This window comes from Xenopus laevis, chromosome 6S (genome assembly GCF_017654675.1).
Source record: "Xenopus laevis strain J_2021 chromosome 6S, Xenopus_laevis_v10.1, whole genome shotgun sequence".
NCBI classification, from domain to species: domain Eukaryota; kingdom Metazoa; phylum Chordata; class Amphibia; order Anura; family Pipidae; genus Xenopus; species Xenopus laevis.
Window position 1 is genome coordinate 3,611,825 of NC_054382.1, and position 120,425 is coordinate 3,732,249.

The window sequence follows — 120,425 nt, forward strand, 5'->3', positions numbered from 1 at the left end:
GTATGGCTAATTATAAGCTAATTGTACTCGCCTTTTGGCCCTTTACAGCTTTCAACAAGGCTACAAATGTATTGTTAGTGCTACTCTTTTTACTTCTCTTTTTGTTCAGTCCCTCTCTTATTCATATTCCAGTCTCTTATTCCAATCAAGGCATGGTTGCTAGGGTCATTTGAACCCTAGCAACCAGATTGCTGACTTTCTTTTGTTCTTGTATTTCATGTTCAGAATAATATACTGGGAGCTGGTAACCAGTGACACTATTTTTACTCTGTTATCATCATCATAGTTTTGCTAATAATGAAGATAAGACCCTTATTGCCTCTTGCTGGGTGGAGATGTTTGGAGAGATTAGGGAGGGCACAAAGTGATGCGGGTGACTTTCCCTTGTCTGACCTTGGTACAAGTATGGGACCTGTTATCCAGAATGCTCGGGACCTGGGGGTTTCTGGATAATGGATCTTTCTGTAATTTAGATCTTCATACATTAAGGCGCAGATTTATCAAGGGTCGAAGTGAATTAGAGGGAATTTTTGAAGTAAAAAAATTCAAAATTCAAAGTAATTTTTTGGATACTTCTACCATCGAATAAGATACTACGATTTCGAATTTACTTCGACTTCGATTCAAAGTAAAAATCGTTTGAATATTTGAAGTTCTGTCTCTTTAAACAAACTTCAATACTTTCTAAATTAAACCTGCCAAAGTGCTATGTTCGCCTATGGGGACCTTCTACAAACTTTTTTAAAGTCTTCACACATCGAATAAAAATCCTTCGATTGTACGCTAAAATCTTTCAAATCGTTTGACTCTTATTTGATCGTACGATTGCCAAATTCAGTGAAAAAACGTCGAATTCGATATTCGAATGCGAAGTTTTTCAATTCGATGGTCGAATTTCGAAGTTTTTTGTACTTCGAAATTCGACCCTTGATAAATCTGCCCCTAAGTCTACTTGAAAATAATGCAAATATTAAATAAACCCAATAGGCTGGGTTTGTTTCCAATAAAGGATTCATTATATCTTAGTTGGGATCAAGTACAAGTTAATGTTTTATTATTACACAGAAAAAGGAAATCATTTTTAAAAATCTGGGTTATTTGGATAAAATGGAGTCTATTCCTGTAATTCAGAGCACGGGTTCCCAGATAACGGATCTCATACCTGTACTGACTTATAGGGAATATAAAATGTTGTCTAATAAAATAAATGATCATTTCTAAGCAACTTCCCAAGACTCTTTACACGTTCCCAATGGTAATAAAGTGTAAATGTAAGTTCTATTGAGAGCAGTGTCTGCCCATTGCTATTACTGTATATTTGAAAGTTGCTTAGAATTCCATTAAATGTTTTTTATGGGTTTACATCCCCTTTAATATGACTGCAGTGAAATATAAAGTGTATGTGCCAGTATTCAGCCTCTGTTCCCTGAGCCCACAGACATTCCTTACGGAAACACCAGGTATCGCCTCTGAGCTGATTCGTAACGCAGGGCTGGATTTAGGGGTAGGGAGGTACCATGTACCCAGGGCATATTTGGGGCAATGGATTCCATCTCAAACCTGTTTGTCTTGACAACCATTAGACTGAATGAAGGCGTCAGACCTGTGATGAGGCTGCATTTATGTGTGATCTATGATTAACCCCTGCCCTGTACATCAAGCACTAGCGATAAGTAAAGCTTCCACCAATGAAACCAGGCAGCTGGCACTTCAATGCTTCGGTTGCAATGTTATCGCTACTCATCATCACTTCCCCACTGATTCTTTCTTTCCAAGCCTGGTTATTTTCCCAGTCAGAGGTGTGGGGCCCATATAAAAGCCCAACATTACAGATCTATTTGGCTTCACTGGGAGGGCATCTATAGGTGAAATATATATAGTGAATAAAGTACCCCCTTTTGTAAAATATAAGGATATTATAAGTTACCGAGGAGTTTCATGACCATATAAAAACACGAGGCCGAAGGCCGAGTGTTTTTATACAGGTCATGGAACTCCGAGGTAACTTCTAATATCCTCATATTTTACAACTGGGGGTACTTTATTTATTATAATACACAAATTTCAATGAGTCATGTGACAGAAATGACATCAGAACTCACCGTTTATAACTGATGACATCAGAACTCACCGTTTATAAGGATATAATTTACAGGATATTCATGGCTTTTGTGTATTATATTCATATAAATGAAACATTCAGTGGAACAATGTGAAGAAGATTATGGCCAGGTGCATATATTGCTGTGAGAAAGGGTTAATTGTGTTAATTAAATGTACCTTGCTTTAAATATTGTCTGGGTTCTCACCTTAGTGTACAAGTACAGGTATGGGACTTGTAATCCAGAATGCTGGGGTTTTCTGGATAATGGATCTATTTCATAATTTTCATACCTACTACTACTAGAAAAATCATATAAACATTAAATAAAGCCAATAGGCTGGTTTTGCCTCCAATAAGGATTAATTATATCTTAGTTGGGATCAAGTACAAGCGACTGTTTTATTATTACACAGAAAAAGGAAATTATTTTATAATTTATTTTAGATTTCCCAGATAACAGATCCCCTCCCAAGTTTATACAGTTATTGGTACATGCACAATAGTCTACGGATCCCAAATAATTTCTACATATTATGGATACTTGTCAATTTGGGAATTAGGCAGCTTAAAAATATTTCAGCTGCTGATGCTCCATGGATACCATTGTTTCCAATGTCAGCTGCCCCAAGTCAGGCACAAGTCACATGACTGGGGGCAGCTGGGAAATTGACAAAATGTCTAGCCCCATGTCAGATTTCAAAATTGAATATAAACAAATCTGTTTGCTCTTTTGAGAAATGGATTTCAGTGCAGAATTCTGCTGGAGTAGCACTATTAACTGATGTGTTTTGAAAAAAACATGTTTTCCGATGACAGGATCCCTTTAATAGATAAAAAAAGATTAACATATAGGAAGGCCAGTATTTTTTTCCGGAAAAGGTGGCAACCCTAAATACATAGGAAATGGAGCTCCCCTAAAAGACATATTGGATCAGTCAATGATTATCTGACACCCAACAAGAAGACAGAATGAAAGAGACAGAAGCTGAGGCCTGAGGGTCGCTGGGAGTCGGATTTGAGCACAAACTGAAAGACAGAATTGAAGTTATTTGGCACAGGCTGATAAAAACGTGATCCTGAGGTGGCAAAGTTTACTTTTATTCTTACTGCTGACAGTCACATCAGTACAGTTACTTATTCATATATTACATTTATTTTGGCTAAAGTCAGTGCCAATAACAATCATCCTCCTCAGAAAGCAATCTGACAGGAAAAGATCGATGCGCTCTACGCTCCACTGCTTTCTCCTTGCAATGCAGGTAGTCCAGAGGTTTTACTCACTCAGTTCCATCGGCTGTGGATTAGTTGGTCTGGTAGGTCGTGACGTGGCGCGTTCCTACTGGTCGCTAGCGCTTCCTGATTGGCTGTTGCTAGGACAAGCAGCAGAGCATTGTGGGAAGATGGAGGGCAGCGTGGGGAGATTGGAAGTGGAAGCTTTGCGCAGGAAAGAGAGACTGAAAGAGCTGCGGAACAAGCGGGTGAGAAGAGACGTGTTCTGTAATGTTGGCCCTGGGGATACGGGGATTCCAGAGATGCTGAGTTATATCAGAATGGCTCTGTGTGTCTGTACTGGGCTGTGTGTGTGTCTGTACTGGGCTGTGTGTGTGTCTGTACTGGGCTGTGTGTGTGGGTCTGTACTGGGCTGTGTGTGTGGGTCTGTACTGGGCTCTGTGTGTCTGTACTGGGCTGTGTGTGTGTCTGTACTGGGCTGTGTGTGTGTCTGTACTGGGCTGTGTGTGTGGGTCTGTACTGGGCTGTGTGTGTGGGTCTGTACTGGGCTCTGTGTGTGTGTCTGTACTGGGCTGTGTGTGTGTGTGTGTGTGTCTGTACTGGGCTGTGTGTGTGTCTGTACTGGGCTCTGTGTGTGTGTCTGTACTGGGCTGTGTGTGGGTCTGTACTGGGCTCTTTGTGGCTGTACTGGGCTCTTGTGCTGTTGGAGGGGCTCAGGGGGCGACACTCTTTGGGCTGTTCCCTTGTCAAACTATTTGTAGCTTCTGCTGTTGTTAAACTATAACCCTAAGCAATCCCAAGCTGGTTAGGCTGTTAGAGGCTGCTGGGAGATGTAGTTCATTTACCTGAGGGAAACTAAAGATTGACTCTTTGCCAAAAAGCCTCTTATTTTAATTGTTTCAGAAACTTTGTATCTTTTTCTGGCGTCAGTGCAGGAGATCAAAGAGAAAGTCGGGACATTTCAGTAACAAACCCGGGACTGTGGGCTGAGCTGTCAATATCAGGATTGTCCCGCGGGAAATGACAGAGTTGGGAGCTATGGGAATGTGCTGTAATACACAGTAAGGAAGGTTTGTGTTGGATCGAGGACTATGGGAGAAATACAGCAGTGAAATTGAAGAAGAATAGGAGGTGAATAGGTAGAGAGAGATTTTCCATAGTTGGGAGTCTGGCCATTATTGGGGGCACTGCAGTTTTCCACCAGTATTTAAAGGATAAGTAAACTTTCAAATAAGTGAATGTAAAATTGATAAGGGGGCTATTCTTTGCACTTTTGTAATTTACATTCATTATTTATTTTTAATTCCAAGATATTAAGGGATACATGTACTGTTAATATGAATTAATTGTTACAACAGCGCCACCTGCTGGTCAGTTTCCCACCAGTCTGACCAGCAAGTAGTCAAGGAAGTTGTCAGGAGAAAGAAAGAGGCTGATGTTCTTCTGCTTAGGAAAAGAATTTGAAACCTTTCTCACATCTTTCTTATTGTGTCTCATTACAATTCAGCACTGTGGGGCACAGGACATGGAAAACATTTTGGGTGAAGCAATGGGGGTGAATTTGCCCCTCTAGGAACTGGTCAATGGGGAATTGGATCCAGGTCCCCCTGGTTGTTAGCGAGGCCCAGAGTTGTGAGCAGCCCAGGAGCCGAAAGTGCAGAGAATCGGAGCTCTTAGTACTGAATGGAAAGGGGGTTCTCGTACCCCGGGATGGGGGCAGTTCCAGTCTTACCCCAACAATGTCCTGTCACTTTCTGTCCCATAGGAGCTTGAGCTCATCTATAAGTTACAGTTACATAATCCCTGGTAGAGACCTGTGAGACAGATAACTAGCAGAATTACTCAGGGTTGTTGGGTTGAGTTTATGAAGCGCAAGAGCTACGGACACATATTGATCATGGAATTGTGCAGCCCACATTGCTCCCACCAATCCAGTCCAACCTTTAGCCACTATATCCTTCTCTGGACATGAAACATCGTCTCCGTTATTCTCTCTGCAGCAGAAAGATGAAGGGGAACCTGAGAGTAAAGTGCGCGCAGGTGAAGAGGAAGAGCAGCACAGGTAATGACATTTATACCTGTAATTTCCCAGTCATTCCCATGAGCCAATAGAGAGTGGTTTTGGGTTTGTTTATGGCCTGCACTTTAGTGAGTCAAAAAAGCACAGAGAAATGTTGGTGTGTGCCATTGGCCATAAGTCTTCAGCCTTCCCTGGTGTCACACCAGCTCCATATCTGGTTTTGGATAAGTCTCATGGCTAACTGATTCTGCACGGCCTGATGGGAATGTTTCACTGACTCCCCATTCAGCTCTCCCACTAACACACTGTTTGCTCTCCGTTGGTACAAAGAAGCGAGTAATTGCCTCGGCAAACATCAGGTGGGTGTCGCTCTTGTATAATCTCGATGATCAGAGGAGAATGAATGGTGTCTAGTGCTCCCCAACCAGTAGCCCGTGAGTAACATGTTGCTCTCCAACCCCTTGGATGTTGCTCCCAGTGGCATCAAAGCAGATGATTAATTTTGAATTCCTGGCTTGGAGGCAAGTTTTAGTTGTATAAAAACCAGGTTTACTGTCAGTCTCAATGTAGGTTGACAATCCACATAGGGGCTACTAAATGGCCAATCATATCCCTTATTTGGCACTCCAGGAACATTTTTCATTCTAGTGTTGCTCCCCAACTCCTTTTTCTTCTGAATGTTGCTCACGGGTTCAAAAGGTTGGGGATCCCTGGTGTACAGGGTCACCATCAGAAATCATGGGGCCCCATACAACAACATTTCTGGGCCCTCCAATCTCCACCCCAGATCCCTCTCACCCCACACAACAGTAAAAATCCCAAAAAGATGGTGCTAAAAACAAAACACCCCCACCACAAGTTATAAAAAGCCATTAGTGTTCAGGAACCACATAAAAGTGGATTTGGGTCTTTTTTGTGTCTTTGGGTCTTTTTGTGGTGTTGGGTCACTTCATGGATTTAGGTCTTTTCGCGGCTTTGGGTCTTTTTGTGTCTTTTCCCGGCTTTGGGTCTTTCCGCGGCGTTGGGTCTTTTCACGGCTTTGGGTCTTTTCGTGGGTTTTGGGTCACAACTTTGGGACTTCCGTGGTTCGGCGATGTCAATAGGGACCCGGCTAATTCGAAAAATGCAGCACAGCCGGGCCCCCCGGTACAAATGTACCCCCTGATGGTCGGCCCTGTGTGTGTATAAGAAGGAAAGCCGAGCACTAGTCACTGTACTGTGAGAAGAGATCTGTCCTGTTATAGTAGCAAATGGGTCTCTAGCAGTTTATTATTCCCTGTGATAAGTGTCGGGCACAGCAGGATATTCATGTCGTTGGCTTTGGTGTGTTTCATGTGTGTCCCCCCCATGTGGCCCTACAGTATGAGCCCCCCGCACTTGTGTTACAGTTGTTACAGTTGTTACAGTTGTGTTACAGTTGTGTTACAGTGTGCTCTAATGATGTGACAATGATAACCTCAGGCACAGGAATATTAAATCCTTACCCCTGTCTTTCCTTAGGGAGCTGAAGCTGAGGAATTACACCCCCCAGGACGATGTTCTGAAGGAGCGGCAGGTGCCCCAGGCCAAGCCAATCTCAGGTGAGTTCTTTTTCTATAACATCAAATACATCATGTCGGGTGTCCTGTTAAAGGACTGTTATCTGTGTTGTTTTTTTATTAATCAAGTCATTTTGTATAGTTTGTCCTGGTGACCAAATTACGGGCTGAAGGTGCTTTGTTAACATTGGTTTTGAGTGCAACCCCTTTGTCCTGTAATCTGCCCTTTAAGTTGGACATAGACGTACAGATTTACCTTCATATCAGACGAACGATCATTCTGTACCATCTCTCGACCTGTCACTAACCATTCAGATCAAATAAAGTAGTAAAAGAAGAAATCAGACAATTTTCTGCCCCCCTGACAGTAATCGTACGATAGTTATGTCCGACAAAGCTATTGACAGTCTCCCACTGATATCGTCAGATCGGCAATACACGCAGAGATATTATCTGCAGCCGACAAATCTTTTAACCTGTCCGCTCGCCATGGCACGAAAAATGTCAGGACTCTGCACACACTTCCCGAAAATCATACAAAACAGAGATTCGTACAATCAAATCTTTGCGTCTATGGCCAGTGTTAGTCCAGCTCATTGTTTAGCATCATATGATACAGTAGTGACAGCATTATATGATTAACCCTGTGTTATTGTGCCCTCTAGTGGAAGAGAAGGTGAAGGAACAGCTGGAAGCAGCCAAACCAGAGCCAATCATTGAGGAAGTAGTAAGTACTCTCCTTGTTGTGTCCATAGGCAGTAATTGTTCTTTTCTCTCATAAAGGAAAAGTAAACTTTAAAAATAAGTGAATGTAAAATTGATGAGGGTGCTATTCTAAGCACTTTTGCAATTTACATTCATTATTTATTTTCTTTTTTCCCCCAAGATATTAAGGGATACATGTACTGTTAATATGAATGAATTGTGTTACAACAGCGCCACCTGCTGGTCAGTTTCACACCAGTCTGACCAGCAAGTAGTCAAGGAAGTTGTCAGGAGAAAGAAAGAGGCTGATGTTCTTCTGCTTAGGAAAGATGTGAGAAAGGTTTCTAATTTTATTCCTAAGCAGAAGAACATCAGAGCAGCCTCTTTCTTTCTCCTGACAACTTCCTTGACTACTTGCTGGTCAGACTTTACTTATCCTTTAAAGGGCATGTCAACCCAATAATAAAAACTTGCCTTATAAAAGAGAACATGATTGTAAACCACTTTCCTTTATGCATTTGTTAAACAATGATTGTTACTTTTTTTACAGTGTTGCAAAAGTCTGAAATCTAAGTATAGTGCCATATTTTCTAACATGCTGTGCCTTTAACTCTACACAAAGGTAGTGACTTTGTTGTCGTTCATTAATGTCAGTAGGGCTTCAGTTTTCCCACTAGGGAGGTGACTGGTCTTTGGTGCTCGGGGGTCTCACCTATCACTGCTTTTATTCCTACAGGACTTGGCCAATCTTGCTCCCAGGAAACCAGACTGGTAAGTAACGGCTCCACCTGATCTACAGCATGGGATTTACTTGATTCCAAATACAGCAGCACTATGGCAGCTTTCACTCTATCCCAAAGTAATATCAAATTTATCATCAGGACATCGTGTTGATTTGCATCCAATTTAAATGGGGGTGGTTCAAAAAGTAAACTTTTAGTATGTTATAGAATGGCTGATTCTAAGCAACTTTTCAATTAGCTGTCATTTTTTTCTTTTTTATAGTTTTTGAATTATTTGCCTTCTTCTTCTGACTCTTTTCTGCATTTAACTGGGAGTCATGGACCCCATCTAAAAACAATTTCTATGTACGGCTGCACATGTTTTGTTATTGCTACTTTTTATTACTCCTCTTTCTATTCAGGCCTCTCCTATTTATATTCCAGTCTCTTATTCAAATCAGTGCATGGTTGCTAGGGGAATTAGGGCCCTAGCAACCAGATTGCTGAAATTGCAAATGGGAGAGCTGCTGAATAAAAGCTAAATAACTCAAAAAACACAAATATTAAAACATGAAAACCAATTGAAAATTGACTCAAAATATCACTCTCTACATCATACTAACAGTTAAGTTAAAGGTGAACGACCCCTTTAATGGTGCAATCAATATTAAAAGAAATTCATTAATATTCTGGATTGTGTATTCCAGCATAGACAGTGTGGGCCTCCTGCTGCCTCTAGGGGATAATCTGGGGAGTGAATCTGCCTGGAGTTGACATTCTCCTTTTTATTCCCAGGGATCTAAAGAGAGATGTAGCCAAGAAGCTGGAAAAGCTGGAGAAAAGGACCCAGAGAGCCATTGCAGAGTTGATCCGTGAGTTGATCCCTCAGTAACAGACCCGCACAGTGAGGGTGGAGCTTTTAGTGGGGTACAGTGGGGTTTAGGGGCACCCATCAGGGACAGACAAATTAGTACAATTTGGGACACTTGTGACTTGGACATCAGAATTTGATTTTACAACTGGGTCCCAGGAATGGTTACACTGGCTGCTGTCACATTGTTGAGAGTTGCAGCTTTTTACCCAGTTTCCCAAGAGCTTTACTGGCTCCATGAATATGTACCCTCCCTGTTCGCTTCATAAACATAGGGCGTACTTGGGGGCTCTATCTGACCCGTGTCTGCCTTATACAGGCACTGAACATCCAGGCACATGACTACTTTGTGTCCATTCATATGGAGTTCTATGGAGGCTTTGCACCCTGAGCTGTATAATTACTGAGTCTGCTGCCTTCCACTCTATAGTCTGGTATAAATATAATATCAGAACATCCCTAAGCATTGCCTGGTTGTTGGCTGCTGGTGGGTTCCCATTGCAGGATATTGTGATTATTATTATTATGGGGCGGGTCTTGTGCAGGAAGTTATCGGACTTCTGTTTTCTGCAGGGGAGCGGTTAAAAGGACAAGAAGAAGAATTGGCTACAGCTGTGGCATCCGCAAATCAAGAGGATGAAGATTCAGACTAAACTCTCTGTGTAGTAGAAAAAAAAAAAAGCACTCGAGCACCTGATTTGAAGCACAAGATTTCACTGAATCCAAGTAACCGTACTTGAGCTCTGATTCTTAGCACTCCAGGGCCGCTCTCTTTCCCATGGTCAGGCAGGGATTTTGGTCTTGGGTGAGTGTCTGGTGGAATGGTGCGTGTGCTTCAATTGCAGCAATCTCTGGGGCAACGAGACACAGTGTATATTAAACTGATTTACTCTGTTGCATTAAGCCATGGAATATCTGCCAACCAGCTTTATATCCAGGAACAATTCCTCCCCGTGTCTGACATGGGAAAGAGAGAAGTCCAGTAATAGGAGTAAAGAGGATCAGAGCTATAGAGAGGCACAATGTCCCTGTACATAACTGTCTGGAATTGAATGATTCTAGTGTCCTGTCCCTGTACAACAGCAGCAAAGTTGCAAGTTTGGGTATAAGCAATGCGAGGCTGCACTGTAGGTCTGTCATGTGGAAACTCAATAGCCCACGTAGCCGAGAGGAGCCATTTGTATCTGTTTTCACTTCAATATGTTGCTTTGTATGTGTTCATTCTATAAGGGGAAGTAAGATGTTACTATTTGTTACATTTTTTTAAATAAACCTTTAAAAACAAACAAGCCTGTGTCACTTCACTCTTTCCTACGGAGTGTCCTATCATTTATGTTACTGGTACTGGCGGAGCTTTATATTGGACCCCAGACATGACGAAAAGTTTAGCGGAGGCAAGCAGTAAGACTTACATGTGTGCCTGAGTCGATGTGCTGGAATGGAATGGGGCGGGACGTGACGCAAAAAGGGACGGAGCAGATGAAGCGCCCCACAAAAGGGGTGGAGCCATGGGGGTGTAGCATCACAAAAGGGGCGGGGCCACCACCCAAAGCCGACGAAAATGTACGTTTTCATCGGCAGGCAAGGGATTTTGTAAATGGTTTTACAAATTACCGGCAGCTACATTGCCGGTAAATTTGTAATACCGGCCCCGGCCCTGGCAGGTGGCAACCCTACCCACAGGATAGAGTTCTCAGTGCCCAGCAGAATTCAGAAGTGGATGGTGAGCCCAGGAAGCGGAGCCCATACTTGTGCCACTGTATCTCTCATACCTCAGTGCACAGCTCGGAGCCTGGAATGAACCAGGTGAGGCTTTTGCTGCTCAACATTGGGCAAGTCAGTCCAAAAGCCTCCGTGTCACGGTGCAGAGGACACCAAATGCCTATGAAATTGCAGGCACCATTTTCATTTTGTCGTGGCATCAACAAATATGATTCTATAAATCCCATCGGAATGAATAGAAACTGAATGATTTTTTTTTTAGGTGAGCTCTAATCTCACATTGTGATAAATCTGCCCCTAAAATCCATTTGCCTCAAAGACCCAATTGATGTCAAAACGGAAGTGGAATTGCCCGTGTTTTCCTGCATCAGCATAATTGCATCTTGTTTCAAGCAATTGGTTTTGTATCTTGTCTTTACTATTATCCAGTCATAATAATAATGACACAAGCACTCACAATCTATTTGGATAATGGAATAGATGTAGAAAGGTCTGCACTACGTCTAGTATCCCATAGCAACAGACACCTCCCTTATCTGCTCACGGGAATAGGAATCCATTACTCCTCACTCTGTATAGCAGCAAAAGGCTCTACTAATGCTTGTTGTATACTGATGTTTGTTATATATATAGGGGAGCACACATAGGCATAATCCATTTCATCATCGGCCACTTCAATTCTGAGATCATTTCTCCACCTAGTGCTCTACCTTATGATCGTGAATAAGCCCTAATTCGAAGGGGTTAATTAACCCTCGATATTCGACTGGGAATTGAAATCCTCCGAATATCGAAGTCGAAGGATTTAGCGCAAATAGTGCAATCGTACGATCGAAGGATTATTCCTTCGATCGAACGATTAAATCCTTCGAATCGAACGATTCGAAGGATTTAAATCCAACGATCGAAGGAATATCCTTCGATCAAAAAAAGTTAGCCAAGCCTATGGGGACCTTCCCCATAGGCTAACATTGACTTCGGTAGCTTTTAGATGGCAAACTAGGGGGTCGAATAGTCGAACGATTTTTAGTTCGAATCCTTCGATTCGAAGTCGTAGTCGAAGGTCGAAGTAGCCCAAAAAAAACTTCGATTTTTTTTTACTTTGAATCCTTCACTCGAAGTTAGTGAATCGGCCCCTTAATGTTCCTCATCATCAGAATGCATTGTATGTAATGAACATAACATGTATATAGGCCATTTGTTCTAAACAGTTCTTATGTAAGGTTAGCAGCAAACGCTATACAAATAGCAACATGTACCCAAAATAAAATGACTGTTGTTAGGGTACAATGGGGCGACTAGAACATACTGGTCCTGACATCAAAGTCTGTTTAGGAGCCTCTCATCTGGCAAATGATCCGTTTCCCACAGAAATATTGCACATTAGGTGGAACCTCTTCTGCTTCCAGTCAAGCCCACGGCTCTACTACATCTATTCTTAGATTAAGGCGAAAATTCACAATTTATGGTTTTTGAAATTTCCTTCCATTTTTTGAATTTGACTCCCATGTTGGCCACAACTGCCACCTTGTATGTGTGCGTGTAATTTCAAGTGAACTAAATAAGAACTGTGTCTGCCAGTAAAGTTGGGGGAAACATTCAGATTAGATCAAGGGGTATTTTAAGTGGTCACCCAAAAGCCTGAATCATATGTGGTAACAAGTACAGCCCCCCTATTAGAAAGGGATTTCCCAACAATCTGTTTGTTTTTGGGAATATCACATGGGCAGCTGCTTCCTTGTTTGGTTCAAAAACGGAACTAGAGGGGGGCGGGCCCTGGCGCAGGATGCGCAGCCGGGCCCCCGCCCCCTCCGTAAACCCGGAACTGGCCGCCGAACATGCGGACTGCCGGGGGGCCCTGAGGGGGTGCGGACCCTGGCCCGCTCGCACCCCCTGCTCCCCCGGTAGTTCCGCCCCTGGTTTGGTTATAAACTGATGTTCACTTGTTTGGAATAACGAGATACTTATCAGTACAGCTACTAGTTCTGTTCTCTTAAACATGAGAAAATCCAACAAACAAGATAAATAAATACATTTATATTTTTATTATTAAAATAGATTAACATAATGAAACATATTTATTTCACAACAGTTTTACAGTGAGAGTTGAGGATGTGGAATTGTCTCCCTGAATCAGTGGTACAGGCTGATACATTAGATAGGTACAAGGAAGGGTCGGATGCTTTATTCACCAGTAGCTCCTCCCAGCAGACAGGAGGGAGCCAATGAGATTAGAGGAGGGAAAGGGGTGTTACAGGGAGAGCTGGGAGGTGAATCAGTGGTACAGGCTGATACATTAGATAGGTATAAGGAAGGGTTGGATGCTTAATTCACCAGTAGCTCCTCCCAGCAGACAGGAGGGAGCCAATGAGATTAGAGGAGGGAAAGGGGTGTTACAGGGAGAGCTGGGAAGTGAATCAGGGGTATAGGCTGATACATTAGATAGGTACAAGGAAGGGTCGGATGCTTTATTCACCAGTAGCTCCTCACAGCAGACAGGAGGGAGCCAATGAGATTAGAGGAGGGAAAGGGGTGTTACAGGGAGAGCTGGGAAGTGAATCAGGGGTACAGGCTGATACATTAGATAGGTACAAGGAAGGGTCGGATGCTTTATTCACCAGTAGCTCCTCCCAGCAGACAGGAGGGAGCCAATGAGATTAGAGGAGGGAAAGGGGTGTTACAGGGAGAGCTGGGAAGTGAATCAGTGGTACAGGCTGATACATTAGATAGGTATAAGAAGGGGTTGGATGGTGTTTAGCAAGTGAGGGAATACAGGGATATGGGAGAGAGCTCATAGTACAAGTTGATCCAGGGACTGGTCCCATTGCATCTTGGAGTCAGGAAGGAATTTTTCCCTTTGAAAAGATATACCATAATAAAGAGAAGGAACAGCACTTAACCCCTTAATATTCTTTCAGCGCATTTGTTCAGTTTGTACTGGGAAAACCCCGCCCTAAAGAAGCCCCGAGATGTCTTGTATCCTACAGTTCAAAGAGGAGATCGGTGTCAGCTCAGTCACAAGTAATGATGTATTCACCAGTAACGTAACTAGAGGGGGGCGGGCCCTTGTGCAAAATGTGCAGCCGAGCCCCCGCCCCCTCCGTACGCAATTATCTTCCCAGAAATCGGCGGGGCGTGAGCTGCCGGGGGGCCCTGAGGGGGTGCGGGCCCTGGCCCAACTGCACCCCCTGCTCCCCCGGTAGTTCCGCCACTGGTATTCACTTCACTACGTCTCCTCCTCAGTCTGCACGGCTAGAAAGGAATGTAATAGAATAGTATAATATTGCTCATTTACTGCTCTGTGCACTGCGCTGTTACATACTCACTGAAGCAGTTGTTCAGCCGCCCACAAGTATCTCTCCCTGTATTGGGCTGTAGCTCCATCACTTGCTCCGTTCCTCTGCACATTTACTGCCGGGGGGCCTGTCCTGTTATCTCTGGTCTCCTCCTCACTACGGGTAGTCGTTGGGGTCAGACTTTTCCACCGTTCCTGCCTCCATGCACAACGCAGCTCCACTCAAGTAGCAAAGAGCAATAGGAGAGCTAAAGCCACGTATATATTTAGAGACTATTATTCAATTTCCTGATCACAGACAAACTCTGCACTTACATTCGACTTCTCAGTGCTCTGCCAAAGACTGATTCCTTGGCTACAAACTTATAGAAAAAACCCATAGATGTCAATGATTTTATCCTGTACTCCAGTAGCCACCACAGAAGATGCCTAAACAATATTCCTTTGGGTCAAGTGGACTTTGTCAGGGAAGGGCCAGAGAGGCTTGAAATGTTGCTGGAGTTGCCATATGTGAAAATAAAGGTGGTTTTATCTGTAGAAAATGGGAGTGCTGGTACCTTTGTAATTTTGAGATGTAGGTATGTGAAGTAGGGGTGCACTGAATCCAGGATTCGGCCTTTTTCAGCAGGATTTGGATTTGGCCGAATCCTTCTGCCTGGCCGAACCAAATCCAAATTTGCATATGCAAATTAGGGAAGGGGAGGGAAATCACGTGACTTTTTGTCACAAAACAAGGAAGTAAAAAGTGTTTCCCCTTCCCACCCCTAATTTGCATATTAGTGGAATAAAATAGTGGATTTGGTGCATCACTAATGTGAAGGTGAACATATAAATTTGTGTGTAGCCCTTTGAAGAAAGTCTATAACATGAGCTGGAGGACTGTTACAATTGTGTATCTGGAGTCAGAGTCGCCAAAAATGTACCGACTCCGACTCCTAATAACCGTAAATAAAAAAACTGAAAATAAATCCGATTTAAGACTTCGGTAGAAGCAATTCTGTTTCTAAGAAGAATAATTGAGTTGATTTTCTATTGTGTGATTGTATGTGATTGTATTTAGCAGCTATTCTACAGCTATATGCCACGTTCAATTAATATAGAATTTGTTTTTGTTTGATTTAATTTTACTTTCATTTTAGTTTAGAAATACCAAAGACTATGGATTATATTTTTAAACGTTGCCAGTGATAAAATGCCTTGTATGTTGAGTACATCTTGCTATCAACATGGAAAAAACATTGGTATAATTAAAGGAACAGTTACAGTAAAAAATGAAAGGGGTTTAAAGTAATGAATGTATAATATAGTGTTAGTGTGCACTGGTTAAAGCTGTGGGTTTGCTCAGGTTACAAAAAGAATTGTTAGATAAAACTAGGGATAAAATAGCAGCTACTACAAGAGGAACTTTTACAAAAAGGAAAAAGAGGATAAAGAGGAGATTGTGTTTCTAACCCAATATAATACAGATCATAGGCAACTGGAAGGGATAATGAAAAGACAGTGACATGTGTTGAAAATGGATGAAGACATGAAAGATATAGTGGGAGAACAACCAAGGATTGTCTATAGACTGTCAAATAACAGAAAACAGAAATTGGTCTCAAGTTATTTAAAAACTCTGGGACAAGTTGAGGTTTGGCTTTAAAGTAAACCTGGTTTTATGTATTGCAAAGATTGTGTAGCGAGGACTGGCCAGATATGGGATGACTTTGACGTAGTTGTTCAGCTTAAATATATTGCAATATATGGACAAACAATCCCTGTTTTGTTTAAAGGGTAAGGCATTTTTCAGTAGCAGTAGCACAAAATGTCGCTGTCTTAAATATATTGATAATGGGTTGAGTGCAGAGGACTCTTGTAGTTGACTATATGTATTTTGTGGTCACAGCCTCATTGCCCCCCCGCCTAATGGTTTTAAAAAATAGTGGTGAGCACAACTTTCCCTTGTTTGTTTTAGTTATACAGGAGCAGTGACCAGCTCCATGTTGTAGCTCCCACCCCTCCCAGCTATAGTCAGGTGATCCCACTGGTGTCTAATAAAAGAGCAGCCAAGTTTGGGAGTTTTACTTTAAAAGCAGCAAGTAAGTTGCAGGTAAAACTTAGTCCCTGTGTAAAATGTATAATAAAGCAATTGAATTCTTAATGAATCAGATGAAAATTAAGTGTAGGACTGGCCAGATATGGGATGACTTTGACGTAGTTGTTCATCTTAAATATATTGCAATATATGGACAAACAATCCCTGTTTTGTTTAAAGGGTAAGGCATTTTTTAGTAGCAGTAGCACAAAATGTCTCTGTCTTAAATATATTGATAATGGGCAGAGGACTCTTGTATTTGACTTTGTGTAGCGAGTAGGACGAGCACCCGCCCCAAAAACATGGTGGAGACCTTTACATCTATCAAGAAGGGAAACCCACTATCAAAGAACTAATTCCCTGCAATACAAAGGCTGTTATATATTCATGAGAAACGTTACTGTGGTGTTTGCCTGCACTTTCCTAACTGTCGTTATAAGTCTAATTAAAGTCACGGATGTCTTATTCAAAGGGGATAAAGAATTATTATACACAGTAGTCATGTCCCAAAGTACAACCAGTCCAAGGGTTGTACATAGTTAAATCATTTTAAAAGGTAAAAATTGGGAAAGACTTACTGTTAGTGAAGACGGAGCCAAAATATTATACAAATTAAAAAACTTTATTAGGACATACTCTAGCCTGACGCGTTTCATGCCAAAGATGGGCACTTACTCATAGACCTATGGCCTGGCTAGAGTATGTCCTAATAACGTTTTTTCCTTTTTATATATTTATGTGCCCTTGTAACAATACGTAGGAAGGACAGCAAGGAAACTAAAAACTAGATGAGGGGAAGACATTAATGAATGGTTTTACCAAGAATAAGCGTTTGTGAAATACACAATAGAGATCCCAGCTTATTATCTTTCATAGGCATTAGTTATAATAAGCCTAATTGGAGTGGAGGAGCTAGGAAGAGGTCTATATCCCAAGAGGAGATGAAGTGGATCTATGGACTAGGACCTATGACACCCTTAAATATAAATATTATAAGTTAAATATAAATTTAGAATTTACTTCTTTTTTATAAAAAATAATTTGTATTTTTAGGAATACTTAGGAATATTTTACCCTTTTTTTTACTTACTTATTTTATTTGTTGTATTTATTACATAATGTGTATTTGTATTGCCTTATGTGTGATTATTCTCTATATAAATAACAGTAGGGGAGCCAAAGGGACAAGGGAGCCTCTGCGGAAGTGTACCTCTCTACATGAAACGCGTTAGGCAGAACACTAAGAACTCTAATGTAAGTGCAGATTGTGTCTGTGATAATGAAATTGAATAAAAGTCCCTAAATATATCCCTTTATCTAACAATTCTTTCTTGTATCATTTATCAATTAGTTTTGTGGCGGCTGCAGGAGTAGGGGATAAAACCATGTGACATGTGTGGGTTTTTGGTATAACGTTGAACCCAAGGAATCAATCTTCGGCAGAACAATGAGAATTCTAATGTAAGTGCAGAATATGTCTACGACAAGAAAACTGATACTTGACCTTGCTGTCCAATAGCTCTCTGCTCCCTGGGTGAAGCCGAGTCATACACGGAGGCAAGAATGGAGGAAAGTCTGACCCCAACGACTACCCGTAGTGAGAAAGAGACCAGAGAAAGCAGGAAAAGCGACAGCAGTAAATGTGCAGAGGAACGGAGCAAGTGATGGAGCTACAGCCCAACACAGGGAGAGATACTTGTGGACGGCTGAACAACTGCTTCAGTGAGTATGTAACAGCGGAGTGCACAGAGCAGTAAATGAGCAATATTATACTATTCTATTACATTCCTTTCTAGCCGTGCAGACTGAGGAGGAGACGTAGTTAATACCAGTGGCGGAACTACCGGGGGAGCAGGGGGTGCAGTTGGGCCAGGGTCCGCACCCCCTCAGGTCCCCCCGGCAGCTCACGCCCCGCAGATTTCTGGGAAGATAATCGCGTACGGAGGGGGCGGGGGCCGGCTGCACGTTTTGCACCAGGGCCCGCCCCCCCTCTAGTTACGTTACTGGTGAATACATCATTACTTGTGACTGAGCTGACACCAATCTCCTTGTTGAACTGTAGGATACAAGACATCTCGGGGCTTCTTTAGCGCAGGGTTTTCCCAGTACAAACTTTACAAATGTGCTGAAAGAATATTTTGGGGGAGCGATGTGAAAGAAATTAGAAAGATGTGAAAAGATTCTGGTGCTGTTGGTGCCAAATAATAAGTTGCAATTTATTCCTGTAAGTGTAATAGATCTCCAACCAGAAGCTCCTTAAAGTGGACCTACTGTGGGCTCCAGTTATTGATCATATATAATTGACAGGGGTTATTAGTCATAACATCAGTATTTATTATCAGCAAACTACGGGCCATTCAAATAATGTAGTGTTAATAAATGGGTTCATATTGTATATGTTAAAGGAACAGTAACATCAAAAAAGTTAAGATTTTTACAGTAATTAAAATACAATGTACTGTTTCCCTGCACTGGTACAACATGTGTATTTGCTTTAGAGAGACGACTGCAGTTGATCTATAAACAAGCTGCTGTGTAGCCATGGGGGACGTCATTTAAAGCAAAGGTTACACAGCAAATAAGAAATGCACTCTGTAGAATCCTATTGTATTGTATTGCAGAGCTTATCTGTTATCTGCTTAGTATCCTGTGTCTTTTCTCCTTTAGCTTGAATGGCTGCCCCCATGGCTACACAGCAGCTTGTTTATATAAACTATAGTAGTACTTATCTGTTATCTACTGTGTATCCTGTGCTTGAATGGCTGCCCCCATGGCTACACAGCAGCTTGTTTATATAAACTATAGTAGTACTTATCTGTTATCTACTGTGTATCCTGTGCTTGAATGGCTGCCCCATGGCTACACAGCAGCTTGTTTATATAAACTATAGTAGTACTTATCTGTTATCTACTGTGTATCCTGTGCTTGAATGGCTGCCCCCATGGCTACACAGCAGCTTGTTTATATAAACTATAGTAGTACTTATCTGTTATCTACTGTCTATCCTGTGCTTGATATCCCGGGAGGCAGTGGCTCTAATACGGGTGGTGGGGGGAGTGCAAGGAAGGAAAGGCAGGTTCTAGTTATAGGGGATTCAATTATTAGAAAGGTGGATAGGGTAATCTGTCGCAAGGCCCCTACATGCCGAACAGTCTGCTGCTTGCCTGGTGCTAGGGTTCGGCATGTGGTGGAACGAGTGGACAGATTATTGGGAGGGGCTGGGGAAGACCCAGCGGTCTTGGTACACATAGGTACCAATGACAAAGTTAGAGGAGGTGGTGAAGTCCTCAAAAATGATTTTAAAAAACTAGGTTCAAAGCTGAGGGCGAGGACTTCCAAGGTAATTTTCTCAGAGATATTACCTGAGCCACGAGCAACGCTAAGGAGACAGCGGGAGCGTAGGGAGATTAATGCGTGGCTAAAAGATTGGTGTAGGGAGGAGGGTTTTGGGTTTTTGGAGAACTGGGCTGATTTTTCAGTCGGCTACAGGCTCTTTGGCTAGGGATGGGCTGCACCTCAATGATGATGGGGCAGCTGTTTTGGGAGAGAAGATGGCTAGAGGGTTGGAGGAGATTTTAAACTAGGTGTGGGGGGGGAGGGTTCAGTAAAAGATTCAGTGGTAGACAGGTTAGATGAGATAGTGGGCAAAGAAAGGGAAAATGGGGGAGGAGATTTGGCTAGGGATACTGTTAAGGATAGGGAGGACCACATGTCATATGTTCAATATGGTGCCAGTATTAAATGTATGTTTACAAATGCAAGAAGTCTGACTGGTAAAATGGGAGAGCTGGAGCTGCTGGTGATGGAAGGAAAATATGATGTGATTGGTGTGGCCGAAACATGGCTGAATGAGTCGCATGACTGGGCAGTAAATATCAGTGGCTATACTTTGTTTCGGAGGGACAGAGGCAATAGAAAAGGAGGAGGGGTATGTCTGTATGTTAGGCAGGATTTAAAAGCTCATATAAAGGTGGAGGTTATGTTAGAAAATGAGGGGCCAGAAGTCGTATGGGTGGAGTTCTTCACCAATTGTAAAGAATCCAGCAAATTAATTGTAGGAGTCGCTATAGACCCCCTAATGTAAGTGAGGAGGAAGAGACAAAGCTCCTAATGCAAATAGAAAAGGCTGCTAGTTTAGGTAAAGTAATGATAATGGGGGATTTTAATTACCCAGATATTGACTGGAGCAACGGTACTGCTAGATCAGTTAAGGGGAGCAAGTTTATAAACTTATTGCACGACAATTTTTTAGCACAGGTTGTTGAGGAGCCAACCAGAAAAAATGCTATTCTTGATTTAGTGATCTCAAATGACCCAGAACTTATAGCAAATGTGCAAGTCATTGAACCCCTGGGTAATAGTGACCATAATGTTATATCTTTTAATGTCTGGTGCAAAAAACAAAAATATACTGGGGCAACAAAAGCCTTGAATTTTGCCAAAGCTAATTTTAGTGCCTTGAGGGCTGCCCTACAGAGTATTGATTGGGGCATTAGGTTTTCAGCTAAAAACACAGAACAGAAATGGTTGTCCTTTAAAATGATATTAAATCATTACTGTTCTCAATTTATTCCCTTAAGGACTAAACGTAGAAGCTCTAAGAATCATCCTGTGTGGCTTAATACAGAGGTAAAGATGTTAATGGGAAAGAAGAGAAAGGCATTTAAAAACTACAAATCTGTAGGGACAGAAGCTGCATTTAATGAATATAAACACTGTAATAAATGTTGTAAATCAGCAATCCGGAAGGCTAAGAAAAGAAATGAAGAGTTAATTGCGGTGGAGGTGAAAACTAACCCTAAAAAGTTTTTTAAATATATTAATAGTAAAAAGATGCAGGTTGAGAGTGTTGCTCCATTAAATAATGGTACCAGTATGGTTGTAACAGATACAGAAAAGGCAAATGTGTTAAATCAGTTCTTTTCTTCAGTGTATACAATAGAGGAGTCTGGGTTCACAGGCTCACTTAATAACTGCACGAATGGTTCAGCTCAATCTAGTCAGTGGCTGACTCAGGATATGATTCAAAAAGCTTTAATACAAATTAATGTAAACAAGGCTCCAGGGCCTGATGGCATACACCCCCGGGTTCTAAGAGAGCTTAGTTCAGTTTTAGACCAGCCCTTATTTCTGATTTTCTCAGATTCACTGTCATCTGGTATGGTGCCTATGGATTGGAGAAAAGCTGATGTTATTCCAATATTTAAAAAGGGATTACGATCTCAGCCTGGCAATTATAGGCCAGTAACTTGACATCTGTGGTGGGCAAATTATTTGAAGGCTTGTTAAGGGATCACATACAAAATTTTGTCCTAATGAATGGCATTATGAGCAACAATCAGCATGGCTTTATGAAGGATAGGTCATGTCAGACGAATCTGATTGCATTTTATGATGAGGTAAGTAAGATTCTGGATAGTGGGGGGGCAGTAGATGTGATCTATTTGGATTTTGCCAAAGCGTTTGATACTGTGCCCCACAAACAACTGCTTTCTAAACTAAGGTCTGTTGGGCTTAATGAAGTCGTTTGCACATGGATAGGAAACTGGCTACAGGATCGGGTACAGAGGGTGGTTGTTAATGGGACATTCTCTACTTGGAGTAAGGTTCTTAGTGGGGTCCCCAGGGCTCAGTATTGGGTCCACTTTTATTTAACTTGTTCATTAATGACTTAGGGGAGGGTGTTGTAAGTAATGTATCAGTGTTTGCAGATGAGACAAAACTATCAGCCCAATTAATTCCATCCAGGATGTGGCACTTGCAACAGGATCTTGACTAACTGGCAATCTGGGCAGCTAAGTGGCAAATGAGATTCAATGTTGATAAATGTAAAGTCCTGCACCTGGGATGTAACAATATCCACTTATACCCTTAATGGGACTGCACTAGGCAAATCCATAATGGAGACGGAGCTTGGAGTCCTTGTAGATAATAAACTTGTCTGTAGCAAGCAATGCCAGTCAGCAGCATCAAGGGCAAATAAGGTCTTGAGCTGTATTAAAAGGGGCAGAGAGTCACGGGAGGAGGGGGTCCCACTGTATAGAGCACTGGTAAGGCCCCATCTAGAATATGCCCTACAGTTTTGGTCTCCATCACTCAAACAGGACATTATTGTATTAGAGAGGGTACAGAGAAGGGCAACTAAGCTGGTAAAGGGAAAATCTTAGCTATGAGGAAAGACTGGCCAAATTGGGGATGTTCACTCTGGAGAAGAGGCGCTTAAGGGGTGATATGATAACTATGTATAAATATATAAGGGGATCATATAATAATCTCTCTAATGATTTATTTACAGTAGGTCTTTCCAGCTGACACAAGGTCACCCATTCCAATTAGAAGAAAAGAGGTTCCACCTAAATATTCGGAAGGGGTTTGTTACAGTGAGAGCTGTGAAGATGTGGAATTCTCTCCCTGAATCAGTTGTACAGGCTGATACATTAGATAGCTTTAAGAAGGGGTTGGATGGTGTTTAGCAAGTAAGGGAATACAGGGATATGGGAGATAGCTCATAGTCCAAGTTGATCCAGGGACTAGTCCGATTGCCATTTTGGAGTCAGGAAGGAATTTTTCCCCCTCTAAGGCAAATTGGAGAGGCTTCAGATGGGTTTTTTGCCTTCCTCTGGATCAACTGGCAGATAGGTAGTTAATAAACAAAAAAAAAAAAAAAAGGTTGAACTCGATGGACATGTGTCTTTTTTCAACCTTACTTACTATGTTACTATGTTACTATGTATGAATGGCTGCCCCCATGGCTACACAGCAGCTTGTTTATATAAACTATAGTAGTACTTATCTGTTATCTACTGTGTATCCTGTGCTTGAATGGCTGCCCCCATGGCTACACAGCAGCTTGTTTATATAAACTATAGTAGTACTTATCTGTTATCTACTGTGTATCCTGTGCTTGAATGGCTGCCCCCATGGCTACACAGCAGCTTGTTTATATAAACTATAGTAGTCTTTCTAACACAAACACATAACTTTTACCTGCTTAGCAGCAGCATATTATAATTGCTTAATTTAAGTTTAAAAACATGTTTTTATTTTTTGGTGTTACAGTTTCAATGTATATAAAGCTTATTTTTGTAAGTATATGAAAGCAGGAAGCATTTATTAACATTTAAGCAAACTCACCCCTTAAGTTTTCCACTGTTATCATCATCATCCTCTATTTGTATTATCACATATTCAGGATCCTCCTCTATTTGTATTGTCACATATTCAGGATCCTCCTGAAAAAATCTGAGCATCGAATCTTATGACTTTTTTTCTGATTTGATGCTGGAATCGTGCGACTTTTTTGTTATTTAATGCTCGAATCATGCAACTTTTTTTCTGATTTAATGCTGGAATCGGGTAACTTTTTAGGTGTGATGACACGAAAAAACATGTCTTTTTCGAATTATCATATGAAAAACAGTGCAGATCACAATGGCAAGAAACATCTTCAGATTGTAAAAGGCACATCTGCCATTGACTTCTACATGCTGGGGAAGCAATTTTCTGTTGCACTTCCCACTTCCTGCTGGTTCTTGCTAAAGTGGGTTATAGCATTCTAAGTGCCAGCTGTAAGACAGCAATTAATCACTTTAATAAGACTTTAGCACCATATATATATTAGGGATGCACCGAATCCAGGATTCGGCCTTTTTCAGCAGTATTCAGATTCGGCCTAATCCTTATGCCCGGCCGAACCGAAACCTAATTTGCATATGCAAATATACAAATGCATATGCAAATTAGGGATGGGGAGGGAAATTGCATGTAAACGTATGGAAGGCATTGAATAAACGTATGGAAGCCATTGAGTAAATGTATGGAAGGCATTGAGTAAACGTATGGAAGGCATCAAGTAAACATATGGAAGGCACTGAGGAAGCTCAATAACCACCAACATTTTTTGGAAACCACCACATTTTTTTTCGAATTTCTGCAAAATTGATCATTGTGATCTAGTTCAGAGTCAGCGCCGTACAGAGAAATCCAAGAGACAACAGCCAAACGAATGTTTAAATCCAGTTATTGAGCTCCCTGGATAAAGACAAAGTCCAAGTTCTGTTGACCAGCCAGCTTCTGCTACATTGTATGAGGAGTCAGAACCAGCAGTGCAGATAGTATTCCATAGCCCAACATACTGGTATCAGCAGGAGGCAGTGATTTGGTTTCATTTGCAGCAGTGAAAGGTTGATGGAATGTATTTATTTACAATTTCAGTCCCTCTACCCTGTTATTTGTGTGAGCACTGCTGTTCTGACTGTCACCTTGTCATACCTTCCCTGGCCCCATAACATCCTCCCACAAGTCTCATGCCAACCCCATACACCCTTGTCTTGTGTTTTGCCTTATTTATCACCCCACTGCCTGCACACAAAGGCATTCATAATGTAATATAATAAAAGGTCTAGTAACCCATAGCAACCAGATGGTTTCAAACGGCTAATCTGCAAATCCTGCCTGCTGATTGGTTGCTATCGGTTATTAGATCACTAGCATACTTTGCACCTTTTATTACATGACCCCCTTAGACTGTGCACCCAGTTGTGTATTTCTTTACCTGCACCTTCATTATAAACTGATTTCTTCCCTCACTTTATACTTCAGGGCCTTGTGTTGGGGAACAGACAAGGACCCACCTGTTTCATTTGATGGTGATTGTCTCTGCTGGAACCACACGCACTGTCAATTCTATAGGAATAAAGGAAAAATTTTGTACTTACCGTTAAATCCTTTTCTCTTGTCCTACATTGGGGGACACAGGCACCATGGGGATGAAGATCCTGTTGCTTGGAGAAAGGACACTAAAAGGTTAAAGTGGCTCCTCCTCCTCCTGCTCTGGGCTTCATCCCCGCCTACCTCCTCAATCCTCAGTTTTCTGACCGAAGAAGAGATGATGAGCCCTACCAATTGCCCATGTGAAGAGAAGGAGCTCCTCCCCAATGCAAGCTAAGCACGGTATGAACCACCTGCTGTTTGAAATTGTTTGTATTTGAACAACAAAAATTATATAAGATATTAACTGATCAATATTAACATGAACTAATACAGGGAGGGAAGGCCTGTGTCCCCCAATGTAGGACAAGAGAAAAGGATTTAACGGTAAGTACAAAAATCTATTTTTCTCTTGCCTAGATTGGGGGACACAGGCACCATGGGGACGTCCCAAAGCTACCCATGAGGGCGGGACTTTTTACCCCTAGTGTTCAGGGAATAACCACCTGCAACACTTTCCTCCCGAAGCTCGCTTCGGCTGAGGCGAATGTATGCACCTTGTAGAATTTGGAAAAGGTGTGTGTGGATGACCACACTGCAGCCCTACAGACCTGTTCTGCTGAAGCCTGGAGACGAACCACCCAAGAAGTGCTGAGTGAAGAAGTAGAATGAGCTGAACCTTGAAGGGTGTGGCCTTACCTCGTACCTCATAGGCCTTCAAGATTGTTGACCTAATCCATCTTGCATTGGTGGCCTTAGATGCCTTAAAGCTTTTCCGTGGTCCTTCTGGTAAGACAAAGAGGTTGTCTAGCTTCCTTTTACTCTTGGTAGCCCTGGTGTATGTTCTGAGAGAACGAACCACATCTACGTATGTAACAGTTCCAAATTTGTCTTTTGTTCAGGACAAAATGAAGGAACCACCAGGTCCTGGTTAAGATGGAACTCCTTAGGAAGAAATCCAAGGTAGGTCTCAACACCGCCTTGTCCTTGTAAAAAATCAAAAATGGTGGACGACAGGATAGAGCTGCTAGTTCTGAAACTAGTCTAGCCAAAGTGATGGCTAATAGAAAAAGCATTGTTAGCATTCTGTTCCATAGAAAATATTACTTAATATTGATTCATGAGAATATGTATATTGTAACCTTAACATAAATATCAAATAAAAAGCATGAAACAGAAGGGTGATTTAGACAAACTGTGTGTTGACCGTGTCTTGAGATCTACTGATGACCAGCGAAAGGTCAGATCCCCATCTACCTTTTGGACATCCCTGGCCTAGGGAAATCTTTGTCAGAGAATAGCAGTGAAAGTGAAACTAAATGCCTAGGAAAATCTCTGTGAGAGAATTGCAGTGAAAGTGAAACTAAATCTCTTTCTGCAGAGCTGACAGGCAGCATGTAATGGGGGGAGGGAGGAGGGAATTGACTTACCTCCTTGTGCCAGCCAGGAATGCTCAATAAAAGGTATACCCTCTGTCGTGGCTACTGGTGCAGCCTCCGGAGAGCGGGAACCAGTGCCCAGGGTAGTGTGGGGGGAGCTCCCCAGCCTGCAGCCTCCGTAGAGCGGGAAGGCTATAGAGCATCTTCAGATCATAAGTCTTTGGCTGGAGGGGTTCTGGAAGAGAAACACTGACCCCAGTAGTGGCATGATACTGAATAAATCTGTACCATTGCTCCCAGCCACGAAGTGTCCATCCTCCTTCTGAGGACACTAAAAGAAAACTGAGGATTGAGGAGGTAGGCGGGGATGAAGCCCAGAGCAGGAGGAGGAGGAGCCACTTTAACCTTTTAGTGTCCTTTCTCCAAGCAACAGGATCTTCATCCCCATGGTGCCTGTGTCCCCCAATCTAGGCAAGAGAAAATAAGTGTTAGATAAAGAGATACTTGCCCTTTGTTTAGATCTTGTGTCGTGTATGTGTCGCCCTTTTCTGCTCCTGCAACAAATCCAGCAGTGATTTCCTTGTGGCGCTACAGGAGTCCTGTGCCTCCGCTATATGGGAGAGCAGCTCCACTATAACATGGCGGGACTCCACCCAGGCTCAGACTGAACTGTAACTCCCCTCCCTGGGACACTTCTCTGAGCCACAATCACACACAGAGGAAAGAGCTTTATGTGCAGAACCTGCTTCTGTGGATCGCTCTGGAACAATCCCTTGGGTCCCACATCTGTTTTCTTTAAAAGTTCTCCATAAAGCCATTCTTCCAAATTCTTCTCCACTTCGTCATAAACCCACTCAGGTGCATAGGGCACTGGATAACCCCAACGGTCACGAACACGGGCATTGATGATGCGTTGCACCCTAGACACTGTGCGTGCCTTCTTAGGGTTGGCCCTTCCCTGAGAGACCCAGAAACCTTGTGCCTCTGGAGAAAGCAAGGGTTTTGACAAGCAGGCAACAGGCTGCTGAGAATTGGAACACACTGATGGAACCACTGTGGATGAAGCCTCATCTTTTGGTGCAGTGGTTGGCTTAGGAGTAGCAGGCCTAGGCGTGGGAGGCTTGGGTGTGGCCGGCCTAGGAGTGATAGGCCTAGGTACAACATCACGGTTCCTGCGCATAGTACTCCCCCTCCCTCTGGGTGGAACACGTGGATCCTCACTCTTTGTGGCTGCATCCCCACTAGCGCCTACTCCCTGTGACTGTGAAATAGACAGAGCTTTTATAGGAGTGGGCAGACTTTGGATGGTGGGAGGCCGCACTGAGGAGAGGTGATGAGGATATGCGGGAACAGGTGCAGGAGCAGAGTCTCCTGACACTGAAGACAGTCCATCTGTGTCTGTAGCGATGGATTTTGTCTTTATGCCCTTTTTAGGATCAGCATAAAGTACATAGGGACCTAAACAGCACTCGTGAAAACAATAGGGACACGATGAGTGAAAGTTACAGGTCTCTGTGGATAGTTCACGGGTACAGTGCCCGCAATAGGGAACAACTATCCGGTTAAAGTGGACATTGAGTTTTTCTCCATATGTCCTGGCCCAAATATATCTAAGGCCAAAGTCTACATCTTCAATGTCCTCATCCGAGAACAGCGGGGCCCCAGTTAGGGTTTCTTCCGCATCCTCCCAACCCTCCCAGTAATGGTCAGTCATAATAACGGAAAAGGGTTTTACCCGAATGAAGAATGTAGTGTAGTCCTCCACTATGCCCGCAGCCGCAGGGCAATTAGTAGGGAAGTCCGGAAGGTCTGCACGTGGATGGGCCACAGCCGTGGTCCGTGATGGTGCAGCACCTTGAACAGGAGCGATGTGAAAATCCTCCGGTTTGCTGAAATGAGGAGCGGTAATAAGCAGGTACCGCTTGGTGTGAAGAGTAGGTAGTGCAGTGAAACTTTCTAAGCAACCGCCGGAAGTCCACAGGCACAAACAGGTGGAGCTGTGATGCACACGTCCTCTCTCTGTAAAGTCTCTTCACAAAAATGGCGGCGGGACGTGACGTCAGGGACCGCCTTAATCCAAAAAGCGCACCAACAGTTACTGCGCGGGAAAAAGATTGGCGCCAGCGAAATCTCGCGCTCGCGAGACTTGAGCTATGGCGCAGGCTCGTGTATCGGGAATAGAACCTCCAAGCCCGAACCCACGGCCCTGAGATACTAGGGGAAAAAATACCTAGCAAATTTAGTAGAAAAAGACGTGCAGGCAGCCTTTTGCCAATCAGGTCCGCTGCAAATTTAAAGCGACAGTGCACAAAAACACTAAATCACAAAAATACAAAAATAGCCTGGATTTAGGGGCGTGGCCCCACGTTGGGCGCCAAACTGTAACGCTTTCTTGGCCTATTCTGCCAATTAGGAGTTAAGGGTGACCAGCTAGGTAGTGAGCATGGGTTACATTGCGAATCTTCACCCAGGGCAGAGCCTTCGCCAATTGGAAGCTTCCCCTTTAAACTGTAGTTGAACTACAACTTACAGGCATTTAAGTGCAAAATAGAATAATGGACGCCAGGAGGTTCTTTAAAAAGGTAAAACAGGAGCACAGATTTATTATGCCAGAGGCAAATGACCACAGGTTTACTTACAAATATACTGAGGACACAGCAGGTGGAATCACTTTGGACAGTACAAGGTTCACAGTCAGACAGGTGCGACTCCCAAAAGATATTGCAGATAGGTGTACATCAATTCCCAGTTCAACCGACGTTGCCAGTACAGGTAGTCCTTTGCTCACCTAGATGCCTATCAACTGAGTTCCCTGCTCTAAAGGCAAACAGGCCTTGTGGGAAGCTACTCCCTACTACAATCCTCGTTGGAGCGACAACTGCTCTTTTTGCTACACCTCTCTGTCTTTCTCTCCTAGAGAGACTATAACAAGATCTTACTATCTTAGCTGGTCCTCGTTCACGGGGTTACCTGGTCCCCGACTTAGCACCAAAGGTGTCAGGTCCCTCTGGGGTAAATGCTTACTGGGGCCTATGGTGATCCCAGGCTCAATGGGGATTCACCTAGCAGCAGCACCAGGAGCCAAAGAGGAAGAGGACACTCCCTGCACAACACTATATAGCAGTATTGCAGGGGAGTGTCATTACACTCTTTGTCCAATAGGTGTGGGTGTTACACTTTACCAGTTACAAGGGCTTGGCCCAATAACAAGGGAAAAGAGAACTACATACAAAAGGTAGGGGATTAACTCTATAGGGATAGGATATCCTATAGATCCCTACACCCTTAAAGGGGTTTATCACCTTTAAATTAATATTTAGTATGATGTATTAATATATACCTGCTATCCCACAGTCACACTCCCTTCCCAGAGACTATTATCCACTGTTACTATAGACACCATCTCTCCCTACTATACCTGCTATCCCACAGTCACACTCCCTTCCCAGAGACTATTATCCACTGTTACTATAGACACCATCTCTCCCTACTATACCTGCTATCCCACAGTCACACTCCCTTCCCAGAGACTATTATCCACTGTTACTATAGGCACCATCTCTCCCTACTATACCTGCTATCCCACAGTCATACTCCCTTCCCAGAGACTATTATCCACTGTTACTATAGACACCATCTCTCCCTACTATACCTGCTATCCCACAGTCACACTCCCTTCCCAGAGACTATTATCCACTGTTACTATAGACACATCTCTCCCTACTATACCTGCTATCCCACAGTCACACTCCCTTCCCAGAGACTATTATCCCACTGTTACTATAGGCACCATCTCTCCCTACTATACCTGCTATCCCACAGTCACACTCCCTTCCAGAGACTATTATCCACTGTTACTATAGGCACCATCTCTCCCTACTATACCTGCTATCCCACAGTCACACTCCCTTCCCAGAGACTATTATCCCACTGTTACTATATCCACCATCTCTCCCTACTATACCTGCTATCCCACAGTCACACTCCCTTCCCAGAGACTATTTATCCCACTGTTACTATAGGCACCATCTCTCCCTACTATACCTGCTATCCCACAGTCACACTCCCTTCCCAGAGACTATTATCCACTGTTACTATAGGCACCATCTCTCCCTACTATACCTGCTATCCCACAGTCACACTCCCTTCCCAGAGACTATTATCCACTGTTACTATAGGCACCATCTCTCCCTACTATACCTGCTATCCCACAGTCACACTCCCTTCCCAGAGACTATTATCCACTGTTACTATAGGCACCATCTCTCCCTACTATACCTGCTATCCCACAGTCACACTCCCTTCCCAGAGACTATTTATCCCACTGTTACTATAGGCACCATCTCTCCCTACTATACCTGCTATCCCACAGTCACACTCCCTTCCCAGAGACTATTATCCACTGTTACTATAGACACCATCTCTCCCTACTATACCTGCTATCCCACAGTCACACTCCCTTCCCAGAGACTATTATCCACTGTTACTATAGGCACCATCTCTCCCTACTATACCTGCTATCCCACAGTCACACTCCCTTCCCAGAGACTATTATCCCACTGCTACTATAGACACATCTCTCCCTACTATACCTGCTATCCCACAGTCACACTCCCTTCCCAGAGACTATTTATCCCACTGTTACTATAGGCACCATCTCTCCCTACTATATTTCACCTGGGGTGTTGGCATGGCCCACCGATTCATCACCTATAATAGTTCCCAGTACTCATCTGATTGCAACTGCTTCCTCTCTAGCCAGTAAACAGCAGTCAATCCTTGCTTTACGACAGAGAGTCCCATACTACACCAAAACTTGGCTGTACATGAACCAATATAAACTGTTTACTTACCTCTACAGGTCACCAGTATAATGGCTCATGCAGGGGGCTTTCCTGACTCCTGTCTTACTGCCTTGGTAAGGATTTGGTTTCCATGGAAACCACCAAAATGCCATCAATTATTAAAAGATAATTACTCAGCTGGTTTGTGACTCAAATGAGTTATTTCTAGAAAATAATCTATGAGTTTCCTGCATTCCCGATTTGCAGCCACAGCTTCTAAGGGTAAATATTCCTCTCGTTCATATATTTGCTGTTGGGGTTTATTCCCTATTTAGGCTGGGACTGTCATTATGGGGTGTATTCTTAAAGCTGCATATAATGTTAGGAAAAAAGGATGTTGTTGTAAAGCACACGGTGTATATCTGTATCAACACCTCTGGTGTAAGGTTTTTGGGTGGCCCCTGGTGTAAGGTTTTTGGATGGGCCCTGGTCTAAGGTTTTTGGGTGGCCCCTGGTGTAAGGTTTTTTTGGGCTCTTCCCCAGTCTCCCGTCATTCTTAAGCTATTCCTAGTGACTTTCCTCAATTTCAGACAATTTTGGGGCAAAAATCTGCTGGTCACCAAAATGTCTAGAGGTTGATCTGTTTTACCAATATTTCTTGGAATTCTATAGATTAGGCCTCATGGAGCCGCTTCTCTAGTTACACCCCTAGCGACGGGCAAATCTGTCACATTTTGCTTCATGGAAAAACCTAAAGCGATATTTTCATTTATTTCTTAGACTTTTTTTCACTGTTATGTTTGGGCTGGTTTTGAAGTGCCTCTTGGCTAGTTCTGGGCTAGTTTTGAAACTGACACCTGGTAACCCTGAGGGTGCCAAGATTTGCCCCTGGGAATGACTGACCCATAACCCACCGGGGCTCTGCCGTCAGATCACGTGGTTATTCTATAGTTTCCCGCTCTTCCAGGCTGTGGCAGTGGCAGTAACAATACAAACCCTGAGCACACCCCACACTAAATCACATATGAACCCTTTGCTGTTAGGCTAGATAGAGGATCTGGGTTACACGCAGGGAATGGCCGGTAATGGGGTCCCTCGCAAGCTTTAGTCCGCACACTCTGCCCGTGACATCACACTCCCTGACGTCACACACACACAGCCTGGCCGAGCATCAGTCCGAGAAGATGCGCTAATGTGCCTAGTGCGCATGCGCGTCTCTCAGCAGCAGCACAGGAGGGATCGAGCTAATGCTGCCCGTGTCTCTCATCCTCGCTCCTCACACCATTATGCCAGGGGAAGCCTCCCGAGGGCACCGAGATGCTGAATCAGGTGAGAGGAGGGCGGGGCAGTGAATGGGCTCAGACTGTAGATGTGGGTGTAAATCAGGGGCACACGGGGGGCATTGGCACATTCACATCTTTGTGTCAGTCTGGGGGGTGTGGCCCAGGAGATCACGTGCCTCATCCTTTATCATTTCCTATTATCTGCCCCAGTGTAATGGCCAGTCTGTAACATTGATCCATCACTCGGGGTCACGTGCCCATGACATACCCCTCTTATACTCGTGCCCATCCCCCAGTCTTACCCATCATGCTCCATCAGACTAGTGGCCCTGCTGCTGCTGCTCAACTGTCAGTCCCACAATCCCCAGTCAGGTGAGTAGAATGTGCTGTGTCCCTCCCATACACTGAGAGTCTGCTCAATGTTCCTACATTTCCAAAGTGCTTTCCCTGGGATCCAGGAGTGGGAGAGAGGCTGCTGCTGTATTTGTGTCAGACGAGAGCCTTGGCCATTATTATGGAGCCTCGCTCTGACTTTGTGCAGGTCACCTGAATACTGTTTATTTTAAACCTGAGAAAATGCCATAGCGGCAAATAACAGGCAGTTATGGAACGTGTTCCCAGGGCATCGCCAGGTAGTTCCCTCTGCGCTGAGACTCTCCAGTGTTGGGCTGAAAGGGTTAAATACTGGACCAGCCGGTGACAGTGGCACAAAACATCACATGACAGTTGCTGGTGGGAAAATTGTGTTCCCCACGAAACAATATTTATCCATTAGATGGAGGTGCAGTGAGGATGTGACCACATGATGTTGATATACATGAGATCCAATAGATTTATTTCATATACAGTGTATATATATATATATAAGCTGGCCCACTCTATGCAGGTCATGTTGCAGGTGGGATAGTGGAAAGTGCAGTGGGACAAATGATCATATGATTGTTGCAGGTGGGTTGTTGTATGTCAACTAGGCAACATTACTAGATCCTATTCTGTATCATGCGCTGATCAGTATAACTAGATCCTATTCTGTATCATGCGCTGATCAGTATAACTAGATCCTATTCTGTATCATGCGCTGATCAGTATAACTAGATCCTATTCTGTATCATGCGCTGATCAGTATAACTAGATCCTATTCTGTATCATGCACTGATGAGTATAACTAGATCCTATTCTGTATCATGTGCTGATCAGTCTAACTAGATCCTATTCTGTATCATGCGCTGATCAGTATAACTAGATCCTATTCTGTATCATGCACTGATCAGTATAACTAGATCCTATTCTGTATCATGTGCTGATCAGTCTAACTAGATCCTATTCTGTATCATGCGCTGATCAGTATAACTAGATCCTATTCTGTATCATGCACTGATCAGTATAACTAGATCCTATTCTGTATCATGCGCTGATCAGTATAACTAGATCCTATTCTGTATCATGCACTGATGAGTATAACTAGATCCCATTCTGTATCATGTGCTGATCAGTCTAACTAGATCCCATTCTGTATCATGTGCTGATCAGTCTAACTAGATCCCATTCTGTATCATGCACTGATCAGTATAACAGTCTAATAGAGGAGGGGCCCTCTACTTGCCAGCAGGACTGTCAAGGTTGCTGGATCTCTCTCTGTATCAGGAGACTGACAGGGTTACTAGATCTCCATGTACCATGAGACTGGCGGGGTTACGGTTACTAGATTCCTCTGTATAATGAGACTGACAGGGTTACTAGATTCCTCTGTATAATGAGACTGACAGGGTTACTAGATTCCTCTGTATAATGAGACTGACAGGGTTACTAGATTCCTCTGTATAATGAGACTGACAGGGTTACTAGATTCCTCTGTATAATGAGACTGACAGGGTTACTAGATTCCTCTGTATAATGAGACTGACTGACAGGATTACTAGATTCCTCTGTATAATGAGACTGACAGGGTTACTAGATTCCTCTGTATAATGAGACTGACAGGGTTACTAGATTCCCCTGTATAATGAGACTGACAGGGTTACTAGATTCCCCTGTATAATGAGACTGACAGGGTTACTAGATTCCTCTGTATAATGAGACTGACAGGGTTACTAGATTCCTCTGTATAATGAGACTGACAGGATTACTAGATTCCTCTGTATAATGAGACTGACAGGGTTACTAGATTCCTCTGTATAATGAGACTGACAGGGTTACTAGATTCCCCTGTATAATGAGACTGACAGGGTTACTAGATTCCTCTGTATAATGAGACTGACAGGATTACTAGATTCCTCTGTATAATGAGACTGACGGGGTTACTAGATTCCTCTGTATAATGAGACTGACAGGATTACTAGATTCCCCTGTATAATGAGACTGACGGGGTTACTAGATTCCTCTGTATAATGAGACTGACAGGATTACTAGATTCCCCTGTATAATGAGACTGACGGGGTTACTAGATTCCCCTGTATAATGAGACTGACTGACAGGATTACTAGATTCCTCTGTATAATGAGACTGACAGGGTTACTAGATTCCTCTGTATAATGAGACTGACAGGGTTACTAGATTCCCCTGTATAATGAGACTGACAGGGTTACTAGATTCCTCTGTATAATGAGACTGACAGGATTACTAGATTCCTCTGTATAATGAGACTGACGGGGTTACTAGATTCCTCTGTATAATGAGACTGACAGGGTTACTAGATTCCTCTGTATAATGAGACTGACAGGGTTACTAGATTCCTCTGTATAATGAGACTGACAGGATTACTAGATTCCCCTGTATAATGAGACTGACGGGGTTACTAGATTCCCCTGTATAATGAGACTGACTGACAGGATTACTAGATTCCTCTGTATAATGAGACTGACAGGGTTACTAGATTCCTCTGTATAATGAGACTGACAGGGTTACTAGATTCCCCTGTATAATGAGACTGACAGGGTTACTAGATTCCTCTGTATAATGAGACTGACAGGATTACTAGATTCCTCTGTATAATGAGACTGACAGGGTTACTAGATTCCTCTGTATAATGAGACTGACAGGGTTACTAGATTCCCCTGTATAATGAGACTGACGGGGTTACTAGATTCCTCTGTATAATGAGACTGACAGGATTACTAGATTCCCCTGTATAATGAGACTGACGGGGTTACTAGATTCCTCTGTATAATGAGACTGACAGGATTACTAGATTCCCCTGTATAATGAGACTGACGGGGTTACTAGATTCCTCTGTATAATGAGACTGACGGGGTTACTAGATTCCTCTGTATAATGAGACTGACAGGATTACTAGATTCCTCTGTATAATGAGACTGACAGGATTACTAGATTCCCCTGTATAATGAGACTGACAGGGTTACTAGATTCCTCTGTATAATGAGACTGACAGGGTTACTAGATTCCTCTGTATAATGAGACTGACAGGGTTACTAGATTCCTCTGTATAATGAGACTGACAGGGTTACTAGATTCCTCTGTATAATGAGACTGTCAGGGTTACTAGATTCCCCTGTATAATGAGACTGACGGGGTTACTAGATTCCCCTGTATAATGAGACTGACAGGATTACTAGATTCCTCTGTATAATGAGACTGACAGGGTTACTAGATTCCTCTGTATAATGAGACTGACAGGGTTACTAGATTCCTCTGTATAATGAGTCTGTCAGGGTTACTAGATTCCTCTGTATAATGAGACTGACAGGATTACTAGATTCCCCTGTATAATGAGACTGACGGGGTTACTAGATTCCTCTGTATAATGAGACTGACAGGATTACTAGATTCCCCTGTATAATGAGACTGACGGGGTTACTAGATTCCTCTGTATAATGAGACTGACAGGATTACTAGATTCCCCTGTATAATGAGACTGACGGGGTTACTAGATTCCCCTGTATAATGAGACTGACGGGGTTACTAGATTCTGTCAGAGGACAACAACCCCATCAATCATTAAAATCTTCACATGTGACTAAAAGTAACTGCTTAATCCATGTACAAATAGTATGGGATTGTATAAAATCAGGCAGTTCTTTAATGGGGGAATACTTTCCACTTCTATCTGAGAGGAGTGAGTTCAGTTGCTGTGTGGGGAGGCGTTACTGGGAGTAAATGGCGTTTACAGCTCAACAGAAACAAAATGGCTGCCAAATACTTCCCAGTTCCCACCTCACATACTGAATGGAAAGTGGCCATTTTGAATTTGTGTGAATTTCCAAACACTGAATAAGCATGCAGAATTTGGGGCATTAGAGATTTCTGAAAATAAATGAAAAGCTTTTGAGCCTGCATCATTTCCTGTCAGGTGATCTGTGGGGGGAGCTCTCAGAGCAGCACAAAATGGTGGCTCATGAGGTAATATCAATATTCACTGATATGCACATGGCAGTTAGTTAAGGTGCTGATTATTATAATCCATATTATCTGATGGCTACGTATATTGTTCCTATAAATTTACTCTAAGATTTGTGACTTCATTCAGATTTTCCCAAAACCAGTTTGTATCAGCTTAAGGGGAGCAACAGTATTTTGGACTAAATCAAAGAATACAGGATTTGGTTCGGGATTCCTCCTTTTTCAGCAGGATTCCGATTTGGCTGAATCCCTTTGGCCGGCCGAACCGAATCATAATCCTAATTTGCATAAATTTGGCCGAATTTTATGCAGAGGATTCGGTGCATCCCTGGTAGTGACGGCAATTTGATGGAGAACAGACTCCGCCTACTGACTAGCAAAACATTATGGGCGCTTCTGTGACCACATAGGCAGAAGGCAAATGCTCATAAAACCTATTTGTTCCTTAGCCCTATATAATTTTATATATTACAGTACAACCCCCATTATTTGTTTTTCAGGGGACCAAAATATAAAATCAGGAAAATAGATTATGCATAATATATACAGGTGGGACCACCAAAAAATGTGGAAAATGAGGGGAAACTTAAAACCAAGGGATGTAAAATTGAGGTGTCAGTGTAAATATGCTCCAAACCATGTACAGGTATAGGATCCCTTATCCGGAAACCCCTTATCCAGAGCTCCGAATTACAGTAAGGCTGTCTCCCATAGACTCCATTTTATCCAAATAATCCAAACTTTTAAAAATGATTTCCATTTTCTGTGTAATAATAAAACAGTCGCTTGTACTTGATCCCAACTAAGATATAATTAATCCTTATTGGAAGCAAAACCAGCCTATTGGGTTTATTTCATGTTTATATGATTTTCTAGTAGATTTAAGGCATGAAGACCCAAATTACGGAAAGATCCGTTTTCTGTAAAACCCAAGGTCCCAAACATTCCGGATAACAAGTCACATACCTGTACAAATAACAGATAAAAATGCTTTGGAACATATAAAATGACATGTGTATAGCACTTCAATGCAGTATTGTTGCCTTTTAGCTTTCCAAGGTCTTGTCCTGATTTTTTCTAAGAGCTTAAAGGGGTTGTTCACCTTTGAGATAACTGTTAGTAGGATGTAGAGAGTGATATTCTGAGACAATTTGCAATTGGTTTTCATTTTTTATTAGTTAAGTTTTTTGAGTTATTTAGCATTTTATTCAGAAGCTCTTTAATTTGCATGTTAAGCAATCTGGTAGCTAGGGACCAAATTGCCCTAGCAACCATGCATTGATTTGCATAAGAGACTGGAATATGAATAGGAGAGGCCTGAATAGAAAGATGAGGAATAAAAAGTAGCAATAACAATACATTTGTAACCTGCTTTTTAGAAGGGGTCAGCAATGCCCATTTGAAAGCTCCAGAGTCAGAAGAAAAAGGCAAATGATTATAAAACTACAAATAATGAAGACCAATCGAAAAGTTGCTTAGAATTGACCATTCTATAACATACTAAAAGTTACCTTACAGGTCAACCATCCCTTTAAAGAGATACTCTCACAAATAATTATGGTGTAGTTTATATTTCGCTGCAAATAATTCACTGTACCATATAAAATGTTATTCCTGAACCGAGAAGTATATATTTTTTTAGGTCTACTTTTTGGGGGCATACTTATAAAAAACTTTCAATTAAAAAAGTCTGACCAATTGGACCTTATTTATTATTAAAAAAACACGATTTAATCGGATCTGGGACAAACTCAAAAAAATCGAGCAAACATTTGAATCGTATGATTTGTTCCTGGAATCATTCGATTTTTTCTGGCTTTTTCATGAAAAGACAGAATTTTATGGATTTTTGCCAGAAAAGTCAGAAATAGTCAGATTTTCGGGCTAATTCCAGCGCAGACCACAGAAACTTCCAAATAGTATAGGGACCTCTCCCACTGACTTATGCGCAACTCTGACTTTTTCTATCCTCGGGGTATAATAAATCTCGAAAAATTTGAGGTTTTTTTTCCACTAAAAATTCAGATTTTATAGTAAAAAAAACTTGAATCATTTCAGTTTTTGGCATTCGGATTTAAATAACCCCCTTGATATGTAGGCAACCATCTTAGCTCATTGTTCCTGATCCTGTGCTTTCAGAAAGTGCCATCACTTCAGGATGCAACTGCTTTTAGGCAGACTATTGTTTCTCCAACACAATGTAACTGAAGGAGTCACAGTGGGACCTGGATTTTTACTATTGAGTGCTATTCTCATATGTTCCAAGGAGCTATTATCTGGTTACCTGCTATTATTAGGCTGCTTGGGGGGGAAGGGGGGGTGTTAACACTCCAAATTTCAGTGTAGCATTAAAGAGTGACTGAAGTTTATGAGAGCACAAGTCACATGACTGGGGGCACCTTGGAAACTGACAATATGCCAACCACATGTCAAATTTCAAAATTAAATATAAAAAAATCTGTTTGCTCTTTTGAAAAACTGATTTCAGTGCAGATTTCTGCTGGAGCAGCACTATTAACTGATTCATTTTTAAAATAACATGATTTCCCATGACAGAATCCTTTAAATATTTCCCCAGTCAAACCGTCCCTTTCCTGTCCAGTCTAAGTCCTTTGATAAATACATCTTTATATCGTGCGTCACTCCAAGATTGGGCATTGGCCTCAGCATATGTATCTGATCTTGTGAAAGCCTTTTTTGTGTATTAAAGGCCTTTTTCAGATTGCCAGAATAAAATAATTAAAATATAAATAGATCTTATCTATTGGAATGCTTGGTTACTATAGGTCTCTTGTAATGCATTGGTTCTCAACCCAGTCCTCCTGACTCCACGGCAGTCATGTTGGACCAGTCCATGGATAGATAATTCTGACCAATTTAGCTATATTGCTATGGTATTATCCAAAACACACACATATATATATATATATATATATATACATATATAGGAGCATGTTGCTCTGTATTAGCTTGAAAAACCAAAGTCTGCCTCTTCCCAAAATAGCCTAAAATGTATCATTATGCTTAATCAGATTTTCTATATGCCGTTTTGAGAAACAATAGGTTGCCTTTCTAAGAATAGCAAAAACTCCACAGACTGACGGCACTTCTGGAAAGGTTTATTGGGAAAAAACTGCTGAAAGCCGCCTAACGCGTTTCGGGATTGTATCCCTTAATCATAGGCTAACAGTCCATTTCAAACAGCTGTAGTTTTATACAGAAGGAAACAGTGACCCCTAATGGGCTTTTCCTAAAATTACATCTTTATTTAAATAGTTTAGAAACTGATATATGAAGTGAACATGTATAAAAAGTGACTAAAAACCGAACAATACTGTATAAACTTATGTTATTAGGGAGTAAAGGCCAATCGACATCTTTTTTGTAAATATTCCAATTATAATGTGTGAGAATTTAGGCATAGGCGGATGTATGTCCTGGGGATGGAGAAAAGTAAGGGGAGCAGAAATGGAATGGTAGGAGTCTTCACATATATTCATTTATAATACACAAAAGCCATGAATATCTTGTCAATTATATCCTTATAAACGGAGAGTTCTGATCTCATCAGTTATAAACGGTGAGTTCTGATGTCATTTCTGTCACATGACTCACTAAAACTTGTGTATTATAATAAAGTACCCCCAGTTGCAAAATATGAGGATATTATAAGTTACCTCGGAGTTCCATGACCATATAAAAACTCTCGGCCTTCGGCCTCGTGTTTTTATATGGTCATGAAACTCCTCGGTAACTTATAATATCCTTATATTTTACAAGAGGGGGTACTTTATTCACTATATATCCACTACTTGAAAATATCTAATGCTCTGGGTATCCTGTCCGTTCTGATATAATTCTCTAATATAAGTAGCTGATATTGTTTCTTGCCTTTCTAAGAACATTGTAAAAATGTCAATAATCATAATTATTGTTACAGGATTATCACCGTTTGCATCCACTGCCTCAACTCCTAGTGGTGACCCCACAACGCCCAAAGTTTTAAGCCCACTGCGAGATTGTCTTCTGTTGAGCCCAGAACACGATGCAGAGAGAGACCTGGATCCCTCATGTCTACAAGGCAAGGAGGTAGACAGGCCTCAGCCTGAAGGGGCAAGCAGTGAAACACCTCCAGGGGGCTCTGCCACTAGTCAGCACCTGCCCTTTGAGGTTTCTAAGGAACCTGAAGAGCAAGACAGTGAAGATATTCACAGAGAACAAATCAACACCGAGGTACTAAGGCCAGACATGCTCGATACCAGAATTGTGATGGGTGAAGAGACTTCTTGTAACAGCGAGGAGACAGGCACTGTAAATAAACTGCTTGGCCTTATTACTGAACATGAAGCAGTTTCGGATACTTTGGAAGATGAGGTGATCTCATGTTATCCAAAAGCTGAACTTTCTGGACAGATTTTTGAGCAGCTTGGCATTAAACACATTTTTGTGTCTGATTCTTCTGATGAAATGCGCTTGGAATATAATGGGTCTAGAATAGATTATTCTCTGAAGGAAAGTTTCTTTTCACAAGGTGAAGCAGTAACCGATGTGCCTTTATTATTTCTGGAACCCACCAAAAAGTCACCCTGCAATCTTGAGTGCGAGATGCAGTCCTCACAGAATAGGCATGCATACATTGTAGATTCAGACAGATACACTACTGCTCCTTCCAGTCCAATCAAAACCCTTTATTCACACCTTAAGCACCATACATGTTCAAGATACAGCCTCAGAGAAGACCATAATGACCCAGACAATGACAGTTTATGTTCTCCCCCAACATCCCCCTCTGGATCCTATATTACTGCTGAAGGTAGCAGCTGGGCTTCTTCTGCTGCTTCTGGTTCTCCATCATGCTCTCCAAATATGATGGCTGAAGGAGAAGCAATGGAAACTTCCACTGCTTATTTAGATCCGTCAACTACACATGAGGAAGGTATGTACGAAGATCCATGCTGTATGTCTCCTGACATACTAGAAGAAGAAGATATCCCTGAATTTTATGATCTTAATTTAGAAGATGAAAACATGCATGCCGTCAACAAAGTGGTCACTGATGGCGGTCAAAGCGATGTTCAATCCAGTGAAGAAGAAGAAGATGAATGGGAAACGGATTTTGCTCCATCATTTACCAGTATTCCACTGTGTACAGAGTATGTTAACACAGCTGCTTCCGAATCTTTCTCTCCATCTTATGAGCATGACCAGGAACCTCTGTCCATGGAGAGCTGCTCTCCAGAAACTCAGGCAACCTTACAGGCAGCGAACACAGATGACCTGCATTCTGAAATTTCAGGTGTCATCCCACAGTGTGTTGAAAATGATCTCATGATTCCTGCCTTCATGCTACCATTCCATGGAAGTTTAATATTTGAAGCAGAGTCAGTGGAAATCACCTTGTTCCCTCAAGGAGAGTCAGCAGAGAGTGAGGTGGTGTATGGAGAAGCGAATGATGACAGCACCTCTGCCTCCTTTCTTCATTCTTTGTCAGAGACTTCCATAAATGAAGGTGTAGACGAATCCTTTGCTTATCAAGATGACACATCAGAGTCCTCAGATTCTGCATCTTATGATGGAGAAGAGGATGAGAAACGGTACAGCACAGAACAGTATGCTGTGACAAATGATTCTGCCTCCCTAAATGTAGAGGCTCCTGAAGAAACCGAACACAACTGTTTAGATTCTAGCTGTGAGAGTGAGATGGAGACATCTTCTGATCTGACTGAATATGATGGTGAAGTTGGGGTCCTTGGACTTGCCTTGGATACTGAAGATCTTCAAAGAGGAAAAGAACATGTCGTGGAGAAGGTGAGTTCCAGTTTTGATACTGTTAATGAAGCTTCCAATAGCAGTAAAGAAAAAGAAACATCATCACAATCAGACTCAAAAGAAACCCCTCAGGAAAGTGCAAGTGAGGCTGAAGACTCCGATACAAGCAATATTACTGAGCACATTTCAGGCTCTCAGATTAGGAGCTCTGTCCCTGAGACTGAATCTCAGCTTTTAAGTCCTGCACAGAAAAAGGAAGAAAGGAGGTCATGGTCTGAAAGCCCAGTAGAACAACAGTCTATATCATCAGGATTAGATGTCCTGAATGTAGGAACTGATAACATCGGCGAAAGCCTAATCGCATGTTTTGATACTGATGAAGAGCTGGATTCATTACCCCCTCTGAACACAGTGGCACAAAGTATTAGGGAAAACAGTCAACAGCATGAGCAAAGTGGAAGGCAATCATCACTAGCTATTAATGTGACCGAAAATGTATATCAGTTCTCCTCTGAGGGTGAAGATAGTGGCTCTTTTGAAGAAGGTGAATTACAAAGTAATGTGCATGTTGCAGAAGCCTCCAAGACAGAGACATCAATGTCTTGTATTCTGGAGACACGTGACAAAGAAAATCAAGACAAGTCCTTGTCAAACGTAGAAGAGCTTTCTGAGACAGAACATACATTGCCCCAAGATGCACAAAAGAGCAGAGCAGAGGAACTGGCTGAAGACTCAGGTGATGACCAAGAAAATGTCAGTTCTCTTGACCGGCAGGCTATACTCACTCAGATATACACACAGCAAACAGAAGTTGAAGTCGATTATAATATAAACCAAACACCCTGTGGCTCAGATTCTATCCTGTCTGCAGGTTTTATGGAAGACACCATGGCAGGAAAATCAAACCAAGATCCCAACGAGTTATTGGCAGAGCCAACTTCATTGGATTACAGTCACACCCTTTTTAATACTCATAGAGAATCATCTATAAAAGCAGATAATCAAGCTTGTTTTATAGGTTTACCCTGTGAGACGAGCAAGGTACAAATTAAGTCCACATCTGGGACAGAAAACGATAACGTTACATTACGAAGCAACTCTACACCCACCAGTCACTCCCGGTCAGAGGAAAGCAGACCAGACCTGAAAGAGAATATGTTGGTTTGCAATAAAGAACAAGAAGCCCACACTGAAGATAAACACTCAGCAGCTACGTCACTTGTGGATGATAAGAAAGGTACAACTAAAGTACAGGTTGAAGTTGAGCTGTTAGATCCAGCGACTGTATCTTCCGAGCTCTGTGTAAATAATCTGATAGTTCCAAATACAATGGGCAAATGTCCTTATGCCTTTAAGACTGAAGAGTGTGGCAAACTTACCCGTTCATTGAAGCAGCAGAATATATGCAATGAGAGAAAGGTACAGCCTGGAAATTGGAGTCAAGCAGAATATGGAGCTGTGAGTCTGGGAATTGAACAGCATGTGTCCGAAAAAATCCCAGATCAAGGGCACGCTGCAAAAGGTATACCAGTGCATAGTGGTACTGACAACTCTGTACATATTCAGGATGATAATGCACCTACCTCCAAAGAACCTCACATATACCTTACAAGTACATCACATGTAGATAATGAAAATTTACATAGGCCCAATACTCTTTTAGATTACAAAAATGAAAATGTTGAAGTCAAAGGCAATATAATAGTGAATGAAAAGGATGGTCCTGAAGAGCCACTAGATATACATTTGACTTCAGAGGATTGTGCAAGGAGTACAAGAAAAGCAAACAGTGCACTGGAAAGGGGGGGCATGAGTGAGGGTTCTGGCCAATATCTCCAACCCTGTTCCCCAGTCTGTGAGACCAAAACATCACAGTCCCCAAAGGTATCCAAAGAGTATAATGAACAGGGCGAAGAAGATGGAGATAGTGCTCGCTCATTGACAAATAGCGATGCTTTACTTTTAGAAGATAATCATCCAGTAGATACCTATGCTATTGTTTGTAGAAGGTCAGAGGAACAGAGAACAAAGGAAAAAGACATAAAAGACTCGGTATCTTGTAAGAGAGATTCTCAAAAATGTTCAGTTGACTTTTTGGAGAAGGATGAAAAACTTGGAACAAAACAAAGAGAGCTGTTCAGTGACATTGACGAAATGGCACAATTACTGCAAGGGTCCTTTGGTAAACTGAACCCTCTGGATCTCAGCGTTAGGTCTGCCAGTACAGAAAAAGTGATATCAAAACCATCAGCCAAAACTGAAGAAATAGGTGGGAATAGCAAGTCAATGTCCAATTTACCAGTAGATGAACAGAGTGTGGGTGAAAAATGGCAGCCTACAAAGATACTCCATGTTTGTTCACATGAGGGAGGAGCTGATGTTCAGAAGAACAAATGTCCATTAAGTGAGGAGGATGACCACAAGAGGGCTGTAGCTGTTCCCTCTAATGGAGGTGAGGCAAGGAAGGGTAAAAGAAACAATTATGCCGACCAAGGTAAAAAAATATCTTTGAAATTTAAAGACAAACCTGATCCATGTAGTGTATCAGGAAGCAAAATTCCTGACAGAGGGCCAAGTAATGAATCAGTAGATGAAGTGAAATCCAGGTTACTTAGTAGGGTGCTACATGAGAAGGATCAATGCAAAGTGCCACACCCTGTTAAGTTGGTGGACTCTGAGCATAAGTATCATCTGCGTGGAAGCCCCAAGCCTGTGTCTCTTACCCACAATCCTTCAGACAATCCTGAGTATACCTGCTTTAGCATCAATAACGAACCTCCACCAATCTGCTCCATGTCTGACTGCATCACGCAGGAGATGAAGAAAGTTGAACCAATTGCATCTTCCATAGAGACCAAAAGAGAACCTGAGAAATTGTTCTTTGGAAAGGATCACAACAAAACCCTATCAGGTAACAGGTCTAGTTCTGGCCATGTCTGTAAGATAGCATGAGTAGCATTAAAGAATCAATTTGCTTTAGTCTACTGATACCTGTATGTGTTCTTTTAGCGCTCTCTCAGCCCAGTTGCAAGTCCCCTGATGTAAGTACTAATAAGTGTCATGGAGGGAGTTATGAAGAGCCTGTGGGGAAGAAAAGCCTTCTCACTTTTCATCCACCGGATCCCAGCTCTTCCAGTGAGAGCGAGTTGACGTCAGGTGGGCCAGAGATGCCCTCGCTCAGGGAAACATCAGCAGTGACGTTCCTTGGTATCACCAAACCAGGCCCCAGGCAGAGAGGCTGTGAGTCACTTAATCACAGAGGTAACTAAGGACACTAATTATATATATTCAACCCTTATAGACCTTGTTCAGCAGAGAGGCAAAGAATACTAACTGGTATATCCAGCCATGGTCACATCCTTTGGATAACTGAATTTACAGTGAATGGAACCAAACAAGGCCCACCGTATATAGTTTGAAAGGGCAACACATATAAATTGTGATAGGACAACAAAATAGCTTCCATTTGAGAGAAGGTATTGCCCTCTGTTCTTATGCCCCCTGCTGGAACACAGGTCATAGGAGGCACCACATAGTCCCACTGGGCAGTAGAACTTGATAATATGCTTCACTGTTTCTTTGAAAGGTTCCTGCAATGACTCAGAGAGCAACGATGAATCGCTTCCGGAACTTGAGGAGCCACATGTAACAGAGCCACTTACTTCATCCAGTCAGGTAATTCCTGAAATCAGGCAACTGAGGATCAGGAGGGTTATGAGTTGCCTGCCCTTGATTTATACACATGTAGATAAAACATTCGTTAGCTTCTGGGCAGCCAGTTATTTGCTCACCCACTAGAAGGATGGGTCCCTTGAAGTCAATCACTGACAGTTGGAGATCCTTCTTATCTACTAGTGAGTGAGACATTTATGACGAGTTGGTGGACATTCATCCGCTAGAGGGTGAGCCATTCATAGACCTTTGGAGGTCTATTCATCTCCTAGTGGGTGGCACATTTACTTCTGGGGAACACCCACCTGCTAATGGATACGGCATTTATTGAGTTATGGGAAGTGTTCATCTGTCTAAGACATAATTTGACCTCTAGTATCAATCTGCTAGTGGGTGAGATTTTTTGTCTTCTGGGGGACCATCTATCTGCTAAGGAATAAGACATTCTTTGAACAATGGGGGGAACACTATTTGCTCACTCGTGAGTCATTTTGGGTAAGACATTCTTTGACCTCTGGGGAACCATCTATCTGCAGGGGGATGAGATATTCATTGACTAATGGGGAACACTCTATATACTAGTGAGTGCGATATTATTTGACTTCGGGGATCTATCTGGGGAATCATTGAAATCCAACAGACAAGGACAAAGACAAAGCCGCTGATTGCGAAAACCCGACAATTACTTGTGAGTAATTCCTATCAGCAGAAATGACCCTTTTGATAAGGTTAATACACTATCGGGATATTTCTTTCTTTTAGGTGTTTTAGGCAAAAAATTTAGCAGCGCACCGTCCCCTTGTACACAACTTATAAGAGTGACTGAAGCAACTTTGCAGTTGTTCTTATTTGTTTCTTGCAGTCATATATGTTTCTTCCATTGTGTTTATGCTGATCTGTACCATGTGGACTCCGGGGATTCCCCTCACCCAGTAATCAGCACAGACGCAGCGATCCCAGGGGCTGAGTATTATTATTAGAGGATAGACTGGGGTAACCATTTCACTGCCATCAGCTAAGCTCAGGGACAGAGTTAAAAATCATGGGGCTCCTGGCATGGGGATGTGAATGTTACCCTCCTGCTGTTGCTGAACTACATTTTATGCCTCTGAGTGGGAGGGGCTGGAGGCTGCAGGGGGGCGGCCAAATTACACCAATAGCCATACTAATAAATACATGTTAATAATAATACTTTTGAGTTGATTTTGTTGCAGAACCAGCTGGCTCACTGTGTGGCCCCTGGGGAAGAATCGATGAGCAAAGCCAAGCAGAGCCGCAGTGAGAAGAAAGCCAGGAAGGTGAGTGAATATTAATACATGAGGACATGACATCAGCTTTGTGCCACTCATTGTGTATGGCATCTCCTGTATGACTACATTGTGCCTACAGAGATTCATCGGATTAAAGGGCATGTAAAGGCAAAAAAATAAAATCCCATTTTACTTTAATGAAAAAACCTATCTCCAATATACTTTAAGTAAAAAATGTGTATCATTTTTCTAAGAAACCTGACTGTATGTAGTGACATTTCCCCTTCATTTACTGCTGTGGATAGGAATTATCAGACGGTCCCTAACTGCTCTGCAGGGAAACAATCATACTTATGAGCAGCAGAGAGAGCCCCCACCTTACTTCCCAGCCATGCAGAACTCAAGCAGCTTTGTTTGTTTCCCTGTAGAGCAGTCGGCGACCGTGTAGAGCTTTGTATTGGATTTTATATTTGCCTTTTCATCCCCTTTACTGTTTCCAACTCCAGCTGCAGGGACAAAGATCATGGAGCCAGATTTAAACAGATAAACTGGGATTCTATTTGGAGGATTATTTTGCTGCAGCCACTGGAGAAAGTTTGTATTAAACAATACAAAAACTATAAAATCCACATTAGATTACATGACAACACAGGACCCAGTGCAGTCTGTATATTCTGATTATTAATCAGTCTTGCTGTATCGGCTTCTGGCAGATATTATTTGACTTGTGCTGTTTTGATCATTTATGACGATCCCTAAGCAGCCCAGACCACACTGAGCATGTGCACAGTCTTGGTCTTTAACAAAGTTACAAGATGGTGACCCCCTGTGGCCAACTTTGAAAGCATAAATCATTTGTTTGATTAGGCTTGTGGTGCAGTAAGTTCATGTTTATATTTAGTATATAAAATACAGCATTTCTAGCCTTATTCTATTTTCGACTTTACTTCCCCTTTAAAGGTTGAATGAATGTGTCTTTCCAAAAGGACATGGCCCTTAATCGATGATGCCTTTAACCTTCGAGCACTTCTGAATTAAAATTGGCAATGCAATAACAGTTTAAGGAACAATATTACATTGCGAGATGTGGATTTTTATTCTTATTGGTGCAAATTATTTTGCTCTGTGCGACTTTGATTACATTTCCCCCATAGACACTTGGATAGCAGTGTGCAGCCATATTGTGATACTCTGGGCCAGCGGAATATGACCAGAAGATGTTACAATAGGAGGCTGTGTGTGTGTGATGGGTAACGTCATGTTGATGTTCTTCCAGGCCATGTCCAAGCTGGGGCTCCGTCAGATACATGGAGTCACCCGCATCACCATCAGGAAGTCCAAGAACATTCTGTTCGTCATCACAAAGCCGGACGTGTTCAAGAGCCCCGCCTCTGACATCTACATTGTGTTCGGGGAAGCCAAGGTGAGCCGTGCCCGTGAACCAACGGTAGGGATGCATCGAATGCACTATTTTGTATTCGGCCGAACCCCAGAATCCTTAGCGAAAGATTTGGCAGAATAACGAACCCTAATTTGCATATGCAAAATAGGGGTGGGAAGGGGAACACATTTTTTACTTCCTTGTTTTGTGACAAAAAGGCACGCGATTTCACTCCCCGCTCCTAATTTGCATATGCAAATTTGTATTCATTTCGGCCGGGGAGAAGGATTCGGTCAAATTCAAATCCTGCTGAAAAAGGCTGAATCCTGAACCGAATCCTGGATTCAGTGCATCACTAACCAATAGCAGTGATTCTTTATGGCAGGTGAGAGGGGGCCTAGCGGCAACTTTATTATTTGGGGTGCCCAGGTGCTATAAGTGCTAATAACAATCAAATATGATTGGTAGGTCTTCGTTTGTCTGTCCCATAGTTTCATCTGATTGGTCGGTGTCAGTATGCAAAGCTCGCTGCTCAGATGAGTGCCAGACAGATGTGATTGGTCGGTGCAGGCAGCATTGTCACAGTTCCCTTCTCTTCCAGATTGAAGACTTGTCGCAGCAAGTGCACAAAGCAGCGGCCGAGAAGTTTAAAGTCCCCATGGAACACTCCCCTCTGATCACCGAGACCACGCCCACCCTGACAATAAAAGAGGAGAGCGAGGAAGAGGAGGAGGTAAAACAAATGGGCTTAAATCCCCATATGAGATCAACAACAAAAAACCTCTATATTAAAGGATAAGTAAACCATTGAAATAAGTGAATGTAAAATTGATGAGGCACTTTTGCAATTGACATTCCTTATTTATTTTTAATTCCAAGATATTAAGGGATACATGTACTGTTAATATGAATGAATTTTGTTACTACAAGTAGTCAAGGAAGTTGTCAAGAGAAAGAAAGAGGCTGATGTTCTTCTGTTTAGGAAAATAATTAGAAATCTTTCCTAAGCAGAAGAACATCAGCCTCTTTCTTTCTCCTGACAACTTCCTTGACTACTTGCTGGTCAGACTGGTGGGAAACTGACCAGCAGGTGGCGCTGTTGTAACAAAATTCATTCATATTAACAGTACATGTATCCCTTAATATCTTGGAATTAAAAATAAGATCTTAGAATAGCACTCTCATCAATTTTACATTCAATCAAAGTTTTACTTATCATTTAATGACTGCAAATGGGTCAGTCCTAGTGCCACCTGTTTGGCTGCCTGTAGCTGACCAATCACATTTGATGTAGCCACACAGCTGCATTGATTTGATTGGTTGGCACAAAGGGCCCATGAGCAGAACTGGCCACAACCATAGGGCAGTCTAATCTTATGAGCAGTGACTGAGCAAACTGTCTCGCTTTACTGCAGGTGGATGAGACGGGCCTGGAGGTGCGAGACGTAGAACTGGTGATGGCTCAGGCCAACGTGTGTCGTGCCAAGGCCGTGCGGGCACTCGCCCACAACAACAACGACATTGTAAATGCCATCATGGTAAGTAGTCTAATCAACTGTGGCACTCGTTTACTTTTACACCACGGGGCAGCGAGGGTACAGAGCACAACTCTACAATTACACTGCTAAATAAATAGGCAAATCATATTCATGTTTTGGATGAATTTTACTAATGTGCTGCGTTTGTGTCCCCCCTGCAGGAACTAACCATGTAGCAGTCAGTGTGCCCTCCAGCTCCTGTATAGACACAGTTACTCCAGCTCCATGTTAGACCTGCATTTATTCCTACTAGGCTGCAACTTATCAGCGCTGCCCAATAAACTGCCTGATAATCCCAAGCGCTTTGTGGTCTCTTACTTACTGCAGCACCGCGTGGGAGGGGTTTTATCCAGAGGAATAGCACCGCGTGGGAGGGGTTTTATCCAGAAGCATAGCACCGCGTGGGAGGGGTTTTATCCAGAGGCATAGCACTGCGTGGGAGGGGTTTTATCCAGAGGAATAGCACCGCGTGGGAGGGGTTTTATCCAGAAGCATAGCACTCAGTGGGAGGGGTTATATCCAGAGGCATAGCACTGCATGGGAGGGGTTTTATCGAGATCCAGCACCACAGGGGAGGGGTTTTATCCAGAGACATAGCACTGCGTGGGAGGGGTTTTATCCAGAGGCATAGCACTGCGTGGGAGGGGTTTTATCCAGAGGAATAGCACCGCGTGGGAGGGGTTTTATCCAGAAGCATAGCACTCAGTGGGAGGGGTTATATCCAGAGGCATAGCACTGCATGGGAGGGGTTTTATCCAGAGACATAGCACTGCGTGGGAGGGGTTTTATCAGGAGGTCCAGCACCGCAGGGGAGGGGTTTTATCTAGAAGGAAAGCAGTGTGGGAACTATTTGGGATCCAGCATTTTTGCATGTTTAAGTCCAGCCCCACACTAACATGTTGTGCCATTGAAGTCATTATATACACTGTGTGTTTATAATTATTCATTAGCATTTGTGGCAAGCTCATGCTTTGTATGCAGGGAATTGCCATTTGTAGTTGGTCCAGTAGGTGGCAGCAAACACTGGTAAGATCAGTCGCTCAGGACTAAATTATGACAAAATGAGCCCAATGGCTTCTGTTCCAGGCAGTGGCCCAACAACAACTCTATGAATGAGAAAAGATTAGAACTATGACTGTTACGTTGCTCAGTTCAGTCCATTGGTTTCTACTCATGAGCTCTGACCACTAGAGGGAGCTGCTTGTCATTTGCTTCCTTTGGTCTGTACTGATAAATACAGGGAATCCCTACCCACCAATCACCTTGCTGAGAGCAGTCTGTGATCTACCCTCTCGCTGACCACAGGAAGGAGAGCAGCTTAGTAGCAGGAAGTGCAGAGAACCATAGTTCTGTACAGCACCAGCATGTATATATGCAGAGTGAACCACATTTGTAATATTTGTTATATTTACTGGGAAAAAGCTGCTCTTTGTAATTATAGGCTGCCCCTCCCCTGTGTTTAGTGATGTCAGCAGGGACAATGCATGGGGCACTTAGCAGCAATGAAACACCTCGTTTCTCTTAGGGTCGGTGCATTTCCCTCCACCAGTGATCCCCAACCAGTCACTTGTGAGCAACATGTTGCTGCCTGACCCCGTGGATATTGCTCCCCGACCCCTTTCATGTTGCTCCCCGACCCCTTGGATGCTGTTGCTGCCCGACCCCTTGGCTGTTGCTCCCCGACCCCTTGACTGCTGTTGCTGCCTCACCACTTGCATGTTGCTCCCAGAGGTCGCAAAACAGGAGCAGATTGTTATAGTTGCCAGTCCACATAAAGGCTACCTAATAGCCAATCACAGCCCTGATTTGGCTCCCCAGGAACATTTTTCATGCTTGAGTTGCTCCCCACCCATTTTTACATGTGAATGTTGCTCACGGGTAAAAAAAAAGGTCGGGGACTCCTGCCCTACATCAGAACAACATCACGATACAGCAGTTAAGTAGAACTACCCCCCCATCTCAAGGCCGACCATGTGATTGAGATACTCCCCATGATTCTGTGCTCCAGTTGGTACTTACAATCAGCCCAGGAGCTTGCACTCAGACAGGGTACAACACACAGAAGCCTATAGATGCACTCATGTATTTACAGGTAAAAACACTACATACAAAAAGTATCCAATCATAAAGGGCAAACAGAAATGATGCACAAAGCTGCAGAAAAACAAAACAGATTCCTATTGGCTGGTGACAATCGCACAACTACACCCCCGTCAGTAACACAATCGGTGTCTCACAACTAAACTGAAATGGTCTCCTGATTCCTCTGCGTCTCACCTGCTATGAGAATACGGGGAACAGCGCAAAGGATTGTGGGAAAGCAAATACATTGCACGGCCTGATGGGAAGATTATAGTTACAGCCCCTTCCACTAACACCCCCCCGCCTTCAGTTAATGCCCCTATACTCTAACACTGTGTTGCCCTATGATACACACTATGCACTTACAGCCCTGTTCCCTGACATGTTGCTATGCAAACACTCATAGTTACAGCCCAATCAATCCCACAGTTCTACCCCCTGATTGACACCACCTTACTCTACACACTGGCAGCTGCAGCTCCTTCCTACAGATGCAGGGACAGATTCTTCACTTTCCCTTTAAATAGAACTGCTGCTGTGAAGCAATTGAATGGCAGTTAATTGGCACTAGCAGGGAAAGAGTGTGCTGGTCCCTAGTATTAGTGGCAGCCTTAAGGGAGACACTAGGATTGGATATCAGCTTCTTTTGGAAGAGTCCATGAGATTTATCCAGGGGTGGGTGGACAGAGATACAGGTTTATCCCTAAATAAACAGGATACAGATGTAAAAGAGTAGAACTCATGCGCCAGATGCACTCGTAGCTGGAATGTGGGTGTGGCTCCCTGGGGCGGAGCTAAAGGGCTGCATTGCTCGGACCTGAGAGGTGGAGTACAAGGAAGGCAGGGCATATAAATATCAGGCACAGGGGGGGGGCAATGGCAGGAAGGAGGAGCCGGCCTTGCACAGAAATAAAAAAAAAAAAAAAAACTACTGCAAAATATTTATACAAAATGAAAAATAAAATTTCTGTAACAAAATGTATTGGCACTGCAGCGGGAGCAGCGCGAGGGACACAATGGATTGTGGGTGTTGTGACTGTAAACAGCTTGTGTTCTATACAACTCATGTAACAACATGCAGCAAGAGCCAAACTAAAGATGGACGCCTGCAGAAAGGGCATCAGTAAATCCGCCCCATCACTGGAGATCCTGCTGCTTCTGAAGAGCCAAACTACAACTGCCAGCAACCCCCTGGATCTGGCAGTTGTAATGCAGTGACGGAGCAGATCATTGAAGTCTGAGTAGCACAAGCAAACCCAAATGTATAGAAAAGGGGGTACCAGACCTGACAGGACATTGAAAGTGGTGGCAATTCTTAGTCCCCGCCCAGTGACTATAAGCGCTATAGCCCTTACACGTAGAACTGTAAAGCAGCTACTTTAGGTTTAGTGTTGCCTTAATAGAAAGGAAGCCATTGCTTCTGCTTGAAACACAAGGAGAATAATCACCAGACACTCATCTTTTCCACACGCCTCCAAAAAAAAAAAAAAACGCTTTCACGCTGCTCACGGGTTTGTGTTCTTCACATTGCAGTAAACGTCGACTTCTACGGACGCGTAAAAATAGCGTCGTCCAAGTGTAAGAATCGTTAGCCCACAAATTGTACTGGTCACCCCACTGACGTACGAATGGTTTCCCAGTTTAGTTGCTGCTTCGGATAAGTCCCGAGAGACGTTGGAGGAAAGTCTATCTGGCTCTGACCCAACCAAAACTTGGGCGTGAATAATGGTGCTAGTGCTTGAGGATACAATCTTGGGAACGGAATAAAAAATAGAAGGACATGGCAACTCGGCTGCCATCTTTGTTTTTTGGTTCTTAATGCTGGTGAGGAAACGGGACTGGTTCTATATCAGCCGGTGAATCAGGAATAGTTTCCAGCGCCCCCGTGAGAAGGGTCTTGGTCCATGCAGCAGCCGAGGGCTTCAATGTCATTACTGATGTCGGAGATCATCCGGTCCCACTCATCCCCTTCTGAGGGCCCCGACTGGTCGTCCGAGCCCCCGGCTGCACCGTTTCCATTGGTCGTGGAATGGGAAGTGGAGCTCATTGTCCTTCTGTAACGCCCAAAGCTGTCTGTGATGATACCGCGGCCATCTTTTACCCCTATGGTTTCAAGGAAGTTCTCAAAATGTTGGCTGTCCTTCTCCGGGATGAACGGGCGGAGGCCTGCAGGAAGACAAATACACATTCACTGCTGGTTACCACTCATGAACAGATATAGCATCCTTTTATTTCCAAGGAGTCAATTTGGTCACGCTCTATTTTTACTGCATCAATCTCTTCTCCTCTTACTGCTCTTAAGGGGCCTTGGATTTGTGTTTTTTTTTAGGGAAATGAGTTTCTATAGAAACAGAGAGGGAAAGTAAAAACGGAGACCACAGTCCTAGGTACTCTCACTTCTCCATCTTTGTGGTGTCCCATTGAAATAAAACACCAGACAGATCTTATGGGGACAACTCCACCTTCTAGGAATTTCCCTTTTCTGCTTTTATGAATGAACTTAATTTATAATTGATCAATCATTTATGAATTGCACTAAAGTCACTTTAAGCCTGTGAATCCATTTTTTAACAAGTTGATTATACTATTGAGCGTCTCTTCAAGTCACATTAAATGAATCACTTCTTGATGGTGAATCAGACACGGAATATTATTTAAAAATATATGTGAGGAAATATATGAAGTTTAAAAATGTATTAAGTTAAAAAAATCATGAATTAATAGCAGGATATGAACCAAGTACTAGTGAATTCTGGGGTTTAAAATGAATAGTTGATTGTATCTAATTAATTTCTATTTATTACTCATTTTATCACTGTAAGAAATTTTAAGTTATTAATCGATCAATTGTTTTCTTAAAGAATAAGTAAACCCTCAAAATAAGTGAATGTAAAATTGATGAGGGGGCTATTCTAAGAAATTTTTAAATGTATTTTCATTACGTATTTTGGTTTAATTCCAAGATATTAAGGGATACATGTACTGTTAATATGAATGAATTGTGTTACAACAGCGCCACCTGCTGGTCAGTTTCCCACCAGTCTGACCAGCAAGTAGTCAAGGAAGTTGTCAGGAGAAAGAAAGAGGCTGATGTTCTTCTGCTTAGGAAAACAATTAGAAACCTTTCTCACATCTTTCCTAAGCAGAAGAACATCAGCCTCTTTCTTTTTCCTGACAACTTCCTTGACTACTTGCTGGTCAGACTGGTGAGAAACTGACCAGCAGGTGGTGCCGTTGTAACACAATTCATTCATATTAACAGCACATATTTCCCTTAATATCTTGGAATAAAAAGAAAATAAATAACGAATGTACAATGCAAAAGTGCTTAGAATAGCCCCCTTATCAATTTTACATTCACTTATTTTGAAGGTTTACTTATCCTTTAAGATAAATCTTGGGGAAGTACCTTTTCTTTATATTATCAGAATATAGAAGACATACTAATGGGTATCAGACCCCTGTCCAACCCCTATTTGAGTAATTACGTTGCAGGTGGATCATATTAACTCTGACACACCCTTTTTTTTAACCCACACGGCACAGAATTTCATTGTTTATTATGTCACTTCCCCATCCTAGGCTGCTCTCCTCCCTGTGGTCAGGAGGGGTGGGGCTTGGATACAAAAGAAAGAGGTGACTGTAGTTTGTACAATGATTTCTATAGAATGGAGGATAGATAGGGAATGGGCTCCTCTAATGGTCCAACCTACTGATCATTTACACAGCCCATAAACATCACTGCTATAAAAGATGGCCATACACAGAGATCCGCTCGTTTGGCGATGTCGCCAAATGAGTGGATCTCTCTCCTATATGCCCACCTTGAGGTGGGCAATATCGGGCTGATCCGATCGTGGGCCGGGCATGGGAACGGGGGTCGGATCACGGGATCGCATCAACGAACAGATGCGGCCGCGATCCAAGGGGATTTTTTGTCCTATCCGATCAAGATCTGGCCGATTTTCGGCCAGATCTCGATCGGGGAACCCCATACACGGGTCAATAAGCTGCCGTCTTGGTCTGTCGGCAGCTTTTATCGGCCCACGTATGGTCACCTGAAGAAAAGCATTAGACTAAGCCCCATTCCCATGACTGACCACAGGAAAGAGAACAGCCCAAAAGCAGGAAGTAATTAAAGACAAGAGTTTTATACCAGGACATACTGAAGCCTATTTCACAGAGACCTAAACAATATGAAGCATAAGTGAAAGGACAAAGACTTTTGGCAGCGGCTCATTACCTAGCAGAAGAAATTTCCGGCTGTCCCCATACAGCTGCCGCAGGTTAATGCAGAACTCGTGAATGGAGGAGCCGTTGCGATATTCGTGAAGCAGCATTGCAAACTGCTGGATCTCCTGCGACGAGAGCTTAGTCCTGAGCTGGAATTAAAAAGAGAAAGGCCGTGTTGCAAACAGTAGGGGGCGCTATGCTGTAGACATAAAGTAAAGGCTCTTACAGTCATCATGTAGTCCTGCAGCAGCTCTGCAGCCGTGGCACTCAGCTCACTCTCACTCGCCGTCTTGTTGGGGGAATGAAGATTGGAGAGAGAAGTTGGGGAATTACCATCGGCATCCACAGACTCAGGGAAAGAACTGCAAAGGGAAAAGAAAAGGTGTAACAGAACCATCCCTCTACATGAGCCACTTTATGTAATTAACCCTGAGGATTGGTCAAATATCCATCTCTCCTCATTTCTGCTCATTGTCAGACGAGTGATAAAACTGAGCAGGGGAACATCCAGAGAAGCTGCTCCGCTCAGTAACGATCGTTTGCTGGCCCAGCGGAACAATAGGGGGCTCAACTGTCTCAAATTCATTCTCTACACTAATGAAACCTTATGACATAAGGGAGGTTAACGAGAATGACAGTATGGGGGTCCTGTGAATGAGAACAAATATGATTCCCCTTGATAAAGATGCACTTGGATTCATATTGGCAGATCTGCCCACACACACAGCTCATTGTTACAATCATGGCAGATAATAGACTTACAATGTACTGGCTTCCAGCTCATACACTTCCTTCGCATCCACTTTGGTGGAAGAGTCGTCTGCAAAAACCGTAGAAAAGTCATTAGGATTTAATTGTTTTTGTGCTTTATTTATACAGTGGAGTCATTATACACCATCAGTCCCTGCCCCAGTGGAGCTTACAATCTATGTTCCCTATCAGAGTCACGCACAATAGGGTTTGTTTTATCATGAGCCAGTTAACCTGCCTGTATGTTTTTGGGGGAGAGGGAGGAAACCCACTCAAGCTTTGTTTAGATAGTGACCTGGCTGGAATCAAACCCAGACCCCTGTGTCACCATGCTTCTTAAAGGAACAGTTCAGTGTGAAAATAAAAATAGGGTAAATAGACAGATACGTTTTTATGTTGCACAGCCTAATATAGTTAGTTAGGCAAAAATGTAATGTATAAAGGCTGGAGTGAGTGGATGTGTAACATAATAGCCAGAACACTACTTCCTGCTTTTCAGCTCTCTAACTCTGAGTTAGTCAGTGACTATAAGGGGGGCCACATGGGACATAACTGATCACTGAGTTTGTAATTGATCCTCAGCATTCAGCTCAGATTCAAAAGCAACAGTTATGACCCATGTGACCTCCCCTCAATCCACGATTGGTTACCAGGCAGTAACCAATCAGTGGAAAGCAAGAGAGCTGAAAAGCAGGAAGTAGTGTTCTGGCTATTATGTTACACATCCAGTCACTCCAGCCTTTATACATTACATTTTTGGCTAACTAGATACATTTTTTATTTTGCACAGTCTATTTACCCAGTTTTTATTTTTATGCTGAACTGTTCCTTTAATGTCAGACTATTATTGCCTATAACCAAGTGTGTGATGAACTTTTACGCACATTACAAGGGAGACCAACTGAGCCAGGGAATGTGATTGGAGAGAATGTGCTGGAAGAGAATTTGATTGGAGAGAATGTGCTGGAAGAGAATTTGATTGGATAATATGCTGGAAGAGAACGTGATTGGAGAATGTGCTGGAAGAGAATTTGATTGGATAATGTGCTGGAAGAGAACGTGATTGGAGAATATGCTGGAAGAGAACGTGATTGGAGAACGTGATTGGAGAATGTGATCGGAGAATGTGCTGTAAGAGAATTTGATTGGAGAACGTGATTGGAGAATGAGCTGGAAGAGAACGTGAGGGTTACCGCTGTGTAAGGACATGTGGCGGGTGGGAGTGGAGGCTCCATCATAAATCGCTCTGTCCAGGAAATCGATGGTGGATTCCGTGTAAACAATCTGGAAGACTTGGCTCAGCAGTGAACACAGCTCCTCAGCAGCTGCCTATAGGAGAGGAGAATGAGAATCAGCTCCTAGGAGCTCCAAGCCCCAACCCAAACCTACAGGACCCCCCATACCTTGTTCTCTGTAGCCAAGACAACCAGGCAGCAGACATCCACTGGTACCGCCCCACACTCAGACAGGGACCCCGATGTTAATCCTTTGGCACTTTCTGCAGAGAGGCTTTGGCTGGGAGATATCCCCGGCTCCTGAGCTAACAATGGAACGAGACACACAAGCTGATTGGCAGCTCCCTATCTGTCAGCCAGAGAATGGCAAGTCCCCTAGAAGCGCCACAGATAATCACCTGTTTTCAGGAGCACCAAGTGCAGACAATCGTCCCGTATGTAAGAGACGGCCGCAATGTCATGGATTGGAACCCTAAGAATAATGTCCTCTCCGTCTCTCCATAGCACCTTGATGTTGTAGGCGGAGACACTGATCAAAGCGTCATGCTCTGGGCTCAGCTGTGCTGGAAGCTGATGCTGCCTCTGTATGGACACAACGCAGGAGGGGAAGGGTTACATGACAAAGCTGGAGGTTGCTGGGAGTTGTGTTTCTAAAATAGCTGAAATTGGGACTTTCTCATCAAAATATAAGTAAACCTTTAAAATAAGTGAATGTAAAATTGATGAGGGGGCTATTCTAAGCACTTTTGTAATTTACATTCATTATATATTTTATTTTAACTGCAAGAAAGAGGCTGATGTTCCTCTGCTTAGGAAAACAACTAGAAATCTTTCTCAAATCTTTCCTAAGCAGAAGAACATCAGCCTCTTTCTTTCTCCTGACAACTTCCTTGACTACTTGCTGGTCAGACTGGTGGGAAACTGACCAGCAGGTGGCGCTGTTGTAACACAATTCATTCATATTAACACTACATGTATCCCTTAATATCTTGGAATTAAAAATAAATAATGAATGTACATTGCAAAGATGCTTAGAATAGCCTCCTCATCCATTTTACATTCACTTATTTAAAAGGTTTACTTATCCTTTAATGTGATTCTGTCATGATTTGTATGATGTAGTTTTTAATTCTAAATTACACTGCAAATAATTCACCCCATAATATCAAATTTAATACCTGAACCAGCAAGTGTATATATTTATTTTATTGGTGTGTAGGTGCATCTCAGGTCATTTTGCCTGGTCATGTGATTTCAGAAAGAGCCAGCACTTTAGGATGGAACTGCTTTCTGGCAGGCTGTTGTTTCTCCTACTCAATGTAACTGAATGTGTCTCAGTGGGACCTGGATTTTACTATTGAGTGCTGTTCTTAGATCTACCAGGGAGCTGTTATCTTGTGTTAGGGAGCTGCTATCTGGTTACCTTCCCATTGTTCTGTTGCTGCTGGGGGGGAAAGGGAGGGGTGATATCACAATTTGCAGTACAGCAGTAAAGAGTGACTGAAGTTTATCAGAGCACAAGTCACATGACTGGGGGCAGCTGGGAAACTGGCAATATGTCTAGCCCCATGTCAGATTTCAGAATTAAATATAAAAACGTCAGTTTAATCTTTTGAGAAGCTGATTTCAGTGCAGAATTCTGCTGGAGCAGCACTATTAATTGATGGGTTTTGAAGAAATGTTTTTTCCCCATGACAGTATCCCTTTAAAGAGGGTACCCCCAGCCTTCTCACATCACTCAGGGTCCCCATCTCCCCTAATCTTGGTGGCATATTTAGCACATACCCACCTTTGCATTGTCCAATAGTTGCAGGATCTCTGTGCGGCTGGAAGGATTGAGGTACCCAGGAATGGAGGTCAGCTGCCCTAAATACTGGGGAAACAGGAAGACATAAATAAACCTCCCCTAAAAAATGTCCGCTTATTCCTAACACAAGAGAATATGGACTGTGTCATTTATTTACATATTTTAAATGTGCCCCCAGCAGCTCCGCCTCTCAGATCTTGTCAATGCACCTTTGGAGTGTCCGGGGCACTGCACATGCTCAGTGGGCTCTGTGCTGCTGCAGAGCTTAGAGGGAGTGGCCTCAGGGTCCGCCTACCTTTACTTCCTTCTCAATGTAGTCGTTCAAGAGCACGTCGGGCTCCACGCGGTGATCAGCCTGTGACACAGACACCGTATGTAGCGGCCGCCGCTCCGTCACCTTTTCTTGCGCCTTCTTATCCCGCCCTTTCTCGCCTTTCAGGAAAACGCGTTTGAACGGCGACACAATTCCAGGCTGCTGGCGAATGAGATGGAGAGAATAAAAACAGCGCCCACTTATGGCAGCAATGCATCACCGTGAGTTATATACCAGGCTGCCGGCACCCCTTCCACTGCCACGGAACCCTGACACAAAGGGTAAGTACATCTGACCAGGTGTTTTCTCTTAGGCGCTGCACTCTATAGGCCAATAATACTGACACAAAGGACCCGGCCCCACGAGGGATAGCAGTGCCCCTCATATACACTCTCTGTACCTGGGAAGCTGGTACACCACCGATACTCTGGTTAACCCTTTAGTCAGATACAAACCCACCTCCTCTGCCCACAGGAAAGAGAGCAGCCCAGAAACAGGAAGTAGCGAGAACCAAAGCTTTGACTGGGAATTAAAGGACACACTTAACTGGGGGAACCCCCAGCTGAATTCACATGAACCCCAGGGCTCATCAGTCCTAGCAGTTATACAAGAAGCACACAGTCTCATTGTATCGATCCAGTCTCAGAAGTGGCACAAAAGAGAGGCCACAATGCATAAAGTTGCCATGGAGATGAGCGCACCCTACCTCTCCATCCATCAGTGGGTCCAGCCTGTAAGAGCGTTGGGTGGGGAGGGTGACACCACACACAGGAATATTCAGCCTGAGAGTCTCAGCATCTGTTGTTGTGATGTTCTGACTGACGACAAACAGCAGGCGGAAGCCAAAGAACCACAACTTCCTTCTCAGCAACTGTCGGCTGGGCATTCACGTGTGTGTAACAGCAACTGTCATACGGGGGGGAATGGATGTTTCACATGGAGGTTAGTGGCCACAAAAGAGCCACTCGATGCTGAAAAGCAGACTTTAACTGCATCTTTAAAGGGGTGCTTCACCTCTAAGGGAACTTTTAGAATGTTATAGAACGGCCAATTCTAAGCAACTTTTCAATTGGTCTTCATTATTTATTTTTTATCATTTTATAATTATTTGTCTATTTGCAGCTTTCAAATGGGGGTCACTGACCCCTTCTAAAAAGCAAATGGTCTGTAAGGCTACAAATGTATGGTTATTTCTAATCTTTCTATTCAGTCCCTCTCCAGTCTCTTATTCAAATCAGTGCATGGTTGCTAGGGGAATTTGGGCCCTAGTAACCCAACTGCTTAAAATGCAAATTGAAGATTGATGAATAAAAAGCGAAATAACTCAAAAACCTTAAATAATAAAAAACAATTGCAAATTGCCTCAGAATACTAACAGTTATCTCAAAGGTGAGCAACCCCTTTAAAGGGGAACTTCTCCCAAAACGTGTCAAATGTAATTCTGAGCAACTTCCGAATATATGTCTGGCTGTGTATATTCTCTGCACTGGCCGTTCTGACTCCGAAAACAGTGTAGCCAAAGCCAGCTGAATAGCAGAGGAGAACAGATTATTGGGACATTGTTTTGGGAGTCAGAACCAGAGAACAGAAAGGGATAAACAAAGGTGTGATTACAAGAGCAGAGTCATACATTCCATAAAGAATCTGTAAAGCCCAGACCTAAACATCAGACTCGATACTTTATCCTCGCCAGGAAAGGCCTGGTGGAAAAACTGCTGCTTTCATAAGTGACTGATATCCAGCCTTGCCCTGAGGATCTGTTTCCTGCATGTGGGCTGAACCCCACCCACTATTCAGTGCAGAGGAGCCTGCGGATCAGACAGGACAGATAATGTATAGCCCTGTGCAGTGCCCATAATACAATGAATTCTGATCTAGGGCAGCGCCACCTGCTGGACACACACAGTCACACAGTATCAGCTATGCTGCTGGATTCATGAGCTGAATGGATATCTTTTATGCCCATGGGGAAGAGAACAGCCTTATCAGTGGTGCTGTTTAGATCCATCACATTTTGCACCCTGATAGAGGGTGGGTATACGATCAGTCCCCAATATTTCATTACACGGAAGCTGCCATAGTGATTGTACCAAGGGTGCGAGGTAGCTGCTATTACATTACATGTATGTTACTGAACTGCAACTCCCAAGCAGCTCAGCTGTATTAGTATTGACTGCTAGGGTCACTGTGTGTTACTAATCTCCCTGGGGCTCATTAATCAACACTGGGCAGCAGCCAATCAGATATTAGCTTTTTTCCAGCCAGGAACAATATAAGCAAACAATTGATTGGCTCCCATGAAACCCAACAGCAGGCTGCCAATCACCATTAATCATAAGGTTCCCGGCAAGGTGTATAATAGTGTCAGTGCAGCCAATAAGAATGAGTGAGACAAGGACCTACCATGATACACAGGCACCGAAGGCTTAACCATCTCCGGGGTCAGCGCTGCCCTTAGTTTCCCACCTTGCTGACAAGCACAGGAATATAGAGAGGGGTCGGGCAGGAGCTGGGAGGCTGCTCTCAGAATAGGAAAAGCCCATTCCCAGGAACTGTGCAAAGCCTCAGGGAGTTGCTCACAGGATTCATAAGACAAATAGACAGAGCGGCTCCACCCTCAGAGGAAACCAAACGCCAGTTACAAGTGCTGCTCCTTCAACTTCCCCTTTAATCCCACAGGCACCCAGGGTTATTTACTGCTTCTCAACCACTGCTTAAAGAATAAGTAAATCTTTAAACAAGTGAATGTAAAATTGATGAGGGGCTGGGCTATTCTAAGCACTTTTGCAATTGAAATTCCTCATTTATTTTCTTTTTTCCCCCCAAGATATTAAAGGATAAGTAAACCTTTGAAATAACTGAATTTAAAACTGATGAGGGGGCTATTCTAAGCACTTTTGTAATGTACATTCATTATTTATTTATTTTTAATATCCAAGATATTAAGGGATACATGTACTGTTAATATGAATGAATTTTGTTACAACAGCGCCACCTGCTGGTCAGTTTCCCACCAGTCTGACCAGCAAAGTAGTCAAGGAAGTTGTCAGGAGAAAGAAAGAGGCTGATGTTCTTCTGCTTAGGAAAGATGTGAGAAAGGTTTCTAATTTTATTCCTAAACAGAAGAACATCAGAGCAGAGTTTGCTCATAGTCTGTACAGAGAGATTCCATAAAACTATGGCAGCAGAGGTATTCCCTGTACTAAGCATAATTCAGCAGGAACAGTCCCTAAAGGTGGCCATACACGGATAGATCGGATCCTAGCGTTCGCCAAACGGGCGGTCCGATCGCGGGACCGCATCAACGAACAGATGCGGCCGCGATCCGACGGGATTTTTAATCCCATCCGATAGAGATCTGGTCGACTTTCGGCCAGATCTCGATCGGGGAAGCCCGTCGGGGGCCCCCATACACGGGCCAATAAGCTGCCGACTCGGTCTGTCGGCAGCTTTTATCGGCCCGTGTATGGCCACCTTAAATTTGCTCATAGTCTGTACAGAGAGATCCCATAAAACTATGGCAGCATAGGTATTCCCTGTACTAAGCACAATTCAGCAGGAACAGTTCCTAAGTCTGCTCATAGTCTGTACAGAGAGATCCCATAAAACTATGGCAACATAGATATTCCCCTGTACTAAGCACAATTCAGCAGGAACAGTCCCTAAATTTGCTCATAGTCTGTACAGAGAGATCCCATAAAACTATGGCAGCATAGGTATTCCCTGTACTAAGCACAATTCAGCAGGAACAGTCCCTAAATTTGCTCATAGTCTGTACAGAGAGATCCCATAAAACTATGGCAGCATAGGTATTCCCCTGTACTAAGCACAATTCAGCAGGAACAGTCCCTAAGTTTGCTCATAGTCTGTACAGAGAGATCCCATAAAACTATGGCAGGATAGGTATCCCCTGTACTAAGCACAATTCAGCAGGAACAGTTCCTAAGTCTGCTCAGTCTGTACAGAGAGATCCCATAAAACTATGGCAACATAGATATTCCCCTGTACTAAGCACAATTCAGCAGGAACAGTCCCTAAATTTGCTCATAGTCTGTACAGAGAGATCCCATAAAACTATGGCAGCATAGGTATTCCCTGTACTAAGCACAATTCAGCAGGAACAGTCCCTAAATTTGCTCATAGTCTGTACAGAGATCCCATAAAACTATGGCAGCATAGGTATTCCCCTGTACTAAGCACAATTCAGCAGGAACAGTCCCTAAGTTTGCTCATAGTCTGTACAGAGAGATCCCATAAAACTATGGCAGCATAAGTATTCTCTGTACTAAGCACAATTCAGCAGGAACAGTCCCCTAAGTTTGCTCATAGTCTGTACAGAGAGATCCCATAAAACTATGGCAACATAGGTATTCCCTGTACCAAGCACAATTCAGCAGGAACAGTCCCTAAGTTTGCTCATAGTCTGTACAGAGAGATCCCATAAAACTATGGTACATAGGTATTCCTCTGTACTAAGCACAATTCAGCAGGAACAGTCCCCTAAGTTTGCTCATAGTCTGTACAGAGAGATCCCATAAAACTATGGCAGCATAGGTATTCCCTGTACTAAGCACAATTCAGCAGGAACAGTACCTAAGTTTGCTCATAGTCTGTACAGAGAGATCCCATAAAACTATGGCAGCATAGGTATTCCCATTGTACTAGCACAATTCAGCAGGAACTTCACACATTTTGCACACAGTTGCATTTAGCCCTATTGTAAATCTCTGACACTTATGTGGGGGAGCAGAATATTCAGACCAGGACATATTACATACATTGGTCCACTAACAGCAGTTGGGACGTACCACTGACAGTGAGAGTGGGTGTGTGAGATGTGTAAATAGAGCACAATTCCCAGGGACGTGTCACACACATGTATCATACACACCCGAGTCACAGTGTGAACACAAACATCACAGTCACAATCTCCAGTCTCGTACGGGTTACACAGAGCAGTGATACTATTTATATCACATGGGGAATGTTTTATGGTTGAACCCATGGAGGTTACTGGGAGTTGTGAGGAGGGGGATGCTGGGAGAGAGGTGGGTGCTGGGCAGGTACAGTTCCAGGCACAGAGTATTTCCCAGATTCCTGTTTGGAAGGATCTTGGCGTGGGCTCTGGAAAGAGGATTCTAAGGACACAGCAACAGCAACGCAGGGAAAAATCACCCGCCAGGATCCATTAAAGGGGACATAGACCCCAAAATAAAATTTTGCCTAAAGAAAGTTGATTCCTGGCAAATTCCCATTATTTTTGTCATTTATAAAGCCCCTCAATTAAGAGACTTAGTATCAGTCATTCCCATTCCTCCTTTACATGACAGCCAATAATATGCTGCTCCCCGAAACCTAATTTCCCCCTAAACCCTCTCCTCCGTTATAAAAATCCAGCAAGAGGCGGGTCTAGCAGTCATGGGAGGTGCATGTTGTTATTAATGAGGGCTCAGCTAAAAATAAATGAACACCAACATCTGTATCTGTGCTACTAGCACGGGTATTCTCCTGTATCCCAGACAGTACATTTGGGGTTTCAGTGCCCCTTTAGGCAAATCTTAATCATCTGACAAATAAACAAAACTGCCATTAAAGGACATTCTGTACTTTCCTAGTCTCGGGAAACCAAAACCAAGGTCTGAACATAAATATTTAGGTGAAGTTCTAGTTCTGCCCAAAGCTGGAAACCACATGGCAGTATTTATTCAGAAATGCATCAGTGACTTCTAATATCCTTATCATTTACAGTAGGGGGTACATTATCCCTTATAATACACGAGTGATACTCAGAGTTCCCTGTATAACTCAGCCTGCAGCCTTGTGTCTTTATATGGTCACAGAACAACCCCTCAGTGACTTCTAATATCCTTATAATTTACAGTAGGGGGTACATTATCCCTTATAATACATGAGTGATACTCAGAGTTCCCTGTATAACTCAGCCTGCAGCCTTGTGCCTTTATATGGTCACAGAACAACTCCTCAGTGACTTCTTATATCCTTATCATTTACAGTAGGGGGTACATTATCCCTTATAATACATGAGTGATACTCAGAGTTCCCTGTATAACTCAGCCTGCAGCCTTGTGCCTTTATATGGTCACAGAACAACTCCTCAGTGACTTCTAATATCCTTATCATTTACAGTAGGGGGTACATTATCCCTTATAATACATGAGTGATACTCAGAGTTCCCTGTATAACTCAGCCTGCAGCCTTGTGCCTTTATTTGGTCACAGAACAACCCCTCAGTGACTTCTAATATCCTTATCATTTACAGTAGGGGGTACATTATCCCTTATAATACGAGTGATACTCAGAGTTCCCTGTATAACTCAATTTTTTCCGTCCTGGTTCAAACACGTAGATGACACCTCTATAAAGCTGCTGTTGGCGGGGAGATTAGGGTGAGGAGTTTATTGGGGGTAGAAGAAGGGGTTCCTTTGATTCTGTGCAGAGGTGATGCCCAGCAGAGAGCAGGGTCAGTGAACAGTTTGCAATGGCTCTTGCACCTTATGGAACCCGAGTTAAACAAACAGGGGCAGCTAGAAACCTACAGGATCCAGCCGTAATCCCTCCTCAAATTGCCTCAAACCCTATGCAGAACCAAGCAAAAAGGACACTGAAATTAGGACTGGAGAGAGGCTCTACAGCAGTTTAGCATATTTTTATATTCCACCAGCAGAGCCTTTCCTCTCCTGATCTGTAGCAGAGACACAGGGGACACATGTTGCAGCAGGACAGATATCAGCGCTGTACAAGGGATACAACAAAGGGGGCAGAAAAACAACATTGGGCACAGGGGTTCCATAATGTTACACTGCTATATAAAGAGGCAATACACTCCATATTATGCAGCAAAAGCCTACTGGTCCTGAGATAAAATAATAATAATCTGTTCTATTACAAGATTGGATGATTGTCAGATTAACCAGGCATTTAATTGCCAACCCAGAGGGAATCCACAAACACTGGCATGGAATCGGCACAGGGAGAGGAAACCTAGGAAACCAGGCATAACAACTCCCAGTGACCTTGCACCAGAAACAGAAAACTAAATCCACATCCTTCCCAATGGTTCCCACCTTCTTCTGATGGAATTCCGAAAATGTGAACTTACAGAAATCCATCCATAAGTGAAATATGTAGGAATTACCCCTAGAAAACCCTATGGGGCTCACAAGGTTTACAGTGGAAGGGTACTAATGTGATTTACTTGTATAAACACAATTACTTTACAGCGATGCGAAATATGCTGGCGCTATATAAATAAATGTTAATAATATAGTGAATAAAGTACCCCCTATTGTAAAATATAAGGATATTATAAGTTACAGAGGAGTTTCATGACCATATAAAAACACGAGGCCGAAGGCTGAGTGCTTTTATACAGGACATGGAACTAGGGATGCACCGAATCCAGGATTCGGTTCGGGATTCAGCCTTTTTCAGCAGGATTCGGATTCGGCCGAATCCTTCTGCCCGGCCGAACTGAATCCTAATTTACATATGCAAATTAGGGGCGGGGAGGGAAAACGCATGACTTTGTCACAAAACAAGGAAGTTAGGGCTCGGATTCAGTTCGGCCGAATCTTTCAAGAAGGATTCGGGTGTTCGGCCGAATCCAAAATAGTGGATTCGGTGCATCCCTACATGGAACTCCGAGGTAACTTCGAATATCCTCATATTTTGCAACTGGGGGTACTTTATTTATTATAATACACAAATTTCAGTGCGTCATGTGACAGAAATGACATCAGAACTCACCGTTTATAAGGATATAATTTACAAGATATTCATAGCTTTTGTGTATTATAAAATAATAAATAATACTTAGTGAGCATTTCTTACACATGGTATATTAGGGTCTGGACAGATTCAGGGAGATAAATCGCCAGGTGACAAATCTCCTCTTCTTCGCGGCGACTAATGTCCCCGATCTGCCTTCCACCGGCCAAAATGTAAATCGCCTGGGGGCATGCACACGGAGCCCTTCGTTTTCCGAAGTCACCCGAAGTTTCCAATTAAGGTCGACTTCGGAAAATGAAGCCCTCCGTGTGCATGCCCCCAGTCGATTTTTTTAATCTCGTGCAGATTAGTCACCGCGAAGAAGAGGAGATTTATCCCCTGGCGACTAATCTCCCTGAATCTGTCGGTGTGGCCAGATCCTTATACACCTGGAGAAAGGACTGGACACGGTCAGGTAGCAATCAATGGAATCTGTTGCATATCAGATATCTGACTTATGATTCATAGTTTTTGGCTGAACCCTCCCAGGAGTGGCACAGATCTATGGGAGCTCCTGCACTTAGGGCAGAGACACATGGTCAGATTCGGGGAGATTAGTCACCCAGCGACAAATCTCCTCTTCTTCAGGGCGACTTATCTCCCCAAACTGCCTTCCTGCTGGCTACAATGCAAATCGCCGGAGGAAAAGCACACGTATCGCCTTGTTTTCTGAAGTCGCCCAAAGTTTCCTTGTGAGGCAACTTCGGGAAAAGAAGCACTCCGAGTGCCATGCAGCCGGCGATTTTCATTCTAGTCGGCGGTAAGGCAGTTCGGGGAGATAAGTCGCCCGAAGAAGAGATTTGTCTCCGGGCGACTAATCTCCCTGAATCTGACCATGTGTCTCTGCCCTTAAAAGACCCGCAACATAAAAGAAAATGTGTTTCTACATAACGAAATAATAACGTTTTTGAGAATTTAAAGTTAAATGTGTCTTGGTGTTTTTAAGAAATAACTAACCGATTTTTGCACTCCTCTTCAGAAACGGTGACAGGGCGACGATCCATCGTGCGACACTCGATTTCTCCTCCCTGCCTTTTATAGGAGATAACCAGGGAGGAGAAATCGAGCGCCGCATGATTGCCTTTTCTGAAGAGGAGCGCAAGTGGGGTTTTGGTACGTTATTTCTTAATAAAGACTTAGCGATTTTAAAGTTTAATATGTCTGTGTTTTTTTGTTTTTTTTTTAAATTGATGTTACTGATCCTTTAAGGGGTTTCTTGTGCAGATCCAGGATTGTACTGAGCATGTGCAGCTCCTGAACCAAATGAAATGGAAAGAAAGGAATCGCTCCACTGACACGATCATCTGTTTATGGAATTTGCTGAGTCACGTCTGTATAATGAGCCCCTCACTGTGCCGCACATTGATACTTGGAATGAACCGTGAAATAACTCTCCTCCCACACAGCATTACAATTGGGCTCTGCACAGTTCAGCGCACTGATCTTTCCAGCCAAAGGGCTACTGTACCCAAAGCCTAGTACAGCAGCCCTATGACACCAGGATATTGATTTAAAGGGGATGTTCACCTTCCAAACACTTTTTTCAGTTCAGTTATTTCAGATTGTTCACTATTTTTTTTTACGGTTTTCCGAAAATTAAAGATTAAAGTTTAATATTCGTGTCTCTAGTGATCCAGAAGCAGAATCTGAACTGTTACAATTTGATACATTGAGTTGATACATTTAGTTGATACAATTAATTGATACATTTAGGGGCACATTTACAAAGGTTAGAGTGAATTTTCGAAGTTAAAAAAGTTTGAATTTCAAAGTCATTTTTTGGATACTTCAACCATCGAATAGGTTACTACGACTCCGATTCGAAGTAAAATAGTTTGAATATTCGACCATTCGATAATCGAAGTACCGTCTCTTTAAAAAAAACTTCGACTTCAATACTTGGCCAAAGTAAACCTGCCGAAGTGCTATGTTAGCCTATGGGGACCTTCTAGACCATTTACACATCAAAGTAAAATCGTTCGATTGTACGCTAAAATCGTTCGATTCAAACGATTTAATCATTCGATCAAACAATTTTACTTTGATCATACAAAGGCCAAATTTGGTGAAAAATACTTCGACTTCGATATTCAAAGTATTTCAATTTGAGGGTCGAGTTTCGAAATATTTATCACTTAGAAATTCAACCCTTGATAAATCTGCCCCTTAGTTGACACAATTAGTTGATGCATTTAATAGATACATTTCTCAGCAGTATCTGTAGAATATTAGCAACTATTGTATCAAGTCTAACAGCTGCCTGTAATGAAACTCAGCAGGGACAAAGATAAGAAATGTATCAACTAAATGTATCAATGTAGAACAGTTTACAGGGTCGGCGACCCCCCCCCTTGCCACATTTTCGTTCTACTCACTGGGCTGATGTGTAAGGCATTACACATACAGTAGATGAGTAACTAAGCGGCGTGTAAGGAATGCCACAAATGTTACTACATGCTGTGTGTATGTGTAAAAAAAATGGCAGAGTGTATTTGCTGGCTAAAACTCCCCATATGCGGTGATATTTTTAAAAGAGACACATGCATCAGGGGCCCTCAGCTGCCCAAAACTGCGGAATAATAACAACAGATGATAACAAACACCAACAATCTCTGTATGAGGCTGACACGTCAAATAACAATAAAAATCACCTCCCCCTGCAGCTCACGAGGTGCCCAGAGGATCCCAGTGAGCTGGAGGTGCCGCTCATCAGAAAACGTGCCTTAAAGGGATTCTGTCATGATTTTTATGGTGTAGTTTTTATTTCTAAATGACACTGTTTACACTGCAAATAATTCACTGTACAACATAAAATGTCATTCCTGAACCAGCAAGTGTATTTAGTTGTAATATTGGTGTGTAGGTGCATCTTGGGTAATTTTGCCAGGTCATTTGCTTTCAGAAAGAGCCAGCACTTTAGGATGGAACTGCTTTCTGGCAGGCTGTTGTTTCTCCTACTCAATGTAACTGAATGTGTCTCAGTGGGACCTGGATTTTACTATTGAGTGCTGTTCTTAGATCTACCAGGCAGCTGTTATCTTGTGTTAGGGAGCTGCTATCTGGTTACCTTCCCATTGTTCTGTTGCAGTACAGCAGTAAAGAGTGACTAAAGTTTATCAGAGCACAAACCACATGACTTGGTGCAGCTGGGAAACGGCTAATATGTATTAATTCACCTCTCTAGGACCAAAACTAGGGGGGTAGGTAGAAGAGGCACAAGTGTGGGGGGTGCAATTGTTGGGACAGCAGGAGAATGCAGCAGGAGAATGCAGCAGGAGAATGCAGCAATAGGGAATGACCTGCAGACTGAGCTGGGTGCAGGTAAGCTGTTGTGTGAACTGGGAGGGTACAGATGGGGGGGACTGGTTTGCACCTTATACCGATTGCCTCAGCTCTGTGCTACTGCACCATTTAATGTGACTTAAGACGGCCCTGTATTGAAGTGGGGCATAAGAAAAAGTCAACTCACAATACGTTGCCATTTTAGGACCCACACTTGCGTCTTCTCACTCTATGTGCTACTTCTGTGCATGGCTCTGGTTCCAAGACAGGGAAACTTTTGTGAACAGAAAAAGTTTGTACTTCCCCAATCGGACCCAAATCCGACCCAAATGGTGCTCAACACACAGATCACACCATGGCTTTTGGGTCAGGCCACACATCACTATAACCCTGTACACAAGACCACTGATCAGATGTTAAGTCAAGGGCTCCACCTACAAAATGGTGCACAATTCGAAGCTTTAAAAAGAGAATATCCATAACTCCTTTACAATGACACGGATACAACACAAATGCAGGTGCATTAATCAATTTATATCCATCAGCACATTTCTTACCTTTTTACCTTTCTTGCCATCATCTTCCATCTCTCACCTGCGGAGTCTCCTCCTTCTGCGGTCTTGGGTGGCAGATGATGAGGAGGATGGGGTGGGGGGTGCTGCTGTCGCCCGTGTTACGGGATTCAATGACATCCCTGCAGCCCCGGGAGCTCCAGGTATGTTTAGGCCTAACTGGAGCAATTCCTGGGGTGGGACGTACAGCTCAAGAGTTAAGGAAATAAGCGTGGGACACGGGGGGGGCAATAGAAAGGAATATAATAATGACAAGAGAATTGTTTGTACAGGTGAGAAAAGAATGGGAATATACAGTGATACAGTCAGATGTCTTAATAACAACAAATACAGATACAGGGGGAGGGGTGGGATCAGTAAGAGCAAAGAATGATGCCCCAGGCTCAAAGGGAAAATGGAATGCTACACGCTATGGGGTGTGTAACAGAGCAGGCAAGACATCTAAAGGGAACATATGAATTACAGAACATACTAACAGCACTAACACAGCAGATAAGCACAAAGGCAAAGGAGGACAGGGGACAGTTACTATAAATAAGAGGGCTGTGAGGCAGTTGCTAAGGAATAAGAGGGCTGTGAGGCAGTTGCTAATGAATAAGAGGGTTTTGAGGCGGTTGCTAAGGAATAAGAGGGTTGTGAGGCAGTTGCTAAGGAATAAGAGGGTTGTGAGGCAGTTGCTGAGGAATAAGAGGGCTGTGAGGCAGTTGCTAAGTAATAAGAGGGCTGTGAGGCAGTTGCTAAGGAATAAGAGGGTTGTGAGGCAGTTGCTAAGGAATAAGAGGGTTGTGAGGCAGTTGCTAAGGAATAAGAGGGCGGTGAGGCAGTTGCTAGGTAATAAGAGGGCTGTGAGGCAGTTGCTAGGTAATAAGAGGGTTGTGAGGCAGTTGCTAAGGAATAAGAAGGTTGTGAGGCAGTTGCTAAGGAAAAAGAGGGTTGTGAGGCAGTTGCTAAGGAATAAGAGGGTTGTTAGGCAGTTGCTAAGGAATAAGAGGGCGGTGAGGCAGTTGCTAAGGAATAAGAGTGCTGTGGGGCAGTTTCTAAGGAATAAGAGGGTTGTGAGGCAGTTGCTAAGGAATAAGATGGTTGTGAGGCAGTTGCTAAGGAATAAGAAGGTTGTGAGGCAGTTGCTAAGGAATAAGGGGGCTGTGGGTCAGACACAAGGTGTGTAGGAGAGTTGAGAGGATCAGGCAACACGAATAAGAGGGGAGGGGTAGTTCAAGTACAGACAGAAGTATCCCAGTCTAATGCCGAGGAGCTACAGAAGGATATAAATGACAAGGGCTCACTCAGCAGCTCCTATCCACTCAGTTGCCGGACTCTCTCCTACTCCCAGCCGGCAGACTTCCCGCCAGACAGCAGCAGCCGCTGAGCGCCTCTCACTCTGTACAAGTCTCCTGCCATATTGGGTGTAGGCTTCCCAGCATGCCCCGCGCGCGCTAGAGCCGAGCGTGTGTAGGAGAGGAGTGACATCATGATCAGTCATAGAGACTAAACTGGGCGGGGCTCTCTATTCCCCTCTCTAGCGATCTATGGTTTGTCTGTTTCAGGGCGGTATTTGTTTGAAACCCAGGCGGCCATATTGCTGGTGGCAGGAGTAGTGGAACCGGTAAGATATTGGCGGTGTGTGCAGGTTGCCTGGTGTAATGCTGATACCTACTCACCCTGATATTGGACTAGCCCAGCCCTGGGTACCTCTGTCACCCTCGGAGCAGACTATTCCATCCCAGGGTGAAATGAACGTGGCATTGACTGACCCTGACAGGCTACCGTAGCTGAGACTTGGCCTCTCTGTCCCACCTGCCTTAGCTGAGCCCAATCTGTTACCCCAGGCCTGACTCACACTGACTATTAAACCATTAAAGACATGGGAATGAAATGCTTCTATATTTATTGTGCAACAATTGCCCAAAATGTGCCCAGTCCCTCTCATGCCCCTCTCTGATTCCTTTTCCTTAGACAATGTCCACTCTGTTTCCATCCCTCTTCCCACAAGTCACTGATTCCCTCTGGTTTAACTTGGACCGACCTTGTGTGGATGAGAATGAGCTACAGCAGCAGGAACAGCAGCACCAGGCCTGGGTAAGTGTCCATTGTAATTTAGTCTTGTCCAGCATAGGTATTCCCTGTACTAAGCACAATTCAGCAGGAACAGTCCCCTAAGTTTGTTCATAGTCTGTACAGAGAGATCCCATAAAACTATGGCAGCATAGGTATTCCCTGTACTAAGCACAATTCAGCAGGAACAGTCCCTACGTTTACTCATAGTCTGTACAGAGAGATCCCATAAAACTATGGCAGCATAGGTATTCCCTGTACTAAGCACAATTCAGCAGGAACAGTCCCTAAGTTTGCTCATAGTCTGTACAGAGAGATCCCATAAAACTATGGCAGCATAGGTATTCCCTGTACTAAGCACAATTCAGCAGGAACAGTCCCTAACTTTGCTCATAGTCTGTACAGAGAGATCCCATAAAACTATGGCAGCATAGGTATTCCCTGTACTAAGCACAATTCAGCAGGAACAGTCCCTAACTTTGCTCATAGTCTGTACAGAGAGATCCCATAAAACTATGGCACATAGGTATTCCCTGTACTAAGCACAATTCAGCAGGAACAGTCCCTAAGTCTGCTCATAGTCTGTACAGAGAGATCCCATAAAACTATGGCAGCATAGGTATTCCCTGTACTAAGCACAATTCAGCAGGAACAACCCCTAAATTTGCTCATAGTCTGTACAGAGAGATCCCATAAAACTATGGCAGCATAGGTATTCCCTGTACTAAGCACAATTCAGCAGGAACAGTCCCTAAGTCTGCTCATAGTCTGTACAGAGAGATCCCATAAAACTATGGCAGCATAGGTATTCCCTGTACTAAGCACAATTCAATAGAGATTAGTTTGTGTGAGAATTGTGCCCTTTAAAGTAAACGTTGTTTTCTCGTTGCAGCTGCTGAGCATAGCAGAAAAAGACACTGGTTTGGTGCCTATAGGAAAGCCAGCTTCAGAGGTAAGAAATATTTCACTCTTTCACTTTCCCGACTCTGACAAGTTGTATCACATTCTGAAGGCCACGTTACACCCTTGAGGCATTAGTATCTTTAAGTAAGTTTTCTATAAGACCCATCAGCCATGCACCTACCTGTAAGACACCATTGTTCATTTGCCTCTCCTGGGTTTCCAGCCATACGATGAGGAGGAAGAGGAAGATGACGAGGATGATGAAGACAGCGAAGAAGATTCAGAGGATGATGAGGACATGCAGGACATGGATGAAATGAATGATTATAATGAGTCTCCAGATGACGGCGAGATAGAAGTGAGTGGGGGGGGCTCTGGGGGTCCTTTCTCACACACAGTTCCCCCCATATGAAACTTATGTGCTTTGTCTAATGTGAGAATTAAAGGCAAATAATAAACGAAGGGGAGCAAATCTGAAGTTACACCTCTGTATACAATACTATACATTATGCCTAAAAATATGGATTTCTTCATTTTACTGATCCCTTTCAATTTTACTGTTGAACTTTATCATATGGATAGTGTGGCCCTCTTTTATTCTTTTTGGTTTTCTATATTTTACTCACTTTAAACATTTGTTTTTTAAACTTTTTCTGTCCTGCCCACTACTGACAATGTCAATTTCTGTGGATACGGCAGTTGCAGGCAGGCATGAACTGGCAATTTCTGGGATCTGGCAAATGCCAGAGGAGCTGCTTTATGATACCATATAGACCGTCCGTATCTAGTCGGCTGGTGGGGGGCTGTTTGGGCTTCTTCGCACCTGAAATGCCAGGGCCTATTGTGAATGCAAGTTCAGATTTGGTTGCAGGTCAGATTGAGTAGTGGGTGTGGTAGTTGTGGGTCTGGTTTCCACTCTGGCCTATGGAAATCAATGTAACGTGGTTTTTATAGAGCAAGACATTCCTGTAGTGCAGGGGGAAAACTTTGTCCAAGCCCTGCCCTCCCTTGACCATGGGGAAGAGAGCAGTCCAGGAGGAGAAAGTACAATAGAATTTAAACTTGGCACCTGCATCTCACAAGGGGAAATGCCATTTGCTGATATTTGTTTTTCCTGTCCTTTTCTACAGGCTGATATGGAGGGAGCTGAACAAGACCAGGATCAGTGGATGATTTAAGCAGCCGTAGCAGGAAATAGAAATCCTGTGTATCTGTGACCCCCGGCCAGGATATTTATTTATTATTTAAGAAGCCAATCAGCAATGCAGCCTGTAATGGTACAAGGCTATACCTACTTGCTGGCGCCATATTTGTATTAAGTCTTGATGTGTGACTGTGAGAAGATGAAAAAACTCATACTGAAAACCTATTATGGATTTTGATTGGGCAGTGCCAGCTCTGTGTGTGGTTTAATTCTGCCGAAGGACAGAGGTGTGGGCTGTAGAAATAAACCTTCACATGTTTCTCTTTGGTACATCCCGTAATCCAGGAGCCTGCTTGCCATTAACTCCTATTGCTTCCCCTTTCCCATAACCTTCAAGGAATTCCTGATAGAATACAGGCAGTGCACCAGCTCTGGTGGAACCAAGGCTCCCATAATCCTCTGGGAACCTGGAAGGCTGTCGGTGGCACTTTCTCTGCCACGATAATAATGGAAACTCTCTGAGAAGCCAAAAAATATGTATATTGGGAATGTGGGATCCCATGAGACCTTTTATACCTGTAATACAAATAACCGCTAATAAATTGTTTTATTTTTGTTTTTTTAATGTAATGCTTTCTTTTTCATTTGTTTTATTCAACTTACATATGATAACCCTTAACAATGTTGTGCCTCTCTAATATCATCCCCTCTCTAATTACCAAGTGCACTTGGTAATTAGCTGGCTGAATCTTCAGCCCCATGAACAATCTTTTAAAACCGAAGCCCTTGGCTGCCATAAAGCAGGACAGGACTGCTGCTTACAATGGGGATCAGATAGGATCTGTGCAGCCACTGGGACAGAATGTTCTGTTATACAGATAGCTAGAATCTCAGCTACCATAAAGCAGGACAGGACTGCTGCTTACAATGGGGATCAGATAGGATCTGTGCAGCCACTGGGACAGAATGTTCTGTTGTACAGATAGCTAGAATCTTAGCTGCCATAAAGCAGGACAGGACTGCTGCTTACAATGGGGATCAGATAGGATCTGTGCAGCCACTGGGACAGAATGTTCTGTTATACAGATAGCTAGAATCTCAGCTGCCATAAAGCAGGACAGGACTGCTGCTTACAATGGGGATCAGATAGGATCTGTGCAGCCACTGGGACAGAATGCTCTGTTATACAGATAGCTAGAATCTCAGCTGCCATAAAGCAGGACAGGACTGCTGCTTACAATGGGGATCAGATAGGATCTGTGCAGCCACTGGGACAGAATGTTCTGTTGTACAGATAGCTAGAATCTTAGCTGCCATAAAGCAGGACAGGACTGCTGCTTACAATGGGGATCAGATAGGATCTGTGCAGCCACTGGGACATAATGCTCTGTTATACAGATAGCTAGAATCTCAGCTGCCATAAAGCAGGGCAAGAGTGCTGCTTAAGGTGGCTATAGACACACAGATAATATCGTACAAAACATTATTGGCAGAAGACTTAGGTATCATTCGGTTTGGCAATTGGGCAGGTCGGAAAATTTTGATGGTGCCCAAACATTGGCCACAGTTAGAGCTGAATAATCTGATCTGATGATTCAGCTCTAAAACAAACAAACCAATGTTGACAGGAAAGATGGTAATTGTTACGTTTATGGCCACATTTACAGTAGCCAATAGATAGATCCACGTAGTTCTGAAAGTGGAACTAGTAAATGACCAGGTAACAAAACTATAATTACTGTGTGTGTCATTACCCTAAAGGTGGTTATTGATGGACTGAAATTATTGTATGAAAGATCTTTTGTATGAAAAATGTTATATGTATGATAGGAGACAAGGTGACCAATATCGGTAACAAGCCTTGGATACCAGTTGTCTCATCGATCAGGACTGAAAATATCGATCGGACACCTTTGAAAGTTCCCAAACATTATAACGTTAGTGCTGAATCATCGGATAGAGCTAAAGAATTCTTTTTGTTTTTACCTGTATGTCTGACAATTCAGCTCTTAAGGTGGCCATAAACGCAAATATCGACATCGACAAAGAACGGATCTTTCCCCGATATGCCATTATCGGGGGTAATCTGATTGTTCGGCCGTATGGCCAAACAATCCGATTACGATGTTCAATGGGCTCCGGCGGGATCGGTCGGGTCAAAATCAAACCTGACCGATCTCCGCCGGACGAAAGATGTCGGCACTCACCCCACACGACCCGAAAATTGTACGAATCCTCGATGGCCAGCTTTAACGTTAGTAGAGTGAACGAAAGACCAGTGGCCGTGGGAAAGATCATAATTGAAGCGTCTATGGCCACCTTAACTCTTTCAAAGTAAAACAAGCAGTTCAAACTGTTCCCTTTAGGGGGAGATAGCACCTAAGGAATAAAAGACTCAGCTATTCTTCTCCGTGGTGGATCTGATCATCAGTCGTCGGCTCATGTAACTATTATGTACCTTGTTATTGTGTAACTGCTGCACATAAAATGAAAGGCAAGGGGGGATCCAGGGGACTGACTATACCCCCAGGGGTGAGCTGAGATGGAAGTTGAGGCCTGGGAGTGAGATGGGGCAGATAAAGAGGCGTGTGATCCAGTGTAACACGTCTAGATCCCGCTAGAGATACTGTGAGTGTCAGTTTAAAGGCACACAGCTGTCTCATCAAACTGTTTGGAGATCACTTTCCTCTCCCCCTATACCATTATCTCTCCCACTGCCCCATCCCTCTAATATCCCTCATCCTCTCTGCTTCTGCCCTCTCACCATTAGTCTCTCTTATCTACATTAAAGACTCCTGTATTTATACAGCACTGACATATTTAACCCTCCTTCTAAAACATCAATAAACAGTAAAATTCAAATCATTTCCCATGTGTATGGGCCATAATGAGGAGCCTATGTTATAGGGCTACAACAATACACCAATGTGGCCCTTGTCCAATGGGTTATGGCTCGTGAGTAACATGTTTCTCTCCAACCCTTGGATGTTGCTCCCAGTGGCCTCAAAGCAGGAGCTTATTTTTGAATTCCAGGCTTGGAGACAAGTTTTAGTTGTATAAAAACCAGCTGTAGTCTCAATGTAGGTTGACAATCGACATAGGGGCTACTAAATGTCCAACCCCAGCCCTTATTTGGCACCCTATGAACATTTTTCATGCTAATGTTGCTCCCCAACTCATTTTACTTCTGAAACTTGCTCACGGGTTCAAAAGGTTGGGGATCCCTGGGTTATAGTATTGAAGTCAGGCCATTCTTGGTGCAATTAGCCTTTAAAACCCTTTTTTATTTTATGACACTTTCCCTTTAACAAGGGGCCTGTTATACCCACCATTAAGTGATATAGACTCAACCCAGGCCTGAGTGCCGTATAAATCTATAACCCCATCCGATGGAGGAATTACAATCGGACCCATTGTAGAAGTGAGTCCAGAGGTCTAATGCCCACTAATTGTTCCTTCAGTCTTTCAGCAGCTGTTTATTTGTTATCATATTCCAATTAGTGGCTCAGCTTGATGATTTGTTAGTAGACGGGGGGGGGGGAGGCCCATGACTGACGATGGCTGCCTGATCCAAACATGAGTCGGGCGATAATCCATCGTGGGACCAAGGGCAGGGGACAAGGGGAGCATCTGCTTTCAATTGCAATCACTTTGCTAATAAGCACTATTCAGCAGGAACAGCCCCTTTAGTTGGTACAGAGACATAGCACATCTGTGTTGCAGGGCACATGCTGCGTTACAAACTATACAACTACCTACATTATACAGGTGACTCTGCTGCTCCTGCTGAAATCTCTGCTATCTGTCCTACTCCTAATGCCCAAGCACCCTGATCTATTGCACCTCAATGTCCCCCAAAGTATATATAATATTGTTACATGCCGGGGCTACAGTGGTCGTATGAGTGCGGTAGTGTCCAGTGATTTGTAGTGTCGCTCCATTCATGTATAGAGAAGAAACGGCAGGAGGATGGATGAAATATATCTATTTAGGAAAAGCCATACAGATTTAATGATGTATAAGGATGGACCCCACAAGCTTTATTTAGGCCTGAGTAGCTTGAAGAAAAATCCACATTCCCAGACTGATAAACACGACTTTACGTTAGGCAAAAGCCAGACTCACAATCCAGATGCCCAGGTGTCAGGTCTCCCCAGAAGCCAATTTATGTTTCCCCATAATGTGAATTCCTTGTGTGGTTTTACCCCCATCTACTTCATAATCTGCCTGGAAATGTTCAGGGGAGGCTTTTTTGGCTCAGAGTGTCTGTGTATATCCATCTCTAACATGGGCAGAACTAGAACCAACCAATCAATCTGATAATCAGCACAAGAGAATGTCAATAGGCTTAGACCAACCTCTAGCCAATCACAGCATTCACATTCACTTGAGACCAACCTCGAGCCAATCACAGCATTCACATTCTCTTGAGACCAACCTCTAGCCAATCACAGCATTCACATTCTCTTGAGACCAACCTCTAGCCAATCACAGCATTCACATTCACTTGAATCCAACCTCTAGCCAATCATAGGATTTAGATCAGGCATGTCCAAAGTGCGGCACGGGGGCCAATTGCGGCCTGTTTTCAAATTTACATCTGCCCTCAGCCTCAGTCATGAAATGAATAATAACGAGGCCCCCAGCACAGTGTGATCAGAAATCCCATAGCAGTAATATGTGGGCACATTAGTGAAATGATCTGCCACTTGGTCTATACTGCTGCCTGAAGTGTTAGTAATAAACACGTACTGGTACGTAGTGACGCGCCGCTCTCACATACGTCTTTAGGGCTGAAGGTGTCAATAGACGCAGGGCCGCCATCAGGGGGGGACAGGGGGGACAAGCGTACCGGGCCCGGGCATGAAGAGGGGCCCGGCAGCGCTGCATTTTTTGAAGATCCGGGCCCCCCTTATGAGTGCCCGAGCCGTGCGTCTTGCCTCTTGCGTTGCCGAATGCGGAAGTGCCGAAAAGCCGAAGCCGATGCACCAAAAAGACCCGAAGTCCCGGAAAAAGCCGAAGTCCCGAAGCGCCGAAAAGACCCGAAGTCACGAAGCGCCGAAAAGACTCGAAGTCACGAAAATAGCCGAAGTCCTGAAGCAGCGCAAAGACCCGAAGTCACAAAAACAGCCGAAATTGAAGTCCTGAAGTGGTGAAAAAACCCGAAGTCACGAAAGGAGGCGAAGTTGAAGTACTGAAGCCATGAGTTCAATCCTACTGAACACCAGTTTGTGTGTTTTTTTTTTAATCCCCTGGCCACCAATGTATTATTTTAATATTCTATAGGCCCCTGCCATCAATCTTTTTTTTTAAAAAAATTTTTTTGGGGCCCCAATTTTTTTTAACTTGTAAGGGGGCCCCTGCCACCAGTTTTTTTTTTTCAAAAAAAATTATTTTTTTTTTCAAATTTTTTTTGGGGCCCCAATTTGTTTTTAACTTATAAGGGGGCCCCTGCCACCAATGTTTTTTTTTTTTTTAGTTTTTTTTACATTTGTTTTTGTTGGGGCCCCAAGTTTTTTTAACTTATAAGGGGGCCCCTGCCACCAATTTTTTTTTAGAAAAAAAAAAAATTTTAAATTTTTTTTTTTGGGGCCCCAATTTTTTTATAAGGGGGCCCTGACCATCAATAGCTTTTTACAACTTGTGTGTGGGGGGGGTTACTTTTTTAGCGCTGATGTCTGTGTGGTCTTTTAACTGCGATGTGGAGTGGGCGGGATATGGGGTGGAGCTTGGTGGTCAGTGTGGGCGGGGCCCTGGGGGCCCCAAAAATTTTGTTGTATGGGGCCCGTGATTTCTAATGGCGGCCCTGAAAAGACGTACTGACGTGCCAGTACAGTGAACTAAAGAAGTGTGGAGTCACTACATGCCCCTAATTGTTGAGGTGGCCATACACTATGAGATCCTTTTGTTTGGAGTGGTTGCCAAAGGCAGGGCTATATCGGGTTAATTCAATTGTTGCAGTCCTCCATCATGGGGAAAATGAAACGTTCCTGTTCCATATCTGGCCTATTTTTGGCCCCATACTTGAGCAGATAAGCTGCCAAATCAGTCTAAAGGACCTGAAACAGCAGCTTAAATCTGCCCGTATATGGCCACCTTTAGACCAACCTCTAGCCAACCATAGTATCCCATCTGTTCTCTCTTTAGACCAACCTTTCCCTTGTTGGTTCTCCAACTTGGGCTCACCCACGATTTGCAGCACCTTCTATCTATTCTATTATTACCTTATTATTATAAGACTACCTGCAGGTCTATAGACACCTACAACCCATGTCATAAATCAGGATGAGGCTTCTGTGAGAGGATAAAAGATTTTTTTTGGCAACAGTATCCCTTTTAGTGCCTCACTTGGTATCCCTATCCTGTGGGCTGACCCCATAAATAGGTACAGTAGTCAATGAGATGGGGTATAAGGTAAACCAACTGATTTATTGGCTTGTTGCTCTTTAAGGCCTGCTTATTTTAACAAGACGTTAGCTTTTCCTGTACTAAAAGGGATCCAGACGGAGAGAAGGGGCTTATGCATGGAGCAATTTGGGGGCCTCTCTCCAACCTTCTCCTTGTAAACATTCCTGTAACATAAGACAAACAAGGAGGCAAATCATTGTAACTGTTGGGATGGTCAGTAACTCTGACAGCACATTCACATTCCATCCTGCTGGGAACCAACAACTGCAGCCTTGATGGATGGACCCCTGCAGTCGGCCAGGCTAAAGATGCACAGGCTGCAGACCACTAACTGTGGAAACCTAAAGCAGTGACCTCCAGTGCTTCCTAAGCCAGGGAATAGCCCATTATTACTTATATAACAGCATTATATTACTACTTACAATTCACTATGGTGGATCAGTGCAAAATATATTTGTGATTATGGGGCCCATATAAAATGAAAGACAACCTTATAAGTGCTGCTCTCTGTTGCCCACATTCTCCCCATATAAGTTCCTTTAGAATACATGACATTTTGCTTTGGTGGTGCCAAATATATTTGTGCTTCTTAGGCCTGTATAAAACTCCTTTGTAAAAAAAAAAAAACAACATTATAGAAGTCTTGCATGAGACCATTCATTCGTGGTGCCCACATTGTCCCTCTAGAAGTCTTCCAGCAGGTTTGAAGTTTTGGTTTGGTGGCACCAAATATATTTGTGATTATGAGGCTCATATGACACTCCTTGGCAGATATAGGCAATCTTATAGCAGACTTTGCTTGAGATCATTGCTTTCTGGTGGTGCCCATATTGTCCCAGTAGAAGTTCCCCCATGACATTTTGGTTTGGTGGTGTCCAATATACTTGTGAGTGTGAGGCCCATATGAAACCCTTTGGTGGGAAAAGACAATCTTATAACAGTCTTGCCTGAAAGTTCTGCTGTCTGGTGCCCACATTGATCCTATAAAGGTTCCTCCAGTACACATGGCATTTTAGTTTGGTGGTGCCAAAAATATTTGTGATTATGAGGCACATACGAAATCCCTTGAGAGGAAAAGACAACTTTATAGAAGTCATTGCATGAAAGTGCTGCTGTCTGGTGCCCACATTGTCCCTATAAATGTTTCTCCAGCATATATGACAGTTTGGTTTGGTGGCACCATGTATATTTGTGATTGCGAAGCCCATTTGAAACTCCTTGGCAGGAAAAGACAACTTTATAGAAGTCATTGCATGAAAGTGCTGCTGTCTGGTGCCCACATTGTTTCCCATAGAAGTGTCATTTTTGCTGGTGGGTGTGGGGGGGGCCTCATCCTACCTCCAAAATGTTTTTTATTCTATAACCAAATAAACCAGAAACCCTAAATCACTGGGACATTGTTAGGAACTGGATAGGTGAGTTTAACAAGAAAGATGTTTGTGGTTTGGAGGACACTGGATGGAGGAAATGTCTTCTTGCCAATGAAAACCACACACATGTGCACCTGTAAAGCTGAAAATCAATCCGGTTTTCTCTCATTGGGAAGGGGCTGAAACTACAACACCCAGAAGCCTTCAGCAACATTAGAAGCTCATGGCTGTTGCTCAGTAATTGTGCAAACCAGACATTTTGTGCTGTAATTTTTTTTCCTTTTGTAGTTTAAAAGGAACCAGGAACAGGCCGGGTGTCTCTGGATCTTCCGCTGCCCTGTAGGATAAATAAAGGGCCCCTGAGCTCTTTGCATAAACAGCCCTGGCTGTGCCTGACATATCCAAGGGGCATATGGTCTGTTATCTCTCTGTTCTATACACAGAGCGGAGAGCGACTGAAGTGTGTTTATATACACATGTGTAGGGAGAAGAGAATAAAGGGGCCTTAATTACATCTAACTGATTTCTTCCCTGCCTGGAGCTCATTTAATTCCCATGTCATTGGTGTTAGAGCTCATTCCACTGTAAAAGTGTCATCTGCCTATTGGCACTTGCTTCTTGAAGGGGTGGTTCACCCTTAAGTTACCCTTTAGTATATTATAGAGTGGCCAATTCGAAACAACGTTTCATTCAGTTTTCATTATTTTATTTTTTTATAGTTTTCAATTTTTTTGCATTTTCTCCTGATTCTTCACTGATCCCATCTAAAAATCAAATGCTCTGTAAGGCTACACATTTATTTTTATTGCTACTTTTTATACTTTTTCTATTCAGGCCTCTCCTGTTTATATTCCAGTCTTTTATTCAAATCAGTGCACAGTTGCTAGGGGAATTTGGACTCTGGCAACCAGACTGCTTTTTTCATCGTGTTTCACAACGGAAATGACACCCATAGACTTCAATGGTAGAAAAAAATGTTGCACATCAAAAAAAAATAGTCGCTTGTCAAAATAAATTGTAGCCCATACACTTTAATGCATTTCAGCAAGTTTTCACTGGCGGCGAATTTTTGGCAAAGCAAATTCAGTCATGCCTGTATAAAAAGCTAAATAACTCAAAAACCACAAGTGATAAAAAAAATTAAAATAAAAACCAATTTCAAATTGTCTCAGAATATCTCTCTCTACATGATATTAAACTTTAATTCAAAGGTGAACAATCCCTTAAGGGTAAGGGCAGACGTGAAGATTCGGGGAGATTTAGTTGCCTGGCAATAAATTGCCTCTTCTTCCAGGCGACTAATCTCCCCGAACTGCCTCCTGCCGCTTGGAATCTAAATTAACGCCGGAATGGCACTCAGAGCGCTTTGTTTTCCAAATATTTCAGTCGTTTTTCCGAAGTTCGGAAAACGAAGCGCACCCCATCCGGCCGGTGATTTAAATTCTAGCCGTCGGGAGGCAGTTCGGGGAGATTAGTTGCACCGAAGAAGAGGTGATTTGAGCTGGGCGACTAATCTCCCCAAATCTGAGAGTGTGACTCTATCCTTAAAGGAGAAGTTTCTTGTTACTAATAAGTTCGAACCTATGGAAGAAATTCATTCTAATCTTGTTTTTATGGGTTCGTTTTCTATGTTTTCCCAAGTCCAACTTTGAGTTCTTTATGGAATACTAACTAGTGTACCACCCTGCTGCCCACCGTATGTTTGAATCATCATCTGTTATCTGTTGCTGGGGTCACTGACCCTAGGGTGGGGTAGGTTTAGTGACCCCAACTACTGTAACTATAACGGACTCCCTGGCTGGAATGGAATCTGCAGCAACACTATAACTGTGCCATCCTGCTGCCGCCATATGGGGGATCACAGTCACTTACCCTGGTTTTCGTCTGGGGGTCACTGACACTATGGTGGTACATCAATTGTAAAATTTAGGGTCTCCGAGCTACAAGACGCTGTGCTGGCCAACATATGTTTCAATCATAGACCGTTATCCTTATGGTTGCTGGAGTCACTGATCCTAGTGACCCCAGTAAGTGTAAAGATAATGGACTCCCTTTCTGAACTTGAACCTAGTACAAGTATGGGATCCGTTATCCCTAATCAGTTATCGAGAACGTTCTGAATTACAGAAAGGCCGTCTCTCAAAGACTCCATTTTATCCAAATAATCAAAATTTTTAATTTTTTTTCTGTAATAATAAAACAGTAGTTTGTACTTGATCCCAACTAAGATATAATTAAGCCTTATTGGATGCAAAACCAGCCTATTGGGTTTATTTGTTGTTTACTTGATTTTCTAGTAGACTTAAGGTATGAAGATCCAAATTACAGAAAGATCTGTGATACGAAAAGCCCCAGGTCCTGAGCATTCTGGATAACAGGTCCTATACCTGTACCTCAAAACTGCAAGGCAGCAATGCTATTAACTTCTGTGCCACCCTGCTGCAAGGATACAGACCTCCATAAACTGCATTGGGGTCCCCTATGGGTGGGTGTATGATTCCCTTACCAGATCTAATGGAATATTATATTTGCAATTTCCCTAATTCCTGACACCCCGCTCGGTGTTTGCACAATGTACAGAACTCGCTGCTCTGGGTCTCCCCCCTGCAACCCCCCAGCAGCCATAAATCCTGCAACACTGGCAGAGACAGAGTGATAAAGGGTAAATAATCCTAAATTAAAGTGCATATAAACTGTGCTGAGATCTTGTCATAACAAGCAGAGATAGGTGCAATTAGCAGCCCAGGGAAGGAGGAATGTTCCTTTCATACGTTTGCAGTGTTATAGAAAAAATATGTAGGGCTGAAATAATCTCCATATTGGAGTGTAGAAACACCATCAGTTCTGACTTTCGTAACCATTAGGAGGAAGTTGATTGTTATTTATAAGTAGGGGGTTCTGTGGTTTTATTGGCTCAGAGCATTCCTGCTGCTCCGCATATTTGTATTAATATTTTTGCAAAGGTCAAACAGAGGTGTTGGAAAGTGTATTTTGTATTAACAGAGTATTCTGTCCCAGTGGCTGCACAGATCCTATCTGATCCCCATTGTAAGCAGCAGTCCTGTCCTGCTTTATGGCAGCTGAGATTCTAGCTATCTGTATAACAGAGCATTCTGTCCCAGTGGCTGCACAGATCCTATCTGATCCCCATTGTAAGCAGCAGTCCTGTCCTGCTTTATGGCAGCTGAGATTCTATCTGTATAACAGAACATTCTGTCCCAGTGGCTGCACAGATCCTATCTGATCCCCATTGTAAGCAGCAGTCCTGTCCTGCTTTATGGCAGCTGAGATTCTATCTGTATAACAGAACATTCTGTCCCAGTGGCTGCACAGATCTTATCTGATCCCCATTGTAAGCAGCAGTCCTGTCCTGCTTTATGGCAGCTGAGATTCTAGCTATCTGTATAACAGAACATTCTGTCCCAGTGGCTGCACAGATCCTATCTGATCCCCATTGTAAGCAGCAGTCCTGTCCTGCTTTATGGCAGCTGAGATTCTAGCTATCTGTATAACAGAGCATTCTGTCCCAGTGGCTGCACAGATCCTATCTGATCCCCATTGTAAGCAGCAGTCCTGTCCTGCTTTATGGCAGCTGAGATTCTATCTGTATAACAGAACATTCTGTCCCAGTGGCTGCACAGATCCTATCTGATCCCCATTGTAAGCAGCAGTCCTGTCCTGCTTTATGGCAGCTGAGATTCTATCTGTATAACAGAACATTCTGTCCCAGTGGCTGCACAGATCTTATCTGATCCCCATTGTAAGCAGCAGTCCTGTCCTGCTTTATGGCAGCTGAGATTCTAGCTATCTGTATAACAGAACATTCTGTCCCAGTGGCTGCACAGATCCTATCTGATCCCCATTGTAAGCAGCAGTCCTGTCCTGCTTTATGGCAGCTGAGATTCTAGCTATCTGTATAACAGAGCATTCTGTCCCAGTGGCTGCACAGATCCTATCTGATCCCCATTGTAAGCAGCAGTCCTGTCCTGCTTTATGGCAGCTGAGATTCTATCTGTATAACAGAACATTCTGTCCCAGTGGCTGCACAGATCCTATCTGATCCCCATTGTAAGCAGCAGTCCTGTCCTGCTTTATGGCAGCTGAGATTCTATCTGTATAACAGAACATTCTGTCCCAGTGGCTGCACAGATCTTATCTGATCCCCATTGTAAGCAGCAGTCCTGTCCTGCTTTATGGCAGCTGAGATTCTAGCTATCTGTATAACAGAACATTCTGTCCTAGTGGCTGCACAGATCCTATCTGATCCCCATTGTAAGCAGCAGTCCTGTCCTGCTTTATGGCAGCTGAGATTCTAGCTATCTGTATAACAGAACATTCTGTCCCAGTGGCTGTACAGATCCTATCTGATCCCCATTGTAAGCAGCAGTCCTGTCCTGCTTTATGGCAGCTGAGATTCTATCTGTATAACAGAACATTCTGTCCCAGTGGCTGCACAGATCCTATCTGATCCCCATTGTAAGCAACAGTCCTGTCCTGCTTTATGGCAGCTGAGATTCTAGCTATCTGTATAACAGAGCATTCTGTCCCAGTGGCTGCACAGATCCTATCTGATCCCCATTGTAAGCAACAGTCCTGTCCTGCTTTATGGCAGCTGAGATTCTAGCTATCTGTATAACAGAACATTCTGTGTTTAGATCAAAAGCTAAAAAGAACAAACCAAACCCAATATTTGTTTTCACAGAATAGATGGGTGGGAGTATATGAGCCATATCTGCAGTGGGATGGTGGGTTTCTGAGATAACGTCACACAGGGTTCAGGGAGAAATCTTTATGATCTGGGGTGAATAGTGGGGGAACATATGTGCAACACATCTGCAGCGCTGCAGGGAGGAGGGAGCGGAATCTCAGCAGGAGACCAGCTGGGAGTTTAGGGGAAGAGGAGGATCAGGAATGTGTAAATGTGCAGTGTAATGGCTCCATCAGCAAACTGTACCTCAACACACAGATGTTGTCTAACTACAACTACCAGCATTCTTAATTGAGCAGCAGCTAAGTCTTCAAACTGCCTGTTTGTGAGCTGCTGGCAGATATAGCTGGAGACAAATATAGTTACACTGGACAGAAAAGCAAAACTGGGCAGGCCGGGTGCAGTTGTAGTAACACCACTGTCTGAAGGCAGAGCTGGGATGTTGTTACACGCATATGAATTCCCCTGTACTAAGCACAATTCAGCAGGAACAGTCCCCTAAGTTTGCTCATAGTCTGTACAGAGAGATCCCATAAAACTATGGCAGCATAGGTATTCCCTGTACTAAGCACAATTCAGCAGGAACAGTTCCGAAGTTTGCTCATAGTCTGTACAGAGAGATCCCATAAAACTATGGCAGCATAGGTATTCCCTGTACTAAGCACAATTCAGCAGGAACAGTCCCTAAGTTTGTTCATAGTCTGTACAGAGAGATCCCATAAAACTATGGCAGCATAGGTATTCCCTGTACTAAGCACAATTCAGCAGGAACAGTCCCTAAGTTTGCTCATAGTCTGTACAGAGAGATCCCATAAAACTATGGCAGCATATGAATTCCCCTGTACTAAGCACAATTCAGCAGGAACAGTTCCGAAGTTTGCTCATAGTCTGCACAGAGAGATCCCATAAAACTATGACAGCATAGGTATTCCCCTGTACTAAGCACAATTCAGCAGGAAAAGTCCCCTAAGTTTGCTCATAGTCTGTACAGAGAGATCCCATAAAACTATGGCAGCATAGGTATTCCCTGTACTAAGCACAATTCAGCAGGAACAGCCCCTAAGTTTGCTCATAGTCTGTACAGAGAGATCCCATAAAACTATGGCAGCATAGGTATTCCCTGTACTAAGCACAATTCAGCAGGAACAGTCCCTAAGTTTGCTCATAGTCTGTACAGAGAGATCACATAAAACTATGGCAGCATAGGTATTCCTCTGTACTAAGCACAATTCAGCAGGAACAGCCCCTAAGTTTGCTCATAGTCTGTACAGAGAGATCCCATAAAACTATGGCAGCATAGGTATTCCCTGTACTAAGCACAATTCAGCAGGAACAGTCCCTAAGTTTGCTCATAGTCTGTACAGAGAGATCCCATAAAACTATGGCAGCATAGGTATTCCCCTGTACTAAGCACAATTCAGCAGGAACAGTCCCTAAGTTTGCTCATAGTCTGTACAGAGAGATCCCATAAAACTATGGCAGCATAGGTATTCCCTGTACTAAGCACAATTCAGCAGGAACAGTCCCTAAGTTTGCTCATAGTCTGTACAGAGATCCCATAAAAATATGGCAGCATTGGTATTACCCTGTACTAAGCACAATTCAGCAGGAACAGTTCCTAAGTTTGGTCATAGTCTGTCACATAAAATTATGGCAAAAAAACTATGTACCATAAAAATATGTACCAAAGTCTGTGCCAATCTGAAGGTTTAGCTTTCCCTTTAAATGAATGAAGCCTTAAATGTATCATGGGGATAATCTGCAGGGGTGTATGGACTGGGGAGCCCTGTAAATCCCAGTTATGTATTCCTATGTAAATATTGTTGTGCCGCAGATCAGAGGTCACTGGGGTTGGACAGCAGCATTGGGAACAGCTGAAGCAACTGACTGCACTTGGGCTGCTGAATTCTCTGCGCAATCAGACAAAGTCCTGTGCGGTTGGAATAAACAGCGGCATAAATAAATAAATAAACAAATAAACGTATATCTGCTCTGACAGTTTCTATGCTGAGTGTGCGTTTCTTCTCTGTCGTGTGCCAGGGAGACTGGACTTCTACTCCGATGCCTGTGATTGGCACATACCATAGTCCTACCCATAAATGCCCTGGATTCTCTTCTCTGGGCTTAATAACTGAACCGACCCCCCTATAATTAGCAGGAGTGACCCACTCATTGTTTAACAACAAGTACAGTGTGTTGTGAATTTAACTTACTTCCTACCTTTGTGCTGACGCTCAGTATTTACACCTGCATCCCGGTCACTTACAGGAAGTTCTGTTCCGCCTCACTTATTTTTTTTCTTTAATAGGCAAATGGTGCTGCCACCCTGCCCCTTTAAAAAATATGAACACACATTTAGGGCAAAGACACATGTGGAGATTCGGGGAGATTAGTCGTCCGGCAACAAATCGTCTCTTCTTCGGGCGACTATCTCCCCGAACTACCTTCCTGCTGGCTAGAATCTAAATCGCCGGTGGGATGGCACTCGGAGCGCTTCATTTTCTGAAGTTGCCCCAAGTTTCCTCGTGAAGCAACTTTGGGCAACTTCAGAAAACGAAGAGCTCCGAGTGCCATCCCACCGGCGATTTCGATTCAACTTCGGACTACTTCGGAAATGAAATGTTCCGAGTGCCATCCCGCCGCCGATTTAGATTCAACTTTGGGCGACTTCGGAAAACGAAGTGCTCCGAGTGCCGTCCCGCCGGCGATTTAGGCAGTATGGGGAGTTTAGTCGCCCGAAGAAGCGGCGATTTGTTGCCCGGCGACTAAATCTCCCCGAGTCTCCATGTGTATCTCTGCCCTAAGGGTGGTGGCAAATAGGAAGATTAATTGGCAAGCGATAAATTTCCATTGCTGTTGGCAGTAGCGAAGGTTTATCACTTGGCGACTAATTTCCCTGTGTGTCACCGCCCTAAACCCACCTTCACGCTGGTGTCCAGTTAACAATGGAGTTGCACGGGAGGCTGAAGCTGCAAGTTGTGTCACTGACATCTTTGTAGTAGTAGAAACAAAGCAAGAGGGAGATACTCACACATCCCCTTAATGAAACCATGGGGCAAATACACATTTGCTGCCTTTAATACAACTGACCCATTTGTATCCAAACCCCTAACACATCTGAAAGTCTCTGCTCGATACAAATGTAATAGGATAATAAAAGAACAGGTACAGTTGCCCTTTATTGTGTAGAAGTGAGAAGGGTTTTTATGTTTTTTATTGAAAACTTTACAACAGAATATGAACATAATTTAGACTAACATTACAATAAGGGGAGTAGACTGGGGGGAGGCAGGAGCGAGAGATGCAGCCACAGGGTCTGCCTTTTTTATTGGTCCTTACTGTTCTGATTACTGGTACAAACGGGTACCTACTGACTATAGGGAACCCTAAAGCTACGGATATCCTGAACAGGGTCGGATTGGAGCCTTGGGGGACCACTGGGGTTGCAAAATGATGGGCCCTCCTGGTCATCCCAGGCCCCCTCCTGGCCTCCAAATTCTGGAGCTGGTGTTTATGGGGCAGCAGGGGGAGCAGGGAGCTGGGCCAGGCCCCCCCCGGGTTTTTTCCCAGTGTCTCACCAGCGAGTCTAACGCTGAATCTGTAGTTTTGGGGTTCCCACAGTGGGCTGCCTCACCAGGCACGCTGGGGCTCATTTGCATATTACCAGTAACCGATTATGGCAACCAATCAGTGATTAGCTTTTTTCAGCCAGCTGCAGGTTGAGCACTGAAAGCAATCATTTGATTGGTTGCCATGGGCTACTACAGGTGCAAAATGTTTCTTGCACATTGCACCAGGTAAGTGTCCCTTGGAGGGTAGGCAAATGGATTAGGTGCAAATAGGAGATGAAGGGGTGGGGGGTGTAATTGTACAGGGGTGTAGGAGTCATGGGAAAGCAGAAAAGAGTCGCAACTGAGAGGGGTAATTGAGATGCTTGGAATATGGTTACTTTATACTGGAAACAGCGACTCACTGAAAAATCATTAGCCATTAGTGGTCCCTGAAGTGTGAAACATAAATCCAGCCGCTAATTCAGTTGGCCCCCTGGGGCCCCTTCTTGCTGATGGCCTGTGAGCACATGGTGGGCACGTTCTGGGGGGAACAGCTGCGACTCGTATAATGGTGTAACGGGAGGAGACAGTTCAGCTGTGCGAAGAGTCGTCTTTCAGCACCCACGCAACATGACACCCACCAAAGTGATGCATCTGGCACCTCTCTTTTCCCAGGGAGCAAAGGCATTGGCCCTTATAATGTTACCCAGAAGCCCGTTGTGTCTATCAGCCGCTAATTACCCCACTAAGGAAAGCCCTGCGGGAGACTTACATTAAGTGGCTTTTGTGACTACTACAATGGGCTGCCCTCAGCTGGGGGAGGGGGTACGGTCCGGGACCCAAAAGATTTGGGGTGTTAAGGGGGGCTGTGTCCCACTGCTATTGAGCTGCAGACTTCAGAAGGGAGGGCGGGGGCTCGGGTGCCTGTATCTTTTTTTCTTTATTTATTTTGAAAATATTTTATTTGATTTTCATGTTATGTATCTTTTTTTCTAACAGCTTTCTGTGCTCTGATTTGCCAGTGAAGTGTTAGTCCTGGTAATGTCATATTGGGATTGGACAGGTTAAGTTTGAATCTCCCATCCAGCTTACTATGTCAATAAAGAAATAAATAAATAAATTTATATATATTTTAAGACATGCTCCATCTGTACTTAGGGTTGCCACCTTTTCCTGAAAAAAATACCAAACTTCCTATATATTTATCTTTATTCCCTATTAATAACATTGGGAATCACTGACCTTCCTATATATTTATCTTTATTCCCTATTAATAACATTGGGATCACTGGCCTTCCTATATATTTATCTTTATTCCCTATTAATAACATTGGGATCACTGACCTTCCTATATATTTATCTTTATTCCCTATTAATAACATTGGGATCACTGACCTTCCTATATATTTATCTTTATTCCCTATTAATAACATTGGGATCACTGACCTTCCTATATATTTATCTTTATTCCCTATTAATAACATTGGGATCACTGACCTTCCTATATATTTATCTTTATTCCCTATTAATAACATTGGGATCACTGACCTTCCTATATATTTATCTTTATTCCCTATTAATAACATTGGGATCACTGACCTTCCTATATATTTATCTTTATTCCCTATTAATAACATTGGGATCACTGACCTTCCTATATATTTATCTTTATTCCCTATAAATAACATTGGGATCATATCACTGACCTTCCTATATATTTATCTTTATTCCCTATTAATAACATTGGGATCACTGACCTTCCTATATATTTATCTTTATTCCCTATTAATAACCATAATTTTTACTGGCCAGGCCGGTAAAATACAGGCCCGGTGGACACCCTATCTGTACTGTTAAAGGGAAAAATCCCCCATATTCATAAGTAGTACCCCCCCACTGGACAAATTTTCTACATGTTACTTATATCATAATGAGCACAGATTATTGTTTTGGGTGGGGTGTATATATTTGTACATTGTGATTATTCCTAGCCATGGGAGCAGCCATGATTGAGCTGATGTGATGATGTCATTCAAACAGGAAAGTTTCAACAGTGCCCTCTAGTGGGATGTTTGCCAGTAAATCTATAAATGTTCAGTAAAAATGTTTCTTTTCTTTAGATATTGTACAGTCAACAAAAACTCATCCAAGATGGCTCCACCGATTCCACTGTACTCCATCAGGATTGAAGAGATAATAACCCCCCTACAGACAGACACGTCATTGGACAGTCCAGGCACCTAGTACATTGTAATCAGGCAGAACATTGGGAGAGCTGATTAATAGCGGGGGGAGGCATCATTAGCAGAAAGGATATGGGATTATTTTTCCTCATTGCCCTTCAGCTAAATTCCGGCTGGAAGACAGATGTTCTGTACAGTTTGCCAGAGAGGCCTCTGCCGTCACAGTGACTGAATTTATTAGAACCGTGAAGACTATTAATTGCCTTCCCCTCTTCCATTATTAATGAATCAGTTGTTACGTTCTATAGAATTACACCAGCCTCCCCCAGAGACGACACACTCTGCCCTGAGCATGGAAGAAATTGGTTTCTAAACCAGAACTACAATTCAGCTGTGAGCTGTAGTTAAACAAAATGCTAGAGGCTGGCGGTCAGACAGTTAAAGGGATACTGTCATGGTTTTTATGGTGTCGTTTTTATTTGTAATTTACATTATTTACGTTGCAAAAAAAATCACTTTACCAAATAAAATTGTATTCCTGAACCAACAAGTGTATATTTTTTACTTGTAATAGTTACATAGTAATATAGTAAAATAGTGAAATAGTAAGTTAGGTTGAAAAAAGATGCACGAGTTCAACCTTAAAGGGGAAGTAAAGTCTAAAATAGAATTAGTCTAGAATTGCTGTATTTTATATACTAAACATAAACATGAACTTACTGCACCACAAGCCTAATCAAACAAATGATTTATGCTTTCAAAGTTGGCCACAGGGGGTCAACATCTTGTAACTTTGTTATACATCTTTACAAGACCAAGACTGGGCACATGCTCAGTGTGATCTGGGCTGCTTAGGGATCGTCATAAATGATCAAAACAACACAAGTCAAATAATATCTGCCAGAAGCCGATACAGCAAGACTGATTAATAATCAGAATATACAGACTGCACTGGGTCCTGTGTTGTCATGTAATCTAATGTGGATTTTATAGTATGAGTATTGTTTAATACAAACTTTCTCCAACTCTGCAGAAGCAAAATAATCCTCCAAATAGAATCCCAGTTTATCTGTTTAAATCTGGCTCCATGATCTTTGTCCTTGCAGCTGGAGCTGGAACCAGTAAAGGGGATGTAAAGGCAAAAATAAAATCCAATACAAATCTCTACACAGTCGCCGACTGCTCTACAGGGAAACAAACAAAGCTGCTTGAGTTCTGCATGGCTGGGAAGTAAGGCGGGGCTCCCCCTGCTGTCCATAAGTATGATTGTTTCCATGCAGAGCAGTTAGGGACCGTCTCAGGCCCGGACTGGCAATCTGAGGGTTCTGGCAAATGCCAGACGGGCTGCTGTATGTTGTCATAGAAAGTCACTAATAATTGGGCTGGTGAGGGGCTGTTTGGGCCTCTGTGAGGGCCTTTTGGGCCTCTGTATACCTGTAATGCCAGGGCCTATTTTGATTCTCAGTCCAGTTAATTAAAGTATATTGGAGATAGGTTTCTTTTTCATTAAAGAAAGAAAAAATGGGATTTTATTGTTTTGCCTTAACATGCCCTTTAAGTCTATATATAACCTGCCTAACTGCCAGTTGATCCAGAGGAAGGCAAAAAAAAAACCATTTGAAGCCTCTCCAATTTGCCTCAGAGGGGGAAAAATTCCTTCCTGACTCCAAAATGGCAATGGGACCAGTCCCTGGATCAACTTGTACTATGAGCCTCTCCCATATCCCTGTATTCCCTCACTTGCTAAACACCATCCAACCCCTTCTTATACCTATCTAATGTATCAGCCTGTACCCCTGATTCAATATTTGTGTGTAGGTGCCCTGATCCTGATCCTGTGCTTTCAGAAAGAGCCAGCACTTTAGAATGGAACTGCTTTCTGACAGGCTATTGTTTCTCCTACTCAATGTAACTGGAGGATTCATAGTGGGACTTGGATTTTTTAAGCCTGACGTGTTTCGTGCCAAGTGTGGGCACTTACTTGTCCTAATAAAGATTTTCTATTTTTATATATCATCTGGGCTGAGTGTTTATTGTCGCAATTATATCATTGGAACTATAGGACCAGGGCCCGCACCCCCTCAGGCCCCCCCGGCAGCCCGCTTGCCACTGGAATCCGCCATGTATGGGCGGGGGCCCGGCTGCGCATCACGCACCAGGGCCCGCCCGCCTCTAGTTACGGCACTGCAAATTAATATACCCCAAAAGGGATGGGCCCTACTGGAAAGAGGGTGGGGCTTCATGTTGAGCATGGGCATGTATAGGTGTAACTAAGGGAAGCCTGGGAGTCTCTGGCTGGATCAGAGTGACCCTAAATGGCAAGAAAAATTCAATTGCTAATTTCCCCTGCACTGGAGCACCAACCCCAGGGGAGAAAAGTTAACCATTAAATACACTGGGGAGAGGGTGCCTACAATATTTCACCCCTCCTGGTTTATATGTAGGGTTGCCACCTGGCCGTTATTTTACTGGCCTGGCCGGTAAAGATTATGGTTGATCCCAATGTTATTAATAGGGAAAAACACAAATATATAGGAAGGCTGGTATTTTTTTCCAGAAAAGATGGCAACCCTATTTATATTCATTTCTTTAGCCATTTCGATTTAAATGTTGGGCAGTACACAATGTTTCTGTATAGCCTTCAGTTTGTTACTTGGTTTGGTACTTACACTGAAAAAGGAAGGCGGAAGGACAGCTGATCTCTACTACATTGTTTCAAGAGTCAGAAACTGCAGTGCAAAAAGCTCATAGCTCACTAAAGAGTTGAAAAGAAGGGCAGGATTAGAAATTGGCAGCTTAGGGGCCTCCCTTGGGGTCGCAATTTGTGGGTCTCTACAGAACAGTCGTTGTATGCAGACGGAAGTAAAGAAGCTTCATTGTGCCCAACACAATCGAATGAGGGCAGTATAATAACCTGTGGGCTCCATCTATTATTTTATTTTTTTTAAAACTGAAAACTTTATATTGTTACTAGGGTTGGTGCCCCCAGCAACCAAGTTGGCTGCATTGCAAGCCCTTTCCACCATATCCTATAATACTATAATGGCCAGTTGCTATGGTCAGTGCACTAGGCAACCAGGGAACAGTTAAAAACAAAGGCAGTTGCACATTGTGTTGCTACAGTGAATTGAGAGCTTTACTTCCGATTTAAAGGGGAAGTAAATGTTGCAAAATCACTGGGGGCCACACATTTTGCCTGTAGCTTTCTTTGTGCTTGGGGTGAGTGAGTGTGTGTGATTATGTGTGTGTGTGGGGGGGGGTTGCACTTCCCAAGCAAGTGTGAGTAAACACTCCCATTCACACTCACAATCAGCAACTTCCATGGGTTTTTATTGGGGTCGGAGCAGAGGGGCAGGAACATCCTCTCATGTCCTTAATGAAAGGGAACATCAAAGGGGAGCGGGGGGGCACCTGAGGGCCGGGGGTTCTTTAAATATTTACCTGCCGCAATATAATATAGGGGTGCGGCCTCCCCCGGGGGATATTGCACAGTCTGATGAAGGGAGGAAATATAAACCCGGAGGAGGGGCAGATTTACTGTCACATTCCTCAGCCTGGGGGGGGGGGGGTGGAGATGAGTTTTATTGTCTCCTGTTTCACTAAAGTGTCAGGGTTTATGAGACAATGTGTGTATGGGGGGGGTCAGGCCATAAATAAGGATAGAGTGTAAGCTCCATGGGTCAGCGTGTTCTTCTGTGTTTGGCCTCTTTTATCTTTCTAATAACCAGTAATAACCAGCGGCTTTATAATCAAGGGACCCCCTTCCTTTATGTCTGTACAATTGATGCTGCAGCCCCCCCAGCCACCCAGCCTCACAAAATGATAATAAAATTCTATGCAAAAGCCAGAACCTGTATTGTGATGTCATCAGTTAGAACCAAGTGCCTAGTGATGTCACTCGTGACTTGTCAAAACAAATACTCTATAAGAAATAACGTAAATCTAGAGGTCGGGAAGACTCGTGGGCCAAAAGGGGTGGAGGGCAGATTATACTAAACATGGTTGTGGGTCTAGAGTTCCATAGGGGCCCAAAGCTGAGGGCCACAATAATGACTCACTCAATAGAAATTAGACACCAGCAACAGCTTTTCCTTCCCTGTTAAAATAAAATGTGATGTGGCCTATTGGACCCCCACAGCCACCAATTCTTTTTTGAAAGTAATTACATTGAAGTTTGGGGGCTTTTGCGTGATTGAACTGCCACCCCCTGACTTGTGACCTCATTAAAAATACACCAATCAGAACATACCTCCCAACTGTCCCGTTTTCAGAGGGACGGTCCCTCTTTTGACAGCTCAACCCGCAGTCCCTCGTTTTTACTGGAAAGTCCTGTTTTTCTCTACACTGAACAGTTAGAAAAAGAAACAATGTTTCTAACTGAATTGGCTTTTGGAATAGAGCCCAGAACAGCCACAGCTGCAGATAAGATACTTTTGTAACAATTTCTAGATCAGCAAATAAGTAATTGTAACAATATAAGATAACAGGTCCCTTGGGAAAAGTTAGACTCACAGCTTAGGGTAGGGGCACACTGGGCGATTCGGGGAGATTTAGTCACCTGACGACTCGTCTTTGTGGCGACCAATCTCCCCGAACGCCTTCCCTGTCTTGCACCGCTATAATGAAAAGTATAGCGGTGCCTTAAAGTATAATGAAAAGTATAGCGATGCCTTAAATTCCGAAGTTGTCCGAAGTTGCCTCACAAGGAAACTTCGGGCGACTTTGGAATACAAAGCACCGCATGTGTCATGCCGCAGGCGATTTTTCATTATAGTGGTGCAAGACAGGGAAGGCGTTCGGGGAGATTGGTCGCCGCAAAGACGAGTCGATTAGTCACCAGGCGGCAAAATCTCCCTGAATCGCCCAGTGGACCCCTAGCCTTAAGGGAGAATTCAACCCGTAATAAAAAAAGCCCTCCCCCCCCTACCCTGGGTAGACCCCCTCCCTCCTCCCCGGCAAATGCCCCTAATTTTTTACTCACCCCTCTCTGCAGGTTCTGGCCACGGAGTTAACGGCAGCCATCATCTCTCTTTTTTTTGGCGCAGGCGCAGTTGTAGTAAGTTTCGGTCCCAAACCACTGCACATGCGCCGAAAGTCACAAAAATTTCCGATAATTTCTACAAATTTTCGTGACTTTCGGTACATGGGCAGTGGTTTGGGACCGGAAACTTATCCAACTGCGCCTGCGCCCAAAATGCCGTCAAGTCACGAAGATTACCGGAGAGGAAGAAGATGGCTGCCGTGAATTCCGAGGCCAGAATCTGCATGGAGGGGAAGGTAGGCTGGGGGGAGGAGGGAGGCGGGGTCTACCCAGGGTAGGGGGAGGGTTTATTTATTACAGGTTGAATTCTCTTTTCAATAACTGTAAAAAAACACAGAAATATGTTCAAATTTCATAACCTGCCAAATTTTGTAAAATGAACATGGGAATTAGGGGGTGTGGTCAGGGCCGCCATCAGAAATCGCAGGGCCCCATAAGAAAACATTTCCTGAGCTCCCTGGGCTGTGCCCAACACAAGCCCCACCTACAGGTCTGCCCTCCCCACCTACAGGTCCACCCCCCACCACACACTAAAAAAAAAAACCATTGGTGGCTATGGTTCCTACATGTTAATAAAAAAATATTGGTGGTCAGGGCCCCCCATAAAAAAAAACGTTTGTGGTCAGGGCCCCCCATTAAAAATATTAGTGGCTAGGACCCTACATGGGGGAAAAAATGGTGGCCAGGGCCCCCCCACATTATGAGAAAATCGGTGGCCAGGGCCCCCCTTAAACTTCCATGTAAAAAAACTTGCACCCCCAGACATTGACCACAAAGGGTTACCTTAAGGGGAGCCCTGCCATGTTACACTTACTTCATTAGTGGGGCCCACCTGCTGTCAGTGAGCTGCCAACTACAGAAGGGAGGAGGGGAGCACAGGTGGCTGCATCTTATTCCAGCGACACCATTTTCTTCCCTTATTGGTCACAGAATTTCAAATCCTGGTAGAGCTGCATGGTGATTGGATGAGCTGGAGGAGAAGTTCAAACTTCAGCTATCCAATCCCTGAGCAGCTCAACCGGGACTTAAACACAGTGACCAATGGAAGTAATGGACAGAAGATTCCTCCCCTTGTGCTCCCATCCTGCCTTCCCAAAGTCGGCAGCTCTCAGAAAGCAGGGGGCCCGGCTAATCAAGAAAGTGCGGCGTGGCCGGGCCCCCTTACCCTCAGGGTCCCCTACAACCCCCTGTCCCCCCCTGATGGCTGCCCTGGGTGTGGTCACAAAAACTGGGCATGATCCAAAAAAATTCTAGTTTTTTGTCCCATTCGTCAGGCATTCGATAGAATGGGAGAAAGTCACTTGTGTGGAACCTCCACGGAACTGAATCTGATTTTTGGCCATGTACATGACACTCTGTGATGCCCTGACCAAGTGTCGTGAAGCCCAGGTCACGCCATGTTGTGATTGAGCCCCTTACTTGGGTTATACATACGGGGGACTCTCATGGGCCCTACACAGTTTCATACCTCCCAGCGCCAGTGAGATAAGACCCGGTCACCTTGGGAACCACAGTATTGGCTGATGCCACAGTGGGGCAAATTTGCCCATGGGCAATAACCCATGGCAACCAATCAGATTGTTGCATTCACTGTTCTACTTGCAGCCGGCTTTAAAAAGCTAATCACTGATTGGTTGCAATGGGCAGTTATTTATACCATGGATCTCAGCAGAGTCACCAGTGAGTAGAGTGACATAGTTGGGTGCCATTGAGCGCCCTTCTCTTCACGAGGTTTCTTTGCGGAGACGCCATTAGACCTTTATAGCAGCTGTAACGTATCCGTTAGATTATGAATGGGATTTTTTTTATTTCCGTGGTATTTATTTCTCTTTGCCCCAATCACACATCAGGCACGTGGGGCGCCCCCTAAACTCACAGGCAATTTATCAACATTTCACGAAAAATAACACGTCAGACCTACGTAAATAGACGCAGGAGTGGGAGCAATTAGTCATTTGTGGGGTTTTTCCTTTTGAATTTGCACCAACAGAAAAAAATCCCTTCCATTATTCTGGCAGTGTAAGCGCCGGGGCAGATTGGTCAGTTCAGAAGTGGATCTGAGAATTCCGTAACGCTCGCGTCGTGGGGAGACTCGGCAGGGCCACGAAAGAGAGAGAGAGAGGAAAAGAAGTGAAAGATTAATTTGCATGCTGCAGAAAAACCACAAATGTATTTATTTTGTGCGGAGAAGCAAATAGCTGGAATAGCTGCATATTTATCCCTCTCCCGGCTCCATCGTAAAGGGCAAATCTCCCTTCCGCTCTCTTGTATAGGGAACAGGGCTGGGCAAGAAAGGGCCTCATCCCCTGAAACTAGGGTTGATACCTGTTCTAGAAAAAAATACCGACCTTCTTATATTCTTTGTTTTCTACAATACCTGCCAGGTGGTAACTGTACCTGAATCAGAGCAGCCCACATATATGGTCAGGGCCCTCAATAAAATGAAAAGTAGACGGCATTTTGTGGCCAGGGTCCTCCATTAAGGTAAAAAAAAAACCAAAACATTGGTGGTCAGGGCTCTGAAAAAAGCCATTGGTGGTGATCCCCCCCAAGTTACAAAATAAACATTGGTGGCCACGGTCCCCCATTAAAGTTGAAATTGCTCATTAATTTGGGCCTCATGGTAGAGACCTGCACGGGTCGATTTTTTAAAACCTGCACCCAACACGTAAACGCTATCCCCAAGCCTGACCCAGACCCAATTACTCGCCTTCTAATATTTCCTATATTATCAGGTGGTAGGCTCATTAGTAAGTACGTTGGGGTCCAGGCCCCTATGATTAAGTGCCTTTAGGCATGAAACGCGTGAGGCTTTTTTGTTTTGAGATGCTTGTTCTTTTGACTTTTTTATCTGCACCATTTTGAACCCGTCCAGTTTGTGCCGACCCATCGACTGTAAAATACAGTACTGCCACATGACCAAAACCCGACCCCTTTGTGGATATTCCATGGGCACCCCCAAATCCTCTGTAGATGATTCGGATGAATATGGACAAAAACAAAAAGAACATCGAAATCAAATTTGGAAGGAAATTTAAAAAAAACGAATCCTGGTGAATCATTTATCACTCGATATTCTTGAGAATTCTGATGAATTTTCGAGTTGATTTCATGTCTACTGAATCATGACCAATTCTAAAGGGTGTTTCATCAGTGAAGGAAATTCACCCACCAAGTGATAAATACGAGAAAAAAACCCCCAAAGGAAATAGAGAGAAGCGTTCTTTAACATTTCCCTTGCGCACAATTTAACAAAAAGAATTTTCAAAAATCTTCCACAAAAGTGTTTCCTTGTGCGCAGCCGTCCTGAGACCACGGGCACCTGGTTCCTATATTATTATTATTATTATTATTATTATTATTAGTAGTAGTAGTAGTAGTAGTAGTGATGGGTGAATCTCTCCCGCTTGCGAAATTTGTGAAAAGCATTGAAATCAATAAACGTCAAAATAATTTTGGCACTCGACAATTTTGATGCAATCAACAAATTTTATACCGCAACTATTTTGTCCAAATGCATTGAACTCAATGGGTGTCTAAATAATTTTGACGCACGACTATTTTTTTGCGTGCGACAATTTTTGCATCAAATTTTTCACCGGGAATTTTTATCACAGTTTCGCAAAAACATTCACGGGCGGCGATATGCAAGAGTTTTTTGATGCATTGCGCGACAGAAAAAAAATTGACACCCATTTTGGTGAATTTTCACAGTTTTGTGAATTTTTTTACTGAATTTATTATCCTGGCCAATAGATACGATGCTTCATACCAAACCCTCACAGCAGCCGAGGAAGAGAACATGAATGTCCAGTGCAGGGGCAGTGTAGGACTGGCCCATTGGGAGACCAGGAAAACTCCCGGGGGGCCCAGGTGTCAGTGGGCCTCTTGCCTCTAACCATTTGGCCTATTTCATGGTCATTTCCTATTTCTTAGGCTTAATAATGGAAGATTAGAGTATAGTAAGTAGATATAAAAGACTAGGAGAATAAAGAAGTTACGTGAAGAGATGAGAAATAATATTTGTAAAGTGGGCCCATTGTCTGAGGTTTTCTGGTGGGCCCCTCGCATCCCAGTCCGACACTGTGCAGGGGCGTCATTACAGAGGAAGCAGGGGGGCCCAGGACTGTAGGGGGCCCTAATTAATGAGCAAATTCAATATTATCAATTTCAATCTTAGAATAGGCCAAATTTCCAATGTTTTGGGGCCCTAAATTGAATCTCTGTGGAACCCATTATCATCAATCTCTCCTCTTGCGTGCGGCCCTCCAGCTGTTACATGGGTCTGCAGCAGTTGCTGAATTAAATGGGGGGGCTGCCCATATACCTCCCTGCAAGGGGTACCAAGCAGGAACAGTCCCTAAGTTTGCTCATAGTCTGTACAGAGAGATCCCATAAAACTATGGCAGCATAGGTATTCCCTGTACTAAGCACAATTCAGCAGGAACAGTCCCCTAAGTTTGCTTATAGTCTGTACAGAGAGATCCCATAAAACTATGGCAGCATAGGTATTCCCTGTACTAAGCACAATTCAGCAGGAACAGTCCCTAAGTTTGCTCATAGTCTGTACAGAGAGATCCCATAAAACTATGGCAGCATAGGTATTCCCTGTACTAAGCACAATTCAGCAGGAACAGTCCCTAAGTTTGCTCATAGTCTGTACAGAGAGATCCCATAAAACTATGGCAGCATAGGTATTCCCTGTACTAAGCACAATTCAGCAGGAACAGCCCCTAAGTTTGCTCATAGTCTGTACAGAGAGATCCCATAAAACTATGGCAGCATAGGTATTCCCCTGTACTAAGCACAATTCAGCAGGAACAGCCCCTAAATTTGCTCATAGTCTGTACAGAGAGATCCCATAAAACTATGGCAGCATAGGTATTCCCTGTACTAAGCACAATTCAGCAGGAACAGCCCCTAAGTTTGCTCATAGTCTGTACAGAGAGATCCCATAAAACTATGGCAGCATAGGTATTCCCCTGTACTAAGCACAATTCAGCAGGAACAGCCCCTAAGTTTGCTCATAGTCTGTACAGAGAGATCCCATAAAACTATGGCAGCATAGGTATTCCCTGTACTAAGCACAATTCAGCAGGAACAGTCCCCTAAGTTTGCTCATAGTCTGTACAGAGAGATCCCATAAAACTATGGCAGCATAGGTATTCCCTGTACTAAGCACAATTCAGCAGGAACAGTCCCCTAAGTTTGTTCATAGTCTGTACAGAGAGATCCCATAAAACTATGGCAGCATAGGTATTCCCTGTACTAAGCACAATTCAGCAGGAACAGTCCCTAAGTTTGCTCATAGTCTGTACAGAGAGATCCCATAAAACTATGGCAGCATAGGTATTCCCTGTACTAAGCACAATTCAGCAGGAACAGCCCCTAAGTTTGCTCATAGCTTGAGTCACAGCCAGTTTATCGCCCATTAGAAAGTCTGGATATCGGAGGTGTCCTGGGATAACCCTCTCTTGTCGGGATTCTCTGGCAGGGTCTGCACTTAGGAAAGTGTTGACATTTATTTCACAACTTGATCGGGCGTCACATGACTGCAGGACAGACACAACACACAACTGTTGTCTGCATTGTTTGTGTTCCCTGGCTCAGTCCTTGTTCTCTTTGTTCTCCTTTATCTTGTCCCTGGATGAATGTTGTGCTGACAGGTTCCTACAATAAACGTTTCATGCAGTGAATCAACACAATTTGAGGTGCCCAATATCAGTGTAACGTATTCTCCCAGGTACCTCCCGGCTGCCAGATTCCTGCTCACATATAATAACCCGTTTATATCTTTTATCCCCAGTCTGATGCTTCATAGAAATATTTATTATCCATATTTCCTCTTAGCTTTTCTAGCCAGTGAGGATGACTGCTGGCAGTTTCAGGTTTGCCTAAGCTTCCATTGTCTCTCCTGCTGGCAGTCCATGACTGTGTTACCTACTGCCATAGCTTTCCTATTGTGTTATAATTTGCAGGGAGGAAGGTGTACGGGAGGTGGGTGGGTGTAATGATGTACAGAGGACCACAGCGCTTGCAATCTAATAAGCATTGGGCACAAGCATGGGCAAACTGTGCCTTAGCCTTTTAATTTTCATTGCCTTAAACAATAGTATAATAAAGGTTTGATATATTATAAAAAACAGCAAGGTTTTTCTATTCGGAGATGATAGAAAAAATACTTTAATAAGAATGTTGTAATATGATTGTTTTTTTTGTTATTTTTTTGTTTTTCTTTTCTTTTTATTCACTATATGATTCATATTATATGATTCTTTAATACCAGCATTGTCACTGATGACTTGATTTGTGTACTAATAATATGCATTTCTGAAAATGTAATAACAACAAAATGAAAAGTCACATGCAATGTTTCAAAAATATATGTTTCATTGTTAAAACAAATAAACAGAGATATAAAAAAAAAATTTGCAGACGAAAAATTCACTGCAGCAAAAAAAATGATTCAGACGCCCATTGACTTTAATGCATTGGGACAGAACAGTCGCGCGCTTAAACATTTTCGCTCACGTCAAAATTGTTGCGCGTCAAAATATTTATAAATATTGGGGGGACGGCGGGCCGGGTGCGGAGGGGGTGGGTAAGAGTCTGGTGCAGGACGAGAATTTCTCAAGCACTAGTGACTAGATAAGTTCAGTTTTTACAACAGTAAAGAAACACTCAAAATTGCCAAAATTGCAAGAAACGGCTCAGATGTAAAACAGAATGTTACAATTAAAAGCCGTGTGTGTCTTGTCTGCACTGGAGGAGAAATGACTTCTGCTACATTGTGTAACAATCAGAACCAGAGATCAGAACTGGCCAGACCGACGCGGCTTTCTATAGTAATTCCATTTACACTTAAGCTCCCCATAGACGCAAAGATTTCTCTTGCCGAACGACCGATTTTAGCGAAGTCCCACCAATCCTTCGAAATTATCGTGCGCTTAGTGAGATTCGAACGATCGAACATCTTACGATTTTTCGGCCGACATCTGTCAGGAAATTGATCGGCCAGGTTAATAAATCTTTGTGGGTCCCAGTGCAATGTATCTATGTTTGCTGGGCCAATTAGGCAGCACCCCTTTGTTTTCCTGGCAAATTTGTACGATCGTTCTGAGATAATCGTGGTCTCACGATGACGATCGGATCTTTTAAAAATCTCAACATCTATGGCCAACTTGGAAATCTTTTATAAATATAAACTGGGAAGTTGCTTAGAATCATTATTAATATTAATCTTTCTGTTGTTTTCAGATCTGCAAAAATTAATCTTAGAATTCCCTACAGTGAAATGAAACTACATTTAAACCCGAAAAGGAGTTCTTGTAGCAGACAGACAGACAGACAGACAAACAGACAGACAGACAGACAGACAAACAGACAGACAGACAGAAAGACAAACAGACAGACAGACGAGGGTTAAATGGGAGCTGAGTACAAGAGGCTGCAGATAAACGCAATGTTGAACTTGGCAAATTTAACTCCTTTTCATCTCCGTCGCCTCCCTCCCCGTGCACCAGTTTTTACAGTTGTGTGTAATTTGTGTCACACACTCGTCAGGGATGAGACCTGGAGAATCAATTGAGTAAAGGTGGCCATACACGGGCCGATAAAAGCTGCCGACAGACCAAGTCGGCAGCTTATTGGCCCGTGTATGGGGGCCCCCGACGGGCTTCCCCGATCGAGATCTGGCCGAAAGTCGGCCAGATCTCGATCGGATGGGGTTAAAAATCCCGTCGGATCGCGGCCGCATCTGTTCGTTGATGCGGTCCCGCGATCCGACCGCCCGTTTGGCGAACGCTAGGAGGGCCCACGATCGGATCAGCCCGATATTGCCCACCTCAAGGTGGGCATATCGGAGGGAGATCCGCTCGTTTGGCGACATCGCCAAACGAGCGGATCTATCCGTGTATGGCCACCTTTACTCTGCCTGTTTCTCCCAGAATGCCCTGAGAGGGGCTTATAAGTGGTGGGGGGGTTAATTGGACAAGCCTTTGCTGGGGCGGCTAAACATTGCACATCATGGAAAACACAGGATTCCCTGGAATTCGTGGCAAGGAGATTTTAAAGTGTGGGCTTGGGCAAGTGCTATAGGAACCCCCCAGAGAAGGCTCGGCCATGCTAGAGATGTTTTGGCAGAAGATCACCTTGGCTACTGTCCACACCATTCCCAACTGGAGAGACCAACTTATACAGCTATGGGTGCTGCACTGGTTCATGTAATCACTAGTTAATTACCCCACCGCAATAAGAAACCAGTTAACACATATAAAATCAAGCATAACTATCCTGGGCACTACTGTAGCAGAATAAACTCCCATCATCCCTGGTCAGACTTGTAGTAACGGCCGGAGCAGGAGAGGGGCAATAAAACTTACTCAAGCTTGGCACTCCAATGGCAGCTTACTGGGGGAGGCGCAATGGAGTCTGTGACTCGTGCAGTGGGCTGGACTAGATCAGTGTAATGGCTGCTTACATGGGTAGAGGAAGGAATTCCATAACTGAAACACTTGACAGGGCTACTCTGATGGAGGCTTGTAGGGCAGGAAGGGAAGGGAATCTGTAAAGTTGGCCAAATACAGGGCACCACTTCCAGTTCTATCACTTGAGACCAACTGACCATATGTTTATTGGGCAGGTTCAGGCCGGGACTGGCAATCTGTGGGTTCTGGCAAATGGGGGCTGCTGTAAGATGCCATAGACAGTCACTATTTATTGGGCTGGTGGGGGTTGTTTGGGCTTCTGTGTACTTGGAATGACAGGACCTATGGTAAATCCCAGTCTGGAGCTGGGCAGGTTTAAAATTTTTGTTTGGGCGAATTCAACACTGACCCGGGGGTGTAGTCTTCTCTAGAGGAGTCAGCACAGGGCCTTATTGAGATCCTTTATGGGTGCCCATGTGAGCAATGGGTGGCACTAGAACAGACTCTATCAATACAGGTTATAGAGGGAAGGGCAAAGAGTCTGTGACTTGAGCAGTGGGCTGGACTAGAACACTTCAATGGCAGCTTACAGAACAGGAGAAGAAAAATAAAATCTACAGGTTGGATGTCCCTGCTGGGCATTCACTGAAAATATATAAGAACTTTCTCAAAGCAGAAATGCAGTGTAAATACCCTCCCTGATTTATACTAAAGCCCTAAAGACTGACTGAGTAAGACAAGTAGCGCTACAGGAACATAAAATACAATATCTATTTCTTGGTGGCTTGCTGATGATCTGTGTGCTAGCCATTGGACATTCCCAGGAATACCAGCAGCAGCCGAGGGGCAACTCTAGCCCTGGGCAGCACAAGGGCCTTTCATGTGTGTTTCAGGGCCAGTTATTAACAACGCCATTACTGTCATAATTATTATTCTGGAAGAAACCAGAGGAGTTGGGAGGGGGGTAGGAAGGGATGTGGTTTTGTTGCCTCATTGCTTTGGGAGAAACCACATCAGTGGGGAATTCTTGGCAGGGATGTGGCTGGATCCATGTGTCTCTGAGACCAGAGATGTGCCTCGGGCAGAAGAATGTTTCCCAGATGCTCATTTCTACATCTTGTGTCCCAGAGGGCGAGTAATGAAACCAGAGCCACTTGTAACGGGCCATAGGAAGTGCTGGAGTCTGTGACACTACCAGCTGCTCATTATACTTGTGGAAGGTCTCACTTATAGTTTAAAGGGAAAATATCTCCATTATATCCTGTTAATAAGAAGGGATTGCATGAAAGTTATTTTGTTATATAATGAAAATGATCATATGTCATTCAGCACAGACACTCATATTTCCCTGTATATTTGTTTTATCTGAGTGGCAGCAGTTGGGGCTGTTTTTAAGGGGGGTATGAAAAGGAGCGATTGGGCCTAGACTCACATTTGGATTGTTGAAATACTGTGTGACAGTAGTATGGCAAGATGGAGACAGTAGGGCAAGATGGAGAAAGTAGCACAAGATGGAGACAGTAGGACAAGATGGAGACAGTAGGACAAGATGGAGACAGTAGGGCAAGATGGAGGCAGTAAAGCAAGATGGAGACAGTAGGACAAGATGGAGACAGTAGGGCAAGATGGAGAAAGTAGCACAGGATGGAGACAGTAAAGCAAGATGGAGATAGTAGGACAAGATGGAGACAGTAGGACAAGATGGAGACAGTAGGGTAAGATGGAGACAGTAGGGCAAGATGGAGAAAGTAGCACAAGATGGAGACAGTAAAGCAAGATGGAGACAGTAGGACAAGATGGAGACAGTAGTACAAGATGGAGACAGTAAAGCAAGATGGAGACAGTAGGACAAGATGGAGACAGTAGGACAAGATGGAGACAGTAGGGCAAGATGGAGAAAGTAGCACAAGATGGAGACAGTAAAGCAGATGGAGACAGCAGAGCAAGATGGAGACAGTAGGACAAGATGGAGATAGTAAAGCAAGATGGAGACAGTAGGACAAGATGGAGACAGTCGAGCAAGATAGAGAAAATAGGACAAGATGGAGACAGTAGAGCAAGATGGAGACAGTAGGACAAGATGGAGACAGTAGAGCAAGATGGAGACAGTAGGACAATATGGAGACAGTAAAGCAAGATGGGAACAGTAGGAGAAGATGGAGAAAGTAGAGCAAGATGGAGACAGTAGAGCAAGATGGAGACAGTAGGACAAGATGGAGACAGTAGAGCAAGATAGAGACAGTAGGACAAGATGGAGACAATAGGACAAGATGGAGACAGTAGAGCAAGATGGACAATATGGAGACAGTAGAGCAAGATGGAAACAGTAGGGTAAGATGGAGACAGTAGAGCAAGAAGGAGACAGTAGGACAAGATGGAAACAGTAGGGCAAGATGGAGATAGTAGAGCAAGGCGGAGACAGTAGGACAAGATGGAAACTGTAGGGCAGGATGGAGACAGTAAAGCAAGATGGAGACAGTAGCGCAAAATGGAGACAGTAGGACAAGATGGAGACAGTAAAGCAAGATGGAGACAGTAGAGCAAGATGGAGACAGTAGGACAAGATGGAAACTGTAGGGCAGGATGGAGACCGTAGGGCAAGATAGTAAGAGTAGGGCAAGATGGAGACAGTTGAACAAGATGGAGACAGTAGAGCAAAATGGAGACAGTAGAACAAGATGGAGACAGTAGAGCAAAATGGAGACAGTATGACAAGATGAAAACAGTAGGGCAAGATGGAGACAGTAGAGCAAGATGGAGACAGTAGGACAAGATGGAAACAGTAGGGCAAGATGGAAACAGTAGAGCAAGATGGAGACAGTAGGACAAGATGGAAACAGTAGGGCAAGATGGAGACAGTAGGACAAAATGGAAACTGTAGGACAAGATGGAGGCAGTAGGAGAAGATAGAGACAAGAGGACAAGATGGAGACAGTAGGACAAGATCGAGACAATAGGACAAGATGGAGGCAGTAGGACAAGACAGTGATGGTAGGACAAGATGGAGACAGTAGGGCAGGATATTAACAGGGGGATATGTTCCAATCAGACTGTAATATAAGTTAACATGTCACGGTACCTTACCATGCTACGGTTGGGGTAATGTGCCATAAACTCCTACAGTTCTCCCACATTTTCAGTGGCCAGTGTGATGTCCATAGATCAGTCCATTCTAGGTCCAGCCTATACTAATGGCACTGACATGTTCCTGGTTTCACCCTCCTAAGTACAAAGTGTAACAAGTGCCAATTACATGTTTATGTGTCAGTTCCTGCTTTTGCCCAATCCACTAACAGTAGCAGTGAGACGTGTATGGGCCAAACAACATTAGTTCCAAGGTGTAATAATGTAAAAGACATGTTTGTGGGTCAGTATTGTGCCTGCAGTTCTGGCAACAGTGACCATAGGCAGTGAATAATGGGGATTTACGGTTTAGCCTCCCCTAAAAAAGGCCAACTGGCAAATATTATTATATAATTATGCAATGAAAATTTGTAGTTCCCCCCTGATGGTTTTTGACTACATTTGACTCGTTTGTAAAGAGATGTTATTTAATGGAAACAGAAAGTCACTATAGACATTTGCAGGATAATTCCAGCAGCTTTCTCACATGCAGTACCACTTTTCACCATTTGGGGGCCATCTTTCCATAGGCAGAAATAACCCGAGTGCCATTATTCTCTCACGCAGTGACTGTCTGTTTGTGGGTAAGAGACATATGCCAGATGCCTTACCCTGGAATTGCAGCCCATGTGTTAAATATTAGGGATAATTTGCTTTTTCTGCCAACCCTGCCAGTCTGATTCCATAAAGTATTTTCATTTTTGTTTGTCGGATTTGCTCACACAATTAATCCAATAACAAAATACACTGCGGTTTTGAGTTTTTTTTTCTGTTCGTCTTGTCTATTTCTCAGTTAATAAACCCACCAATGAGAACTCGGCAGGCTTTCAAAGTGACCAATTAGGCGCAGTACCTACAAGCAGCCTGCATGGGAAGTTTTCTATTCTCTGCTTGAATTCAGCATGGAATGAATTACCAGATCCATCTTCATTTCTCAGCCACATGTTATTTATTTGATTTTGAAAGGCACTGCTCTGAGCGACTCACAAACCTAATGATTCCTACGCACACACTGTAAACTAAAGGAACATCTCCAGTATAATCTCCTGCCCTGCTGCTGAAGTCAAGCTGATCCTCATTATCCTCTGGGGAACATGGGAAATTGCCTTTTGCCTTTTAAACATTCTTTTGCCCCTGAAGAGCCTTTTGCAGTGTAGTTGCCCCTGCAGTGAGTAACACAATGCGCAATCTACAAATACACAAACAATTGTTGACTTCACTGCTACTCCTACCAATTCATTCTTTGTATGGCCAGACTCTCAGACCAATGCCATGATAAGGGCACCAAAAATTGTTCATTTTGATGGGGGAGCAATGTCTGAGACACTGGATCAGGGTCGGACTGGTGGGGGCAGGGATAGCTGGGGCTGCTGTCTAGGGTTGCCACCTGCCCTGTTTTTACCTGGACAACCCATTTTTTTGATGGGCAGCCCGTGTCAAAACTGCCTGCCCGGTTTTCCAAATTAAATTAAGAAAACGGGCAGGATTTCCTATATCATAGCCCAGCCCCTGACGTCACTGTCCCACCCCCACCACATCACGGCCCCGCCCCTGTTGCATCACGGTCCCACCCCTGCCTTGATTCATTGCACCGGGCAAAAAGGTAGGAACCCTACTGCCGTCCCAGGGGCCCCGCTCACCCCCATGGGGTCCCTGGGATGGCAGTAGGGTTCCTACCTGTACACCCAGTTGCCTGCACCCCCCTTACATGCCGCTGCCAACAGTAGCGATCCTAGAGGGGGGCGGGCCCTGGTGCGTGACGCGCAGCCGGGCCCCGCCCCCTCCGTACGGCCGCATTTGGCCGCATTTGTATGTGGCGCACGGACTGCCGGGGGCCCTGAGGGGGTGCGGGCCCTGGCCCGCTCGCACCCCCTGCTCCCCCGGTAGTTCCGCCACTGACTGCCAAGCACCCTACCCCCTCCCTGAACACGCGTAAATTTAAAGTACCATCAGCGGATCAGGCCAGGAAGATCAATGTAAACAGATTGTTTAACCAGTACCTGCTGTGTTTGAAAATGTTTTATATGATCTTTACCGCTGTAACCGTTGGGCCCGGGAGCACACTCCCCAGACCTTCAGCAAGGGGAGTCAAACACCAGAAAACTTCTGGCACAAGCCTGGACCCACGAATGAGTAAAGCCGGAGTCAGGTTGTAAAAGAGTTATAAAAGCTTACATTTTATTTTCCATAATTAAGAACAGGCCTGACGCATTTCGTGTCTACCAGGGACACTTACTCATAGGCTAAACATTGAACAATTCATGCACAGTATTTAAAAGAGAAATGGCCAATGGGAGATGAGTAGGCGGTGCTACCCGATGTGTCACTCAAAGAAAAACTGCAAATCCTACGATCTTAGATTCCATTGGATCCTAGGATTTGCATTTTTTCTATCAGTGACACATCGGGTCCTATGAGTAAGTGTCCCTGGTAGACACGAAACGCGTCAGGCCTCTTTCTTAATTATGGAAAATAAAATGTAAGCTTTTACAACCTGACTTCGGCTTTACTACTTCTTGGGTCCAGGCTTGTGCCAGCCTCCTTTGAAGTTTTCAGGAAGGTCAACGGTCTGGGGAGTTTCCTATGGAAATCCGTGGCGTAGGGTGGGCATGGTTTAAAAAAAAATTCTGTTGTCCAAAAATTTGGATACAATTAAACCAGTATTTTTCCAAATCCTGGCAAAAAAGCTCAGATTTGGCCTAAACCTTATCCAGGATATTGTGTAGCCCAATTATATAGTGAATACAATAGCCCCTATAAAATAGCCCTATAAAGAGCTTGTACCCGCCACTTAACTATAGGAAAGCTGAGTGGGGGGGGGGTGCAATCATATCAGCGGCTGATTTGAGCCTTTGTGCGGGGGAAGAGCCCCCCCCTGGGACTGCAAGGAATGTGATAAAGTCATTTCTACATCTCATAGGCTTGAGGGGGGGGAGATTTCCTAGGAATAAACACAGGAGGCAAATGAGTTTAAAACAAAGAATAAATACACATTTCAGTAAATAAGTCAAGGAAACAATTGGAATAGAACAGCAGAGACGCGTCAAGCTGCAAAAGGCCCCAATATTCTTTAAAGGACCAGCCACATCCAAATCAGAATATGGCCTCTATGTATTGATCTACCCTGGTACCTTCTGCTTATAATTGTCCTCATTCCAGCCGAATATTTCATTTTTACTGCAGTTATTTGCTTATCTGCTCTCCAGTCACAGGCACCTCCAGTGGCACAACAAGATATCACTGGGCCCCACAGCAAATGAATTGCCATTGTCTTTATATACAGATATGCCCTACAATTAGGGTTGCCACCTTTTCTGGAAAAAAAAATACCGGCCTTCCTATGTATTTAACTTTTTCCCTATTAATAATCAGCCATCATTTTTACTGGCCAGGCCAGTAAAATACCAGCCATGTGGCAGCCCTATCTACAATATAACCAAACCTCCTACCAGACTGACCAGCAGGAAGGTGGACTTTGCAACTGTCAGTTCCCAGTGACGTTAAGGGTCGAATTGAAAATTTCTTTTTATGGTCAAAACTCTCAAATTCGAAATTGTGAATAATCCAAACTCAATTCAAATTTCAAGATTTATCAACCCTTGGCCATTTAAAAATTCGAATTCGACTATTTGGCACCAAAAACCTGCAGAGTTCATGTATAAGTCAATGGGAGTGGTCCAGTGAGCGTTTTGAAGCTGTTACTAGTAGGGATGCGCCGAATCCTTTATTTTGGATTCAGCCGAATCCCTGAATCCAGGTCCGGACTGAGAATTAAAATAGGCCCTGGCATTTCAGGTACACAGAGGCCCAATCAGCCCACACAGAGGCCCAATCAGCCCCCACCAGCCCACTAAATAGTGACTTTTTATGGCACCTTATAGCAGCCCCTCTGGCATTTGCCAGAACCCACAGATTGCCAGTCCAGGCCTGCCCGAATCCTTTGTGAAAGATTCAGCCGAATACTGAACTGAATGCTAATCTGATTTTGCATATGCAAATTAGGGTTGGGAAGGGGAAAACATTTTTTACTTCCTTTTTTTGTGACAAAAAGTCACGCGGTTTCCCTCCACGCCCCTAATTTACTAATGCAATTAGGATTCAGATTTGGTTCGGCCGGGCATAAGGATTCGGCCAAATCTGAATCCTGCTGAAAAAGGCCGAATCCCAAACCAAATCCTGGATTCGTTGCATCCCTAGTTACAAGCCTTCCTATGGAGAAAAAAAACTTGATTTGAGTTTAGACGAATTCGATTATAATTGAATTCGAGTTTTCGGGTTGGTAATATTCGATATTTAGATATTCGATTTCTTTATTAAATTATCCCTAAATAATCGAATTTTGAATATATTCGAATTTATTAGAGTTCAAAAAAACGCACATGAATTCAAAATTCGACCTTTGATAAATATGCCCCTAAATGTCAGAATTTCATTTTCGACGACGCGCTTTAAAATCACCTATAGAATTGGGGAGGGAAGATCTGATAATATTCAGTGCGTTTGAGGCCCATTCACATTAAAGTTATTTATTTTAACGTATGAGATGCAACTCTCACCCCCGGGTGTATTTATGCTGGAATTATGGGGAAATGGCCCCTATTATTTTTGTTGTGTTTATTCCTCTTTTGTGTTTTGATAATTTTGGTTTTGATGATTGTCCCGTTATATTTATTTAATATTGAGTAAATGTATTTGTATCTGGGACAATAAGTGACCCACACAGACATTAGGAGAAGAATAGGAGAGGAACGTCCCATGTGGAGATGAAGAAAGGGATGGGGGGGTTGTGTCCGTACTGTAGATAAAATGCTGATGAGGGGGGAGGATTTTTGGCTGATTACAAGTGTAATCTCCCCTGCTAATTGCTGGCGCATACTTCAGGCAGGGGCACAACGGCAGGATCTAAGGCAAGTTGGGTAAATGGATTTAGGAAAACCCTGGAGATATTCAGAGGCTGAATGAGCCCATAAAGTTCTATTGCCTGGTGGGGGGAGACTTCTCTGTTCTTCTTTCCTTTGAAGCCCCCCCAGCATTGTGTCCAGCAGGAAGTATTCACTTGTTACAAAACATGCCCCCCCCACTCTGCACCCCCCCACCTCTCACTAACATGGGATAAGTTATCTGCTCTGCTTGAAGGACCCCCAATCCATACACATGTGATGTCACCAAATGAGCGGATCTCTGTCTGAAATGGCCACATTGGGGTGGGTGATATTGGGCTGATCCAATCATGGGCCCAACGATCGGATCATAATATTACACGATGGGCGGTCGGATCGCAGGACCACATAAATGACCAGATGCAGATCCCACAGCATTTTCAACCCTACCCAATTGACATCTGGCCGACTTTCAGACAGATATTGATTGGAGAACCCAGTGGAGGGCCCCACACACACAGGCCCGTGCAGGTTTTATTGGCCCATATATGGCCAGCTTTACATGAGATAAAGCTATCTTATCCCATGGGACACCCCCACCTCTCATTAACATGGAATAAGCTTTTGCTCTCCCTGGGACACCCCCACCACTCACTAATGCGGTGGTGTAACTACATGTTACTGGGCCCACGGCAAATTAATTGTAGAGACCCAAAATATCCAGAGTTTGTCCTGTTTTATTACTATATATTGAAGTTGCTCATTATTCAGAACCTCATGTGGCTCCTATACCTCCAGGGGACCCTGCAACTGCAGGGTCTGCGCCCTCTATAGTTACTCCCCTGCACTAATATGTGATATGCTATCTTCTGCTCTGCCTGGGACACCCCCATACTTTGGTTACATGGTATAATCTATCTGCTCTGCCTGGGACACCCCCATACCTTGATTAGATGGTATAATCTATCTGCTCTGCCTGATACACCCCCATACTTTGATTACATGGTATAATCTATGTGCTCTGCCTGGGACACCCCCATACTTTGATTACATGGTATAATCTATGTGCTCTGCCTGGGACACCCCCATACTTTGATTACATGGTATAATCTATCTGCTCTGCCTGGGACACCCCCATACTTTGATTACATGGTATAATCTATCTGCTCTGCCTGATACACCCCTATGTCCAACTACCATGGCATTAGTTCTCTGCTCTCCTTGAGACACTGAAACCCTCATAAAAGGGTCTCTGCCTGGGATAGCACCTAACCAAACTAATATGGGATCATCATCATTTAGTTACATAGTGCCGGCAACTTATGCAACACTTTATACTAATTTTTAACAAATTTGGGTCTAATAATAATGTAACAAACATGACTTACACAGAGTCAGGAACTTAAGGAATAAGCTATTTGCTCATTCATTTGGGATGATAGATCTTTCTTGATAGACACCAGAGGGTCTGTGCCTATGGCCCCAGGTTTTGGGGGGGGGGGCCTCGGGTGCAGATATAATTAAACAAACTTGTTAAAGAAAACAAACAACAAAAAAAAACCAATCAATTCACCATGGGATACTTTCTGTATAATTCTGGTAGTGGAGCTGGGGGCAGGACCGCCATCAGAAATTGCAGGGCCCCATACGACAACATTTCCTGGGCCCCCTGGGCTGCGCCCACTGCAAGCCCCACCTACAGGTTCGCCCTCCCCACCACACAGTAAAAAAACAAAAAAAAAAATATTGGTGGCTAGGGTTCCCACATGTTAATAAAAAGTAAAAAGATATTGGTGGTCAGGGCCCCCATGAAAAAAACATTTGTGGCCAGGCCCCCCCATTAAAAAATATTGGTGGCTAGGACCCCACATGAGAAAAAAAAAATTGGTGGCCAAAATTGGTAGCCAGGGCCCCCACCCACAGTATAAGAAAATTTGGTGGCCAGGGCCCCTTAAACGTCCATGCCTTCCTGAAGTCAGCAGCTCTCAGAAAGATGGGGGTCCGGCTAATTAAGTAAGTGTGGCATGGCTGGGGCCCCCCTTACCCTCAGGGCCCCCTACAACTCTCCCCCCTGTCCCCCCCTGATGGCTGCCCTGGCTGGGGGTAAGGGGTATAGGGCCCACTGCACTGGCAACTGACGTCACAAGCAGCCGTGTGAGACATTTCCATTAGTTGCTGCGCTGTTAGATCGGGTTCCTAGGGGGGGGCCTGACCTAAATACAAGACAACAAGGGGGCCCTTCTGCTAAAGCTGGCCATAGACGCAAATATCTGATCGTACGAATCAAGGATTCGTACAACTTTCGGATCGTGTGTGGAGAGTCCGTTGAGCTGTCAAAATCGAGACTATCCCGCGAAAAACGGGATAGTTGGGAGGTATGTAATGGTGATGTCACACGGAGAACTGGCAGTGGGATTCTGGCAGCTGTTGCATCCGTTGCCTGTGACACTAAAGCTCTACAGGAAAACAATGTTATTTTAACTTCAGGTTAATATTACTAATATTGAGGCAGGACAAATGAAAAAGTCCCCCTGGAGTGAAAGCCTGTGGTTCTCTTGTGTAACGACAACTGTACCCCGACCTCTCAATTCCACAAGCCCCCGAGGTGACAGAAGTGGACCCAGAGCTCAGTGTGAGGGGAACGTCCCAGAGATCTATGAGAGTCTCACTAGACATGAAACCAACAGCTGAGTCAACATTTCTCCGGCCTCGTTACCTGCTGACAAGACTCATTATTGTAGAGAAGAGACAATTCATCTACTCACAGACCCCCCACTGGCCTGTCCCATTGGCTACTGGGAAATGCAACAGAACTGCACAGACTCATCACAGACAATAAAATGTCCACTAAAGACTGTGGTCATGGCTAGTGGCACATGAGGAAATTAGTCGCCAACGATAAATCTTCACTACTGCAGGCAACTAGGATTGCCACCTCTTTAGGAAAAAAATACAGGCCTTCCCAAATATTTAGATTTTTTCCCTATTAATAACATTAGGGTCAGACATCAATTTTACTGGTCAGGCCGGTAAAATACTGGTCAGGTGGCAACCCTATTGGCAACTAAACTCCTGCAAATGCTTTCCTACAACATATCCAGTGTGCTTCTGGTGACTTTAGAGAAAACACACTCCCTTCCCAGAGACTATTATCCACTGTTACTATAGGCACCATCTCTCCCTACTATACCTGCTATCCCACAGTCACACTCCCTTCCCAGAGACTATTATCCACTGTTACTATAGACACCATCTCTCCCTACTATACCTGCTATCCACAGTCACACTCCCTTCCCAGAGACTATTATCCACTGTTACTATAGACACCATCTCTCCTACTATACCTGCTATCCACAGTCACACTCCCTTCCCAGAGACTATTATCCACTGTTACTATAGGCACCATCTCTCCCTACTATACCTGCTATCCACAGTCACACTCCCTTCCCAGAGACTATTATCCACTGTTACTATAGGCACCATCTCTCCTACTATACCTGCTATCCCACAGTCACACTCCTTCCCAGAGACTATTATCCACTGTTACTATAGACACCATCTCTCCCTACTATACCTGCTATCCACAGTCACACTCCCTTCCCAGAGACTATTATCCACTGTTACTATAGACACCATCTCTCCCTACTATACCTGCTATCCCACAGTCACACTCCCTTCCCAGAGACTATTATCCCACTGTTACTATAGGCACCATCTCTCCCTACTATACTGCTATCCCACTGTCACACTCCCTTCCCAGAGACTATTATCCACTGTTACTATAGGCACCATCTCTCCCTACTATACCTGCTATCCCACAGTCACACTCCCTTCCCAGAGACTATTATCCCACTGTTACTATAGGCACCATCTCTCCCTACTATACCTGCTATCCCACAGTCACACTCCCTTCCAGAGACTATTATCCCACTGTTACTATAGGCACCATCTCTCCCTACTATACCTGCTATCCCACAGTCACACTCCCTTCCCAGAGACTATTATCCACTGTTACTATAGGCACCACCTCTCCCTACTATACCTGCTATCCCACAGTCACACTCCTTCCAGAGACTATTATCCACTGTTACTATAGGCACCATCTCTCCTACTATACCTGCTATCCACAGTCACACTCCTTCCCAGAGACTATTATCCCACTGTTA

General features: G+C 43.6%; 4 protein-coding genes across 7 annotated transcripts; 3 read left to right on the top strand and 1 right to left on the bottom strand.

The window, feature by feature from the left end:
* Positions 1-3,503: 3,503 nt before the first annotated feature.
* ccdc12.S (coiled-coil domain containing 12 S homeolog) lies at positions 3,504-10,476 on the top strand (the record flags this gene model as incomplete). The annotated part of the gene is given in 7 exon segments (NM_001113431.1): positions 3,504-3,582; positions 5,335-5,396; positions 6,855-6,934; positions 7,558-7,619; positions 8,334-8,368; positions 9,115-9,191; positions 9,764-10,476. Coding segments are annotated over 7 exon segments (474 nt in total). The 3' UTR covers positions 9,844-10,476.
* On the top strand, positions 3,510-50,704 carry LOC108719795. 2 transcript variants are annotated; one of them, XM_041567321.1, is made up of 9 exons: positions 3,510-3,582; positions 40,736-45,475; positions 45,574-45,825; positions 46,151-46,239; positions 47,451-47,534; positions 48,763-48,909; positions 49,469-49,600; positions 50,283-50,405; positions 50,567-50,704. In XM_041567321.1, exons 2-9 carry the CDS (start codon positions 41,044-41,046, stop codon positions 50,579-50,581), a joined length of 5,274 nt encoding a protein of 1,757 aa, XP_041423255.1. In that variant the 5' UTR covers positions 3,510-3,582; positions 40,736-41,043; the 3' UTR covers positions 50,582-50,704. The 2 variants fall into 2 exon arrangements, with proteins under 2 accessions (XP_041423255.1, XP_018124446.1); XM_018268957.2 differs by lacking the exon at positions 3,510-3,582 and adding an exon at positions 32,144-32,485.
* Positions 50,705-52,474: 1,770 nt separating this feature from the next.
* On the bottom strand, positions 52,475-73,870 carry ccm2.S (CCM2 scaffold protein S homeolog). 3 transcript variants are annotated; one of them, XM_018268959.2, is made up of 11 exons: positions 73,737-73,870; positions 72,453-72,650; positions 60,808-60,987; positions 60,495-60,578; positions 59,104-59,287; positions 58,874-59,010; positions 58,664-58,799; positions 57,483-57,540; positions 56,947-57,082; positions 56,731-56,869; positions 52,475-54,653 (listed from the first exon to the last, which is right to left on the bottom strand). In XM_018268959.2, the coding sequence occupies exons 2-11, from the start codon at positions 72,480-72,482 to the stop codon at positions 54,349-54,351; spliced, it is 1,389 nt and encodes a 462-aa protein (XP_018124448.1). In that variant the 5' UTR covers positions 72,483-72,650; positions 73,737-73,870; the 3' UTR covers positions 52,475-54,348. The 3 variants fall into 3 exon arrangements, with proteins under 3 accessions (XP_018124448.1, XP_018124449.1, XP_041423256.1); XM_018268960.2 differs by lacking the exon at positions 73,737-73,870 and having other exon boundaries at positions 60,808-60,984; positions 72,453-72,648; XM_041567322.1 differs by lacking the exons at positions 72,453-72,650; positions 73,737-73,870 and adding an exon at positions 61,532-61,856 and having other exon boundaries at positions 60,808-60,984.
* A 188-nt stretch (positions 73,871-74,058) lies between these two features.
* anapc15.S (anaphase promoting complex subunit 15 S homeolog) lies at positions 74,059-77,199 on the top strand. Its single transcript, NM_001091497.1, has 5 exons — positions 74,059-74,073; positions 74,424-74,546; positions 75,415-75,474; positions 75,649-75,783; positions 76,556-77,199. The coding sequence occupies exons 2-5, from the start codon at positions 74,427-74,429 to the stop codon at positions 76,601-76,603; spliced, it is 363 nt and encodes a 120-aa protein (NP_001084966.1). The 5' UTR covers positions 74,059-74,073; positions 74,424-74,426; the 3' UTR covers positions 76,604-77,199.
* The last annotated feature ends 43,226 nt before the right edge of the window (positions 77,200-120,425 follow it).

What these genes read in the sequence shown, in the direction of transcription:
- ccm2.S (XM_041567322.1), bottom strand. Translation starts at nt 61,711, where the DNA reads ATGCCCAGCCGACAGTTGCTGAGAAGGAAGTTGTGGTTCTTTGGCTTC. An exon ending in ACCCACTGATGGATGGAGAG is followed by an intron (nt 60,985 to 61,531) that starts GTAGGGTGCGCT and finishes ATTCGCCAGCAG; the next exon opens with CCTGGAATTGTGTCGCCGTT. An exon ending in GAGCTGGAAGCCAGTACATT is followed by an intron (nt 57,083 to 57,482) that starts GTAAGTCTATTA and finishes TTCCCTTTGCAG; the next exon opens with TTCTTTCCCTGAGTCTGTGG.
- LOC108719795 (XM_018268957.2), top strand. Translation starts at nt 32,404, where the DNA reads ATGCTGCCCGTGTCTCTCATCCTCGCTCCTCACACCATTATGCCAGGG. An exon ending in CACTTACTTCATCCAGTCAG is followed by an intron (nt 46,240 to 47,450) that starts GTAATTCCTGAA and finishes ATTTTGTTGCAG; the next exon opens with AACCAGCTGGCTCACTGTGT. An exon ending in GTGAGAAGAAAGCCAGGAAG is followed by an intron (nt 47,535 to 48,762) that starts GTGAGTGAATAT and finishes ATGTTCTTCCAG; the next exon opens with GCCATGTCCAAGCTGGGGCT.
- anapc15.S (NM_001091497.1), top strand. Translation starts at nt 74,427, where the DNA reads ATGTCCACTCTGTTTCCATCCCTCTTCCCACAAGTCACTGATTCCCTC. An exon ending in AACAGCAGCACCAGGCCTGG is followed by an intron (nt 74,547 to 75,414) that starts GTAAGTGTCCAT and finishes TTCTCGTTGCAG; the next exon opens with CTGCTGAGCATAGCAGAAAA. An exon ending in TAGGAAAGCCAGCTTCAGAG is followed by an intron (nt 75,475 to 75,648) that starts GTAAGAAATATT and finishes CTGGGTTTCCAG; the next exon opens with CCATACGATGAGGAGGAAGA.